This window comes from Hemitrygon akajei, chromosome 27 (assembly GCF_048418815.1).
Source record: "Hemitrygon akajei chromosome 27, sHemAka1.3, whole genome shotgun sequence".
Lineage (NCBI taxonomy): Eukaryota > Metazoa > Chordata > Chondrichthyes > Myliobatiformes > Dasyatidae > Hemitrygon > Hemitrygon akajei.
Genome location: NC_133150.1, coordinates 17,005,764 through 17,149,942, shown reverse-complemented (window position 1 = coordinate 17,149,942; position 144,179 = coordinate 17,005,764).

Genomic DNA, 144,179 nt, shown 5'->3' with positions numbered 1-144,179 from the left:
TCGAACTAACGACCTTCAGATCGCCAGCCCAAAGCCTTAACCACTTGGCCATTGCGCCAACTCTTTGTCAATACTGTTAATGGTACTACCTTCAACCGTATAACCACTCTTAGTGATGGATCTGCCAAAGTGCAGCCGAGATTAAATTCCATCTGCCACTTCTCCACCCATATCTGCAACCAATCAATATCCTGCTGTATCCTTTGAAGACCTTCCATGCAATACCCAGTGCCACCAAATTTGTGCCAATTGCAAACTTACTTACCCACTCTACTACATTTTTATCCTCATCATTTATATCACAAACAACATATGTCCCAGTACAGACCTCTGTGAGATACCTCTCTTCACAGTCCTCCACCCAGAATAGGACAAATATTGCCTACCCTCTCTCTTCCATGGAAAAGACAATCAGCCACATCACTGTGGATCCATCCTCATTTCCTTGTTGAGCATACCATGTGGGACCTTGTCAAACACCTCACTAATATTCATGTATACAACATCTGCATCTCTGCCTTCATCAATCATCTTTATTATCACCTCCAAAAACTCAAGTAGATTAGCCAGACATGACCATGCCACACAAAGCTTTTCCTACTGTGTTAATTGGACCATGCTTCTCCAAATGCTCTCAAAACCATTCCCAGGCAGTCCCCCACAGAAATGAGACTCCTTGGCCTATGGTTTCAGGATTGTCCCTTTTCCCCATTTTAAATAATGAAGCAACATTAATTACTTGTCAGTCCTCAAGCACCACACCTGTGGCTAGTGAAGACACAAAGATCTCAGTCAAAGCCCAAGCAGTCTCATCTCTCAGCTCTCTCAATAACCTAAGATCCCATCTTAAACAACAGAACATCTTCAGATGCTTTACAGGTGAAAATTATGCAATTTTGATAAGGGTAATCTTTATCCAATATCAAAGCCAAAGTGTGGGCATATAATAGAGCAAAAATTTGTGGGAAGTTAAAGGATTTACGGTTTTTTTTTTTAGAACCATAGAAGGCAACTAAAAAAAATCATGAAGAGGGAAAAAATGATGGAATATGAATGTAAACTAGCTAGTAATATTAAATAGAATACCAAAAGTTTCTTCAGATATATAAAAAGTAAAAGATACAAGAGCAGATATTGGTTTACAAGAAGATGATGCTGGAGAGGTAGTAATAGGGTATAGGGAAATGGTAGATGAATTAATTACCGTAGATTCCAGATTTTAAGCCGCTACTTTTTTCCCACATTTTGAACTGCTTTGAACTTTGCGGCCTTTAATACGGAGTGGCTAATACATTTTTTTTTTTCATGCCGCCTCGTAAACATTTTGCCTCGTAACAGTAGACCAATAAAATTGATGAGTAGTTCACAGAGGTCCAATGAAATTGTACGATAAATCAAGCGCACTTTCACAATTAAATTATTGTAAATCAGTCATTTGTACTCACCCTCATCAACATGGAAAACACTCGAAGAAAAGCATTGTGCTGCCTTTATGGCAGTTATTTAGTTTATAATATTTTCGCTTAGTAATTCATTTTCTAGTTAAAGTTAGAAGAGTTTTAACTATATTTGTTTTCTGTACTACATCGCGGGATGCTATGACGTCACACCCGGTTTCGCCGCGTCTTGTGGGATACCAGTTTACGATAAACGGGAAGGAGGGGGTCGAGCGGCGGAGCCAAAACGCTGCTTTTAAGTTAAAGGCGATCAATAACTTTTCCTGGTAGGCTGCAGTATATATATTTTTTACCAGTCGTTAGGAGATATTGGAATGTTGTTCAGTAAAGAAGTATACGCAACGTATATTTAAAAGTAGCCGCGTTACGGGCACGGTTCGAAAAAAAGCATTTGCAATATGTATTTGTTTTTGTTACCATATGGATTTAATTAAAAGTTAAAAAATCCTCACGTGTAATATCTTTCTGTGTAAATATCTCATATTACAACGTGGGACACCTGCGGCCGAAAATCCGGTGCGGCCTTTACAAGTAAAAAATTGATTTTATTTCTAAAATTAGAGCCAGCGGCTTTTAATCAGGTGCGCTCTGTAGTCCAGAATCTACGGTAAGTATTATGCATCAGTCTTCACTTTGGAAGATACTAACAGTATGCTGGAAGTTCAAGAGTCAGGAGGCAAAAGTGAGTGAAGTTGCCAATACTAGAGAGAAGGTGCTTGGGAAACTGAAAGGTCTGAAAGTAGATAGATCACCTGGATCAGATTGTCTACACCAGTGCTATGAAAGTGTTGGCTGAAAAGATTGCTGAGGCATTAGTAATGATCTTTCAAGAATCACTGGACTCTGGCATGGCTCTAGAGGACTGGATAATTGAAAATGCCACTCCACTCTAAAAGAAGGGAGAGGGACAGAAGAAAGGAAATCGTTTGCCAGTTAGTCTGACCTCAGTGTTTAAGAAGATTTTGGAGTTGATTGTTAAGGATGAATTTTTGAAGTTACTTGGAGACATAGGATAAAATAGGCCAATGTCAGCGTGGTTTCCTTAAGGAAAAATCTTGCCTTCAAATTTGTTGAAATTCTTTGAAGAAATAATCAAGATAGATGAAGAGGAATTGATGGATGGGTGGGTGTTTTTTTACTTGGAGTTTCAGAAGGCCTTTGACAAGTAGCCATACATAGGGCTGCTTAAGTTAAGAGCCCATGATACAGGAAGAATACTAGCATGGATAGAGACTTAGCTGATTGGCAGGAGGCAAAGAGTGGAAAAATGGGAGCCTTTTCTGGTGACTGTGGTGACTAGTGGTGCTCTACAAGGGTCTTTTTATGGGACCACTTCTTTTTATGTCACAGTATAAATCAATGATCTGGATGGTGGAATTGATAGTTTTGTGGCCAAGTTTGTGATCAGTATGAAAATAAGTAGAGGGGCAGAAAGGCTACAGAAGGGCTTAGGCAGATTAGAAGAATGGAGAACGAAATGATAGATGGAATAGAGTGTCCGGAAGTGTATGGTCATGCACTTTGGTAGAATAAATAAAAGCATAGACTATTTTCTAAAATGAAAGAAAATTCAAAATCTGAGGTGCAAGGGAACTTTGGAATCCTTCGGCAGAATTCACAAAAGACTCATTTGCATGTAGTGTTATTGGTGAGGAAGGCTAATGCAATGTTAGCATACATTGTGAGGGGACTAGAATATAAAAACCAAGGATGTAATGTTGAGGCTTTATAAGGCACTGGTAAGGCCTCACTTGGAGTATTTTGAGCAATTCTGGGCCCCTTATCTAAGAAAGGATGTGTTAACATTGGAGACGGTTCAGAGGAGGTTCCCGAGAATTACAACTATCTGTAGCCTCTTCTGATCCTGAGCAGTGGCCGCTCCTTGCCCCCACAACACAAGACAGTGATGCAACCTGCGAGAATACTCTCCATGGTATACCTTCGGAATTTTTTGAGTGTTTTAGGTCAGGTAAGGTATGTCACATCTGGAATTATTTCCAGGTAGCAGACGATTTCCTTCCACACCACTCTGATGTATTGGGAAATCGCGTACTAAGCAAGTTACAGCAGTGGTTTGCCATTGCCTTCTGCCAGGTGAGTTATTTTTAAGAGATCACCAGCTCTTAATTGGAGCTGGCTGGATTTGAACTCAGACCTCTTGCCCCGAAGTCCAGCGCTGATGCCACTATGCTGCCAGCCGGCTCGTGTTTTAGGTAACAAACAGAACTAATGAAATATAGCTATCATCTTGCCTTCTTTATAGCTACATCAATATGCAGAGATTAGGTTAGATCGTCAGAGATCTTCCTATGCAGGAACTTGAAATTCCTCACTGGTATTCACTTCTGATCCTTCTATGATGATTGGTCTGTGTTTCCTCGTTTTACCCTTTCTGAAGTCCACAGTCAGCTCTTTTGTCCTATTGACATTGCGCGCAAGGTTGTTGCTGCAACACCACTCAGCTAGCCCGGTATATCTCACTCTTGTACGCCCTCTCATCACTATCTGAGATTCTGCCAACAATGGTTGAATCATCAGCAAATTAAAAGGTGGCACCGATCACATAACTGGAAAAATAGACTGGGTTAAGGTCAGCAAAACTAATCACTGCAACATTGGGCATTAGTGAATTATCAACGGATGCACTTCATTGGACTATACTGAGGGAAAAGCTCATCCCTACAGATCCCTCTAAAGTTTCAATGCACCTCAGCCCTCATAGCACCTTGTGTTCCAAGTTGTTACAATCCTGTTTCCCTCTGGATTGTTACTATAGCTGGTATGAAAGCTTTAAATTGATTTAGTCCTTTCATGTTACTTGAATATATAAGCCAGGGTTTACTTGGAATTTTCAATACAGCAATTAATTCTTATATTTATCTTAAGCTTTTTGCACAATTGGAAATGTGTGTAGATCAATGTCAGCAGAATAAATACAAGTCACTCAAATCTTTTGCAATTAAAACATAACTATTGAATTCTGATTGTGTTTTTGTTACTATTTACTTCAAAAAAGCTAATGCTGACTGTAAAATCGTACTGCAACAACATCACATAGTGACTCCTTCAGCAATCATCTCCATCTGAACTAACTTACCAAAAACCTTCAATAATTAGTCTAAGGAAACTAATGATACAAGTGATGAACATTAATACGTTTTTATAGCTGGCAAGATTTACAAGTGTAATATGTTGGCAAAAGTATCTTCACTGAGGACAGTACAGAGGATGTTTCAGTGATTCAGATTTAGATTCATTTATTCAGATTCATTTACTTATCACATACACACTGAAACAAACAGTGTTCTTTGCACAAAGTGTTGTTTGCATTAACAACCAACACACCGTAAGCATGTGCTGAGGGCAATCTCCAAGAGTCACCGCACATTCTGCCAGCAATATAGCAGGCCCATAATGTTCAGCAAAACAACACAACAGCACAACAACAAATCAAGTCACTTTTCTCTCTCACAGTCAGGTCTCCAATCCAAGATCAGGTTGCCTCTGGCCTCCAACCTATAGTTTCTGACCTGAACTCACAGACTAGCAGACATTGGTCCTCCCCACCAATTCAAGGCCTCAACCATCAGACCTTGATTTTCCGTCTCCAGTATCAACTCCAGGACTCACCGATCCCAGTTTGGCATTGGTTTGGTAATCTTTCCACCTACAAGCTAATAGCATTTAGTGCAGTCACATTTTCAGAAGCTTAGCTACAGTAATCAGAAGATAGCCTGAATGTTGGGTCATTCAGAATGCAACAATGCAACAAAACAGCTGCAACAAATTCAGAATTCAGAATGTAACAAAACAGCTGGTATCTTGTTCATTGTGAAATAACCAGATTATCTACTGAATTTGTATAATCCTTTAAAATATTGATTAGCTTATACTTTAAATTCTTGCGATAAGTCATTTTGCAATCCCATTCTAAATCTGCAATGAATTGATTAAAGCTCTGCAGAATTTGACTGGGTGGCAGTAGAAGAATATCCAATATGCCCACAGCAACATACAGTGCTGCTCTCAAAGTAATGTTCTTCTTGATGATACACACTTGATGGTATTTGACAGGGAGTATTAGCCAAAAGAGCAGAGCAAATGAATATTCTGTGGTGCATTGTATTACAATTTTTCATATGTTGGATTGTTCCATTCAGCCATTGTCCCTGAGGAAATGGCAAGGCATTAAAGTGAATGAAAAGGTATTGAAAGGGGTTCTTGTCCTCATCATGAGGCACCCTTCAGCCCAACAGTGGTGTAGAAGTTAGTTGGATGCTATTATGGCTCAAAGCATCGGAGCTCAAATCCAATGGTTTCTGTAAGAAGTTTACATGCCCTTCCTGTGAGCACATGAATTTCCTCTGGGTGCTCCACTTTCCTCCTACATTTCAAATCCCCAATAGTTAGTAGGTTAAATGGTGATCATAAATTTTCCTGTGATTATCTAGGGTTTAATAGGTGGGTCACTGGGCAGTGTGGCTTGTTGGGCTGGAAGGGGCTGTTCTGCGCTGATTCTCGAAATAAAATAAAATCATTTTATTCAGTTACATAATATTGAAAGGGGTTAACTAATCATCTTAGTGATTAGGTTCATATTATTATTGGAGAGGTTGCAGAATTGGTTATTTGTTTACCACAATGGTTAGAAAAGATGTGACACATAGAAAGACCTAACAAAGAATATGGAAGAGAAAATTAACCACACAACAGATGAAATTAAACAAATTAAGAGTTTAGATAACTCAGAACTAGGAATGGTTTAAGCTGGTAGACGTCATTATCCAAGATGGGATTTCTGATGGCCCTCCGCTAAGCTTATATACATGTGAAAAGATTCCAATATTACTTTATGATATTTTCACCAGCCACTATCAGATATCTTTTCCTTATGTTTTAGTAATGTGTACCTTATTTCACTCTGTAGATTAATTAATTTAGTCACCTATAAATGATCAAATGTCACCTGGAAGTCTGAGCATTTCTAAAACCTATAGAATCAGTAGCTATTGACACTACATGGATTTTCATAAATGTTCTTTTCAAACTTCAAAGTTCAAAAAACATTTATTATCAAAGTCCATATGTACATGTCACCATATACAACTCTGAGATTCATTTTCTTGCTTCAATATCTACTGTTGTGCAGGCCTACAGCCAATTGTAGCAGTGAATAATATTGGATCTACAAAGAAATAAAATATTAATACAAAATAAATGACTTGTTTGAATGAAAGATGCACATCAGTTCTATGGTTGGCTCTCAAATGCACTCTGATTTAGCCCAGAAGACATCCAGTTATCTCATAAAGTCATGATCTGACAATGGTTTTATCACAATTGTCTGTAGCCTCGAACAAGTATGTGTCTCACCACCATTCTCTCAAGGGCAATAAGATTATTAAATACTAACTTGCTTGTGAAAATTAAGCCATTGTTTTATGAAAAATGAGGCATTGGATAGCCTGCACTTGATGGCATGAACATCAATTTCTCCAGCTCCTTGTAATTTCTACCACCTTTTTCTTCTGTCCTTTTCATTGAGATCAGAAGAGTGTGCTCTCTTGACACATCAAGGAGAGGTCTGAGCATGGGCTTGATTTCCTGCAGCACTACCTGGGATGTAATTTTAGTCTGTAAGATGACTAATGACTTCAGTAACATCCAGCCTTTACCCGTCTTTGGTAATCTTCACAGCAAAGGCTCCCTCACCTATATGTCAGTCAAATAAAGCTCAGTGAATTTTGTCATTTCAGTTCAGCAGAGAGACCAAAGACTAAGCTCTAGACTTTCATCAGTTTCCTGACCTTCAGCTAAATGTCAATGTTTCATTTCAGCTTAGTACAAGGCTGACAGGCATTCACTTAGGAATCTTTTTTATTCTGAAAAAGTGTCAGTTAAGCAACTAATTTATGGTGAAGACAGCTCCATCTGCTCTATACAGAAACAATTTAAAATTCTTAATTACATTATCCCTTTATTATTCAATCTTGGATTACAAAGAACCTTAAAACTGGTTCAAAAGTATAATTACTGAATCAGTAACTTTATGACAGTGTTAGGAAAATCAGCAAGCAACAATTGAAGGTGAGTGACAGACTGGAACTGTTAGACACTCTAATCTGCAATCAGGCTCCCATAGTTTGCTTTTCTGTTCTGTCATATTATATTCCAGATGAGTGAAATTAAGGAAAATTCCAAGGCACTTTGTAGATATGTTAAAAACAAGAGAACAACAAGGCAGAAGACTACTAAAGGATGTGGGGGGGGGGGGGGGGAGGTGGGAAGGTATTTTGCTTAAAGCTAGAGTATATAGGCGAAATACTGAAGCAGGTCCTGGAGCAGGGTGTGATCAGGGACAGATGTGCTGATATTCAAGGGCAGATTCAGGAGAAAGAAGGGTTAGGTCTCTTGATTGAGGTCCATTAAGGTAGCTACATCCCCAGAGCCTGATGAGTTACTGAGAGTGGCAAATAGGGAGATTGCTGCAGCTTTGAAAGAAATTTTTGCGTCTTCGTTAGAGCCAGGCAACATCCCAGAGAAAAGGATAATATGCAATATTATATCTTTGTTATTTAGGGACAATAGGGAGATTGCTGGGGCTTTAAAAGAAATCTTTGCATCTTTGTTATGCAACATCCCAGAGAAAAGGAGAATATTATACCTTTGCTATTTAAGGGTACTGGGAAAAACTAGAAAATTATAGGTCTTTGAGTCTTATATCAATGGCAGGCAATATTATTGGAGAAGATTCTTATTGGTAAGATCAACTCATAATGGAAAAACAAAAGCATACATGTATTTGGGTTGGCCAACATGGTTTATGCAAGATCAGTCATGTCTTTATATAGGTTATGAATTTGATAGAGTTTCTTTTTGAGGGAGTGATGATAATGGTCGTTGAAGATAGGATCGTGGATGTTTTACTGTATACATAGAACTTACTAAAGCATTCAGCAAGGTGCCTCATGGTAGGCTGATTTAAAAGATTAAGCCATGTGAAATCCATGGTGAATTGGCATTTGCTGGAGAAGGCAGAAGGTGATGGTGGAAGTCTGACCAGTGGAGATCCAAAAAGATCAGTGCTGGAGTCTATATATAAATGTTTTGGACAGATATATCAGATATTTATAGATATTACAAAAGTTGGCAGAATTGTGGATAGTGAAGAAAATTGTCGAAAGATACATCAGTATATAGTTGGAAATACAGATTGCATACAGTACACAGTGCATACTATGATAATAAATGCACTTTGAAATATAGGTTAAAAAAAGTAGCAGGTGGTATTTAACCTGGGTAATTATGAGGTGTTTCTTCTTCTTCAGACTATTGCCCCTGCTGTGGCAGAGACTGCCAACAGCAGCTCACCAGAATCCTCTGTCCTGGGCCAGTCTTTTCATGTGTGGCCCATCATCATGGTGTTTCCTTCCTCTCCAAGGGGTGAGGTCTTTGGAGCTTCTGGCATTTCTATAGCACTAGATTATTACAAGATGGGGTTGCTAGCCACATGGCAACCTTCCTCGTTTTGGAGCTGGGCTTAGGACTGTCCCTGGAGGAGCTATGAGGTGTTTAGCAGGTCAGATTTAAGAGAGGAGTATGCAGTAGCAGGGCCTCTAGAAGAGTTGATATACAGAGAGATCCTGGGGTATATGAAGACAGCTCCCGAAAAGTGGTTTCATAGTGGAGTAGTGGGTAATGTAATACTACTGCAGATCTGAACATCAGAGTTTGGAGTTCACTTCCAGCGCAGTCTGTAAGAAGTTTGAGACTGCGTAGGTTTCCTCTGGGTGCTCCTGTTTCCTCCCACATTCCAAAGATGTATCGGTTAGCAGGTTAATTGGTCATTGCAACTTGTCGTGATTAGGCTAGGATTAAGTAGGTGATTTTCTAGGTGGTGCAGCACTTTGAGATGGAATGGCCTGTTCCGTAGTATACCTCTAAATAAGTAAGTAAATAAATAATAAATAAACAAATAAAAGAAAGTATATAGCATATTTGATTTTGCTGATTGGGGTGTTAAGTATAAAAGTAAACAAGTCCTGTTGCAGCCATATAAAACTTTGGTTATTCAGAGTATTGTGTCCAGTCCTGCTTATTACTTTACAGCAAGGATGTGGAGGCTTTAGACAGGATGCAGAAATGGTTCACTAAGATGTTAACTTTTTTAGAGAATATTAGCTGAAAGGAAAGTTTGAATAAACTCTCTGAATGCTTTCTCTGGAGTTTCAAGGCAGAAGGACGCTCCAATGGAAGTACATGAAATTTTGAGAAATATACTTGGGATAAATAATGAGAATCATTTGCCCAGACTGGAAAGATCAATACAGTTCTGTTTGTACTTTGTAAAAACAAACTGTGTGGGTAAAAATGCGAGAACTATTTTATTTACAGATTTACAACAACAACTTTTGCTCCAGCCCAAGCATATGTGATGAGGTCACCTGTGTCATTTCCAGTTCCAGGTGATCCACCTGCATTACCCACTGGGAGCTGAAGTTCCTTATTACATTCACACGTAACACATTTTCCCTCTTTAAAGGAATACTTTAATACTTTGTTCCCATAAACTTCCAAGAAACAATAATCCTTAGCAACAAAGATTTTTACATTCTGTAGCCAATCCCCTTTTCACTTTTCAACTTTCAATCAGTCTCTAAGGTGGTTTAATGACCCTCTTTGGTCTGCGATATGTTTCCTCAGGTGTATTGATTGTATCTGGGTGCATTAATGGTTGAGTCTTTCTGAGAATCCTGATCAGCAAGTTTATTCTTTACATCCTCTGACCCCTTTAGTGTACTGACAGGTGATGTGACACAGCTATGTATTGGAGCTTGTGGTTGTAGATCCACATGGTTCTTTGTCAGAGGTGTTCCTTGCTCTGTCTGGATCTAGTAGGAATATGGAGCAACTTCCTCTTGCACATCTCCTTGCATGGACAACGTGCTGTAATTGTGATCTCAGATTCGCACTTGATCTCCAGGCTTCAGGACTGGTAGGCTTTTCGCAGTTTTGGGGCAATACTGTATCCCTGCAGGTGTAAGTGCTACACCTTTCCCTACACCTCATCTCTTACCACCATTCAGGGCCCCAAACAGTCCTTCCAGGTGAGGCAACACTTCACTTGTGACTCTGTTGGGGTAATCTATTGCATCCGGTGCTCCCAGTGTGGCCTCCTCTACATCGGCGAGAGCTGACGCAGATTGGGGGACTGCTTCGTCGAGCACCTACACTCCGTCCACCACAACAGACAGGATCTCCCAGTTGCCACTCACTTCAACTCTCCTTCTCATTCCCATTTGAGTATGTCCATACATGGCCTCCTCTACTGCCATGATGAGGCCAAACTTCGGTTGGAGGAACAACATCTCATATACCGTCTGGGTAGTCTCCAGCCCCTTGGTATGAACATCGAATTCTCCAACTTCCAGTAATTCCCTCCCTCTCCCTTCCCCATCCCGCCTCTACTCTGTCTCCTCTTCTAGCTGCTTATCACCTCTCATGACTCTGCCTTCTTCTACTACCCATAGTGCTTTCCCCTTAGATTCCTTCTTCACCTCTCCTGCCTATCCCCTCCCTGCTTTCCCTCCCCCACCCCTTGATCTTTTCTCTGATTGGCTTTCCACCCTCTCCACACCTTCTTTACAGGGCCCCTGCCCACTCCTTCTTTAGTCCTGGCGAAGAGTTTCGACCCGAAACATTGACTGCTCATTTCAACGGATGCTGCCCAGCCTGCTGAGTTCATCCAGCTTTTTTGTACGTCTTGATTTGACCACAGCTACTGCAGTGTACTTTGTGTTTACTGTTTCTGCTTCTTTATCCCTTTTACTTTAGCCAATTTGACCTTGTGTGTTCCTTTAGGTGTCAACAGGTTTTCATGCTCTGAATGTTAATGTTGACCCTTCTGTAAGTCATCAGACTTTTGTGGAAATCCTTTCATTCTTCTTGTGAATTACGTATTCATGAGACCCTTCACTACCCTAACCAAATTCTCTGCTAGGTCGTTAGATTTTGGGTGATGTGGTCTTGAAACTCCGAATCATTGGCAAAGGGCTCTTATACACAGCTTGAAAATTATGCACCGTTATCTGATATTACCTCTGTCCTGTGGGTATCATGGCTTATCCTGCCTGTCAAAAGTTCCTTCTGTCATGATTGGTTAGTTTAGAAACTGCAGCTGCTTTTCCCATTGGCTAGCTGCCTGATGTCCAGTTTGAAATATCCTGGCTGTTGAGACAGCATGTGTGGGAGGTTCTTTCTCTTCCTTTGTTTAAAGCAAGCAATGCACATCGCCATTGGGAAGGTAAGCTCTTTGCACACTTTTAACTCAATATGTTTGTTGAATGTATACATGTTTGTTCAAATTTTCAGCTTTGTAGTGCCTGCAACATGGGGAACATGAATGTTTTGTTTAATTTTTACTCTTTCCAAATAAATGATTAATATACTTATTCACAATCAGTGTTTTCTGTCTCGCTTGCCGGACCCATGAACCTGATTCAACGTTACAACTTCACATGGAACTCTATGTCTTACAAAAACAGCTTTCAGGAAGGTGATGACCGCTTTGCTGGATGTTTATTACAGTGTTGCAACATCCAGGTAATTGGAAAAGTTGTCTGTAACAACAACGTGACTCTTCCTATTACATTGAAACAAATCCACTCCGGCTTTGAAGTACGGCTTGTCTGGTACAGGATGTGGTGTAACTGGTTCTGCTTGCTGCTTTGGTCTGTAGTTAAGATATATCTCACATGAAGCAATGGTTTGGCTGATGTCTTGGTTCATTCTTGGTCAGTACCTCACTTCACAAGGTAGACATTTATATTTTTCCTCACCAAAATGCTCTTTAGGTATGTTCTGGAGCATTTCCTTGTCTAGCAACAGTAGAATCACAAACCTGTCCCTTTGAAGACTGAATCTTCCACTACTGATATTTCAGCTCTGCATGTGCAATAATCCTGAATACACATTGGACATTTGTTCTCAGTTGCTGGCCATCCTTTCTGTATTGTCTCTGTGAGTACTTTCATTGTTTCATGTGTCCCAGTTACTGTCCTAATCTTCTTTCTTCTATTGGGAGACATTGGAATGGAGGCAACAATCATGTCAACATAAGCCTGTATATCTACATGAATCTCTTCTTCATTCTTGTTGACAGCTTGGGACAGCGCATCAGCAGCAAGCATATATTTTCCTGGTGTGTAGATCATCTTCGTGCCATTTTTCTGCAGCCTTATCAATGTGCTCTGTATCCTCATGGGAAAGTCATTCAGCGGTTTGGACTATTTGAGACCTTTGGTTTATATCTGTCTTCACTTCAAAAGCTTGTTCATAGGTGTACTGATTGAACCTTTCACATGCATATGTGATGGCTAGAAGCTCTTTCTCTATCTGTGCACAGTTGGCTTTCGCACTTGTTAAAGCTATTGATGCGTCAGCCTCAGGTCATCATGCTGTTGCAGTTATACTGCTCCAAGGCCATATCAGGATGAATCAGCCGACATCCTGGTACATAAAACAATAACATGGGCTCTTCAGTTAGGACTCATCTCAGCCTCTGGAAACACTCTTCTTGCTCGTGAGACCAAATCCCCTCCTTTCACTGCTCAAGGAGTGACCCAAGTTGTGCTGACACAGTAGACAGTTGAGTGATAAACTTAGCCAAGTATATCACCATCCCCAAGAAGCGTTTCACCTTTTCCTTGTTTTGGGACCTCTCCATGTTTTCAATGACTGTCATCTTCCTTTGGTCAGGCTTCACTCCCTCTTGCAATATGACCTCTCCTGTGAAAGTCAGTATCTTAACACCAAACTCATATTTCTCTTTATTTTATTTCAAATTGACAGTCTGTGTCATGTCAAACACCTGTCTCAGTAGTGCATCATGTTGAGACATGATCTCCTCACATATTGGCAATTAAAATTCTCTCTCTTGATAACTTTATTGAGATCTCCTGTGTCTACACATATCCACAATGTTCTATTTTCGTCTAAGTAGAAATGAAACTTTCCTGCATGCATGGACAACAGGAGCTACTATCTGATCTACATGGATTTTGTGTACACTAGGTACGCATCTGACACCCTGAAAGATATCTGCGTACTCTTCCCTGAGTGAAGAGTGTCATCTTTGGTCTGTGAAACCATTACAAAATTTCTTCTCAACAGGTTGAGCTTTTCACATGCACTAAAACCTAATACCGGTTGTACTCTCTTTTCTACAACCAGTAGCTGTGACTTCAGGTGCTGTCCGTGGTGCTGGAAGATCACTATACAACTCCTTTTTACTGAAATGTTCTCTCCAGTATAGCCTGTCACTTTTAACTTCACTGGGTAAATCTTACTCTTTACTTCGAAAGTCTTGTAGTCATCCACTGATAACAGATTTACCCGGGCTGTAGTGTATGGCTTGACTGGGATTACTGCCTCATTTACAGTTACTGGAACAATCCATTCTCTTACCAGCACCAGCAGTCTGTAGAGAAGACTTCCTCCATTTCCTCACTCATCTTTCCCTTGGCAGCCCCAGTTTTGTGGTATTTGCAAAATTATTTTTCTTCCCACAATTACTGTCTAAGTTTCCATAAGCAGGATATGTCTTTTCGATGTTTCGACCACCACATTTCCTGCATTTGCTTTTTAAGCCCTCCTCTTTGCTTTGCTGTTGCCTTAGGAAATGCCTTGTGCTCTGCTCCTCTGTTTTCACAGCATACACTGTTTTTTCTGCTCTGTGCAGCTCCTTAGTTTGTGCTTGTGTGGTCTCCACTGCCCTACACATATTCAACGCCTTTGCTGCTAGTGCCAATTTTTTTTCTTGGAGCAAGCTTCCTCTGAGCCCTTTATCTGGGATTCCACAAATTATTTTGTCACTGATGAGTGAGTCTCTCAAATCTCCAAACTCACAGAATGTACTCAGTGTAAGAACCTCAGCTAAGTATTGATCAAAGCTAACACATTCTTCCTGGTCACAGAAAAAAAATAACTTGTATCTTACAAACATGATGTTTTTACTTGGAACAAAATAAATTGGGTCAAATGGAAAGGCTGTCTCATTAATTTGAAAGCTGTTGTAGGTACCCAAAGCACCTTCACCAATTACATGCAGAAAGATAGGCTCTTTCAACTTTTTTCCCTACCCCTCCAGTTCTGGTCACCGCTAAATACAGGTATACAATGAATCGCTGTTTGAAGCATTTCTAGTCATCAGATAAATTCCTGGTAAACTGCAATGGAGTGGGGTAACATAGCTTATCCATTGAGGGGATTTTTAGGCTCTCACCTCAATTTCTTGGTGAACTTCGAGACAATGTGATCTCTTGCCAGCAGTTTCTCTCTATCAAAACCTAGTGACTTTTTTTTAGTTGCTCGTGGTATTCAGTTACACTTTGTATTTAGACTTTACACTGACTTCTGACATCATGTTATGTTTGTTCTTTGTAAATACAAACAGTTTGGTTAAAAACACCAGAAATATTCTGTATACAGATTTATAGGAATGGATTGTGCTCCAGCCCAAGCATGTGCGACAAGCTCACCCGTGCTATTTCCAGTTCTGGGTGAACCACCCACATTGCCCACTGCGAACTGAACTTCTTTATTCTGTACACACATACTAACCAAAATTATACCAGAGGGCATAATTTTAATGTGACAAGGAGAAAGTTTAAATGAGTTCTATGAGGCAATAATTTTTTAAAGATTGCACACAGAAACACACACATGCACACACAAAGACTGGTAGACACCAGGAATATGCTGACAGGGAAGCTGGTAGAAACCAATGTAATAACAACATTTAAGAAACATTTAGACTGGAATGGAGAGATATAGACCATGTACAGGTAGATGTGCATTCGGGTTAGGGTACATTGGGGAATCACACAAGAGGACGTGATGCCAGCTTATTTCTCACAGTTGAACTGTCTATTGGAGGTGACGGCAAAAGAAAACTTTCTGGGAATTTGAAACAAAAGGTAAAGAGTACAAGAAACATTCAGCAGGTCTGGCAATGTCTATGCAAAAAGAAATAGAATTCAAGTTTTAGATTCGAGTACTTGACCTAATGCTTAAAAAATGAGAAAGCAAATTAATTTTATGCTGCAAATATATTTTGGAGAGGGATGGACATAAGAAAGGGATTATGATGAAGGGATGGTCCATGTTGAAGGACAATACACTGTTTACAAAGCCTTCAGATGAATAACATCAGTTTCCTGATGTGATGAAAATTATTTGATTAGTCAAGAAATGACTTCCTTGCTATAGATGTTTAATCCATGTTCTGTTCTTGTAGTCATTTTTATTTAGCTGATCAACTTATGTTTTTGGTCAATAATGATTAATGCCTCCACTGACCATTGTCCGCAACCCACAACTGAATGTCAATAGCAGGTCTCCAGATGTTATTCTAATATAATTGGTATTCATGTGGTGCAAATATCACTTGCTGTTTAAACAAAATCCTGAATAATATCCAGGTCTAGTTGCATGCAGGCCTTGTTATCGGCATTGGTTTCAGAAGAGTTGCAAAGAAAACTGAATACTGTGCAATCAATAGTAGACAAATGTAGTGGACAATTGAAATAACTGAACATGATTAAGTCTGCAACATTATCCTGAAAAATTCTTGTAATTATTTCCTGGAACTAAAAATATTATCCTTTAATAGCTGGATTATACTTAATTACAGTAGGCATAATTCAGAATTTGGACAGCACTCCCCTTAATTCTCATTAATTTCAACTTCCCTTGAGATTTTTGATGTCCACATTTTGATAAAGTTCTGGATATTGTGCTCAGAATTGAAACTCTGGAGCTTATGTTTTTTGTCCATGTTAGGGTCAAGATTGTGTTGAAACCTAGGGCTAAGCAAATAATCCAGACTGAGGTTAGACTATTTAGACAACAGCATGATGATGAGCTGGCAGTTAAGCCTTTCAATGACATTTCCCATCACTTTGCCCTTGAACCGGAGTGTAATGATTAGATGGCAATCGGCCAGACTGGATTTCCCTTCACTTTTAGTGCACTGGGCAGGTTTGAGTAATTTCTAATGTTTATCTCAGCATTATGTTTATAACAAAACTTGGCTAGATACATTATTAATCATTGAACATAAATAATCAGTGTTACAACTAAAATACATCAAAGCCTAGAGTAGTTGCTATATCTAGTTTGCTCAGCCATCTTCTGACACCAAGTAAAATGAAGCAAATTGACAGAAGACTGATGAATTGGATCTTAGGAAGAGGCCGAGGTAATCTACTCGGCACTTTTGTGTGAAGATGATTGCAAATGTTTCAGACTTGGTTTTTTTCCTCTGCATTCACATGTTGAATGCTGCCGTTAGTGAGACTGGAAACGTTCACTGAACCTTCTCCTCTGATTAGCTGTTAATTGTTCACCAGCATGGATAAGTGAAGGTGGCAGCATTTGAAAGCTTTTTTTTCCCACTTCACTTATTATAGGATTGTTTAATTTCATCTATCACAGGCTATTTTGGCTGCCAGCAGTCTTGTACTCTAGTTTTGCCAAGGTGGAATCACATCCACAAGGAAACGTTGTATTCCACTACCACATTCTTCAAAATCTAGTCTGCTGGATTAATGGTTAATAGTAACTTGAATAATTATTAAATCTATAGGTTACAGATTGATGTGGGATACAGCTCTGCTGCTTCTAAAATTGTGAGTGGTCAGTTTTGACTACCAGATATGTTTTGACTCCATTCCATTCATATTACCAAATTTCTTGGTGTTCACCTGGTGGAGAATCTCACCTGGTCCCTCAACACCAGCTCCATAGCAAAGAAAGCCCAGCAGCGTCTCTACTTTCTCCGAAGGCTGAAGGAAGTCCATCTCCCACCCTCCATCCTTCATCACATTCTACAAGGGTTGTATTGAGAGTATCCTGAGCAGCTGCATCACTGCCTGGTTCGGAAATTGCACCATCTCGGATCACAAGACCCTGCAGTGGATAGTGAGGTCAGCTGAGAAGATCATTGGGGTTTCTCTTCCCGCCATTACGGACATTTACACTACACTCTGCATCCGCAATGCAAGCATCATTATGAAGGACCCCACACACCCCTCATACAAACTCTTCTCCCTCCTGCTGTTCGGGCTCTCACAACCAGACTCTGTAACGGTTTCTTCCCCCAAGCTATCAGACTCCTCAATACCCAGAGCCTGGACTGACATCTTACACCCTATTGTCTTGTTTATTATTTATTGTAATGCCTGCACTGTTTTGTGCACTTTATGCAGTCATGGGTAGGTCTGTAGTCTAGTGTAGTTTTTTTTTTCTGTGTTGCTTTTTACGTAGTTCAGTCTAGTTTTTGTACTGTGTCATGTACATGTAAAATGGATGGAGGGTCACAGCGCGGGATAGTGGGATGAGGGGGTCACAGCGTGGGATAGTGGGATGAGGGGGTCACAGCGCGGGATAGTGGGTTGAGGGGGTCCTGAAAAAACGTTGTCTCATTTTTACTATGTACTGTACCAGCACTTATGGTCAAAATGACAATGAAAGTGACTTGACTTGACTTGATATACTAGACATGTTCTAAAACACAATGGAGGGAGATGTGAAGTAGTGGAAATGCTATGCATGAGGACAGTTAAGCTGTCTCACATCAAACAGCAATTAATAATCAAGGTGATCTGATAGACAGATTTCACATTTGCATGTGAGCGACAAATAATAATTAAAAATGAAAATAAAGATTCAAAAGCAATGATGATACATCACACTTGGCATTCAGGATCAGGTGGTAAATTGTACTTGGCATTGGCTTCATAATAGTGGGTGATTGCCTCTCTGTCTCGACGCCTGTGACTAATTGGTGTGTCGCAGGGATTACTGCTGGGTCTGTTGTTGTTTATCATTTTTATCAACTATCTGGATGATAATGTGGTAAACTGGATCATCCAATTTGCAAATAATTCCAAGATTGGAGGCATAGTGGGCAGCAAGGAAGGGTATCAAAATCTGCAGGGGGATTGGAAAAATGAGATGATAAATGGCAGATGCAATTTAATATGGCAAAAAATATGAGGTTTTGTAATCTGGGAGGACAAACCAGGGTAGGATTTACACAGTGAACAATGAAGAGTGAGGTAGAACAGGAAAAAAGATCTATAATTACTTGAAAGTCAGAGGTAGAGAGGGCTGTAAAGAAAGCTTTTGACACATTGGCCTTCACAAATCAAAGTACTGAGTACAGGAGTTGGAAGTTTACGTTGAAGTTGTATAAGATGTTGGTGAGACAAAATTTGGCATATTCAATACAGTGCTGATCACCAACCCACAGGTAAGATATCAGTAAGTTTGAGAGAGTACAGGGGAAATGTACAAGGATGGTTCAAGGATCCTTGCTGTACAGATCTAATGATGCCATGACAAGTAATGGTAAACAAAATGCAGATGCTGTAATCTGAAACAAAACAAAACTTCTGGCAGAACTGAGGAAAGAGAAGCTGAGAACAATCTGAGGGAGAGACTCTCTTCCAAAACATCATCTGGCATCTCTTTCCACAGATGCTGCTTGGCTAGCTGAGTTCTTCCAGGATATCTGTTTTAGCTACACCAGATTATGTTGTTTTTATTCATTAGTTATTGCCAAATTGGCTGATAACATTTCATAATATACAAGGTCCAATTATGATTACCAGAAAAATACTTAAAATTGGCCGAAGTCATTCTCTTGAATAGCAAAAGCAGAATGACCAGATATTATACAAACACATGCACCAACCATTCTGTCTACTTACAGACAGGCAGGAAGAAAGCAGAAGCCACTTGGAATAATTAATGAAAATGCTTTCAATAGGTAACTCCCCATCTTCAACTATTTTAGAAATGGTACTTGAAGGTATTTTATTCTCATAATTTTTTTTTCAGAGGTAATAATAAAACTTTCAATTATTTACATATCCTGAATGAATTTAAATGCTACTTCTACTTATTTTTAATTCATATGGAATTTGGAACTGCTTGTATCTGAATTAAGTAAATTTCCTATATCACAATAAGGTGTCTGAGTCACCATTTGATTTGTTAACACATCAATTCTACAGCTACAAACATTTACTTATTGTTTGCTGAATTTACTGTATAAGGCAAATAAACATCCTTTATGCCGCTCTGTGATGGAATGCGAATTAAGTTTCCCAGGACTGGTAAGTCCAGCACAGGGGAACTGAACAGTGGACACATGTAACTCTAGGTGGCCAATCCATTTGTGTTTAGGCAATAGTGAGGGGCTCACCAGACTTAATGCTAAGGCCTACAGTTTGTAAAACAATTATAGAACAATCACCCCAGCTACATCCAACCCCTTATCTGGATCCACTTGTGCACAGCATCAAATCCTAAAATGTTAGAATTCTAAACATTTATTTGTGCAATTACTGTATATCATTAGAAAAACACCAGTCTAGCAATTGAATTGCAATTCAACAGTAACCTAAAGACAGCTGGGATGTACCTATCAAACATCATTAAGGTAAAAATTAATCTTGGCTAGCAATATAATTTGACATCAACAATCCTGCACCTAGTACTTGGTTTCACGGATGTTGTATGAGCTATGAGTCAATGTCATACATTTACTTTTATCCTCTCACACCCTGACAAATCTCACATTCCAAACAGTTGGCGAGAGGGTTTTACTCAAGTGCTTTTATTTTTATTTTTACTCTTTGTTGAGTCTTGATTTTTTTTTTCCAGTAACTTTTCAAGGTAATGAGTTTTCATTGGAGGTAACTCCAATTATACAAAAATTGTGTTCTTTAAAAAAATTCTCCTAGTGCTCTCTGAACATGGCACATACATTCTGAGGCCAGCTTATTAGGTATATCTCTACACATGCTCATTAATATAAGTAAATAATCAGCCAATCATGTGGTAGCAATTCAATATGTAAAAACATGTACAATTGGATCAGGAGGTTCATTTGGTGTTGAAAGCAAACATCAGAATGGGGAAGAAATATGATCTAAGTGACTGACTGGAGTGATTGTTGGTTCCATATGGGGTGGATTGAGTATCTCAGAAACTGCTGATATCATTGGATTCTCACACTCAACGATCTCCAGAGTTTGCAAAGAATGGTGTGAAAAACAAAAATAATTCAAGTGAGCAGCAGCTCTGTGAGCAAAAATGTCCTGTTAATGAAAGAGTTCAAGTTGACAGGAAGGAGACAATAACTCAAATAATCACACATTGCAACAGTGGTGTCCAGGAGAGCATCTCTAAATGCACAACATGTCAAGCCTTGAAGAGGATGGGCTACATTGGGAGAAGGCCTTGGAAGTACACATGTGGTGGCCACTTTACTAGGTACAGGAGGTACTTTATTAAAGTGGCCACTGAGCAAATGTCAACTTGATCCGATATGTAATTTAATTAGAAATATTTCATACAACTATTTAAGGAGGGAGTACTGAAATAATATTAGTTCATCACCATAAGTTTTTAACCACATCCTTTTTGTAAATAACTTGGGCTCCCAACTCCAATCTAGATCAAAAGCCATATTTGGGAGAAATTTGGAATGGACAGAGTTTGAGGGGAATTCTACACAGTTTTTTTTTACAGTGGCTTGGTCTCTCATCTATGCAGCTCACTGGGCTTTTAGAGTAATAGTCTTCCATTACTTGTTAATAAGAAATACAGTGCCTATAAAAAGTATTTATCCTCCTTGGAACTTTCCTTGTTTTATTGTTTTACACATTGAATCAAAGTGGATTTTATTTGGCTTTTTTGGCACTGATCAACAGAAAAAGTCTCTTTCATGTCAAAGTGATCTAATTAGTTACAAATATAAAACAGGAAATAATTGATTGCATAAGAATTCATCCCATTCAAGTCAGTATTTAGTAGATGCACCTTTAGCAGCAATTAGAGCTTTGAGTCTGTGTGGATAGGTCTCTATCAGTTTTGCACATCAGGACAATGCAATTTTTCCCCATTCTTCTTTGCAAAACTGCTCAAGCTCTGTCAGATTGCAAGGGGATCGTGAGTGAACAGCCCTCGTCAAGCCCAGCCATAAATTCTCAATTGGATTGAGGTCTGGACTTTGACATGAGCACTCTAGGACATTAACTTTGCTGTTTTTAAGCCATTCCTGTGTAGCTTTGGCTGTATGCTTGCGGTCTTTGTCTTGCTAGAAAACAAACTTCCTTCCAAGTCGTAGTTCTCTTGCAGACTGTATCAGGTTTTCCTCCAGGATTTCCCTGTATCTTGCTGCATTCATTTTGCCCTCTACCGTCACAAGCCTTCCATTGCCTGCTGCTGTGAAGCATCTCCACAGCATGATGCAGCCACCATCATGCTTCATGGTAGGGATGATGTATTTTTGATGATGTGTGGTGTTTGACTTATGCTAAACATAGCATTTAATCTGACGGCCTATAAACTCAATTTTTGTTTCATCAGATCATAGAACTTTCTTCCAGTTGTCTTCTGAGTCTCTCACTTGCCTTCTTGCAAAATCTAGCCATGAATTTTTGTGAGATTTTTCAACAGTGGCTTTCTCTTTGCCACTCTCCCATAAAGCTATAACTGGTGAAGCACTTGGGCAACTGTTGTATTCACAGCCACTGAAGCTTGTGACTCCTCCACAGTTGTCATACGTCTCTTGGTGGCCACCGTCACAAGTCCCCTTCTTGCACAGTCACTCAGTTTTTCAGGATGGCCTGCTCTAGGCAGATTTACAGCTGTGCCATATTCTTTCCATTTCCTGATGATTAACTTAACTGCACTCTAAGGGATATCCAGTGACTTGGAAATGTTCTTATATCCATCTCCTGACTTGTGCTTTTCAACAACTTTTTTGTGGAGTTGCTTGGAACGTTCTTCTTGACTTCATGGTGTAGTTTTTGCCAGGATACTGACTCACCAGCAGTTGGACCTTCCAGACACAGACTACAGTCAATTAAAACACCTTGACTGTACACAGGTCTCCAAAAACTAATATCCATTTAACTAATTATGTGACTTCTAAAAACTATTTCCAGCACCAGTGATGATTTGTTGTGTACTATTAAAGGTGGGTGAATACTTATGCAATCAATTAGTTTGTGTTTTGTATTTGCAACTAATTTATATCACTTTGTAGAGATCTGATTTCACTTTGAGATGAAGGAGTCTTTTTCTGATGATTAGTGTCAAAATAACCCAAATTAAATCTTTTGTGATTCAATGTTGTAAAACAATAAAACATGAAAACTTCCAAGGGGGCTGAATACTTTTTTTTTTATAGGCACTGTAGCTTTGTGTGCTGTTTAATTTATTATTATAGTACATTTGTCATGGAAGTTCCATGTTATTACAAGTGCAGTTTTAAAATAATTAAGATTTTTATAAGCAAGTTCAGAATTAAACTTGAATATAACAAACAATTTTCAGGAATAATGTATATTGCAGAAAGAAAAACACATCAACAAAACTAAAGTTTCATCCACTTCCATCAATAGGTTTATAGACAATAGATTGAGAATGCACACATAGATATCACACTGTAATTTAATCTATTTATCCCATTAGTGCTGAAAATACTATCCTGAAGAAGAGTTATTAAATGTTATTGATGTATAAACAATGGCAGGAAATCCATACAGACACAAAGTAGTTATAAGACTCACTGCCTTAGAATAGCGATGGCTCAAGATTCTCCGAGAGGCTTATTTACTTTGTTCTATATTTTAGCTTCATCATCCATCACACATGTTGTCAATAATTGAGTAGTGGATTTATGAGATAATATATTACTTTTAAAGGATCATTTTGTTTTATTGTTATTTCACATTCAGTAATCCAAAACAATTTATTAACAGCTTATCGGAATGAAACAATCAACCTAGCAGGATTAAAGGAAAAAAGTGAAAATGCAATACGATCAACAAGAAGAATAACTTTTAAAGAACGAATTGATGATATTGGCAATTACAACAAAAACTCTACCCAAAATGAGTCTGAATAATATCTTTCTTCCCTTAATTTCTGCTCAAATTCATTTGGACTTTAGTAAATTCCAAAATCTGCATAGACCAATGTGTTACAGAATTTTTTAAATCATATATTTAAGTGATAACTTGATGAAATTTGATTTAATGAGTCTTAATAGCATAAGCTAACAAGTAATTTAAATTATGGGATTTCTCTATTTTAAAATACATTAGGTGTCATGTTATATTGCTAGTAACTTATAACATATTTAAATCTCTTGCGACCTATTCAAAAGGAGAAGAAAAATGCTGGAAAAGCTCAAGTCAGGCAGCATTTGTGAAAAGAGACACAGACAACTCTCTGAGTTTGTGACTTTATTCAAAGCTGGGAAAGATAATCAAGTTATTTTACAGTAGGAATGAAGGTGGTGAGAGATATATAGAATTAAGAAAATGTCTGTGATAAATGAAACAGAATAGTTTAATAGTGGCAGTTATCAACACATTAAACTTGTAGGCCTATGTAATGACCTGTCAGTGGGATTTGCCTGGCAGATTAGACTCATGCCTGTAGGATTAAAAACAGTTAAGCAGAAAATGTAAAACACTGGGAAAATCTAAACATATCAGGCAGGATATGTGGAAAGATAAACAGTTAAGTTTCAGATTAGAGACCTCTTGGTAGCATTGAAAGTTGGTTGAAATAAAGAGAATTTCGCAGACCGAGTAAGCACATCTGGCAGATGGGATAAAATGTTATGGTTGTGTAAATTTGTTGTTGATGTGGTTCTGGGGGATGTTTCAAACTATTCAGCGGGTCAGACTATAAGTGGAGAGGAAAAGGGAAATAGGTTGGCAGATGGAAATGATTTCGATGTAGACAAGAGCAATTTCTAAATTCTGCAGGTTTTCTTTTTCATTTTTATTTATTTTGAAACATACTGTTTTGTGCTTTTACTTACAAAGATCTTACTTTACTCTGGAAGCTTGCTTGAAAATTTATTCACAGGAACTCAGTGAATAATTCACTTGAGATGTGGGCTTGTCTGCTTTAAGCACAATGCTCTTAAAATGGGTGTCACAGATGACAAAAGATGTAGGGGTTGGGGGGGGGAACAGGAAGGAATTTAAATTATATTAAAAGCTGCATACTTTTTAATGGGCAAATGAAAATTTTTTTTGATAAATTATATTGAGACCAGCATAAAATGGAGACACCAAGCTTCCATTTTAACAATTTTTTTTATGATATTATTGAAGATATGCTGATGCCTGGAGACTGGAGGTTAGAGGCCTGTTCTGGAGTTGGAGGCTCTGTGTATGTGGGTGGGTAGGAAGGAGAGTAGGAGATAGGCTTGTTTTGCTGCTGATGTTTTGTTGCTTGCTAAGTTCTGCCAACATAGTGGGCATGCTATGTTGGTGCTGGAATGTGGGGCGACACTTGCCGGCTGCCCCCAGCACATCCTCAGGTTGTGCTGGCTGTTGAAACAAATGACACATTTCACTGTTTGCTTCAATGTACATGTGATAAGTATATCTGAATCTGAATGTAAAATACTGCACACTGGTGCATTAAAATGATGTGTGCTTTCTGAATCTTACCATGCTTAAACCCTTAACTCCAAGTCTCATCTGCACTCATGACTACTTCTCTCAATGCAGATTATTCCTACAGCTACATATGTATAGAACTTTCGTTCTAAGTCGTTAGCTTTAAACATTATTTATTTAAATTTTAGATGATTTTGAACACCTCTCTCAGGTAATTATTTGGAATATGACCATTTCTGGCCACAGCTTTCTGGAAGTTGCTCAGGTTTGTCCTGAACCCTTTAGATTTCACATTAATGAAAACAATCCAACAATATCTTGATTGACACGCTCTCCATTTTGATTGCTTCTCTCTCCTGTTAGCTTCCTACAAGACCATGAACGGTTTGATGATTGACCACAAGCAAAAGAAAAATGATTTGGTCAGGAAAGTATTCATGCACATTCTGGAAAGTTGATATGGGCTTAAAGCAAGTGATGGATTTGATGTTTACCAATTCCATAGGCTGCTTGAGAAAGGGACCAAACATACCAGCACCATCTTCTCTACCTTTATGTTGGCCTTTAAATCTTTAGAGTCACAGATAAAGAACAATACAGCACCAAACTGGTCCTTCGGCCCTAATGGTCCATACTGTTCACAACACACTCCCTGCTAGTCCAAAGTGCCTGCGTTTGGCCCATCTTTCCGATAACAAGATGACCAAATATACAGTGTATACAATAGTCCAGGTGTAGACTCACCACTGACTTATGTAATAGCATCATGATATCCCTACTCCTGTGCTTGATGTCCTGAATGATGAAGGCCAACATGCTAGACACCTTCTTCACAGCCCTATCTTCTGCTTTCAGCGAAAATGTGCGCTGGTACTCCCAAGTCCTTCTGTTCCACAAGGCTCGTCAGTGTACTCTGCTTTTCGGTCCCAAATGGATCACCTCACACTTACCCAAGTTCAAACACATTTCCCATTCCTCAGCCCCCATCTCACTCTCTCTCTCTCCGTCTTGTTTTACGGCGGTTGGCACCCAGCTTAATGGTGCATTACCACCACCTTCTGCTCCGGAGTATGCGATGGACTCACATTCTAAATCCCTTCACCCAATCACACACATACACATACCCTAACCTACACTTTATCCTCCCCATCCTAGTACCCTATTTCTGTTTATCCATCGTATCCTATTAAAAACCCCTGTACCCCTTAAGAAAGCTAAAAATACCCTGACCTGTGTTCTCTCACCCATGCCCAGCAACCCTTTTAATGTGAATTCCTGCACCCCAATTCCCTTAGATTAATTCTCATCATCTCTCTCTGTATCCCATACTTCCTGCAACTCAGAACTACATGCTCTACTGACTCCTCTTCCTGACATTCCTCACACAATCCTGTCTGGTGTTTCCTTATCAATTTCAATGTTTGGTTTAGTGCACAGTGCCCCAGCCTTAACCTAGTCCACACAATTTCCTCTCTTCTGTATCTACTTCCTACCCTAGTACCTGCAACACTTTTTTGTATTTGATATAAATGCCTCCCTTTCCCCTCCCTGTCCTATCTTTCTTGCCACATTTGGTTAATTTTTTCCCAGATTACACACTTAACCTCTGCTTTACTAATACTAATGTGCATTTCTATATTTTCTTTCTTTATTGCCCTCTTTGCAAACTCATCCACCCTTTCATTGCCTTTCACCCCTACATGAGCTGGAACCCATAGAAATTTAACCAGACCTCCCTGATTTGCAACTCTTGTGACTGACTGAAGGACTTCATGAAGTACATCTTGCCGGCTGTTTGAGTGAGAAGACCTTAAACTTGCTAGTACTGAAGATGAATCTGAGCATATCAACGCTTTGACTAGTTTAGTTTTCTCCACCCAACGCAATGAACGCTGCCATCATCTCCACTGTATACACCGCTAACTTATCAGATGTTCTTCTGCTGATTGTAATTGCTTTTGCTGATATAGCCACGCCAAACCCTGTCACTCCTGTTTCAGGTTCCTTAGCACCATCTGTATAGACCTGCGTATAATCACAATACTTTTCCATCACATAACAGTTAAATGCACTCACCAAATCAGTTTTATACTTTCCTTTCCTTTTTACCTCTAACAAATGCCAGTCTACATCAGGCCATACCAGCTTCCATGGAGCTACAACCAGATAAACTACTGAAGGACTTATCCTTAGATCAAACACTCCACATGATCTAGCAATATCATTCCCTACCCGACTAAAGTTTTTCCTCTGAAACCTCCCATTTTCCCAGGACTCCTGCAACACTCCTTTAGCAGGGTGAGAATCATTGTGTCCCTGCAAATTAACCCAGTAGTTGGCCATCAATTGCTTCCTTCTTAATTCCAAAGGCATTGTTCCCATTTCTAACTGCAGGGCTGATAGTGGTGATGTTTTAAAAGCCCCACTGCACACTCTCAAAACCTGAGCCTGAATCACATCCAGTTTCCTTATAAGAGACCTAGCTGCTGATCCATATGCTGCACTTCCATTATCCAACACAGATCTTACTAAAGCCACATACATTCTCTTTAATGCTGAACAACTTGCTCCCCATTCCCTACCAGTCAAACATCTCATCACGTTTATTACTTTTTTACATTTCTCCTCAACTTTCCTGATATGGTCTGCCATGTTAATCATGAATCAAGTATAACTCCCAGAAATGTAAATGATCCAACCCTTTCTAATTCAATCCCATACATCCTTAACTTCTTCCCTATTTCAATTCTTTTCCTTTTGAAAAATACAGTTTGAGTTTTTTTCCACTGAAAATCTACATCCCCAATCATAACCCCACTCTACCACTTCATCAATTGCTCTGTGTTTCTGCCTCTTTTCCACAAGGCCCCATCATCCACAAACAGTGACCTACCTATATCCACTGGTACCTTTGTGAAGACCCCCATCTCACTAATAGATCATGATCTCTTTGTAATTTATAGCACCTGCTTCATGATCAACAAGACCCCCTAATTTAGTACCATCAGTAAATTGGCTAATTTAATTATTTATTGAGATTCAACACAGAATAGGTCCTTCCATCCCTTCAAGCTGTGCTGGCCAGCAATCCAATTTAATCCTAGCCTATTCACAAAATGATTTAGAAGGGCCACTTAACCTCCCAACTGGTACATACTTTGTACTACGGGAAGAAACCTGAGCACCCGGAGGAAACTCGTGTTGCCTTGGGGGGGCGGCCAACTTGGTTGCTAAGAGTAGGTCCAGTATTGCTCCTTCCCGAATAGATTCCCCAATTATTGTGTGAAGAATCTGTCTTGGGGACGCTATACAGATTCTCCCCATTCAGGCCCTTTACACTCTGGGTGTTACCAAGTTTGGATATAGCCCAAGTGCGGAGTGAGAGACACTGAAGCAGGTCAATAGTTCACAGACTTTAATACGAACAGTGTTAAAGGGAAAACAAAACAATGAACGTTAGGCCAAACAGGGCCGTTAACTAAAACTCTTAAAAGAAAAATGAAGCCTACACTGCAGCTGAAAAGGATATCTAAACATTAAACGAATACCACTGGTCTTCTGAGTAAGTTGGCTTGGAAGTCCAATATCTCAGGGAAGGCCGAATGCAAAACAGCAGCGAAGTGTTGCTGTGCTCTGTCCAAGTCTCGACAAGTACTACAACGACAAGTATGGAGCTCACTACTATCAAGATTAAATAATAATTAGCTGACATGTGCAAATTCACAAGCACCATTGCCGTATCTACTGTGCTGCCGCATCCGTGGTTGTGACAGGATCCCCTCTCTAGGCGCAGCCCCTGAGGCGCCACAGTCCTGTGTCCGCTGGAAGTCCCAGAGCAGCAACTTGTCCAAGATGTCCTTTGCCGGGATCCAAGTACTTCTGGACCATACCCTTCCCTCTCCACAAGGTACTGGACTTTATCATGTACCCGGTGAGATGCCGAGAGGTGCCACACAGTATAGACAAGGGAACCACTTACCAGGTGGGGAGGAGGGGGAGGTGAGATGACTGGGGCCAGGAGAGAGGTAGTAACTGGAAACATGAGGGAAACGTGGAATACTGGGTGGATCTTCAGTGATGCTGGTAGGCGCAATCTATAGGACACCTTGTTGACAGCCTTTTCCACTACAAACTGTTCCACGTAGCACGGTGTCAATTTCTGGTTCTCGACTTTCAGGGGAAGATCCCTGATGCCAACCAGACTTCCCCTGGCTTGAATGGCCTTACCTGTGGACGAAGCCGATCAGCCTGCCGGGAACGCTGTTTCTGGGCGCACAGCAGAGAAGCCCTGGCTCGTCTCTAGGTGCGCTTGTAGCGCTGGATCAGCTGTTCAGCAGCAGGAACTCCTATGTCGATCTCCTGATGAGGGAAGAGCAGTGGCTGGAATCCCTTCTGGCATTCAAAGGGAGGCATACTGGTGGAGGATGACTGGAGGTTATTGTGGGTGATCTCTGCCCAAACCAACTGGGAGCACCAGGCCGTGGGGTCAGCGCAAGGTTGTCTCCAACTCCTGGTTCACTCTCTCATTCTGGCCATTGGATTGGGGGTGGAAGCCAGCCGAGATGGCCGTGGCTCCTACAATAGATCAGAGAGCCTTCCAAAAGTGGGAAGTGAACTGTGGTCCACGATCAGACACTATGTCTCGAGGAAAGCCACGGAGACAGGACACATGTTGAACCATGGGTGTGGCAGTCTCACAAGCCGATGGGAGCTTGGGGAGGGCAACGAAGTGGGCAGCCCTGGAAAATCAATCCACAAAGGCTAAAGTGGTGGTGTTTCCATTAGACGGGGGCAGATCAGTGATGAAATGTACTGAGAGGTGGGACCAGGGGAGGTGAGGCACAAGCAGTGGACATAACAGACCCACAGTATGCTGGCGTGATGACTTGTTCCCAGCGTAGGTGGGACAGGCAGATAGAAAGTCATGGCCATCCTGGGACATAGATGGCCACCAAAATCATCTCTTTATAAACTCCTGAGTCTGTCGAATTCCCGGATGTCCAGCCAGACGGGAGGAGTGACCCCATTCCAATATCTTGGAATGCACCGCAGCAGGGACAAACAGCCAGTTGGGAGGAACCCTATCCAGGCCTGGGTCTGATTGTTGGGCGGCCCTCACCTCTGCCTCTATTCCCCAGAACACCAGAGCAGCGAATCACGAGTGAGGAAGAATGGGCTCTGGATTGGCATCGTCCTCAAATCCATTGAACTGCTGGGAGAAAGTGTCAGCTTTTGTATTCTTGCTGCTGGGATGATAAGTGAGGATAAAATTGAACCGTGTGAAGAAGAGAGCACACCGGGCTTGATGAGAGTTGATTCTCTTAGCATCCTGAATATAGGAGAGTTTTTTGAGGTCTGTTCAGACCAATAATGGACGCTCTGCCCGTTCCAGACAATGTCGTCATTCCTCCAGGGCCTTTTTGAAAGCCAGAAGCTCCCGGTTCCCAACGTTGTAATTCCTCTCGTCCTGAGTCAAGCAACGGGAAAGAAAGACACAAGGATGCAGACAGCTATCCACAGATGAGTGCTGAGAGAGGACAGTTCCAATGCCTACGTCGGATGCATCCACCTCGACAGTTAATGGCTGAGATGGGTCTGGGTGTTGTAGCAGCGGGGCAGGGGTGAAACGCCGCTTTAGCTTGGAAGATGCCTGGTCGGCATTGCCCGTCCAATGGAATCCTGCCGAGGTCTTCTTGCTGAGTGCATTAACTGGAGCCACGATGGAGCCGAAATTCCGGATGAAGCAGCGATAAAAGTTCACAAACCCCATGAAGCGCCGTGCCTGTTTGACTGTAGATAGTTTGGGCTACTCTGCAACTGCCTGAACTTCATTAGGGTCCATGGGAAGGCTGGATGGGGTAAGGATGTAGCCCAAAAATGACACCCGGTCCTAATGGAAATCACATTTCTCTGGCTTGGCATACAGGTTACTTTCAAGAAGGCATCTGAGTACTCTCCGGACATGCTGGATATGCTCCTGATGAGAGCAGGAATAGATAAGGATGTCATCTAAATGCACAAACACAAACTGGTTCAGCATTAACCATGGCCTGGAATACAGCCAGACCACAAGGCTTCACCAGATATTCATAGTGGCCATTAGAGGTGCTGAATGCCATTTTCCACTCAACCCCTTCTCTTATGCAAGTCAGATTGCAAGCATTGCGCAGATCAACTTTGGAAAATATTGTTGTTCCCTGGAGATGTTCAAATGCAGACGCCAGCAAGGGAAGAGGGTAGCAGTTCTTCACAGTGATGTTGCTCAAGGGTCGATAACCGATGCAGGGTTGGAGCTTGCCATCTTTCTTGCTCACAAAAAAGAAGCCCGCTCCTGCCGGACAGGTAAGACGGACAGGTAAACCCCATGCTCAATTCCTTCTTCATATATTCCTCCACAGCCATCATATCAGGACAAGAGAGGGAAAAGAGATGGCCCTGGGGAGGAGTAGTATCAGGTAGGACATCTACGGCACAGTTGTATGGCCGGTGAGGGGGCAGAGTGGTGGCCTTTCTTTTACTGAACGCTTGGAATATGCAGCCCGGAAGTGCCCTGGATCACCACATTAGAGGCAGGAACCTGTCCTCCGGCACAACTCTTGTTCCTCCTGAGACAGGCACATGCACCTCACTTGCATAGGCCGCTCCGTGGGCTGGGTCCTGGGTGGTGAGGGAGGGAGAGAGGATGCGGAAAGATCGTGATCAGATGAGTGTGGGGGACAGGGCAAGGAAAGATGGTAATCTGGTGGCACCTTATAAGCTTGAAACATTCTTTCCCTGCGCCATTCAGTTATTCGGTCGTCAACTTGAATAGCCAGATTAATCAGGTCATCCAGACTATCCTGCTGATCCCGGACAGTGATTTCATACCAGATCCCTGCATTCAGTCCATGCTGGAAGGCAGTGATAAAGGATCTCTCATTCCATCCCGTCTCTACTGCAGGGGTATGGAATTTCACTGCACAGGCTCTCACCGTTCCTCTGCCTTGACACAGGTCCTAGAATCAGTGGGCAGCCTCCTGACCCCATGCTGGAGGATCAAGAACCTTCTTTAACTCCACCATGAAATGTCAGAATGACTGGGCTGCGAGGTATCCTTACTCTCGTAAAGCGTTGAACGGGCTGAGTGGAGGTCCGTCAGGAAGATTGACATTTTTACGCCAACTTTTGCGCATCATCACCAAAACGACCAGGTTGAGCTTGAAATGTCAGCTCGCATCGGGTAATAAAATTCCTACAGCCATTGGGATCACCAGAATATCTATCTGGTGGTGGAATACTCATTTCCTGAACGGTCGTGAGAGTCCGATCTGGTCCGGGCATGGGAGTGGGAGCAGTAGTAGCAGAGATTGTTGGGGCAGCAGAAAATGAGATGCTGGCAGTGGGACTGAGGCAGCTTGAAGCTGCTGAATTGAGCTGGCAAGAATGGCATGCTGATGCTGGCTGTTCACAGTAAGTTCGTGGACGGCAGCTGTGAGTGCGGAAATCGCAGACACCTGAGTCCAATTGTCTGTGGTGAGCTGTTGAACAGATGCTGCTAGGGACGATACCTGTTCCTCCAAGTGAGACAGGGTTGGTTAGCACAAGGTTAATCTGCCTCATTGCCTGCGTAACTTCACTGAGAACAGATTCCATTGCCTGTAGCTTGTCTCCTACCTGATCAATGAACATCTAAACATTAAACGAATATCACTAATCTTCAAAGTCAGTTGACTTGAAAGTCCAATATCTCAGGGAAGGGCAAATGCAAACCAGCAGCGAAGTGTTGCTATGCTCTGTCCACGTCTCAGCAAGCACTACGATGACAAGTATGGAGTTAACTACTACCGTGATTAAATAATAATTAGCTGCACGTGTAACCTCACAAGCACAATGACCGTATCTACTGCGCTGCCAAATCCGTGGTTGTGACATTGGGTGGCAAGGTCGATACCGGGATAATTGAAATCTCCCACTAGCACAACCCCACTATTATTACAAATGTGTGCAATTTCTTGAAACATCTGCTTCTCAAGTTCCCACTGATTATTATGGGGGTCTATAATATAGATCCCCTTATAAAGGTGGTGACCATATCCTTCGTATTTCAAAGTTCTAACCAAATGGAATTGTTCAATGATCCCTCAAGAATATCCTCCCTAAGCTCTCCTGTAATGCTCTCCCTTATCAAAAAGGCAACACTCTGTCCATTCTTACCAGTTCTGTCACTCCTGGAGCATCAGTATCTCAAAACATGCACCTGCTAGTTCTGCCCTTCTGCGAGCAATGTTTCTGTCATGGGCACAATATCCCAGTCCATAGAGACAAACCACACCCTCAGTTCATTGTTTGTTGACAGCCACATCATCAGAGTTTAGAGAAGCTTGTTTCTGTTAACATAAACAAGTTCTTTGGGAGTTCCTCCCAGTTCTCAGCTCATAACCTTTCCATGTAACCTGTTGCTATAGAATGTTTGGTCATTTTTTGATCAGTGTTGGTTTACTGCATCTTAACTGCTTCCTTTCTGAAGGCTGTTCAGCAAAATTCAATTCTTCATGCAGAATCATGAAATTAGCTGAACAACATAGTGTGAGGGATTTGAATGAATGGCTCCAAAAATAGTCCATAGATGTGATGTAGAATAAAGAGGCACAGACCCTTCCACCCATAATATGTGTTCTGACAATAACACAAATAGTTCACATTTCCATCCAAGGAATAAGACTCTGACTATCTGCCCAATCTACACGTCTCATAATTTTATATGATTCTATCAGTTCTCCTGTCAACCTCCGATGCACCAGCTAAAACATTCCAAGTTCTTCCCTCCCCTCTTTACAGCAGATACTCTCTAATCCAGGCAATACCATGGTCAACCTCTTCTGCACCCTTTCCACGTCCTTCCTGTAATGAAATGACCAGAAATGCACAAAAAAATCCAAATATGGCCTAACCAGAATTTTATAGACATATGACTTCTAAACCCCAGCTGATGAAAGCAAGTATATCATATGCCTACTTTTTACCACTCTATCCACTTGTACTGCTACTTTCAGGAAGATGTGGACTTGAACTCCAAGATGCTTATGTATATTAATTTCTCTATGGGTCTTGCATTTATTGTATTCTTTCCTCTTGCATTTGACCTTGCAAACTGCAAGACCCCTGTCTGGCCACATTTCCAACAGTTCTGTATCCTATTGAATGCTTTGACAATATTTCTCAATATCCACAACTTGGCCAGATTTTGCGTCATTTGCAAACTTACAGATCAGACCAACATTTTTGTGCAATATCTCACAGGGATATTGTCCCTGATCTAATCCTTGCGTAAAGTCACTGGTTATAGACCTTCAGTCATAATAACATTCAAACAATGAACACACAAATTTCACTGAACTGTTAGCAATTGAATCAGGCTTTCAGTCACTGTGGCTAGGTATGGAGGGTTTCTTACTGACCATGCACACCCTGGAATCCAGTTATGTGACCTGGATGGGTTCATGTCTCAAGCTGAGCAGAGGCCCCAGCCTTAACAGCCTTAAAAGGCCTATGTAGTAACTAACCAGTAAATCTAAATCTACAGGAATGAAGCATTTTTCTGTAAAACAAGTTCAACAAAAGACCAGGATATTCAGAAGGAAATATGTAAAGAAAGAGTAGAATAGTAAAAAACAAAAACAGATTACCAGATCTCTCAACCAATCAAGCTGGTTGGAACAATAAAAAATTGCTGGAATCTTTTGAAGATGGGAAATGGATTAATGGGAAAATAACAATAAAATTGAGAACAGTGAACTTGGAATTATGCAAGGAAAATCATATTTGACAAATCTTCCTCTATTTCCTCCTTGATCAGATGTTTTCTCTTAAACAGAATAGAAAAAGGCAAAGCATTTGATGCAGAATATTTGGACTTTCAAAAAGTTGTTGATAAAGTAAAACACAAGAGACAGCTAAAGAAAATTTCACTAAGACATTTGATAAGGTTCCCCATGCCAGGCTAATTCAGAAAGTAATGAGTCATGGGATCAAAGGAGATCTTGCTTCGTGGATTCAAAATTTGCCTGCCAGCTGAAGGCAAAGGGTGGTTGTCAATGGTTCATATTCTGCTTGGAGGTCAGTGGCCAGTGGTGTTCTGCAGGGGTCTGTTCTGGGACCCCTCCTCTTTGTAATTTTTATAAATGACCTGGATGAAGAAGTGAAGGATGGGTTATTAAGTTTGCTGATGACACAAAAGTTGGGGGTGTTGTAGATAGTGTGGAGGATTTTCAAAGTTTACAGTGTGACATCGATAGGGTGCAGAACTGGGCTGAGAAGTGGTAGATAGAGTAAGTATGAAATGGTTCATTTCGGTAGGTCAGGTTTGAAGATAGAATATAATATTAATGGTAAGACTTTTGGCAGTGTGGATGATCAGCAAGATTTTGGGGTCCATGTCCGTAGGATACTCAAAGATGCTGCGCAGGTTGACGGTGTTGTTAAGAAGGCATATGGTGTGTTGGCCTTCATCAACCGTGGGATTGAGTTCAAGAGCCATAAGGTAATGTTACAGCTTAGTTAGACCTTAGTTAGACCCCATTTGGAGTACTGTGTTCAGTCTAGTCACCTCACTACAGGAAGGATGTAGAAACCCTAGAGAGAGTGCAGAGGAGATTTACAAGGACATTGCTTGAATTGGGGAGCATGCCTTATGAGAATAGGTTGAGTGTACTTGACCTTTTCTCCTTGAAGCAACGGACGGTGAGAGGTGACCTGATAGGGATGTATACGATGATGAGCGGCATTAATTGTGTGGATAGCCAGAGGACTTTTTCCCAGGACTGAAATGGCTAACACAAGGGGACATAGTTTTAAGTTGCATGGAAGTAGATGCAAGGGGTAATTCAGAGGTAAGTTTTGCACACAGACAGTGCTGGGTGCGTAGAATGTACTGCCAGCAAAGGTGGCAGAGGTGGATACATTAGGGTCTTTTAAGGGACTCTTAGATAGGTACACGGAGCTAGGAAAATAGAGGACTATGTGGAAGGGAAATTCTAGGCAGTTTCTAAAGCAGGTTACATGGTGGACACAACTTTGTAGGCCGAAGGGCCTGTGATGTGCTGTAGAATTCTATGTTTCTATGTTTCTAAAATTAAAACACACAATATCAATATTAATATAGCAGAGCGGACTGAGAATTAAATAGTGAACAAAAAAACAATATGAGAAAAGAGAATCGTTCAGAAGTTGGAGGCTGTGACCATTTGAAGTGTCACAGGGAACACTGAAAGGGCCTCGACTGTTCATAGCCTATAATCGGTGATTTGATTGAGAAGTTCGATATATCCATTTTCCCTAATGATACAAAATTAGGTGCTTGTTGTGAGCCCTGCAAAACATATAGGGAAGGTTCAGAGGGATAGGAACAAAAGTGGTCATGTAGACAAAAGTAACATTCTAGATTAAATATAATGTGAAGAGGTAAGGGATTCTACATTTTAGCAGAAAAAAAGCCAACATTGTTCAAATCATGGAAGATTACAGGATATTGGTATTCAGTGGGACCCAAGTATCCTCGTACAAATTTACTTGTCTAGTGATTTGCAAGATTAGCAGCAATGAAGACAAACAGCATATTGTTCTTTATTGCAAGAGGATCAAGTACAAGAATAGCGATACCTTGCTTCAGTAACGTGGGCCCCAGTTAGACCATATCTGAACTATTGAGTCAAGGCCTGGTGTCTCAACCCAAAGGGAATTCCTTTTTTATTTATTTATTAAATTTTTAAGAGAATTACATAAAATGAATAGAATATTAGAATAGTGAAAAATTAATATTGGCCCTCCCCCCTCCCCTTAACCCTCCCCCCCTTAGATCCCTATCTGAAAAACAGAAGATAGAAAGATTGCCTGGATATCGGAGGATCCCCACATGCTCCATGGAGTTCAAAATAACTTTAGTTTTTATTTTCCCCAAATAACTTATAATTTTATCTTCAAAGGACCTATATATTTAATCCTATCTTTTGTAGATAGGGGTGCCAAATTTTCAAAAATATATTATATTCATTTCTTAAATTATAAGTAATTTTTTCAAGTGGAATGCAGCTATATATTTCATTATTCCAACGATCCATAGTTAAATATGAATCTGATTTCCAAGTAACTGCAATAGCTTTTTTGGCTACTGCCAATGCAATTTTTATAATTTTTTTCTGATATTTATTCAATTTAGTTTTCGGTATTATCCCTTCAATATCACCTAATAAAAATAATATTGGACTATGTGGGAGTTGTATTCCAATAATTTGTTCCAGTAAAAGTCTTAAATTTATCCAAAAAGGTTGAATTTTAGAACAAGACCAGGTAGAATGTAAAAAGGTACCAATTTCTTGATTACATCGAAAACATTGGTCAGATAAATTTGAATTTAATCTATTTATTTTCTGTGGTGTTATATATAATTGATGTAAAAAATTATATTGTACTAATCTAAGTCGGACATTTATTGTATTTATCATACTATCAAGACATAGTCTTGACCAATTTTTCTCATCAATTTTAATATTCAAATCAGTTTCCCATTTTTGTCTTGATTTATGAATTCCTGGTTTAATTGTCTGTTTTTGAATCAAATTATACATACAGGATGTAATTTTTTTAATTTTTCCTTTTTGAATTAAGATTTCTATTTTTTTAGGTTTTGGCATTAACATTGTTTGATCCAGTTTATCTCGTAAATAGGCCTTTAATTGAAAGTAACAGAAAAGAGTGTTATTTGATATTTTATATTTATTTTTTAATTGATCAAATGACATCAATATACCTCCTTCAAAACAGTCACCTATATATCTGATCCCTTTTTGAAACCAGTTATGTAAAAGTTGATTATCCATTGTGAAAGGAATAAGCCTATTTTGAATTAAGGTTCTTTTTGCTAATAAGGATTTCTTTATTTCATCATCCATATTTACCTTATTCCATAAATCAATCAAATGTCTTAATATAAGAGATTCTTTCTTTTCCCGAATCCATTTGGATTCCCATTTATATATAAAATCTTCTGGTATATTTTCTCCTATCTTACCTAGTTCTATTCTAACCCATGCTGGTTTTTCTTCATCAAAAAAAGATGCAATAAATCTAAGTTGATTTGCTTTGTAATAATTCTTAAAATTTGGAAGTTGTAACCCTTCTAAATCAAATTTACATGTCAATTTTTCCAATGATATTCTTGACATCTTTCCTTTCCAAAGAAACTTCCTCACACATTTATTCAATTCTGGAAAAAACTTCTGAGGCAGTTGCATTGGTAATGTTTGGAATAAATATTGTAATCCAGGAAATATATTCATTTTTACAGCATTAACTCTACCTATTAATGTTATTGGTAACATCATCCATTTATCAAGATCTTCTTTTATTTTTTTCAATAATGGCAAATAATTTAGTTTATATAAATTCCCAAAGGGAATTCTTATGATAGATTTATCCCCAAGATGTGGGATTGTTGTATTTAATGCTTGTACTCCAGAGTTTAGAAGAAAGAGAAGCAGAGCTATCAAGCAAAAATGTTTGATTGTTAAAGTTGATGAGGAAACTAGAACCAGGATGTTAGGAAGGTCCCAGGAGCAATTCTTTTTCAAAAAAGTGTGTTTGATGAGGTTGGGAAGAAGAGTCTCACAACCATAAGGCAAAAAGAAAAAAGTAATGAAAAAAAGCCACAGCAACAAGCTTGACTGCAGCATTTGGCTCTCAAATGAGACATGAGGAAAGTTACATAGTGATTTTGCAATCTGTGCTGCAAATGAAATTGATGAAGAAAATAAACAGAAGTCTATCTTAATCGCCATCATAAGAACTTCGGAGTATAATTTAATGAGAAACCTGGTTCTACAACGTTGCAGGAATTAGAGAATTCATTGTGGATTCACTTTAAATTGAAACTCAGAGAAATCATGAAAAGATTTAAGTTTCATTCACAGATAAACAAAAAGAAACTGGCTAAATATGTAGCCATGTAGGGGAGTTTATCTAAACATGTAATTATGGCAACAGATTCTCTCCGGTGCTTGGGGATAGGTTATAATAGAAGCAGTCCAATAATCTGGCTCCTTGGTGTTATCCAATTAATAACTTCTCAAGTCTATTGGCTAATATCCTTATTAATGACCTAACAAAACTTTAATTCACTTATAAAATGGTGCACAGTGAAATAATATTTTCTTTCTACTATATATTCAAGGGGGAATCGGTAAATATAGCTCAATTGCGATTAAATAGAATGTAAAAATAAGGCTCCAGTGAGACAGATGCAAAATCATTGGAATTTCTGAATAATTGGATACCAAATTATTTGAACTCTGTGTAAGCAGAATCAGATGACCAGGCTTAGAGGTACACCTGAAATTTGAAAATACACTGAAAATTGTCTAAGCACAGAAATCAGCAAGAAAAAACCTTTAACTTTAGCAAGCAAGGTGGAAGGCATGTGTGGGAGTATGTGCACTAGGTACTGCCTGAATGTTGCTTCAAGCTACAACAAATGACAAATCTGCAGTTTAGAAGACCACACAGCTGAACATTAGGGGAATAAATATGAAATATGAACAAACAAAATGAAAATCAGAAAACAAAAGAAGGCATTCTCAGTTTCTGAACTTCCATCTTAAGTGAGGACTGTAATACAGAGGAAGTGTGCACAGTGATCAATGTAAGGGTCTCAATAACTGTAAAGCTATTGATTGTTGTGATTAAGAGAAATGGCAGAGATTTGACTCAATACTGGGTGCAGCATTACAGGACTAATCGTGCAGTAGCAGTGAAGCAAGCTGAGGAAGGAACTCAGTGAGCAGGCAGCATCTGCAGAGGGAAATAGAGAATCAACATTTTGAGTCAAGAACATTCATTTGCACTTTTCAGTCCAGCTGAAAGGTCTCAATTCAAAATATCAACAACAGTGCATTCAACACAACTGAACTTCTGAAAAGTGCTAGAAACTTTGAAAAGCTGCCTGTGAAAACTTTTTCAGATTGAAGCACTGAAGTAATCAGAATTGCTGAAATGAAAGCAAAATATCAAAGGCTCACTAAAACCAGAAACTTGTGGGCTCTAGACCAAACAAATTGGGAAGATGATGGGTGAATGAAATCCCTTTCGATTGGTGAAACATTCACTACATTAAAATGTATGAAGTTGGAGTATTACAGGAAGAGCTGGGAAATCATGGAGGTTTTATAAATGAACTGAGCATCCAAGCCAAAATTCATACTGATATCAACTCCCCAATGCAGGTTTTCAAGCCAGACTCAGTGCTTTAGAAAATGATACAAAAATTAGAGGCAAAAGTTGTCAGAAAGAAAGTAATTCAACCTGTTCAATACTCTGAATTGGTTATGGAGTCCAAGCCAATATTTTTAATATATTTGAATTAATAAGCTCATGAGTATTTCTTTGTGATTTAGTTTGTAAAATGATTTCTAAATGGAAAACTTTTTTTAAAATCATCTTGAAAGAGAAAGGTGTAAAATTTCCTTTTTAAATAATACATTATATGTAATCAATGAACCCACATGTATAACAGACTTAAATTGTTTATAGTTGAATGCAAATGATGTTTTTTTCATTTCCATTTCCATTGTCACTCATGTTAATATGATATGTGCTCAGCATGGCTGAACTTAATAGCTGAACTCTTTGGAAGAATACTGGCACTCTCATTTCTGTGATTTGGCCATATGGTTGCAAAATGTTGTAATATTGATGATAAAATTTATATCTTTCTTGTCATTTATGAAATGATTGAACCAAGAAATGCAGAAAGGATCCCTGCAGAGCTCCATAATTGCTATTTCTCTTAGACAGAGCCTTCTCAATTTATCATCGCCCACTGCTTTCTCTTGCTGAGCCAATTTTTAATCGAGCCAGGTAATTTATCACTAATAAAATCAGTTTCAAAATCCTTCAAGAACTTCAGAGCTCTTTATCTATTTCATGCATAACCAAATAAAAGACACTTGGCTCATTAATTTTCTCTAGAATTCAATCCATTTTTGTGTGCATTTAAACACATGCAAAGTGATGTGAGTTTTCTTCACTTATTATTGTCTGGACTTTGTCCATAATTTTAGGATGTGCTGTATTACATCATTGTCCATTGGAATTGGCCTTCTTTCTGTGATTTTTTTTTAATATATAGAATTTTGAAAAATGGAAACCTGGATTTTCTTATCAGTCTAGGCTACCGACTGGATTGGTAAAAATTAGGATCAGTCAATGAAAAACATAAACTTCAGAGAAATTCACACTTCTATTTGTGCATTATATTTTTATAGTATTGAGGATCTATCTATTAGCATTTCAAGACTACTAGTTTCTTTTTGCAAAATAACTGGAGAACCTAATAACTGTTCTAGACTTGCCAGGAAAATATGGTTCATAATGCAGTATGTCCATTTTTCCTCCCAAGTATTTCAGATGAGTGTTACTCTCTGTGTCTATAGTACATAAAATAGTCATTCCATCTTCAGAGAGGCTGGCTTGCAGGTAAATTCCAGTTCTTTCCAGATTTGTGAACTGAATTTTGGACCAGTGAATAGCAAATGACTCTTAGTATTACATACGTCAAATCACTATAGTCATGAGAGGTTATAGAGAATAGAGGTTATAGCCCAGTCCATCACGAACACTGCCCTTCTCACCTTTGATGGAATCTACAGTGGATACCAGCTCAAGGTGGTGACATCAATCATCAGATATCTCAAATCATTTAGGTCATGCCCTCGTCTCGCTGCTACCACCAGGCAAGGGGTACAGACCTACACCACCACATTGAGGAAATTACTTTCCTACAACCATCATGTTCTTAAACCTACCTGTACAATCCCAACCCTACCTACAGAGCACCTCCTTCACTGCCGCAGACTTTTCTTTGACTGTGTCTGTGTTTTTTCTTTGCATAATTTATGAATAATTGAGATTATGTGTGTTATCTGCACCTATATGCCTGTGATGCTGCTGCATGCAATTTTTTTTCATTAGTCCATACCTTACTTATACACATGGCCATGAACTTGACTTGATCTCTTTTCAGTAATAACCTGCAGTGGCCACCCAGATTTCACTGTGTGATCTTCTAAAGGAAAATCTAAATAGGAAAAAAAGCTAAACAGATAACCAGCAAGGATGTAATTCTGAGGCTTTATAAGCTATTTCACACAGAGTATTGTGAGCAGTTTGGGATTCTTTATCTTAAAAAAAAGATTTTCTGGCATTGCACATGGTCCAGAGGAGGTTCACGAGAATCGTTCTGAGAATGAAAGGGTTAACATAAGAGGAGCACTTGATGGCTCTGGGCCTGTACTCATTGGAGCTTAGAAGATTCATTGAAACCTATCGAATTTTGAAAGGCCTAGATAAAGTTGATGTGGAGAAGATGTTTTCTGTAGTGGGGGAGTCAGGGACCAGATGGCACAGCCTCAGAAGAGATGGACAACCATTTAGAATAAAGATGAGGATGAAGTTCCTTATCCAGAGGGCAGTGAATCTGTGGAATTCCTTACCACAGATGGCTCCAGAGGCCAAATCATTGGGTATATTTAAAGTGGAGTTTGATAGGTTCTTGATTAAGCAGGGGGTCAAATTTAAGGGGAGAAAGCAGGAGCATGGGTTTGAGAAGGAGAAAAAATCAACCATGATGGAATAATGGAGAAGACTCAATGGGCTGAATGGCTTAATTCTGTTCCTATGTCTTATGAGGCAACTAGATCGGGGAGTAAAATGGGGAGACCCAGAGTTACTTAAAAGGTACAAGTCTGGCTACAGCCAACAAGTAGGAATGATTTCCAAACATCCTGTAATGGAGTCACATACGGTTGCTGCTTTGGAATACCATTAATTATTGAGCAGCAATAAAGCAAAGTAATGCACTGTGCTCTCAGTGCTTACCTAAAGAAATGACTAGTTTTCCTCTCTATTAATTTGTAAATGACATTTCCCTGCTCCTAACTTGGCAAAGACTGCCTATTAAATGAACCGAGATTCTTAGTATTTTGCAATACCTCTGAATAGTATCAGTATTCTAAGCTCACTTTTACTCATCTTTTCTTTAAGTTTCACCTCCTGGGCTCAAAAGCCATTGTTTAAATTATGCAATTATCTTACCTTGAAAATCTGGTTTAATTGGAATTCTATCCAAAACCTGTTGGCTGGGCTTTTGGATCGAGGTTGTACAAATACTGAGAAAAAACTGTATTTGTATCTGTTATTTCAACTCGAGATCAAAAAAGGGAAGGGAGATGTCAGAAATGGGTTACGTCTAAACGGTTACATTTCTGTGATTCCCGTTTGGTCTAGAATTGCCACTTCACATTTGAGATGGCCTTCCGGATGTTGTACCTGGAATCTTGAATTTTACTTGGTCACCAGACCTCAATGCCGCTGATCTGACTTTCAGCAGATTGTGGATCTCCTAGTTCATCTAGGGTTTCTGGTTGTGTAAGTGTGGTGAACTACATATACCTGTCTGGACACGCCCCTCGCCCCCCCCCCCCCCGCTGACTGCTCCTGTGGCTCCTCCCACAGACCCCTGCTGACTGCTCCTGTGGCTCCTCCCACAGACCCCTGTATAAAGGCGATTGGAGGCACTGCTCCTCCCTCAGTCTCCAGGATGTTGTGTGGTGGTCGCTTGCTGCTGACAGTGCTTTCTTCCAGCCAGTAAAAGCCTACCTTAACTCACGTCTCCGAGAGTTATTGATGGTGCATCAATTTTATTGATATTAATGTTATTGATGTGCAACTGTTTATGTTACTTGTAAGTCATCTACCCAGAATGCCCTCTCACGCTTTGCCCTGTATCTAACTCATGGGGAAGCTCAACAGCAATCCACAAAGGTCAAAATATACATAATATATTCCTTTTCCTTTATTTTAAAGGTTTCTTCCCCTTCCCACACACAGTCCAGTGACAGAACTGTTAACATTCAGTGGAGTAACCATCAAATTCAACCAATGACAAAAAACTTTTTTTTTCTAAACTAGAGAAAGAGGGTAGACTGCCTGTACTCCCAGGTATATGCCTGGGGATCATTCTGCCCCATGTGCTGAGGGTTAGTCACTAAACTGGAGATTAATTCTGCCTGGAGGCCCTCTGTTCCTTTCAGGGTCCCAATGATCATATGTCTAAGTCATTTTATCTTTTGGAGGTCTAGGTATAGATCTTGTCTTGGGTACTACATTGTCAGTAGGCGGCATCTCAGAAAGCACAGGTGATGAGGACACGCTGGCTGTCTCATTCGATCTTAATGGAGGTTCTACATTGTTTCAGAATCCTGTCCCATTTCTGGATTGGTCAGGTTGTGGGGTTTTCAGTAGCATCAGAAATGGACAACAGCTGATAAACATGCCTTCTCCAGATGTTGGGGCTACTCAGATCTGCAGCTGGATCTTCAACTTCCTCACAGACAGGACCCAGGCTGTAAAACTAGGGTACAAGCTCTCCACTACAATCACTCTGAGCACCAGTGCCCCACAAGGCTGTGTACTCAGCCCCCTGCTGTACTCACTGTACACCCATGATTGTGTAGCCAAGTTTCCATCAAACTCAATATATAAGTTTGCTGATGACACCACAATTGTAGGCCGTATCTCAGGTAATGATAAGTTTAAGTACAGAGAGGAAATTAAGAACCTGGTGGCACGGTGCGGAGACAATAACCTACCCCTCAAAATCAGCAAGACGAAGGAATTGGTTGTTGACTTCAGAAGGAGTAGCGGACCGCACGGCCCCATCTACATCGGTGGTGCGCAGGTGGAACAGGTCAAAAGCTTTAAGTTCCTCGAGGTCAATATCACAAATGACCTGATTTGGTCTAACCAAGCAGAGTCCATTGCCAAGAAGGCCCACCAGCACCTTTACTTCCTGAGAAAGCTGAATACATTTGGCTTGTCCCCTAAAACCCTCACTAATTTGTATAGATGCACCGTAGAAAGTATTCTTCTAGGGTGCATCACAACCTGGTATGGAAATTGTCCTGTCCAAGACCAGAAGAAGCTGCAGAAGATCATGAACATAGCCCAGCACATCACACAAACCAATCTCCCGTCCTTGGACTCACTTTACACTGCACGCTGTCGGAGCAGTGCTGCCAGGATAATCAAGGGCACGGCCCACCCAGTCAACACACTTTTTATCCCTCTTCCCTCCGGGAGAAGGTTCAGGAGCCTGAAGACTCGTATGGCCAGATTTGGGAACAGCTTCTTTCCAACTGTGATAAGGCTGCTGAACGGATCCTGACCCGGATCTGGGCCGTACCTTCCAAATAGCTGGACCTGTCTTTCAGTTTTTTTGCACTACCTTACTTTCCCTTTTCTATTTTCTATTTATGATTTATAATTTAAATTTTTATTATTTTACCATCGATTTGTACCCCAGGGAGTGCAAAGCACAGAATCAAATATCACTGTGACGATTGTACGCTCTAGTATCAATTGTTTGGCGACAATAAAGCAATAAAGCATACTAGTTTCCACTGTATACAAAGCAAGACCAGTTTGTGCTATCGCCGTTGAAGATACCCACTTTGCTCAAGAAACATAATTCTGGGCAATAACTTCCTCTCCTATTGTGAAATTTTTGTACTTGGCTTTGGCACATTTCTCTGATGAGTTTTCTGTTCATTTAGCACAATCTATTTTGTAGTGTGGGGGCTGTCTAAGCAGGTCAAGAGCTTTTCATCAGTGCAGTGGCTGGAGCCATTTTGGAGGAGGTGGTGTGACGTGTGTTGCCGTATGTCAGCAAGAAAGTGCTAAGATGCTGGTTGAGGGATCCATTTCCCACTGAAGTCTGAAGGGCTTGTTTCATTGTTTGTACAAATCATTCAGCAAGGCCATTGGTGGCTGGATGATACGGTGCTGACTTAATGTACTGAATACTCTTTGCTTCCATAAATGCCTTGAACTCTTTCGACAGGAGTTATGGGCCATTATCATGTACGTGCTGGTGAGGAAGCCCAAAAAGGCTAAAGATGGAACACAGCTCCTCAATGTATTTTTCATGATGGCAACCTTAGGCCATTTTCTGTGTACATCCACAACGGCCAAAAACCTAGTTAATGAGAGAAGTGAGAGGAGAATGGTCAGACTGTTTCAAGCTGACAGGAAGGTGTCAGTAACTCAAGTGACAACAGTGGTGTGCTACAGAGTATCTCTGAACGCACATATATTGAAAATTAAAGTGGGTAGCAGAAGACCGCAAACATACAATAGGTACAGGAGGCACAAAATAATGCAGCCTCTGAGTGAATCTTAAACTGGAAGGCTGAAGACATGCAATGTTTGACCAAATGGGTAAAAAGTATTCCTTTTTAGTGGAAGACATTCACAAACTGACTGGGCCTGGTCGGGGTTGCACTTCTATTTAATCTGTATTGTTTCCAGTAAAAATTCCCCAAGGATTAGTTAGATGTTGGCTGTACTATGAATATAGAAGAGTACAGCACAGTAACAGGCCCTTTGGTCCATGATGCTTCTCTGAACTTATCAGTTATGAGTACATATATCCTCTGTACTATGTACATTCATATGCCTATCTAAGATCCTCTAAAATGTCTCCGTCATATTTGCCCCCACTACAATCCCTGGCAGCACATCCCAGGCATTCCACGCTCGGCGTAAAAAACATTGTCCCTCACATCTCCTTTGAACTTCCTCCATCTGACTTCAAATGCATGCCCTCTAGTATTAAGCGTTTGACCCTAGGAAAAAGGTAATAGCTGTTTACCTATGTTTCTTATAATCTTACAAGCCTCTATCAGGTCTCATCTGAGTCTCCACTATTCCAGAGAAAACAACTCCAGTTTGACCAACCTCTCCTGATAGGATATGCTTTCTATTCCAAGCAGCATCCTGGCAAACTTCTTCTGCATCATTTCCAAAACCTCCACATCATTCCTATAATGGGGTGACCAAAATTGAATTAACATTCCAGATCTGGCTCAACTAGATTTTTTATTAATCTACAACATAACTCCCCAACCCTTGAAATTAGTACCTCAGCTAATAAATTCCATATGCCTTCTTTACTACCCGATTAACCTGTGTAGTCAATCTGTTAAGCACCTTGGCATTAACAAGGTTTTTGCATTTGTTCTGTCAAAGACCAACCTCTCATATTTGGCCAGACTAAGCTCTATCTGCTATTTCTGCACCCATATCTGCAACTGATCTCCACTCAGTGGGCGCTTTATTAGGAACACCTGCTCGTTAATACAAATATCTCATCAGCCAATCATGACCGCAACTTAATGTGTAAAAGCATGTGTCCATGGTCAAGAGGTTCCATTGTCACTCGAACCAAATATTAGAATGTGGGAATAAAAAGTGATCTAAATAACCTTGACCATGGAGTGATTGTTTGCAGCAGACGGGGTGGTTTGGTTATCTCAGAAACTGCTGATCTCCTGGGATCTTCATGCACAACAGTCTCCAGAGTTCACAAAGAATGGTACGAAATCAAACATCTCGTAAGTATCAGTTCGGTTAGTGAATACACCTTGTTAATGAGAGAGGTTAGAGGACAATTTCCAAATTGGTTCAGGGAAGGCAACAGTAACTCCAAATAACTACACATTACAACAGTAGTGTGCAGAAGATCATCTCTGATTGCACAATACATCGAATCCTGAAGTGGATTGGCTATAGCAGCAGAAGACCATGAACAAATTAAGTAAAGGAGGTAAATAATAAAGTGGCCATGAGTGTTAATCCCACTTCATTATTTGCCAGTCTTCTACACTGTCCACAACCTACATGATAAATGGAAGAGGACCCAGTATGGATACCTGTAGAGCATCACTAGTCACAGACCTCCAGCAAGAATAAGCCCCATCAAACACTATCCTTGGTCTTCAAGCTAATTATGAATTCAAATGTACATGTTACTTTATACACAATTGTTTTGTTCAAAAGCTGGATTCAGATCACCTTAGAATCATACAGCACAGAAATAAGTCCTGCCCTCCACCATGTCCATACCAGATGACTCCCCATCCTATTCTCACTTCTCAGTACTTGATCCATAACCTTTTAGCCATAGCAGTTCACGAGCTGTCAATAGTTCCAACAGTGGATATAGACCATCCACTTAGCAAATCAGAAGCTGAGGGGTTGGTGGGGCTAAGAATTAGGGCATTATGGCAAGACTTGTGGGATAATGGACATAAGGGGAAACACCTTTACAAAATACATAAAACTTTTGGATTGATGGAAGGAAAGGGTAAAACAAGAAGGGAAGGAGTTATACTGACTCAACTTAGAACTATGCTTAATTATTCCTTATAGCTTGTTGGAAAACATCACTCTGGGGTGTGTAGGTTTTGTCATTAAGAAACAGTTGAACATATTCTTTTAAGGTTGAAAGAAAGAAAATGCAGGCTGCACTACGAGCTTTGGGATTTGATAGTTTTCATTTTAAAACTTTAAGTTATGGAAGTGACTTTAATTCATAATATTGTCTTTCTTTATTTACAATCTATGAGCTTTTGGGATCATTTTGTTTTCATTTGATAAAGAACTAGTATGAGTTTTATTTCCCAACCAAACTCCAGTCCAGTTGGTGGCGGTAATGCACCTTTAAATTGGACTGCCAACTGCCATTAAAAGTCAGAAGAAGAAGAAGGAATTCATATGCTTTTTAAACATGAAATTGCCTGCTTTCACTGCTACGTCAGTGTGTTACAAATTTCATCCACTCGCTATATGATAAAATTCCTGTTCAAATCCCTCCAAATCTCCTGCACCACTAAGCCACATGGATGCTAATCTTCCCTGGATTTGTCAGGGCATGGTCTGGTTAAAGCATCAAAATCAAAGCGCATGGCTTAACTTGTAACATATGTCAGTTTCCTTTATAGTGATGCTCTTAATGCCACCCAGATATGTTGCTAAGGGACACTTTATTAACATTTATGTCAAGCTGGTAAAGCCCAGCTGTGGTAGCTAGATTTATATTTTACCGTCTCAGTGCAGGTTGCTTCAATACAGAAAACCAGAAAATGAAGGGGAACTAGAAACTGCTAATACCACAGGGAAAGTATATTCTTCTACAGAAACAGAAGCAGCACCAGCATTCTTATCCCTACCAATCACAGCCTCTCATTGTCCATTTTGATCATATCTTCATCCATCCCAGCCTGGATGCCTCTTCTCTTCCTTCACCATAATGACTCCCTTTTAAACACTGCATCTCCTTCCCCTGCCTTCACTGCCAGTACTCCCTTCCCTAAACTGAAGAGACCACCACCAAGCATTCCCTGCTGGTTTTGTTTCCCATTCCCATGCAGCCAGCTGCTGGGTAGGAAATGGATTTTAAATATACAGTGAGGGCCTGGTATTGTTAGTCTTAGATACAGGGATAAGCTGAGGCTATCTTTTAAGTTCATCCCTATCAAAGATACTGACCTGTTTTTCACACTCCCTGCAGTTTATTTTATCCCCATCCCGATTCTGTCTTCAACCTGCTTTTTTTAACTGTTTCTCTTCCCACGAGTGCAGCCTGAGTTGCAATGTTCCAGCATTATCTGTTGTTATAATAAATTAGCTACTGCTAGAACAAAACTTAGTATTAAAATTAAAAACCTCTTCTGGAGGTTGAGTCTCACGCTCTTCACAGGTTTTATGAAATTATTGATTGCAAGTTATACATCAGCTGATGTCACTACACATTTCCAATGATCTTCCTACTGGTTTTGCACAGTAAAATGCTTGCAGAAGTGGCGAACTTACCCTGTGCTACTGTAGCTTGTAAGCAAACCGCAGTATGTTTCTACAAAATGTAATGTCTTAGCTTCTTTCATGGCTGGGCAATATGCTACACTACATGCATCATGGTTTTAAATACAAATTTAAATGTGATTTGAGGGTGGTACTTGTGTAACCTGCTTTCAAGCATTGTTGAAGTGCCATCCACAAGAAGAGTTCATTGTTTGTGGAGAACAAATCTGCCATTGCCTTTTCGGATCCCAACATCAGTGATTTCACCACTGGCACTTGAACAATGCTCTTGCCACTTCCCTTGGTGAGGAAGGACAGTCAAGATACTGTCTTCCAAAACCACTTGTAACCCCATCCACTGCTGTATTGTAGTTACTCAAATGGCATTTTTTAGAAACAACAATTCAGGCAAAGGCAAGTGGAAACCAAGCATTGAGAATGCGTACAGAAGTGATAATGTGACATAATGGCAACTAACAGAGTTTGATGCATAAATGTTATTCCTCACTTTGTTTTGCTGTTTCTGTTCCACTTTACCATGTGAGTTCCATTTAAAAAACTGTAAAAGAGGAGAGCTGGGATGGCAGTACTAGTAGAATAGGAACTTTATTTATTTTTATTGACAGCAGGTGTCTTACCACTACGCAGCAAACTCCTCTTATGGTTGCGTCCCACTTATTCATCTTTTGCCCTGCTAGAGAACATTTTGAAAGCTACTTTTAAATTGATGTAATTCCTGGATCTGCTGCATCAGTGACAATTTGATAAGAAATCAAATGTTATTTGATATATTTTCCCAGTGAAATTGAAGTGCAAAATTAGCAACTTGCCAAGCGCACACGAGTAAAGGCCCAATTGTATTCACTGCTTCTCAAGTAATGTACAATACAGTACTGAAGTCTCAGTCACCATAATTTTGAATATGGTTTCAGATGGTATGGCCTCTATACAGAGCCCTGATCTCAACATCATCGAGGTTGTCTGACAGACAGTCGAAGTCTGCAGAAGATCTGTGGCAATTTCATCAAGATGCTTCGAATAGCCTACCAGACGATTTTCTTATAAAACTGCACGCCACAGTACCTAAGAGAATTGAGGCAGTTTTAATGGGAAAGAGTCGTCACACTAAATATTGATTTGTTTTGTAACTATGTACTGTTGTCTACAGTAATCTACTAGATATATAGAGACTTTTCATTTCATTATTTTTGAAAGCATCTTTGCTTTACAGATTTTTTACACGTGTACAGACTTTTGCACAGCACTGTATGTTTTCAGTTTTGATGATAGTGTCAATGTAATCTCTTGAAAATGTTATCATCATACCTTGATGCATGACTTTTCATGTTCATGAGTACACATTAATTTCTGGAAAAAAACACCCATGCAGTTTTTTAAAGGTATGAAATAATAATCTTTAAATATTCTGATAAGTGGACAATGTTAAGAGTTAAATGGTTTTGCAGGGAAATGGATTCAAAAGCAAAAGAAAGAGCAGAATGCCATTAATTAGTCAATAACTTAGAAAAACTGACAATCAAATGTAAGAAAATTGAGTTTGGCGTGTGGTACTAAATTTGGCTGCAGCAAGCTACTTCACTGTCTGTCGAATGTTGATTTTCCAATGTGATTCAGCAACATCCTAAATTAGTGCAAGGATTAGCTTACTATATCTGCCCAATTCAATTAATGGCACTAATTATATGGGACTCAGTTCTAAAACCTAATCACCAAAACAACAGTAAAAATACCAGAATCTTAATCAGTACCTCAGGTCAGATCAAATTCATTCAGATTTGTTTATCTCCTGTACATCGAAACATACAGTGAAACCAACCAATTTGGAGTTCTCTTCTGGTCAGGATGGCGATAGTGAATGATAATTCCTCTGGCGATATATTCCAGATGGTCAATCATTTCAGCTTTTCTACGTCTCCTACTTACATTAATTTTGTTTTTGAAACTTTGGGAGACTGTGATTTACAGTCTGCATTTCGATTGAATGAGCTAGCACTGTGCTGACCCTGAGAAAACTCCAGGAGAGAAGTGGAGCACAAGCTGCCATGAGGAGAAGCTCAGAGATGAGACAAGTGGCCATAATCATCTGCATTTCTCATCGATTGAAGTATCAAGAAAGACATTAACATTGAGGCAAGTGTGGAGAAGAGGCCGCTGATTCGAGTCGTTGCCGTTGGACAGGCCACTGGTTTGAACCGTTCCTGTCGGTGTGGCCGTTGGTTTGAGTCGCTGCCATCAGCTGGGACGCTGGTTCGAGTTACTGCCGTTGGATGGCCGCTGGTTCAAGAGGCTGCTGGTTCGAGTTGCTGCCGTTGGACGGCAGCTGGTTCATGAGGCTGCTGGTTCAAGAGGCTGCTGGTTCCAGTTGCTGCCGTTGGACGGCCGCTGGTTCAAGAGGCTGCTGGTTCCAGTTGCTGCCGTTGGACAGCCGCTGGTTCAAGAGGCTGCTGGTTTGAGTTGCTGCTCTCGGAGGAGCCACTGCATCCTGATGCACTCAGAGATGTTATCAATATTCTGAGATTTAAGAAGTTCAAATTAACTGTAGTTCATACAGTGGTGTATCTAAGGTATGGCAGGTGCCCTGGGCGCCACTTGAAGGGCGCCCCTGAGCAGTTTCTATTAAAGCCAGACAAGCCATCCTCGGATAGTGGAAAAATAATTTTCTTCAGATGTATGATCTGTCTTTGATTATCATGGGTGAGAACCACTGGGATGGCCTTATTTCAGAGCATTGTGTAAGAAGATCATGAAACATTTCTTCACGAAGAAGGAAAGTGGAGCTGAAGGACGGAAGAGACGAAAGTTGGAGGCGGAGGAAGCCAAGAAGTTGAGGAAGTTCTTCATGCCCTTCTTTGAAAAGCCTGGAACAAGTAGATCGACACACTCCATGGAGTCGCTTGCACCTGCTACCAGTTTGTTAGAATCCAAAGGTAGATCAAGTACAAATGGGTCACAAGCCAAGGAGGAAGTCAAGTCAGATAAATCTGAGTATGACGGGATTAAGAGTGAGGCTGCCACAGAGAATGTAGACATGACAGGAGGGAAGACTCAATGAACAAAACTTGGTTCAAGAGGAAATTGGGAAATGGTTGTGGTGAGGAAGTGACTCACTCATGGCTGGTCTATTCCCTTTCTAAAAAGTCTGCATTTTGTATCTGTTGTCTTCTCTATTCCTAGACAGACCATCAATCCTCATTGGAGCAAGAAAGTGGATTCAACCAGTGGAAAGCACCTGAAAGGATTAGTGTTTGTGAAAATGCCAAAAATCATTAGGAATGCTTCACACAGTGGAAAGAAATGGAAAGAAATTTAGCTGGAACAGAAGAGTTAATGATGTGGTATTTCTGTCACAGATTGAGAAGGAAAAGCAGAAGTGGCGTGATATTTTGACAAGAATCCTTCACTGCATAAAATTCCTTGTGACTCAGAACCAGGCTTTGCGAGGACACAGGGAGTCACTTCAGCTAGACAATGACTCCAATGTGGGAAATTTCCTTGGCTTACTGAAACTACTGGCCATCGTTGACCCTGTCATAAAAGAACACCTCACTCATTTGGAAATTCATCCTGGATCCACGTCTTATCTTTCACCGAGTATCCAGAACAAATTCATCCACATGATGGCATCCACTGCTTGCCAGAGTTTACCGAGAAACATTTGTAAAGCCAAGTACTATGGTCTCATGTTCGAATCGACTCCTGATCAGGCACACTGTGAGCGGATGTCAGAAGCAGTGAGGTACGTGGAAGTTGATTTTGAGAGGAAAACAGTCCGTGTTAGAGAGTCCTTCCTTGATTTTATCCAGATAAGCCAGAAGGATGCTGAGAGCTTGTTTGAAGACATCTTGAAACAACTAGAGAAGGACCAAATGGAGCTACAAGATTGTCGGTCACAGTGCTATGACAACGCTGTTGTGATGGCTGGACACAGAAGTGGTGTTCATCAAAGAATAAGTGAGAAAAACAACCTGGCAGTGTTTGAGAGTTGCGACAATCACTCACTCAACTTTGTGGGTGTACATGCAGCCAAGCAGGATACAATGATGGTCAGGTTTTTTGGAACCATCAAAGCTCTCTACGTGTTTTTCTCTCATTCAACACAGCGCTGGGAAAAACTCAAAAACGCCATGCCTGTGGTTGTTAAGTCGGAGTCTGAAACCAGGTGGAGTGCAAGTACAGATGCAGTGAAGCCCGTCAACAAGTACCTTGAGGAGATACTTCAAGTTCTCCAGGATATGATAGACAATGAAAACAAGAGCAGTGAAACAAGAAGTGCTGCAAGCCAGCTGTACAACCACAAGTTGAGTTACGATTTTCTGATTTTGCTATTATTCGCATTGACTGTATTCAAAACAGGCTGCAGGATCTTAGCATGAACTTCCATGATGCTGCCTTGGATTTGAAAGTCCTCCAAGATAATTTTTATGATGAAAGAGAAGTGTTGGTCAGTGAGACTCTTGAAGAAGGAGTCGGTTTCTGTCAAGAATGGAATTTTGAAGTTGAAAGACGTCAGAGATGAAAGAAACGAATGGCTGATGAGAACTTGAGGGATGCTGGGTTAATAGCTAAGGAGGAAATGGAAAGAGTCATGAAGGGAACACTCAACCATCTTCACAGAGAAATGGGTGAAAGGTTCACTCATTTACCTGACACTGACATCAAGTTTAAGTTCCTTCACGATGTCGAGGGACCGTGTTATGGCCCTGACAGTAACGACCTAAAGAAGAAGTGCAAAAATTTGGGCAAATTGTACAGCTCTGATGTTGATGGACAGCAGCTATATGAAGAAATTTTGGATTGCAGAATGTTGCTATCAAGGCGGGTCAACATGAAAGTATCAAGACCTGAAAAACTTCTTGAATTTATTGTTCAGTATGGAGATGAGAGCACCTTTTCCAATCTTCGCATTGCTATTCAGATAATGCTAACCATCGCAGTTTCCATCGCCAGCTGTGAGAGATCATTCAGCAAGTTAAAACTAATACTTTCATATTTGAGAGCCTCCATAGGTCAAGGCAGACTCTGTGATCTTGCTCTGTTGAGTGTAGAAAGAGAAGAAACTGAAAAAACTGACTTTGATCACATCATAGACCAATTTGCATCAGTGAAAGCAAGGAAGGTGCAGTTATAAATTTCATGTAGTGCCATAATTTGTCAATTAAAAGATTAATGAGCTTGATTTGTATTTTTGAGCTGATATTATGGTAAAGTTATATAACAGATGGGTGTCAGATATTTGGACAGGGGTGCAATTTCAGTGCTTGCCATAGGTGCTATTTTCCGTAGATACACCCCTGAGTTCATATTGTACTCTTTGAATTCTATGCTTTTTTTCATGTTCTCACCCATTCTTTCTTGTAGCAGATTGGCGTGCCAAGGGTTCGATTAATCTGTTAGTTTTTTGCGAGGGAGTGTTTGGGAGTGTTTCAGGTTTGCAAGTTATTTTTTCTTTTTCTTTTTGTGCGGGGAATATTAATGTCTTTCTTTCAACTACTTATATAGTTTTCTGTATTATGTGGCTATCTGGAGAAGACAAATTCAGAACTGTGTTCTGCATACATACTGTATTTTGATAATAAAATGAACCTTTGAACCAACACAACCTAAGGTCATGTTGGGGCCAGCCTGCAAGAGTAGCCACATATTCCTGCGCCTACACAGTATTACCATAATGCTTGGCATTGTGACAACACAGAACACAAGAAAACCAAAAAAAAAGCAAGTAACAAAACAGGAATAGCAAAACAACCCCCTTGCCTTGCTCCCACCCACCCACACACAGACAGTCTTCTAATCCCAGGACAGGCCTCAGGGCCTTCAGACTCCAGTCTCCAGGCTTTGACTTCCAGTCTTCCAATTGACCTTCAGGCTTCGATCTTCAGTATCAATCCCCAGACTAGACGTTGATACATGCCGAACTCCAGACCTTGTACTTGCTGCTCGCATGGGCATCTGATCCCTTGACCCATCAACTGGGACAAGCCATAGATGTCCTTCATCACCTGTCCACATCATTGGCCTTTGAATGCAGAGTATGGAGTGCTCTGATTCCAGCCTGAGTTCTAACTCCTTTACATCTCTACCTCTAAATCCTAATCTCACCTCTAACACCTTCATATTCCCATCCCTAGACCCTCAACCTGACCTCTAACTTTCCTCTCTGCCCCAAAACATTTCCTAAGAACTTAAAAAAAATAAGTCTGAGCCACGGTCTTGATAGAGACAACAGCTTGCTCCGACTTGGCTATGTTAGCTCAGTGCCTTGTTAAACAATGTCAGTTTCAAGGGAAACAGCAAATATCAGTTGCTTATGCCTTTATGTGTAGGTGTGCAATGAAAGGCAGAAGACCAAGACAAGCAAGATGTAGAATGCCATCTCTGTGCATGGATTCATCATTTAAGCCAAAATTGGAACAAGGACTCACTCATAAGGTACATCACTCACAACACCATCCACCACATTAAGCATCAAAATTGTAATGTACTTGCAGTGTATACCATCTTTAAAATGCAATGCAGTTACTCATGCTAGGTAATGCAATAGGACCTCTGAGACCCACAATTTCTATCTCACAGAAGGATGAGGGCAGTATATATTTGGAACCATCAACACCTATAAATTCCACTCCAAGTCACACACAATACTGCCTTAAAAGAGGGATCACTATTCCAACATCATCATGACTCAGTCTAAATTCTGGAACTTCTCTAACAACATTGTAGAAAAACCTTCATCAGAAGGACTGTGATGGCTGAAGGAGCCTATGCAACTCAATGATAGTTAGCAATGGGCAGTCACTCTTTACCAGGAAGTTATTGAAAAACTTATGTTCTTAAGGGTTAGAAACAAGAAATAGATGACAGTCATTCAGCCTTCTCATGTCTTCCATTCCATAAGATCACAAGTCACCTTTTACTTTAGTGTTTCTTTGTTGTACCAAATCTATATTCTTTGATTTATATCATAGCAAGGAGTTTTCTGCTTCAGTTGATACATTCAATTTTAACATGCTGAATCATTTCAAGACCTCGCAATATGTCCAATATTAAGAATTTTATGTTCACATGTATAAATGAACAATTGATTCTTTGAGAGGTTGATCTAAAAAAAACAGAATCAGGACAATGTATTTTAAAATTATTTTATGGATATACTATAATATACACACAGATTTAAATACCTTTTCAAATTAGTTTATTGGATTACTTAAATCTAACTTTTAAGACAATAAAAAAATAGAAAGAAGAACAAGCCCTTTGTGCCTACACTGACATTTAATGAGATTATTGCTGATTTTTTAAGTGTCATTTTCCTACACTGAGACAATATCCCTCTGTTGTATCAAAATGTCTTGTCTCTGTTTTGAATACATTCTATATCCAAAAGTATTCAGTCCTTTTGGATACAGAATTCCAACGGTTCCCCTGTTCGTGGGTGAAGAAATTTCATCGCCAATCAATCATGAATTCCAGCTCCTATTTTGAGACTATGACCCCTACTTCTGGATGTCCTGGTCACTGATATCACCCTTCAATCCCTGTAAAAATGGTATATACTTTAATAAGGTCTTCGCAAGGAACTTTGGCATTCTTTATATATTCTCTCTTGATCATGCAAATATCCCAGTTTTGGAATCAACCGGGTAAATATTGGTTGAACTCATTCCGTTATCAATACATTTTTCCTTATGTAAGAAGACTAGATCAAAATGTTGAATTTCATGTTTCTTTTGTTAAATGCCACATTTTGTCAAATTTTGAGTTAATATCATGTCCATTCATTTCCACCTAACACCTTAGATTGGTCTTTTTTCTAACCAAGAGGCCAATATTTCATCGAATTCAGGCTTGAAAGTAGCTATCCATTGCTGGCTCCCTTACTTTATGGATAATTGAGTAACCTCCTAGGACATTCAGTGACCTTTTGGATTATGCTATGTACTTTAGGCAGGCAGAATATAATTTGGCAATTTCTCCACCTTTCCAAATGAATGCCAGCACTGTAGATATATAGAAACAACATCATTAGAGACACAGCTGGTTCTGGAGTACAAACCTTCAGCAATAAACAAGACTGTTGTCAGGGCTCATAACCATTGACTTATCCAGGGTGCTCAGCTGTTCCTTTAACCCATTTTGAGTGAATTGAATTGGGTGAAAACTAACATTTATTGTTGTGGTAAATTCGGACAGAAGCTGAAATGGACCATTAACTTCAGACTTCTCGCTGAAGATAATAAATTTTTCAGTTTTGTCTTCTGTCCCAATGCCCTGGACTCTGCTGGCAGCTAGCATAGAGATGTTCCTGGAGCCACATTTCCCCTATGTTGTTTAATTATTTACATGTAGCCTTAGACCGTAAGACAGAGGAGCAGAATTAGGCCAATTCAGCCCGTCGAGCCTGCTCCGCCATTGCATCATGGCTGATCCCAGATCCCACTCAACCACATACGCTTGCTTTCTTCACTGGTTGTGTAAGAATTATAGGGCTTTCAGCTGAATCCATGTGATATGAAATCACCCAGTTCCCAGTGTGTAGAAGTCCTTTGCTGTAGCTTCACCAGATTGCTATCCTAAATCTTAGGCATGTCCAGTGCTTCCCCTGGCAGTGCATTTGATAATTCTCCTGAAATAGGTTTCATCTAATTAAAAATAAAAGTAGAATGAGGAACATGTTGGGTCATGTGGTTATAGGAGGCACTGGAACAATTCTGTTCTACTGCTGCCTCATAGCACTTCATGTATGCTTAGTTTGTGGCTGATTGATCGAATCCAGAGCTATCCCATTCAATATAGTTAATGTGAAAAGACAGGTATTTGTGTCCTCAAAGATTTTGTTGTAGGCACTTCAAATATCATTGAAATGGATAAATAGTTCTGAAGGCAGATTGAATTGAACAATGTTCAAATGGACTTGGTTATCTCCCAGCTCAATCAGGCCCAGTTGTTGAGTGATTGACTTGGCCATCTCTGGCAATGGTGGTTCTGCCAATGCAGTCTGGGTGAAGAACAATGAGCATTGGAACCTCTCCCTTGTATCGTTCAGTATTCCGTCCAGGAGATGTTGAACGTGGAAGACAAAAAACAGCTAAACAAGGGGGTCTTTTATTGCTGTGTTTGGTCCAAGTCTTGACAAGTACCATGATGAAGTTAATGGAGTTAAATACTATCGCAATGAAATAATAACTAGCTGACACCTGCTCATTCACGAGCACAATTGCCGCATCTGATGCGCTGTCGAATCCGTGGTTGCGACATAAATACACCCAATAACTTTTCCTCCACAGCTGCTCGTGGTAATAAATTCCACAGGTTTACCACCCTCTGATTAAAGTAATTTCTCCACATCTCTGTTCTAAATGGATGTCCTTCAATCCTGAAGTCATGTTCTCTTGTCCTGCATTCCCCTACCATGGGAAATAACTTTGCCATATCTAATCTGTTCAATCCTTTTAACATTCAGAATGTTTCTATGAGATAAACCTTCATTCTCCTGAACTCCAGGGAATACAGCCCAAGAGCTGCCAGACGTTCCTCATTTGGTAACTCTTTCACTCCTGGAATTATTCTCGTGAATCTTCTCTGAACCCTCTCCAATGTCAATATATTCTTTCTAAAATAAGGAGCCGAAAACTGCACAGAATACTGCAAGTGTGATCTCATGAGTGCCTTATAGAACTTCAGCATCACATCCCTGCTCTTATATTCTATACCTCGAGAAATGAATGCCAATATTGTAATTGCCTTCTTCATCACCTACTCAAACTAGAGGTTAACCTTTTGGGTATTGTGCACAAGGACTTCCAAATCACTTTGCATCTCTGCATTTTGAATTCTGTCCCCATCTAAATAGTAGTTTGCCTGTTTATTTTTTTCCACCAAAGTGCAGGACTATACGCTTTACAACGTTGTATTTAATTTGCCACTTCTTTGCCCATTCCCCTAAATTATCCAAGTCTCTCTGCAGGTTCTCTGTTTCCTCAACACTACCCGCTCCTCCACCTATCTTTGTATCATCGGCAAACTTAGCCACAAATCCATTAATCCCATAGTCCAAATCATTGACATACATCGTGAAAAGCAGCGGTCACACACCAACCCCCGTGAAACTCCACTGGTAACCGGCAGTCAGCCAGAATAGGATCCTTTTATTCCCACACTCTGTTTTCTGCCAATCAGCCAATGCTCCACCCATGTCAGTAACTTCCCTGTAATTCCATGGGCTCTTATCTTGCTAAGCAGCCTCATGTGCAGCACCTTGTCAAAGGTCTTCTGAAAATCCAAATACACCACATTCACTGCATCTCCTTTGATACCCTCCTAGTAATTTCCTCTCCAGCTACTTCCTTCTGAACCTGAGGGTGCATTCCATCAGGTCCTGAAGATTTATTCACCCTCAGTCTATTAAGCTTCCTGAGTACCTTTTCAGTCGTAATTTTCACTGCACATTCTTCACTTCCCTGATACTCTTGAATGCCCAGTATGTTGCCAATTCCTTCCACTGTGAAGACTGATGCAAAATACGCATTCAGTTCCTCTGCCATCTGTGCGTCTCTCATTACACTATCTCCAGCATCATCTGCTATTGGTCCTCATCTCTCTTTTACCCTTTATATACTTAAAAAAGCTTTTAGTATCTTCTTTGATATTCTTTCATAATTCATTTTTTCCCTTCTTAATGACCTTCTTAGTTTCCTTCTGCAAGTTTTTAAAAGCTTCCCAATCCTCTATCTCCCCACTGGCTTTGGCTTCCTTGTATGTGATCTTTTTTGCTTTTACTTTGGCTCTGACTTCAATTGTCAGCCACGATAGTGTCCTTCTTCCATTCAAAAACTTCTTCTTATTTGGAATATATCTCTTTTGCACCCCCTTCATTTTTCACAGAATCTCCAGCCATCGCTGCTCTGCTGTCCTTCCTGCTAGTGTCCCTTTCCGGTGAACTTTGGCCAGTTCCCCTCTCATGCCATTGTAATTTTCTTCATTCCATTGAAATAGTGACACATTGGAATTTATGTTTTCATTCTCAAATTTCAAAGTGAACTTGATCATATTATGATCAGTGTTTGCCTAAGGGTTCCTTAAACTTTAGCTCTCTTAGCACCTCCAGATCATTGCACAACACCCAATCCAGCACAACCGATCTTCTAGCCAGCTTATTGAGATACAGTACAAAACAGGTTCTTCTGGCTCTTTGAACCGTGCCGTCCAGCAACCCACAGATTTAACCATAGTCTAATCACAGGAAAATTTGCAATGACCAATTATCCTACTAGCGGGTACATCTTTGAACTGTGGGAGGAAAACAGAGCACCCTGAGGAAACCCTTGTACACACAGAAAGGAACATATAAACTTGCCTAAAGAGGACACCAGCATTGTATTCCAAACTCCAATGCCCCAAGTGGTAATAGCAACACACTAACCACTATGCTACTGTGGCACCTCATTTTGGCAATAGCAAGTTTCGTCTCTCCTTACTGGGAGAATAACATTCTTAACTCACAGGATTACTTCAAGGATATCATGGAATCAACATGTAGTCGTACCTTAGTTTCCTTTTCCTTCTAACTCCATAATTCATCAAGTCTCCTACATGGTTTGATACTTTAAGAAAATCAGTTGATGTTGATACCATAAGTGAAATTGAAGCCACATTCAAAAATAATGTCTGTACCTGTCTTCAATAAATAGTTCATGCTAATTTATGTGTATCCCTTATGTTAACAGATTCCTTCCATTCCCAATGCAACTTTAAGGTTTAAAAAAAATTACAATTAAGTAACATCTCCAAACATTGCACTGTTTAGTGTTAATCTAGGTAGATTAATCATTACCAAATGTTCCTGGAAATTTCCACTTCAAAATAGTTGGATTCGATTCTATGATTGAACTTGGCAGGTAAATTGTTTTAATATTTAAATACATCATACTTAGAGCGTTGATTGAATTGTTTAATTGTGTTTAATATATCTGAATAATTGAATTAAGGCAAATTTCTTAATGAAAAACAAAACCCTTGTTTTAGCAAGGAATCTGGCTGAATTCCATTTATTTTATAATGCATACAAGTAGTTCAATAAGTAATTTATGAGATGACAGAGTTTAAAATAGAGAAGAACAATTGTGTTAGAAAATACAACTTTTAACAAACAATGCTGGATTGATCTCTTCAAAATGTTATGTTGTACACATGGTACTCAACCTGGCATTTAACATTAGTAAGACAAAGAGCTGATTGTGGACTTCAGGAAGAGTTAGACGAAGGAACGCATATCAGTCCTCATAGAGGGATCAGAAGTGAAAAGAGTGAGCAGTTTCAAGTTTCTGTTGCCAAGATCTCTGAGGATCTAACCTGATCCCAACATATCGATGTAGTTATAACGAAGGGAAGACAGCAGCTATACTTCATTAGGAGTTTAAAGAGATTTGGCACGTCAACAAATACACTCAAAAACTTCTATAGATGTACAGTGGAGAGCATTCTGACAGGCTGCATCACTGTCTGGTACGGAGGGGCTCCTGTACAGGACCGAAAGAAGCTGCAGAGGGTTGTAAATCTAGTCAGCTCCATCTTGGATACAAAGTACCCAGGACATCTTCAGGGAGCAGTGTCTCAGAAAGGCAGTGTCCATTATTAAGGACCTCCAGCACCCAGGGCACGCCCTTTTCTCATTGATACCATCAGATATCTTTTACAGAGTCGCAGAGTTGTAGAGTAGGGGAGAAGCTCTTTGTCCTAACGGTCCATGCTAACCTAGCTGTCTATGCGAGCTAGTCCCATTTGCCCCATCTCTCTTTGAACTTTCCTAACCATGTAGCTGTCCAACTGTCTTAATAGGATGGCTGACCAATTGAAATCTAGTGAATATGAAATGCCGAATAATGGAATGGATGGCATTGTAACCAAATATGTGGATGATACAAAGATAAATGGAGAGGCAGGTACCATTGAGTAAGCAGAATCTGCAGAAGGACTTGGAAAGATTGAGAATGGTCAAAGAAATAATGAATGGAATTGTATGGCCATGCACTTTGGTAGAAGGTTTAAAGGTGTATATTATTTTCTAAACAGGGAACTAATCCAGAAGTCAAAGTTGCAAGGGAATCAGGAGTCCTAGTGCAGGATTCCTAAAGTTTAACTTGTAGTTTGAATCAGTAGTAGGGAAGGCAAATGCAATGTTAGCATTCATTAGGATGTGATGCTGAGCCTTTATAGAGTATTGGCCAGACCACATTTGGAGTATGGTGAGTATATTTGAGCACAGTATCAAAGAAAGAATCTTCTGGCATTGCAGAGAATCCAAAGGAGATTTACGAGAAAGATCTCAGGAATGAAAGTGTTAGCACATGAGAAGCATTTGATGGCTCTGGGATTGTACTCACTGGAGTTTAGAAGAATGGGAGGGGAATATCATTAAAACCTATAGAATATTGAAAGGCCATGGACATATTGAAAGATAGATTGGGGATGGAGATGATATTTCCTATAATGGATATGACTACAAGTACTTCCCTTTAGAACAGAGAGTGGTGAATCTCTGGAATTCATTGCCACAGATGGCTGTGGAAACATAGAAACATAGAAAACCTACAGCACAATACAGGCCCTTCAGCCCACAAAGCTGTGCCGAACATGTCCTTACCTTAGAACTACCTAGGCTTACCCATAGCCCTCTATTTTTCTAAGCTCCATGTATCCATCCAGGAGTCTCTTAAAAGACCCTATCATTTCTGCCTCCACCAGCACCACCAGCAGCCCATTCCACACATTCACCACTCTCTGCATTAAAAATTTACCCGTGACATTTCCTCTGTACCTACTTTCAAGCACCTTAAAACAATGCCCTCTCGTGTTGGTCATTTCAGCCTTGGGAAAAAGCCTGACTATCCACATGATCAATACCCCTCATCATCTTATACACCTCTATCAGGTCACCTCTCATCCTCCGTCACTCCAAGGAGAAACGGCCAAGTTCACCCAAGTCATTGGGTGAGCTAATAGATTCTTAATCAGTAAGGGTCTCCAAGATTACAGAGAGAAGGCAGGAGAATGGAATTGAGAGAGATATTAAATGTGCCATGTTGAAATAGTGTTGGAGATTCAATGGGCTGAGTGGCCTAATTCTTCTCCTGTCTTATAGGCTTGTGGATGACATCTTCTGTAATTACTTGTACAATTGAAATTCATAGTTTGTATGAAGGAAGCCTTTCACAAGGCAGTCTATGCATTGGCAGTTCATATCACTACCCGTTTTGAATACAATCTAACTGAACTGTAACTAATTCTCATTCCACATACTTTGAATTTATTGAAGAATGAAATATAAGCTAATCTCTTTTGAATATATAGTTACATTTCCAGAGGGTAACTGTGGGTTACATTGTTAATTTTCTGGTGTGAACTCTATCAGGTGTAAATAATGTGGAGCTGACTGATATTCAAGTTACATTTAAGTATTCCCCACACTGCCACATATCATCTTGAAATGGTGTGGGTTGTAAATACCAGAATTGTACTTAATGACCAAAATCACGTTGACTGATAGCTGGCAACTCCAAAGGGAACCTATGGAGAAATTGTCACTTTAATTAGATGGAAATGGTGTGAATACAATGAGTGTGGTGGCCTTATTATCTGCATGGTTATATAAAAAAATCAGTATGTCAACCTGAGAATGAAAGAAATCTCAAATTCATCTGCAGGCTCACTAGAAAGGTCACTGTATTAATTAGTGATCATCTAGGGGGGAGAAGTGAGTATAATCAGAAACAAAATTAAAAGAATTCCCACATAAATCTCACTATTAAATATGGCTTCAATACATTTTAACTGTAAAATAGGAACAAAGAACAAGATCTCTTGAAATAACTGAATTAACTGAGTTTGTAGCTTAATGTTACATGAATTCACATAATTTGCAGTTGTTGACTTTTTCCTCACTTGGCAGATTAATATGCTGATTCTCCACCATCCACCCCAATGTTCAAAATGTCAAGGAGCTGCTAAAAATCACAATATCGCACAAAGACTCTGCAGTCAGAGAGGAAGGTCAAATCTGCCCTTCTGTTAAGCAACCATGTAGGTTTTAACTTCATACCCTTTGATTTTAAAATTTGCTCTAAAAATAAATGAGAATTGACAGTTTGAGACTGTTGCCAGTCAAATTTAAAGAAAATCCAGCTGGACATGACACTGTACGTTGAGCTTTCATAGTTCCAGAACAAACAGACTCATGCAAACCAGAACAATTCTCATAATTTGAGAAGCATTTCAATCCTGCAGTTCATATTTGAGCAGTGGTACACCTTACACCATACATTTTCCTTGGCATTGAAGCAATTCAGTACAATAGGCTTGATGACATTGGGAAAATAAAGTTTATTGTGGTGAAATTCATAGAATAAGTTCAATTAAATAATAAATATTGTGTAACTGTCACTCATGTACTCACTTAGACTGAGAGCTTTATCAGAATTAGATGGGTAAGCATGGTATAACAAGTTAGAGCCATGTGACACAGATTCTTAAGGTGACATTGAGTCCAAGAAACACATATATATATATATATATCACACTAATTCCTCTTAAATAAATGACTATTATACACAGGCAACATTTAAATTAATAAATTTACTATTACCATCAGTATATTCAATTCTATACTTAAGATTTGTAAAAAAAAACTATTAAACATCAACATACTTCCAAGTATGATCTGTAAAGAGTTTATATGTAATTATCAATCACAACACAGTTCCAAGGTCAATAAGATTCAATGGTTCATAAGAACAATTGTATCATCTTTTGAAGAAGTAAGCAAGCATTCTCATCTTCCAGAGTTAAACACTAAATCTTTCCTCAACATTCCAGAATTTCTGCCCGATTCACTGTTTCCCCCTCATTTATTCAAATGTTGTACCTGCCTTTCGTGGGCTCTTGCTATACACTCATCATCCTTTATTTTTTTTCTACTGCTTTCTCTTATTGGATTGTGCTATGCTTTTCACTAAGGAAGGGCATTCTATAGATCACCTCTAGATACACTGTAGTAGCAAATAATGATACATCCGTTTCATTCTAGTCACTAGACATGAGAATACTACAGCACAGTACAGGCCCTTCAGCCCTCAATGCTGTGCTGACCCATATATTCCTTAAAAAATGTACTAAACCCACATTCCTTCAAAACGGAAATTGATTCTAACTTGTAGCTTCATTGTTGTTTACTTAACATTATAGATTCTCTCTGAAACTTATCCATCTCTACAGTACTTAATCAATTCCACAATTATCTTCCTTCAGAATGTATGTAGGCCATAAGCTGTTTCATATTTTAATGCAATTATAAGCTTTCAACATTTTCTTATCACTGTATTTGTTGGGACTTATGGTTTTATAAAACTGCTGGGTTCCTGTTGTATTGCTACAAGTGTGTCACAGATCCCTTGAGAAACAGCCTTTTGTTAACATTGGCAAATGATTCTAATTCTTGGATTTTGTCATATTACCATTAAACCCTTTTGTACAGGATGGATTTTTAATCATGATTTCCCTTTCTTTCCCTATGTTACTATATTTTTTTCCCAGAAGTGGGTTGCCATTAGTTGGGTTATTTATATACATTTCAGTCCCAGTCTTCAGGCTTCTACCTTTTTGGTCCTTTTAACACTTGTGTCTATATTCTCGATTTTCACACCATTTGATTCCTCAATTATTGTGGTCATACATGTTCATATTTTTCTGCCACAATACTGTATTACTTTATTCTTTTTTTTATTGCTTTTTGCTCTTTATGGTACTTTTTTGACACTTAGAAACTTTAAATTTCATTATTTTTGAAAGCATCTTCTCTTTACAGAATTGTTTTACGTGTGCCTAAGACTTTTTGCACAGCAGTGTGTTACACATATAGTATCTCTCATGGTGAGGTCTTGGACCAAGCTGGACCTTGGTAGCTCTAATGCATGACATTAGTCATCAGCAAAAGTGATAATGTTCAATTACTTTGTGCTCACTGTAATTATTACTTCACTAAATTCCACCAGCTGACATATTTGGACTTTGTCTTATATCCTCCTGTTCTCAATACTCAAATCCTCTGATTTTTCAGAAACATAGAAAACCTACAGCACAATACCGGCCCTTTGGCCCACATGCTGTGCCGAACATGTACTTACTTTAGAAATTACCTAGGGTTACCCATAGCCCTCTATTTTTATAAGCTCCATGTGCTTATTCAGGATTCTCTTAAAGGACCCGATTGTATCCGCCTCCACCACAGTCACCAGCAGCCCATTCCACACACTCACCATTCTCTGCATAAAAAACTTACCCCTGACATCCCCTCTGTACCTACTTCCAAGCACCTTAAAACTGTGCCCTCTCGTGTTAGCCATTACAGTCCTGGGTAAAAGCCTTTGACTATCCATATAGATGAAAGTTGAGCAATGCCTCGGCACACAGTCATGGGTTTAGAGATAGTAGAGCAGTGGGCTAAGCACACACCCCTGCGGTGCACCAGTGTTGATAATCAGCAAGGAGGAGATATTATCATCAATCCACACAGATTGTGGTCTTCCAGTTAAGAATTTGAGGATCCATTTACAGAGGGAGGTACGGAGGCCCAGGTTCTGTAACTGCTCAATCAGGATTGTGGGAATGATGGTGTTAAGTGCTGAGCTATAATCGATAAACTGCATCTTGACTTAAGTGTTTGTATTGTCCAGGTGGTCTAAGGCTGTGTGAAGAGCCATTGAAATTGCATCTGCCATTGACCTATTGTGGTGATGAGCAAATTGCCGTGGGTCCAGGTCGTTACTGAGGCAGGAATTCAGTCTAGTCATGACCAACCTCTCAAAGAATTTCATCACTGTAGATGTGAGTGCTATGGGTGACAGTCATTAAGACAGCTCACATTATTCTTCTTAGGTACTGTTATAAAATTAGTTTTTTTGAAGCTAGAAGGAACTTCCACCCTTAGCAGTGAGAGGTTGAAAATGTCCTTGCATACGCCCACCAGTTGGTTGGCACAAGTTTTCAGAAGCTTACCAGGTACTCCATCAGGAACCTTCTGCCTTGTGAGGGTTCACCCTCCTTAAAGACAGCCCATCATTGGCCTTCGAGACAGAGATCACATGGTCACCAGGTGCAGCTGGGATCTTCACAGCTGTAGTTATATTGTTCCTTTCAAAGCCGGCATAAAAGGCATTGAGTTCATCTGGTATTGAAGCATAGCTGCTATTTGTGCTGTTGGGCTTTGCTTTGTAGAAAGTAATGTTTTGCAAACCCTGCCAGAGTTGTCGTACATCCAGTGTTACCTATAACCTCATTTGAAGTTGTCTCTTCGCCCTTGAAATATCCCTCTGCAAGTCATAGCTGGTTTTCTGGTACAGAACTGGGTTGCCAGCCTTGAATGCCACAGATCTAGCCTTCAGCAGACAACATACCTCCTGGTTCATTCACGGCTTTTGGTTTGGGAATATACAGCATGTCTTTGCACACACATATCCACACAGGTTTTAATGAAGTCATAATAACAACTGCAGCATACTCATCCATATTCAAAGATGAATCCATGAATGCAGTCCAGTCTATCAGTTCAAAGCAGTCCTTTAAGTGCTCCTGTGGTTCCCTCGTCGATACCTTCTTGGCTCTCACGATTGGTGCTGCAGTCTTCAGTCTCTACCCATACTCAAGGAGTAGAAGTACAGCCAGGTGATCAGACTTATGTTCTTTCTTGAATCTCTTTGGTCAAAATGAAAATCTGTTGATCCCAATGTTCAATTATATTATTGATTTGCTATTGCGCTTGTTACATTGTTATCTGCTTGAACTTATAGCACTTACAGCAAGTTATACTGTACCACGAAAAATATATCAAACTCTAATGTAACTATCTGAGTTCTCAGGAGATGTTGTAATAAGCATACAAGCACAACAAAGTAACTAAGTCTAATTTATTGTGACAAAAGAGAAACCACAAATAAACCACACAAAGTACTACATAATAAGTCACAAAGATTTCAGGGCTCATGATTGTTAGTCACCACTGATTGTCACTGTTGTCGGGAAAACTACCCTGGGTCATAGGCACTGATCGGGATTTCTTGTCCTCGGTTGAAATCCAACATACCCTCAGGAAGTATATCCCAATTAATGTGAGTTCCACAAGTGTAGCTAGTCACACAGAGACAAGCTTTTTGATCTTTTGTTCTCACGCCATTAACTGAACCTGATTTCTTTCATCCAAGGAAGACACGTCAGAATCAGAATTGGAATCTGTTTTAATATCACTGGCATATGTCAGGGAACTTGTTAACTTTACAGCAACATTACAATGAAATACATGATAAATAAGTATTTTGTATGTATTTTTTTGTGTGCCATACTCTGCCAGAGCCTTGGTAACCACTTATTTTTTCAAGTGGTTGACTTGGAGGAAAGATTCTGTGAGTGGTCCCCCATGTGCTTCTCACAGTGCAGTGTTTTTTATATATGAGGCCGAGTTGTGAGCTCGACACTCAACCCAACATGGATGGAAAGTGTGCCCGGGAGCGGTCCGACTGGGTTCGAACTCAGGAACCTTTGCTCCCGTGGGTTTCTTTTAATGTATATGTGTACTTTTTTGTATGTATATGTCTATTAAATAGTTAAGTTAAATAAGTAGTGCAAAATAACAGAAATTTAAAAAAAGTAGTGAGGTAGTGTTCATGGGTTCAATGTCCATTTTGTAATCAGATGGCAGAGGGGAAGAAGCTGTTCCTGAATCACTGAGTGAGTGCATTCAGGCTTCTGTACCTTCTTCTCAGTGGTAACTGTGCGTAGAGGGCATATCCTGGGTGATGGGGATGCTGCCTTCCTAAGGCACTGCTCCTCAAGGATGTTTTGGATACTATGGAGGCTGGTACCCATGATAGAGATTATTAACTTTACAAGTTTCTGCCATGTATTTCAGTCTTGTGCAGTAGCCCTTCCCCCATAACAGACAGTGAGGCAGCCTGTTAGAAAGCCCTTCGTGGTACATCTGAGTGTTTTAGTTGACAAACCAAATCTCCTCAAACTCCTAATGAACTATAGCTGCTGTCTTGACTTCTTTACAGCTGCATCAATATGTTGCATCCAGGTTAGGTCCTCAGATATTTACAGGAACTTGAAAGTGCTCATTCTTTCCACTTTTGATCCCTCCATGAGGATTGGTTTGTGTTCCTTCATTTTACCCTTCCTGAAGTCCACAATCAGCTCTTTGGTCTTGCTGATGTTGAGTGCAAGGTTGCTGCTGCGACAACACTCAATTTGCTGGTACATCTCATCCTGTGCGCTCTTTCATCACCATCTGAAATTCGGTCAATAATGGTTGTACCATCAGCAAGTTTATAGATGCTGTTTGAGCTATGTCTAACTGCACAGTCATGGGTATAGAGAGAGTAGAGCAGTGGGCTAAGCACACATTCCTGTGGAGCGTGTGTTAATTGTCAGGGAAGTGGAGATGTTATTTCCAGTCATCACAGTTTGTGGTCTTCCGGTTATGAAGTTGAGGATCCAGTTGCAGAGGGAGGTGCAGAGGCCTAGGATCTATAGCAGCTTTTTGTTCAGGATAGTAGGAATATTATTGTTAAATGCTGAATTATAGACAATAAACAGTAACCCACACAAAATGCTGGAGGAACTCAGCAGGCCAGGCAGCATCTGTGGAAAAATGTACAGTCAGCATTTCGGACAGACTTTTTTCCACAGATGCTGTCTGGCCCACTGAGTTCCTCCAGCATTTTGTGTGTGTTGCTCAGATTTTCAGCATCCTCTGATTTTCTCTTGTTTGTGATATTTGCATTGTCCGGGTGATTCAAGGCTGTGTGGAGAGCCATTGAGATCGCATCTGCTGTAGACCTGTTGTGGCAATAGGCAAATTGCAGTGAGTCCAGGTCCTTCCTGAGACAGGAGTTGATTCTAGCCATGACCAGCCTTTCAAAGCATTTCTTCACTGTAGATGCGAAAGCTACTAGACGGTGGACATTTCACGCTGCTCTTCTTCAGCACTAGTATAATTGTTCATTAGCACAGTATTCAGCATACCCTTTTAAATCAATCAGACAGTTTTATGGTTATTCCATATCCATTGGTCCACCAATGTTTGGGACACAACATTCCTTGGATTTACAAAGAACATTAATATTACATACAAGTGATAGTACCAAATCCAAATAAGAAGCCATCAATCCAATTTGACTAATACTAAGAAAGAATCCATCACCTTAGCAGTCAAGGTCACCAACAGACGTTTAGTCATTAGGAGACATCCTCATGTTAATGGTGCTGAGACTAAGCGAATCCAGCTGCAGACATTTACAGACCTAAGCTATTTACCTTGTACAGATAAATGCTGCGTGCTGATAAAGAATTAAATTGTCATTTTGAACTGTTGAGACATTTATTGAATGTTTTGCAAAATTTAGTAAAACACGCATGCTGAAAAAAGTGTTAGCTTGCAAGAAAGCTGTGAAAAAGCAAACCACACTATCTTCCTGTAACTAGTGTGAACATTACATTTCCTCCTTCTCACTCCATTTTCTTGACTCCACTAAAACAGCATAAAATATTGCATTTTAAGAAATATTATAACAGAATAGTATCATGATTTATTGTTTTTGTTGAACTACAGATGATAAATGTTCTATAGGTATACCTTGGAGAACATTTTAATAGGTTGCATTGTTGTCTGGTACGGAGGGGCCACTGTAGAAGATCAGAAAAGGCTGCAGAGGATTGCAAACCCATGTTCCATTATGGGCACTAGCCTCCCCAGCATCCAGAACATCTTCAAAAGGCAGTTCCTCAAAAGGGCAGCATCCACCATTAAAGATAGGAACTTGAAGACGCCCACTCAACTTTTTTGAAACAGCTTCTTCCCCTCCCCATCAGATTACTGACCAGGCAACGAGCCAATCTGTAAACACTTGTTAAATTTATACTACTGTAATTTATAGTATTTTTATATGTTACACTGTACTGCTGCCACAGAACAACAAATTTCATGATATATGTTAGTGATATTAAACCTGATTCTAATTCTGAACTATCTCCTGTTGCTTCATATATTTCATTTACTTTGGTTAGTGCTTTTGTTCATTGAAAAGAAGTGTAATAGGTACTAAGGTAAAATAAAAAGAACTAGAAAATAAAATACATGATTTTTATGCAGTGTCAGGACTGTAATTCTATTGTAACCTGTGACTGTTGACTTCTATCGGAGCTTAGTTGATTAATTTCATATTACATATTATCTGTTGATATTTCTTGATATTTACTATCTTATTCCCCTATGTGATCTGAAGGAAAGCTAAACAATATATGTTCAGTGGCCACTTTATTAGATATACATATACACCTGCTTGCTAATGCAAATATCTGTTTAGCTGACAATATGGCAGTGGTTCAATATATAAATGTACTGCAGACATGGTCAAGGGGTTCATTTTTTGTTCAAACCAGCCATCAGAATGGTGAAGAAATGTGACCTCGGTGACCTTGACCACAGCACAATTATTGGTGACAGATGCGGTGGATTGAGTATTTCAGAAACTGCTGATCACCTGGGTTTTCACACACAATGGTCTCTGGGGTTCTTCGAATGATGCAAAAAGCAAAGCAAAAAAACATCCAGTATGCGGCAGTTCTGTGGGCAAAAATGCCTTGTTAATGAGAGAGATCAAAGGAGTATGGCCAGATTAGTTCAAGCTGTCAATAAGACAATAGTTACAACAGTGTTGTGCATGAGAGCACCTCTGAAAGCACAATACATTGAACCTTGAAGAGTATGGGCTACAGCAGCAGAAGACCATGAACGTACTCAGTGACCACAAAGTGCATGTCCTCCCAATAAGCCAGTCTACTGACTTCTATACTATAAATATTTTTCAATTTGAATGATGACAATGTGCAACACAGCCCTGCAGCAGTGACCTAGAGTTTGATGGATGAAGCCACCTGACTTAATAGTGTTGGTGAAATGAATGTATTGACTTTTTCAAGTGTGCACATTACCTTGGCAGAGCTTGTCATATAATTCTAATTCAACAAAAACTTATCTTTTGAAAGGAGAGTACAATGCTAATTATGTCTTTTCTTGCAGAAGTAAGAATTAATTCATTTTTATTAACTCACACTTGTCAAGCAATTGGGCTTGCATCGATATTCCTGTCACATTCTGTCCCAATGAATGTTTCTGAATGACAATCGGACAGATTCACAATTGAAATGGGAGTGTATTCAAAATGCAAATGAAAAGTTAATTAAAAATAACATTTATTATTACTGAAGCTGATGAATTGTTCAAATGAAGCTAGAAGGAAGCAATGAATGAGGAGGTAATTTCCATCACGAAGCAGATTTTTTTGCATAGCCTAGACTATGTATTTCAAGCATGTTACTATCTCCAAGAAAGCAAAACAAAGACTAACCAGGTCCATTCCATTGTGATATGTTCCCCTTGGAAAAATATAGTAGAACTTATCTTTACGGAGTTTAACCTGCGCATTGGGCAAGATTTGCATTGTCTCAAATCAAGCTTCTTGTAGGCAGTGTTACATACCCGTGGGTATCTTGTGACTGTCACAAGACCATGATGTAATTGAGTCTCTGCTGGGCATGATGTAATGGTCTTGTGATGGTGGAATGATGTAATTTTCCCACCAGTGAGGGGTCATGTGATGGCCTGTTTCAACAGGTATAAAAGGGGAACTCCCTGTGGTGATGTAGGTCAGTTCGTGGCTTAATTCATCAGTGACTCCGTTATGCTGCGTGTTCGTCTCATGACGCAGTTTTGTTTTAAAGTGGAGTTTTACTTTCTGTCTTAAGTTTCAAAGGTTATTGCTGGCGGTCACACACGATGCTGCCAGTTTAGTCCAGTGGGAGAGTGAAGATTTATGGAAGTACAGAGCCCCGAAGGATTGAGTAAAGTCGGTGTCGTCATCGGTAATACAGGATCGACCTTATTGAATCTTCGTTCAAAGAGATGGTAACCTGCATCCGAGATAGTCCCTGCTAAAAGAGCAGAAAGGGCTGGATGCCGTTTTATTTCCTTCGTCGTAAGTCCTGCGGGCAAGGCATATTTTGCTTGGGATCAGCAATAATGTCACGTTGTCGAGAAATTTGTTCCTTCAGGAAAGTCTTTCCTAATTGACTATGTGAATCATTTGGACTTCTGCATTTACTACTTTTAAGAACTGTGTTCGCATTTATCGCTTTAAGAACTGTTTGAGTTGCCGTATAGCAGTTAACTTCCGGTTAAGTTAGTCGGTTGTTTACTTTTTTTATTGAGCAGTGTTTAATATATGTTTTATTTGTTTATAAACAAAAACCTGTCTCAATTCTATATTCATTGTTGCTGTACCATTACAGCAATCATGCACATTTAGAATTTTGAGCTTCTCTAGCCAATTCATTTGAGCAATACCTACAAAAATCTGAGTTCCTTGAATGATAGAACAATAGTGGCAGATAATTTGGGAACTGCTAGTTCAATTTCTGAGTAAAAGATAACTAGATTTAGCCAAAGAAGAATTCCTGATCTAAAGGCCCAGCAATGGAAAACTGCACACTAATATCCTTAGTAAAATTTCAAAGTTCCAAATGGATTTGGTTGCAGGACTGATGCAAGTTAATCCATTGAATTTTGCTTGTAGTAAAAATGTAACAAGATGCACCTAACTATGGCAGTTTCCAAGGTTTAAATGATTCTCAACATCGAGTTCTCAAACTTCCAGTAGTACCTCTCCCCCTTCACTATTTCCCATCCCCTTTTCCCTCTCTCATGTTATCTCCTTGCCCGCCTATGGCCTCCCTCTGATGTTCCGCCCTCCTGCTTTTTCTTTCTTCCATGGCCTTCTGTCACTTTCACCAATCAACTTCCTAGCTCTTTGCTTCATCCCTCCCCCTACAAGTTTCACCTATCACCTGTTGTTTCCCTCTCCCCTCCCTTCACCTTTCAAATCTACTCCCCGGCTTTTTTTCTCCAGTCCTGCCAAAGGGTTTCGGTCTGAAACGTTGACTGTGCTATTTTCCATAGATGCTGTCTGACCTGCTGAGTTCATCCAGCATTTTGTCTGTGTTGCTCAGATTTCCAGCATCTGCAGATTTTCCCTTGTCTGTGGTCCAGTGATTCCTGGGGTTTGCAAACTTTCACCGTAAGTTCATCAGGAACTTCAGCTCAATGGCATCTCTGCTGATGGCGCCAACTAAGAAATCCATGGGTGCTTTTGTTTGGACTACTGAAGCAGAGGCCGTTCTTGCAGGGCTTAAAAAGCGGTTCACATCAGCTCCATTTTGTTCTCCCCTAACTCGGACCTTCCCTTCATTGTGGAGGTGGACAGCTCAGACATTGGTGTGGATGCAGTGTTGTGTCAACGTTCACCTTCAGATGGTAAACTGTACATGCATTCATCTCCAGACAGTTATCTTCAGCAGGCAGAAGCTATGACATCGGGAAGAGGGAGCTTCTTGTGGTTAAATTAGCTTTGGAGGAATGCCGTCACTGGCTAGAGGGGGCCAAGGAGCCTTTTATCGTTGAGATGGATCACAAAAACCTGGCTTATGTTCAGGAGGCCAAGAGACTGAATTCCAGAGAGGCCAGGTGATTTTTATTCTTAAACCACTTTTCATCCTGACCTATAGACTGGGATTTAAAAAAAACAAAACCAGATGCCTTGTCCCATTAATTTGATTAACTCCAATAGGAGAAGTGGCCTACCATCATTTTGTTCCAAGGCAGGGTGGCAGGGTGGTAGTGCCAATTTGTTGGGAAATCGACACTCTTGTTCACACTCTTGTTCACAAGGCCCAAGCCAAGGGGAGATTCCTAAGAATGGCCCTCTGGATAGGCTGCTTGTCCAAGTTCCACTTGATTGTGGGTACTCCAAATGTTATTGGTGTCCTGGAATGACGAAAGAGGTTTGGCTGTATGGACAGGCTTGTGAGGTGTGTGCTGGCAACAAGGAGCCCCATACCCAACCTCAAATGCTCCTCCATCCTTTACCTGTTCTGGAAAGTCCATGGCAGCATGTCTCCATGGACTTTGTCACGGGTTTTCTACCATCCAAGGGGAAGATGATCATCATGGTAATTGTCAATCGGTTTTCAAAAGCCTGCAAGCTCATTGCCTTGGGTAAGCTACCATCTGTGGCAGAGACAGCCAAAATTCTCCTGGACCAGGTCTTCAGGATCCATCAATTCTAGGTGGACTTTGTCTTGGATCATGGTCCACCATTCGCATCACATTTCTGGAGGGTGTTCTGTAAACTGATTGGGGCAAAAGAAAGTCTTTCCTCTTGTTTCACCTGCAGTCCAACAGCCAGATGGAGAAGACCAACTGACAAAAACTAAGATGACGGGCTTCAGAAAGACCTGAGGAGTGGTGTGACCATTTGATCTGTGCCGACTTCACCCACAACTCTTTACAACATTCAGCACACAGGATGTCACTGATCCAGCCTGAGTTTGGTTATCCTCTGCCATGCCACTCTTTCCAGAACAGGAGGCCAAAGATCTCATCAAATACAGCAAGCAGAAATGGATAGGGCAAGAGAGATTTTCCTGGCCTCAATCTGGAAGGTTGAGACCAAGGCGAACCAAAGGAGAAGATAGGTACCCACTTTGCAGCCTGGGCAACAGGTCTGGCTGTCCATTCATGATTTGCCTCTCTGGGTGGAGTCTAGAAAGTTGGCACCCAAGTTCATTGGACTCTTCAAAGTCCTGAGGGAAATAAACCTGACGGCTTACACCTTGCAGCTCCCTGGGATCCTAATGGTCAATCCCACCTTCCACATTTCTAAACTAAAACCTGTCAGCACCATCCCCATTAGACTGAAAGAGACATCTTGGATCCAGTTCTCACCCACGACTAACATCATCATCTCTCCGAGCAGCCAGGGCCATCAGAAGTCAACAGTAAGGGAGGTGGTCCTATTATGAGATGCATCCAACCACGCCAGCTCCCAGGATCTAACTCTCCAGAGTATGGATAGTTGGATTAGCCCCTTTAAGGGTTTGGCACTGTCCCAGTAATTGCCAATCTTGTTTTCGCCACTAAGAATTTAGTATTTAAAGAGCACCTAAACAGAGCCTCAGTGTTCAGTCATAACCCCAACCAGAGATACTGTCTAATGGTTTGTTTTATGTTCAGCTCTCAAACCAGTTTTATTCCATGTCTAGATCCAAGACTTGGATGCTCCAAACCATCCTCATCAAGGACTCTCATCACAAAAGAAGTGTAGTGTCCGGAGCACATAATTATTTTATAAAATCCATTGTGTACCACCAGTAGGAATATCTGCAGAATCACTTTTGCATACTAACCTTGCATTGAATTTAAGGCTGGAACATTATTTCAATTAAATCTCAGCTCAATCACCCATTGTTAACCTTAGAATCTATTGTAAATAAAGAAGATGCATCATGAAGATAGTAACGTAATTTATCGTCATGAATTTTGAACAGCTGAAAATCTCATCCACCAGCAAAGATGTTGTCACAGTCACTGGATTTCATTTACATCCAGCCATGAATTGTCTGTTTCTATCATGTGGGAAGGTACGGTAGGTGAATGTGCAGATGAAAGGAAAGAAGAGGAGGCTTGCAAAACAGGGAGTGGCTGAGAGAAATGTGTAATATTTTCGAAAGGCTTGTAAAAACTCTTGCTCCTTCTGACCCCACACAAAAAAAACCTTCTGCTATAATCTTCCTTGGCTAGACCACTCAGCTGATAATCAGTGAAAATGACAGCATTCATAATGTCCACTGTTCACCTCAGTTGTTTTGTTATTTTGGCTTTCTTCCCCTTCTTTGCCTTAACCTTCCTCTCATAGCATTTCAAAGTCATTTTTGTTGGCTTCAGTACCATCACCCTCAATACAGGCATGAAGCAATGTGTTTGTAAATGTAGGAGTACAAACAGAGCTTAGTAAATGAGGTAAAATTGCAAACATTGATAGCCAGTGAATGCAGGCAGTGAACTCCAAATGTAACAGCCATTTTTCTGAATTGCTAAATACAGCCCTCAAGGTCCAATTGCCCATTTCAGGAGATCGCTGTTCAAAAACTGAGGAGCTTTAAATTTCTAATAACCTTTTTCTTCTCGCCTTAATTATACTTAATCTCAAATCTCAACAGTATTGCAAACTACAGTCCTGCGTTAGGTCTAATGACAAAGGTTAGCTTCATCACAATGTTGCTGGCAACTAATTCAGTCCATTAAAAAAGTTGAACAATTGCATTTGAAGTTTTGAGAATAAAGCCCAATTTAAATGTTTATGAAACAGTGTAAATGAAAATGCCTACTAATGTGTTCCCAGAACTCTGGGCAGGGTCTGTCATATTGCATGATTATGCCAAGAAAATTTAATATGGATTTATTCTAACAAAATAGCAAGAATTTTTGGGGTATTCAGATTTGTATGAGGCTAAAGGAAGGAATATGCTTTTCAGCAACACTATGCTGCCAATATAAAGATCCAATGTTGACAGCACTGATCATTCAGTTCTCCTACCTAATTTATTACTTCCACTTCCATTCGAAATGGTCAAAAACTCCTCTTGGTTGTAAGGCAGATCACTAAAACACATATAATAGCCAAATCTTAAAATAAATGCTTATAATGTAGCTTTGGAATGATAGAGATAAAGAGAGGTAAACATTTAAATATTTCTGCCACAGGAAGATTCTTTGAAGACACTTAATAAGTTTTCAGGGTGGCATGGTGGTGTCAAGATTAGCAGAATGCTCTACAGTACCAGCGACCTGGTTTCAATTCTCATTGCTGTTTGTAAGGAGTTTTTACGTTTGCCCCATAACTATATGGGCTTCCTTCAGTTCTCTGGTTTCCTCACACAGTCCAAAGACATACTGGTTAGTAGGTTAATTGGTCATTGTAAATTGTCCTGTGATTAGGCTAGGGTTAAATAGATGGGTTGCTGGGCAGTGTCTCGAGGTTTCAGAAGGGCCTGCTCCACTCTGTATCTCAATAAACAAATAAGTTTGATTCTATATTTTATATGAAGTAATTAAACATAATATAACATTAATAATGTTAATTATTACAGGGACAGGTAAGAGAAATTTCTACTCTAGTAGAAATGCTCAAAATTGCTCAAAAACAAAATAAAGTGAAATTTATGTTGGTATTTGAATATTTATTAGAGAGCACCACTCATTTTATGGACCAAATTGAACTATAACTGAAGAGGCAAAATACATAGAAAGTGAAAATACCCAATATTAATCGATCAACTCATGAAGTATTGGATTTGATGAACTCTCAAAATATAAAATCCAAAAAGAAATGTAACAAAATTACCTACAAAATCCTGTCTATTTCACATCATTTCCCAGTGTAAATCCAAATCTCCTGGAAACATGTTAACCACATGTTCCATTTCCCCAGGTGCCTTGGGTATTAGACAGCCTATAAATATAAACTGTCTATTGAATAAACTCTTCTCAGTCTTCCAATTGAGAAGCCCGAGAAGAGTTTATTTGTCATATATATTGGGAAAGCACTAGAACATTCTTCATATCCTTTTTCATTATGGTTCTAACTCCATAATCAAGTTTGGAGACGACACCATGGTGGTTGGCCTGATCAGAGGGGATGATGAGATGGCCTACAGGGACGAGGACCAGCACCTGGCCACGTGGTGTGCTGACAACAATCTGGCCCTTAACACCCAGAAGACCAAGGAGATCATTGTGGACTTCAGGCATGCTAGGAGCCACACTCACTTCCCCATCTACATCAATGGAGCTGTAATGGAGCATGTATCAAGCTTCAAATTCCTTGGTGACCACATTTCCGAGGATCTCATCTGGTACCTGAACTCCTCCATCCTGATCAAAAAGGCACAACAGCGCCTTTATTTCCTGCGGAGCATCAAGAAAACTAATTTGTCCCAGGATACTGGCGAACTTTTACCACTGTACTGTTGAGAGCACACTCACCAACTGCATCTCAGTGTGGTATGGCAATTGTCCTGTATCAGACTGCAAAGCACTCCAGCGTGTGGTGAAAACCTCCCAGTGGATTATCAGCACTCAGTTACCCACCATTGATAAACGCTGCCTGGACAGGATGAAAAGCATTATCAAGGATGCATCTCACCCTAACCATGGACTTTTTACTCTCCTCCCATCCGGTAGGCACTACAGGAGCCTCTGCTCCTGCACCAGCAGGCACAGGAAGAGCTTCTTCCCTGAGGCTGTGACCCTACTGAACCTCACATCACAGCGCTAAGCAGTATTGCACCCATATTGTACTGTCTCGGTACTTTTATGTTTGTGTGCTGTAGCACTTACTTTTTATTCGCAGTTATTTTGTAATTAACACAATTCTTTGTATTTCTGGTTAGATGCCAACTGCATTTCAATTGGCTTTGTATCTATACTCGGCACAATGACAATAAAGTTGAATCTAATCTAATCTAATATACTGTGTGACCTAAACTTGGTTATGTGTAAGTTAAATTATAACTTTGGGAAGAGTGGCAAATGTTATATATAATCGAAAAAGCATTAATCTGTGAGTTAGCCTAATTTTTAAAGTCAGGTATGCCATGTATTGATTATAATAAAGAATGTATTAGTTCATAGATCCGGATCATCTGTAGGTATGAAAACTGACCATAAACACTTGACCAAAGAGATTGGTAAAACTGCTGAGTCTGATAAAAATTAGAAAATTAATATTATTTGTAGTGATTGGAGAAGATAAGTGAAAAGAATATATTTTTTCTTCATTGTGTTATTCTTTTCAGCATTGTTATGATTTAATTCTGAGCTGGTGGTGTAAAACTTTCTTCTGATTATTGATGTGATGCATTGTTCCCTGCAGAAAATTGTGTTGTACAGATTTTGTCACAGCAGCATTGATATAATCACTCAGGCTGTTCCACAGTGAAGTAAGTATTCTATTGTGCTCATACAATGTATAGCATGATTTATTGAGGAAAACCCACAGGTCGCATGATGCATCATCTTCCCAGCAGGACATGTTGGAAAGACATTTTATTCCCATTTTAGAACAACTTTATAATCATACAGACTATACAGTTAAATGATGATGGATGCTCTGGCTAGATTTTTCTCCCTAACTCTTCACACAAAAGCAGTCTCTCGTGGCAGTTTATGCATGCTGTCTGAATCAACAATAGGATATTTTACACATCTGAAATATTTATCTGTTTTCTGTTCACACTATAGGTAAGGGATGTCAATGCTAATGAATGAAAGAATTTTCCATTCAATGCCAACATCAGATTCTCCTGAAGCTTATTCTCTGCCGATCAGCTAAGAATCTGATGTGGATTTCTAATTTATGAAGCAAGCTCTGAGAAATCTTGATGATAAGGAGCTGGACTGGATTTGCGTACCTAGGCATTTTTTCCCTTTTTTGGGGGGTGGATACCATATTATAAATAATTGCATGTTTTAGAGCAACTTGACTAATAGGATTGCTAATTCAGGAGCTCAGCTCTTCACAACCAGGGTTGTAATCTGGTCACATAATCTTTTCTGTGTCTAATGCTCAGTCATTTCTTGATGTCACATGAGGTAAAGTGTTTTTGGCTGAATACTGGCTTCTGTGACTGCAAAGCTATCAGGAAAAAGCCAGGATGCATGTTCCTCCAGGTATTCCAAATAAGTGTGGTCAGTTTTGCCTGAAACACTTATATACTCTGTGTTTATTGCTTAATTCTCAATCAAAGAAATGAAAATGTAAGAAATATTTTATTAGTAAACATTAAAACAATTTTAAAAGACAAATAACAGACTAAAACTGTTGTTAATATCATATATTGGTCAAACAGCAACTGTGGGAAGAGAAGGAAAGTTAATATCTCAAATTGATAGCCTTTCATCAAAACTAGGAAAAAGTAAAAATAAAAGTTTTAATTGGTAAGGCAAACAATTGGGATAGATATATATGTGTCTGATCTGATAAGTGAGTGGTGCAGTTGATTTTATTTGAGGTTGATATGTGAGATATAGTTCATCACATCTGAGCACTTACTTACCTATTGTTGAAGCCACTCCTCTCCACAGCCCCTCATGCTACTTTTTTATTATTATTAATAATAATATGTACTTTATTGATCCCAAATGGGAAATGATTCTGTTAAAGCAGCAACATTTAAAAACACACTTAGCAATGTGCAGACTTAACTAATAATAGAGTACTGAATAATAATTTACAAATGTGCAATAATGATGTACAAAATAATAAAACAGAGACTATTGTATTATGTTGTGTGTTCTCCTGTCACACAGAGATGAACTGTTTTATACAGTATACTTACTGCATTTGGTAGGAAAGATCTTCTGTAATGATCCTTGAATGAGCCTGTTTGAAAGGGTGTTCTGCTGCTCATTCAGTAGGCCATGTGCCAGATAGTACATAATGGATGACAATTTGCTTAGTGACCTCCTCTCCACCACTAACTCAAAAGAGTCTGGGTTGTAGCCAAGGATGGATGTAGCCTTTCTGATGAGTATACTTATTGTTTTTGCATCACCAGCGCCAACACCTACACTCCACACCTCATGGTTAGACAGACACAGTCACTGTCCTACTGTGCTTCATAAGCCCTGCTGCTGCCTAGAAGAGTTCTTCTTACCAAGAATCACTTTGTCATTTTACTTCAATTCTTATCACCAGCTGTAAGGAGTTTGTACATTCTCCCCATGACCATGTGGGTTTCCTCCAGGAGCTCCGGTTTCCTTCCACAGCCCAAAAAAGACATATCAGTTGGTAGGGTAACTGGGCATTGTAAATTGTCCTGTGATTAGTTAAAAATTATTATCAAAGTACATCTATGTCACCATATACAACCATGAAATTCACTTTCTCGTTGGAATTCACAGTAAATACAAAGAAACACAATAAAATGATTGAAAGACAATGCAAACTATGCAGATACAAAAAAAAAATCCCAACAATAATTATCAAGAACAGGAGAAGAAGACAATGTGTCCATAGGTTGTGGAAACAGTTCAGTGTTGAGGTGAGTGAAATTGAATGACATTAACCCATCTGGTTCAAGAGCCTGATGGTTGAATATTAGTAACTGTTCCTGCACCTGGTGTTGGAGTTCTGAGGCTCTTGTATCTCCTTCCTGATGGCAGCAGTGAGAAGAAACCATGACCTGGATGGTGGGGGTTCTTGATGATGGATGCTGATTTCCTGTGACAGGGCACCATGTAGAAATCTCAATGGTGGAGAAGGCTTTACTCTGTAGTGGATATACTGAATCAAATCCACTACTTTTTGATAGGCTTTCCTTTTCAGAGGCACTGGTATTTCCATTCCATCAGTTGTCATACAATCAGTGTGCGTACAGGAGTTATGAGTGTAGAATGAGTACCACAGTGAGGTAGGCACTCAACTTTGAGTTGCTCCTGTATTAATTGTCAGCATGGAGAAGTTATTTCCAATTCGCACTGATTGTGGTCTCCTGATGAATATCTCATGGATCCATTTGCAGAGGGAGGTATGAAGGCCCAGGTTTTGAATCTTATTGATTAGTACTGGGGAGATGATGGTGATGAATGCTGACTTTAATCAATAAACAGCAGCCTAACATAGGTTATGCTGTGGTCCACATCACATAAAGCTGAGTAGAGAACTAGTGAGCCTGTGTTGGCTGTACACCTGTTGTCATGTTAGGCAAATTGCTGCAGGTCTGCTAGGTCGATACTCAGGCAGAAGTTAATTCTAGCCATGACTAGCCTCTCAAATCAGTTCATCATTGTAGACGTCACCTAATGATAACATCTCAAATAAACAAGAGGCAGATTAAAATCAATCAGAAATATATCAGACAATCAAGATTTTGGTGAAAATAAAAATGCAATCTAAGTTTTGATCATGGCAAAACACAATTGTGATATTATCATTTGTTATATTTGAACTAAGGAAAAATAATTATCACGTTTTTCTGTTCGAGTGGCTGAGAGCATTCCTATTCAGACATAGAACATTGTTACAAGCTTGTCATACTTCAGAGGTTTGATAGGCATGAATATTTAGAATTTGTGGTAGTATCAAGCTCGTTTTATATTTCCTCTATGAAAATCAATGGATTGCAGTTCATGTAAAGTCAAAGTTGCAAGTTTTGAAAACTGGAACTGATTTACAAATGAAATATTCCCTTTCAGGTCCATTGATAACTTGTCTTAGGTTTTTTTTGGCACACTGTTCAACATTGACAGCTCGTGCTATTGATAAAACTGGAAGATGAAAGTTCATCGATCTGAAGGTTTGATTCTGCATCTCTCTCAGCAAATGCTGCCTTATCTGCCAACTATTTCAAGCCCTTTTTGTTTTATTTCAATTTCCTGTATTTGCATATTTTGTTTCTTGGGTGTTTAGATTTGTGCATGTAACTAATTGAAGCTAACTGCAATTCCTGAAGAATCAAGGTCATGAATCAGTTATTCAAAGGTTCATTTAATGTCAGAGAAATATATACAATATACATCCTGAAATGCTTTTTCTTCACAACCATCTATGAAAACAGAGGAGGGCCCCAAAGAATGAACGGCAGTTAAATGTTAGAAGCCCAAAGTGCTCCCCAGCTCCCCTCCGTCCTTCCCACGCATAAGCGGCGGTGAGCAACAATTCCCCTCCCCCCACCAGCAAAAATAAAGCGCACCCGCTGCCAGTACTCAAGCATAAGCAAAGCAATAGCAAAAACACAGGCTTTCAGTTACCCCAAAAACTACACTGTTCACCCAATAATTGGACATGCTGCAGGCTCTCTCCCTCCTAATAAGGGAGAAAGAGGTGACTCCATTTTCCAATGAGCGGTAACAGCTCACTGGTTTATGATGTTAAAAGTCTGTTACGTCGCTTTTCTTGAGCTCTCTGTCTGGAGATCGCAAGGATCCCAGGTCCTTAGGCACACAGCAGATGTTCCAACTCCTCCAACGACATACGGGTCTCCTGTGGCGACACCGAACCTTGATTCACCCGTCTCCATTTACTTGAGATCCTAGGCTTCTGAAACCGTGCCAAAATCTTAGGCCGAGACTTTGGCATGCCGAATAGCGGCCGATTGTGTAACCCTGAGAATGGGTCCCACAACGAACCATAGTCAGTGTGTAACTCCAGGTCAGGGTCTTCGAAAGAACCCTGAAAGGGAAGAATAGAGATATTAAAGATGGAAATAGGACTATTTTTGAAGATGCAAGCAAAGGAGTCAACTTTGGGCGCCATAACTACTTAACTCCGCCTCTCTGTTTGTGGAAGGATTACCTTTATTTTATAGTTGTCTGAGGAAACCACTGGGGCCATTGCTCCTAAACTTACATAAAATGTTCGACCAACAAGCACCAAATGCGAGAGGAGTATATCATATGTATGGGAAATTTGGCAATAGACAATCACTCCCAAACCTTGCAGTACTGCCACAGCAGACTAATGATGAAACTCCATAATAATGGGACAACAGGTTCCATTTTGGGTTCTAGCATAAATTTGGCAGTCTTCAGATGCACACCTGAAGCACAGTGTTGGCAAATATGAATTGGGAAGTATGATTTGCTGAGTGCTATCAGGAAAATTTTGAAGGCTGTCATTTATGTCTCATGGTAATTTACGAAGAAAGGCAGTTACTAAGTCAGAACAACAGACTTAAAATGCTGGTGGAACGCAGCAGGCCAGGCAGCATCAATAGAGAGAAACACTGTTGATGTTTCGGGCCAAGACCCTTCATCAGGACTAAGTCAGAAGCTCTTCTTTTATTGATACTCTGTTCATTTTTATTTTTGGAAGGTGAGGTTGGAGTTAGCATCTTGGTTAACACTGTTCCATCAAGCTCATTTCTCCCAGCACCGACTGACATTTTGTGATATATCTTTCAGCAGGATGACTGGACTCTATATAACAGTGTAACCACCAGGAGCTTTTTTATGAATACTTGTAGCCAGACGCTAGGCTAAGGTAACAGCTTCAGAGAAGAAAGATGTCTTATTTCTTTCATACACTGTAATAGCAGATAGTTGTTTCAAATTATTTAAGAATTGAACAACATGTTCACCCTTTTACATAATCAGGAATATATTTGTTCAAGTCCTTTGTCTCTTCATATATCTCTGGCTTTTCACTATACAGAAGATTCAGTCCCTACTGTGAGATCCATGTTAAATTCAAATAACTGAGGCATTTCAAAGTTCTTTTGGTAATGTAATTTCTAAGAAAAAGCTGGTTCTGAAGCATACAGCATCTCAAATGTAACATCCAGACTTGTCTCATTAACAAGTATCTATTTCAACTACTAAGTTTATCAGGCTATCAAAAACACAACTGCTTTTATATCACAATGATGCCAAAATTAAAATTAGCTTATTTGCCAGAGAAATCAAGAAGTTTTTTTTCAATGAAGTAAACAGGACTCAGATCTTCTCCAAAAGCAGTTGGATGATCATATAACTAGAGCTTTCAAAGATTTATAAGATTTCAAACACATCTTAAACCTCTATTGAAATTCATGTTCTATAGCAGGCCCAGGAGATCTCGTATACTTTCCAAGTATAGTGCACTCATTGCCAGACTCTGCTTGCACTCCCTGCCTGTTATCTTGAAGATCTGTAGTCAAAGGTAAGTTAAATAACAGGTGCAATGCCTTTGTTTCATTACACATGCTGTTCTGTTCCTCAGTATCTTATAAGTGGTTAAGATCTGCCAAGGTAGCAAAGTAAACTAGAAAAAATATTCTAGAGAAGCAAATTTGGTTGTGATTTACTTCAGATACATATAAATGTTTAGATAGATAGATAGATAGATACTTTATTCATCCCCAGGGGAAATTCAACTTTTTTCCTATGTCCCATACACTTGTTGTAGCAAAACTAATTACATACAATACTTAACTCAATAAAAAAATATGATATGCATCTAAATCACTATCTCAAAAAGCATTAATAATAGCTTTTAAAAAGTTCTTAAGTCCTGGCGGTAGAATTGTAAAGCCTAATGGCATTGGGGAGTATTGACCTCTTCATCCTGTCTGAGGAGCATTTCATCGATAGTAACCTGTCACTGAAACTGCTTCTCTGTCTCTGGATGGTGCTATGTAGAGGATGTTCAGAGTTATCCATAATTGACCGTAGCCTACTCAGCGCCCTTCGCTCAGCTACCGATGTTAAACTCTCCAGTACTTTGCCCACGACAGTTTTTAGATAAAAAACTTTAGTTCATTTATATAGTCCATGTAGCGAAGTTCATATTCATTTAAAATTACATTTTCCTAGAACACTGCAATGTTCTTCAAGAAGGCTGATGTTGTGGTTCAGAAACCATTTAGACTCAGAGCCCTTATGAGTGAGGTATTTGCACAGAGGACATCAGGCAGAAGAACTTCCTCAAAACCTAAATATACAGAGTTTTACATTTTCTATATACAATGATTATAAATGGCAATTGATTATAAATGCAACCATAACTAGTTTTGCTGAGTCTTACAAGGAAGCTATTTGGATCCCATAGTTAAGTTTGAGAGTAAGGGCATTTATTTAAGTGGTGTCAAATACCTTAACTGTAAAGTAACTAGTGGTTTTAATGCTTGGCTCATCAATGGTCCCACTATCATTGGCTGTTCTCAGCCATCAGATACATTCCCACCCCCCTTTATTAAACATCAATCTCACTTATACCAATCCTGTAAGTGATTCATGACATAGACTTCAAATGCTCAAAGGGCCATTTGGCATCTAATAACATAGATTCTTGTTTTGAGGCCTCATGGTGACCCATTCTATGGCTATATCACACTTTCTCCATCCCAATATTGTATCAGTGTATTTATATACAGGTATATTTTGTGGAATTTTTCATTGCCTTATATGAAATGATCAGTTTTCAAATCACCTATGCCAAGTGACTGCCCATTTTATGAGGTATTGTGGCCTCTGTTTTTGTAGAGAGCAATTCTTGAATATATTATATGATTTTCTTATGGATAAATTAGATGAACAATTTTCGATGAATTTCTTTATAACTGTGCTGAAAAAAGCTGAACTTGTTACTGCACGGAATAGCTGTGTCAATGGCACGTGCATTTAAAGTGAATCTGAATAAACACCAGTGGGGGTAAAAAAAAGAGATCGTTAGATATATTGAGAAAGAAAGAAGATAATTGAAGAGATAAGGCGCCCATCAGGATAATGAATATAGACATCTGGAGACATAATAAACTGTAAATGCTAAAATTTGGTAGAAGAATAACAAGTTGCTAGAGGAACTCAGCAGAACAGACAGCATCTATGGAGATTGAGTTAGTCTACATTTTGGGTTGTGGTCCTACATTAGTTCTCCCAGAAACATATTTTTTGATCCAAATACTGACATACCTTGTTTGGACTGGATTGCCTGTTTATGTTCATTAAATTAATGTCATCCAATGCAATATCGGAAGAAGCTTATATCCACAATGATCTATGTGAGGTGGTTCCACTAGCATCATATCATTAAGAGAAAAGGGAAACTACTAATGGTATTGAGAAGTAAAAGATGATTTTCTCACTAAGTATTTTAGACATACGGGAGTATATGAAGATGTACTCTGTCAGTTGGATAATGATAATATTAATCATGATAAATATTTTATATTAACCATTGTTATCCTGTCTAATGTCTCTACTCTAACTTTTTTCTAGCATCTTCAATTAGAAGCTGCTGTGTAATGTTAATTATAGTTTGATGGTATTGGGTTTGTTGACCACAAAATTCTAAATTCGGATGAAGACCTTAAGCCCTGTCAGATATAAATAAGCATGAGTGCCCTCACTACAGGGAGATGAGACTGTAACTAACCAATCTTCGAAGACTAGTTCACTTCCCTGTTTATTTTCCCTGGCAGACATAAGGGCTACCAATACTCTCTAGGTGAATGGTCAGTCCTCTCTCCCTACCAAGGAAAAGATATTTTCAACTAACAAAGTAGTTTAAAACACAGTTTTTTGAAAAGTGATACATGATTAAATCCAAATATCACTCTTACAACACATAAAAAATCACAGAGGATTTCTATCTTAATTATTTCAATATTACAAATCATTTCTAAAACATAAAGCATTTGGTAAACAAAAGAAATTTTAAACATAATGGATTTAATGGTCTTATGTTCTTATTTTCAAAACACAGGCAGAATTTCTATAAACTGAAAATGCAAACAATGGCAAAGACAAGCAAGTTGTCTGTCACAGAAACCGAAGTTAGAGAAATGGATTCTAATTCACATCATCTTTCTTCCAGGTTTCCCGATGTTCTTTACTCCATTCCTAATAAGCCTGAACTGTTCTCTACATTTACCCCATTTTTCTCCTACTTGGGTGACTTTGCATGCATGTATTTTCTCAGACACCCTTTTAACACAAATAGTATGAAAACATCTTAGAGAGATAGTTCCATAATTAATGCTGTAAAGCTAAGTTATTTGAGTATATAAAGCTTCCAACTATAAACACATCAGTTATTGATAGGCTAAATTATCCATCTGTTCTGCAAGCTTCCTTGAACTAAGCAACAAGAATCAGCTCCTCTGTTTGAAACAACCTAAAATAAACAACCCATTGTCTTTACTCTTAAGAATTAAGACAAGATGCTATGAGCTAGCATTTACTTATCACAGAGTGTCTGTACTATAAACAGAGCTTGTTTGCATTTATGTTTTAAGAACTGAAGACTTCCGTCCTTTTACAATCAGAAGCTAAACAAACTACTTGTTAGAAGTTTACTTACATCTGTTTTCAATCTTCCAAGTGGCAGATGCGGTGTATAAAAGGCCAAGATTAGCAAACAACCAAGGGGTATGTTATTGCTTTTTCTTTATAAAGCCGAACTTGAAGTGAGTTTAATGTTAGAACATTTTTATTCACAGAATGGCTTCAGCTCAACACTGAGCAAATGGGGCCAGGGTACCATTGAAGCTTCCAGTTCTGGTGTTAAACACTCAGAACTGAAGATCTTTACTATGTACACCCATAATAACACATCATCCTCTTTTAAAGCAATACAAACATTACAATATGTCCTCACAAAGCTGCAAGGAATAATAATCCTTTCCAACAAATACATGTACATTAATTTCAATTGTAATGTGCAATTGCAGACTTGTATTCATTCAACAACTTTCAATCAGTCTCTGAGGTGGTTTGATGATACTTCCTGCCATGCCATTTGTCTCCACAGATGTATTGCTTTGATTTGTTGTGATAATATTAGTGTCTTTCTGAGAGTTCTGATCAACATGTTCATTTCTTTCACATCCTTCCGCCAAAATCCTAAATGTTTGGCTCTATTCTTGTTCTTGCTCTGTGATCATAATTTGCTGCACTTGGTCCATAATGGAGCCCTGGACTGCATACATGTGATCAGTGAGTCTTTGCACAAGTTCCAACTGATTCTGTCTCAATCCACAGAGCTCCTTCTGTTGACTGCATATCATAGATAGCAACTCCTCCTGTTGATCTGTGTTGAACTGTTGCTGTTGTTCTGACCTTGAGGATTATGCGGTCCCCTCATCTTTCTGTTTATCTTTCCTCTTCAACTTTGGAGAGGATCGTGGAGATAATTTTTTATTTGCAGTCTTCAACTGGACGTCCATGAGAGACACATTTCAAACCAAAGTTGGGTAATGGCGAAGCAAGACTGGTGACTTATTCATCATGATCGCTCTGTTCAGCTCTGTCATCCTGACTGTCATGCTGTTGTAGCTGGTATGGTGTTCTTGTGCTTCTCTTGCATAAACTCACTAGAGCTCACATGGATACTGTCATGAGTTTCTCAAGTTACATCAGGTAAGCATCCAGGCCCCTCAAAGACATCTGCATGCTCTACCATGAGAGTTGTGTGGTCATCCGTGGTCTGTGAAGCCAATACGAAAACTCTATTCACAAAGTTGAGCTTTTCACATGCACGCAGCCCTAATGCTGGCTGTACTCTCTTTTCCCCAACCAGTAGCTGTGTCTTTAGGTGCCATCCCTTGTGCTTGAAGGTCACTTTACAGCCTCCTTTTACTGAAACATTCTGTCCAGTATAGCCCATTATGTTTAGATTCTCTGGGGAAATCTTGCTCTTTACTTTGAGAGTCACCTGGGCTCCGGTGTCCAGCTTGAGTGGAATTCACAGTCACCGGAGCAATCCATTCTGTCTTTCCAGATTCAGCAGTCTGTAGAGAATCCACAACAACTTCCTCCATTTCCTCAGCAACCATATGCACTTTTCTCTAGGTGGGCCCCAGCTTTGCAGCACTTTGCAAAATGATTCTTCTTCTCACAATTATTATAGGACTTGCTCTCAGCTGGAGGTGTTTTTGGGATGCACCTAAGTGCATATTTGCTACATTTGCTCTTAGGGCCTACCTCTTTGCTTTGCTCTTGCTTTTGGGGAACACCTTGTGCTCTGCCCCTCTGTTTTCACAGCATGCACTGTTGTGTCCGCCTTGTGCAGAGCCTTAAATGGTGTTCCTGCAGGCTCTGCTGTCCTGCACATATCCACAGCCTTTTCCAGCATGAAATCTTCTTCACAGAGAAATATTACTTTGAGCCCGTTATCTGGGATTTTCCCAAACAATTTTGTTTCTAGTGAATCTCCCAAATCTCCAAATTCACAGGACTTACTCAGTGTGTGAAGCTCAGCTAAGAATTGGTCAAAGAATTGTTTTTGGTCACAGAAAAAGAACATATCCCTCAAATATGTTGTTTTTACTTGGGTAAAGATACTCCTTAAATTTTGTTATCAAAGTGGGTTTAATGCTAGAACATTTTTATTTACAGAATGGCTTCAGCTCCACACTGAGCGCACCAGGTCACCATCAAAGCTTCCAGCTCCACGGTGAACCACCCGCCTTGCCCACTGAAAACTGGAGTTATTTAGTATGTACAAACATAATAACACTGGGCTCACTGGTCAAGGAGAGAATATTCATCACAATAGTAATTTTAAGTTCAAAGTGGGCCAGTTTCAATTATAACTCATTGTCAGTAAAGTTTCCTCTAATAGTTTCAGTCTGAAGGATATACAAGTTATGAGGAATACAGAAGGGATATCCCTGTCAACCTATTGTGATAAAAATTAATACTCATGTAGGATAAGGACCAATTAACAAAGGTATGACAAGCAAAAAACAATAGCATTCCTTCAAAGATATTTCAGCGAGTTTTCCTATTTTCTGCTTTCTCTTAATAAAAATGTGGCATTAATTATTGTTATTGCATTCTGAGAAAAGACTGCTCAGCAAAATAAATCAATCAGTTATTGAAAGATGATCCTTTAAAAATCTAATATTGTTGGGGTTTACAACTCTGGGCATATTGTAAGAATATATCAATCCTGACAAATGTTAAATTCTTTGAGTTATGGTAGGTGGTAAAATCTAGCTTCTGCTAGAGAGTAATAAAATGCATATTATTGTGACAAATATTGTTTTGTGACTTATAAAATTGTATTGTATTGCATTTGATGTCTCATAAATAATGAAGGATTTCCATATCTATTCCTAAATGAAACACAGCTAATGTTGGACACAAGAGAATCTGCAGATGTATGAAGTCTTGAACAGCATACATAAATTGCAAGGCAGACAGCACCTATGGAGGGGAATAAACAGTCGATGTTTCGTGAGGAGACCCTTCATCAGGACAGGAAAGGAAGGGGGCAGAAGCCAGAATAAGGTGGTGGAAGGAGGGTAAGGCGTATAAACTAGCATTTGATTGCTGAGACTAGGGTGCATGAATAGGGCAGGGAAGTTTGAAATCAGAAGCTGGCAGCCAATAGGTAGAAGAGGCTGAAGAAGGAGGTAATCTGATAGCAAAGGACAGTGAACCATTGGAGAATGCAAAGGAGAAGGACAAACAAAGGGAAGCGATGGGCAGATGAGAAGAGATGTGAGAATAATTAGAACAAGGAATGTAAAAGAAGAGACGGAGGGAGGAGGAGAAATTACTGGTTTGGAGAAAAGATGCTTGAAAATCAGTCCCTCAATCTGTGTCACACTATTGTAGGGGAGACTGTATAGGGAACACTAGATAGAGTGGGTGACTCAGGTTGACTCGCAGGTAATGTGTCAACTCACTTAGAAGGACTGTTTAGATCCCTGAATGGATGTGAGTGAGGAGGTGTAGGGGAAGGTGTAGCAGGGATAAATGCCAGGAAAGAGATCATTTAGGAGAAAGGAGTGAATAGGGGAATCACATAGACAGCAAGCTTTACAGTATGTAGTGGTGGAGGATGGGGGTGAAGGGAAGGGAAAGATGTACTTTGTGGCAGAATCTCATTGGAAATGGAGAAGTTACAGAGAATGATGTGTTAGATATGGAAGCTTTGTGAAGTGATAGCTAACCTAATGTTGGCTATATTTAAAGACTAAACTAACCTTTAATATTTCTGGATAATTTATACACCATGTCTTACTGTTTGCACACAAAATCCTTCATTATATTTCACATGAATATGCAAGTAGGTAAAAAGTTCATATTTTGTAATTCTATATTACTCTCACTACTTAAGCAGAACATGCTGCTCCATTGTGTCTGTTCTAAGGCTGAAGCTTTAGTTGAGGGTACCATGATGTCAAAAATAACCCCTCGGCACATTAAAAACTGGCACTAATTCCCTGATCTAAATCCAGGACTGCTGTTGAGAAAGTATTAGTTCTTTTGGAGGCTCAGTACAATGGTACAGAAAACAAGTTATAGATTAGAAAGAAATAGGTCCCATTAATGCAATTAACAGAAGGTTCATTACTGCCTGTGTGATTTTCAACTCTTCTTTCAAGTTGCACACTTCAGTGAGTCCAGTACCAGAGGGCATGGTTTGAGAATAAGGGGTAGGTCATTTAGGACAGAGTTAAGGAAAAGCTTCTTCTCCCAGAGAGTTGTGGGGGTCTGGAATGCACTGCCTCGGAAGGCAGTGGAGGTCAATTATCTGGATGCTTTCAAGACGGAGCTAGATAGGTATCTTATGGATAGGGGAATCAAGGGATATGGGGACAAGGCAGGAACCGGGTATTGATAGTAGATGATCAGCCATGATCTCAGATTGGCGGTGCAGGCTCGAAGGGCCAAATGGTCTACTTCTGCACCTATTGTCTATTGATAAAACTTCCATTCTTTTAGGCCTCAGCTGTACATTATCTTGCCTTCACTGAACATACATGTTTATAGGTTAAAAAGAGAATGCAATTCCCACTCTGTGCTCAGAGCAACAACCAAATTATTTACCAAATCTCAAAGAAGAACTAAGGAAAACATGTTCGGTTTACTGCTTTTCTTATGCCCCATGACCTCTCAATTTTGCTCTTGAGCTCTTTATATATATATATATATATATATATATATATATATATATATAAAATTTGTATCTTTCTGATTAATTTTCAGTGAATTGAATTTCATGTCCCACTATCACTTAAGAATGCAAGCAAACAAAATGTGAATAAAAATGTATATATATGTTCTGCAGGACAATCCTATTGTAACTTGGAATTAAATCTTTGATATTTGCTGATCTTTTAAATGTGTCCTCACTTTACCATCCTGATATTTCTGAATAATTTGTGACAAGGCACCAATTAACCGAAGATTGTTCGCCCATCCTTCATAGATCCCCTCATCTGAAGGACTGTGTAGCAATTTTCAACCTCCATTTCACATGGATAATATGACACCTGCCTCCAATTTCTGCTCACGAAATCAGAGAGCCAGATACACATGGAGCATAAAGCAAAGAAAAATTGGTTTTGAAGTCTTTATGCTTTGAAACCTGCCAATCACAATGACATTAGAAAACTCCATATAATTTATTTCTCTTTCAGAAACCTGGTAGATGTCCAGATGATATTGGCAAAGCAGTGAAGAGAAATCAGTTTAATAGCAGACAGTCCTAAAGACTTATTCTCTCCAACTCTTAAAAATAATTGAGTGTCTCACATTTAAAGAAAAGTGTTTTTAATATAATTATCAGCAGGTTCCATGGAAATTTTAATAAATGTAAACAATATGAATGCCTTGAAGCATATTTTGATCAATTATTAATAATTATATTAATTAACAAACATACTTCCTGCCAAGTGCTGGTAAAGAATATTTATAACTGTTGAGGTGCAGGACATTCTGTGACCTTTTCTATTATTTATTATTTTGAGTTCTACATACAGCACAGAAACAGAAACTTTATCCCAACTGTTCCATGCTAATCAATATTTCTATCTAAGCTAATCAACACCCGACTTATGTCAAGGATCTGTTTAATATTGTGCAGATCTACTTTCTATGCTCTAACGTTCACTGGTCACCTTGCCGAAAGCTGCCTGAGCAATGATCTAGGCTTGCTCCTACTCTACCTACAAGTATGCAGATGATACTACTGCAGTGAGCCATGTCTCAATTGAGTCAGAGTACAGGAAAGAGGTAGAGAACTTAGCAGCATGGAACCATGATAATAATCTTTCCCTCAATGTCAGCAAAAAGTATTGGTCATTGACTTCAGAAAGGGGAGTAGTGCACATGCTCCTGTCTACATCAACAGTGTTGAGGTTCAGAGAGTTTAAAGCTTCAAGTTCATAGGAGTGAACATCCTGTCCTGGTTTAAACCATGGCAAAGAAAGCTCACCAACGCCCCTACTCCTCAGGGGGATAAAGAAATTTGGTATCTCCCTGTCAACTCTTACCAATTTTTATCAATAAACATTAGAAAGATTCCTAACAGGATGCACCATAGCTTGCTATGGCAACTGTTCTGCACAAGACCACATGAAACCGCAGAGAGTTGCAGGCATAGCTCTACATATCAAGGAAATCAGCCTCCCTTCTATTAACTGTCTAAAGTTCTCACTGACTCAGTAAAGCAGCAAGCCTAATAAAACACTCATCCACCCCAGACATTCTTTCTTCTCCCTTCTCTCAACGGGCAGCAGATACAAAAGCCTGAAAGCACATACCACCGGGATTAAGGGCAGCTTCTACCTCACTGTTATAAGACTGCTAAATGGTTCTGTAGTTCTGAAGATGTTCTATAGGTCAGTTGTGGAGAGCGCCCTCTTCTTTGTGGTGGCGTGTTGGGGAGGAAGCATTAAGAAGAGGGACGCCTCATGTCTTAATAAGCTGGTAAGGAAGGCGGGCTCTGTCGTGGGCAAAGTACTGGAGAGTTTAACATCGGTAGCTGAGCGAAGGGCGCTGAGTAGGCTACGGTCAATTATGGAAAACTCTGAACATCCTCTACATAGCACCATCCAGAGACAGAGAAGCAGTTTCAGCGACAGGTTACTATCGATGCAATGCTCCTCAGACAGGATGAAGAGGTCAATACTCCCCAATGCCATTAGGCTTTACAATTCAACCGCCAGGACTTAAGAACTTTTTAAAAGCTATTATTAATGCTTTTTGAGATAGTGATTTAGATGCATATCATATTTTTTTACTGAGTTAAGTATTGTATGTTATTAGTTTTGCTACAACAAGTGTATGGGACATTGGAAAAAAGTTGAATTTCCCCATGGGGATGAATAAAGTATCTATCTATCTATCTATCTATCTATCTATCTATCTATCTATCTATCTATCTATCTATCTATCTATCTATCTATCTATCTATCTATAAGATGGGCTCTTGATCTCAGAAACCCTTTTGTTTTGAGCTTGCTCCTTACTGGTTACCTGAGCTGCACTTTCTGTGCGGCTGCTACATTTTATTCTATATCGCTATTGTTTTACCTTGCTCTACCTCAACGCACTCTGTAATGATCTCATCTTTATGAACAGCGTGCAAGTCAAACTCTTCGCTGTATCTCATTACATCTGACAGTAATAAACAAATTCCAATTCCAATTTGAACCAGAAATACATTCATTTGTCTGATTGGCCCAGTGTGGCTGGACCTGTGAGCAAAGGAGGAAACAAGTCTCTTCAACTAATCAGCTGGAAGAATCCACGTACTGAACGACACTAAGTCTAAATCAGAAAGCATAAATTATGACACGTAAATTGGGTTCAAACTATACATAGAAATTGAAATGAAAAATTTGAGGGATGCTAATTAAAGTCTGAAGAAATGTGAATCTGTAAAATAGAATCCTTTAGACCAGAGAGTTAATTTAATGTTAATTATTAATTTTCAAGTTGTAATTTACTCCTAAATGCATAATCCTTTAGCTTTATCTTTAATGAGGAACCAGTGGGGATGTACAGCTTGTTCGCTTTATTGCAAAATTTTAAGTGTCAGATTCTGTTCATAACCCCAGATTAATATAATTCAGTTGGTATGATGAAGGACACTGCTGGGCTGGAACAGAATGCATGATCAACAAAATGGGGTATCGGCGGTTTATGCCAATATAGTGTATCAGTTTGAGAGCCCTACTTATTGTGGCACATACTGATAAAAAATACAAATTAACAATTCCAAACCTTGCATATGTATTAGGATAAGATGCTTGGCCATGTTTCCACAACCTCCACTATTGTACAGTATAAGGGGAATGCTAGATTAGAGACTGTGATGGGGGGGGGGGGGGTCTGTGGGAAATTATATATAGGTGGAAAAAAACCCTAGGGCGATGATTGAAGAGGAGATATTTGGGAACATGTGAAGATGATCAGGAGGGAACATTGTGAGGATGGGATGTAGATCAGATAGGGGGTGGGAAGAGAGCATGAGGTTGTAGAGAAGATCAGAATGGCCAGGAGAAGGCTTGGGTTGGAGTTAGTGGTTGGAGGTGCAGAATTTAGTGGAAATATGATCAATGTAGGCTCTGGAAAGAAGGGACTGGAAAGCAAGGAGGCAACTAAGTAACAGTGAAAGAAGTTTAGGATCAGGTTTTTAGAAGGAAGTAAGGAGTGCAGTGAGGAGATTGTGGGAGATGCTTAATAAAATGGATTCAAGAAGGAAATTGATAGAGGAACAGAGGAAGACTCAATGGCACAAGGACACCGTGATGGGAAAAGGATCTTCATCAGGGGTAGTGTGGAGACGATCACTGAGGATAGTAACTCAATGACTCAATAACTCAGGAACATACTCAATGATGAATGGTCTTCATTGCACAACCCCAAGTTAATCCCAGTTTACACTCTGATTTCACAGTAGAAGATCATGTAGTGTAGACTAACCAATGTCTCTGCACAGACAGTGGACGCAATTTGCTCGGGTGTCATATGAACAAAATTTGAATTACAATTTATAGCATCATGTTAAATGTGCCCATGTTACCTTTTTAGATAAAGTTTCATCATATGACATATAATATGTAACTGTCCCATGTGACATATACTCCCATCTGATTTATTTTATCTTCATTTATTAATTTCATTTAAAAGTCTAGGCTTCAGCCTATATCTAACTATGGTGAGCAGAATCTATTTTAGCATGTCCAAATAGTTCAACCTTCCAAATTTTTTTCCAGGTTTTTAATCATATTGTCCTCTCTGTGAAATTCCTCTTTCTTCCAAGCCTCCCAGACAAATCTCCTTACCTTGATATTTCCCTCACCCTTTTTAATCTATGTTTGAATTCCTTATTATGGCAATAAATTTCTTGAAAATTTCCATCATTTGCAGGTGCACTTCTCTCCTAAGTGATGCTGATAGAAATGTTTCAAATTTAAGGAATTAAGTTTAATATAATGGATTTTTCAGTTATGCTTCCAACTGTGTTTTCATTAGCAAGAAATAAAATCTGTAAATATTCACAAAAAGACATAAGAATAGGTTATAATTATGCATATCTGTTATACTTTCATTACCTTTATATTAAATTAATAAGCTTATGAATTTGTGAATATATTTAAATGCAATCCAGCCAGAGTTAGATTTTAATTATTCTGATTATTTTATAACTTCATTTTATTAAACCAAAGGCTTTAACAAGCAAATGTTAACCTATTGAAACTTAATTGTTTATGCCACCTTTCCATGATCAATAATGCCAAATTGAGATAACCTTATTGGTAGCAAAGGGAGTCCTTATTTCTTGAAATCTTTTATTTTATTTTGGAAGTAAAACAATGAGAATAAAGGGCTAGTAAAAAGTAACCATGATCAGAATGTCTCCTTGTACACCAGAGTTTCTGTTAATACTTGTGCTCCTTAATTAACACAATTAATTTCCTTGGATCTCCTTAAATCCTTGGGACAGAACATGAAGGATATATTATGTACCTGAGATAATCATCAGTGACCATCACTAACAATTGGAAATAACTTTACTCACTGCCCTGATTAATGAACTAATTTCATTTACTCGGATTTGCTATATTTCTTCCTAAAGCAGCTTTCTGGGCCAGTCTGTGGTGTACTGGTATGAGCACTGGACTTTGAGGTTATATGGTCCTGAGTTCGAATCCAGCTGGGTCCCAACCTGAGCAGCATCAGTCTCTGTGTAGAAGAAAGGCCTGGCAATCTACTTCAGTATCTTGCCACAAAAGCACTATGGACAACTACACTATCCCTCGGGTCGCCATGAGTTTACAACAACTCAACAACACTCAAAAACAACAATGCAGCTCAATCTTTTTGCAAAAGCATTCCTGGAAAACACTTAAAAGAAAGTGAGAACAGCATACATCATTTTAATTCTGTAAAGAATTAAACTGATCTGCTCATCTGCACTACCAGGTATTCTCCTTTGCTGCTAATGTTACATCCTTCCATTCACTATAAGGAGTCAAGACATCCTAAAGTATTGTTGCTAAGCATGGAATAAATGCAGGTCCTGTATGTTATGCTGTGGCCCCACAGTTTCAATACTGAGAAGGGGAAAAATGAATAAAGATTGGGGCTTCCAAGAGATTAAGTCTTAGTAAGAAGAACGACTTGTAGTAATACAATAACCTTCAGATTGACGCAAGTTGCAATGTAGTTAGCAAAGGATTTTTGAAGGGTAGTCTCTGCTCCACTATAGATTAAAACAAACTATTATGTTACATGAGCAGCAATGATATAAAGACCATATATTTTATTGTAATGATATGTATTGGTGAGGATGAAGGGAAAACTCCCTACTCTTCTTTGACATGCTTGTTTGTGATCTTTTCATCCAATTAAACCTACAATTCTTCGATCTAGAAGCAAGAATTCCAATGCAGCAGCTCTGGTAGGTTGCAGAGAAAAATAGTGACTCCATTCTTCTAGATATTTTATTAGATCTATTTTATTAGATCAGTTTTTGCTGCCAACCAAATTTGAATTTAAATTTAAAATTGTTATAATTTTTTTATTTTGTGTTTCACAGCAGAATGGGAATGCATTGTTCTTCACATTGTTACTTGGAGTAATTATGGCTTCCGGCAACAGTACAGAATGAATAACATTTGCTGGACCATCTGCAGAGCATCTCCTTAAATTTCCCAATAATCAGTGGAAAAGAATTGGTGTTGATGCTCAATTGAACTAATACAGTGCTTATTATAAAATCATCTAGTCAAAATTACCTCAATATTGTAATGCACCTTTGTATGCAGAGATGATTCATTGCCAAATCATCATACAGTTGAAATTTGTCAAATATTCAAATGTTCATGAAGTTGTATTTATTTGATTACTTACATTCACAAAAGATAAACAGGTTCAATGCAGATACATGCAGCAGATATATGCGTTTTGAAGAACAACTGAACAGCCTAAATTCCTCTTTTCTTGCAACATAGATTTTGCATAAAGGGCCCAGAATTAAGCACATTGGTGAGGAAATGAAGTCACAATCAGACCAGAGGAGATGAACACCCCCACTGAGCCTTCACAAAATTCTGTAAGAATATTGTCCACCTTTATTGATACTGGGTTCAATGTACAGATTAAGAAAAAAATGAATCCATCTTTTTTCCACCAGTAATTAACACAGGCCTAAAAAATAGCTTTAGAACAAAATGGTCACAATTCCATAGCTATTTGCTTAACAAATACCAGAGTTAGCTTCAGCTGATTGATTCCTACAGACTGCTGCACCTAATTTATAAAACTCTGGTTCTTGACTACAGTGTGCAAAGATATCATATTGCCATCAAGAAAATGTTGCATTGATTCCAGTTTGCAACACTTAGTTGGATGTAATTCTAATACACCACTAATATTGTCATAGTGGACATGCCAATCTACTCTTGAATCTTGAACTGGTTGTCAATTCTTATTTGTCTTTATTCTTATTTGTTTTAGAAACGAGTTTACAAATGATGTAGTTTAGCTTTCAGTTGTAATCGCGCTATTTAAAATGCATTGTTTTGAGATATTTCTTTCTAAAGTTGCTTCAGAATGTATTCTTTTTAAGAGTCAGATGCCCCCTCTGGTCTTGTCTTCTCAGGCCTAGGCAGATTGGACATGGACAGGATGTTTCATATGTTGGGGGAGTCTAGGACCAGGGGTACAGCATCAGAATAGATGGATGTTTCTTTAGAACAGAGATAAGAAGGAATTTCTTTAGCCTAAGAGTGGTGAATCTGTGGAATTCATTGCCACAGATGGCTCTGGGGGCCAAATTACTGGGTATACTTAAACTGTAAATTGATAGGTTCTTGATTGGTAAGGGTGTCAAAGGTTATGGAGAGAAGGCAGGAAAATGGAGTTGAGAGGGATAATAAATCAGTCATGATGGAATGGCAGAGTGGATTTGGCTTAATTCTGCTCCATTTCTTATAGTCTTTTAAACTAACTTCAACCCACTCCTGGTTGGTCTTATTCATTCTACTCTCTGAAATTGGTTGCTTAATACTCTGCTGACTATATCTTCACTTGACTGTGTTCCATCTCCCTCTGTTTGCCAATTTACACCCAATCCCATTCTGATTCTTGCTTCAAAATTTGTTCTGGATCTTACTGCATCCTGATAATCTTCAAAGTTATCACTATTCTTCTAACTTATCACCATTTCTCTAGCTCTGGTGCATTGAATATCATTGAGTGTAATTACAAAAGATGTGAAATTGATAGCGAAGAACATCAGCACGACAAGCCTAAGTGAAAACATACAACGGAGCACAAAAATCATGAGAAATTTCTGGGTCTAATTGATTCAGATTGTAGCTTCTTATATTCATTTTGCTGTTGTGACTAACAGATTTGCATGTCTCACCTTTTCCTTTTTTTTCCTCATCCCATACTGAGCTACATTTATCATCCAGTCATTAATTCCAATCTAACATTAAAAAACTCCTTTAACTCTTTCCTCCTCTACTTCTTCTTATTTGCCCCATTTTACTCATTTCATATGCAAAGAGTCAGTTCCAGAATTAATGACAAATGCTCAAAAACTGTGGTAGGGCTTGAATACCACATCAACTCTTGCAACACAAAACTAAGCACGATATCTGACAACAAGGTTTCCCTCCCAGATGAGCTCAATGCCTTTTATGTTCACTTTGACTGACAGAATATAAAGGCACCTTCATAAATCCCCACAGTCCCTAACGACCCTGTGATCTCAAACTCTAAGCGCAATATGAGAGCACCCTTTAGGAAAGGAAATCCACAGAAAGCATCTGGCTGAGAGAGTTTTCCTGTCCAAGTACTGAAGGCTTGTGATAATTAACTGGCTAGTGTGTTTCTAGACATCTTCAAACTCTTGCTTCAGCAGCCTGAGGCACCTATCTATCTCAAGTAGGCTTCAATCATACCAGTGCCTAAGAAGAACATGACTATCATCCAGTAGCACTTGCATCCACTGTGATGAAGTGCTTTGAGTGGTTGGTCATGAAGCGTACCAACCGCTGAGGAGAGAAATGGGTCCACTCCAATTTACAGTCACAACAGGTCAACAGTAGCCCTGTAACACCTGAACATTGAAGATGCATACTTCATTTACGACAGCTCAGCAATTAATACTATCATTTCCTTCAAAACATTACTACGCTCCAAAATCTCAGCCTCAAATACCTTCTTGTGCATCTGGGTCCTTGATTTCTTCACTTGCAGAGACCAGTTAGCACAGATTGGTAGCAATACATCTTCCACACTCACCATCAGCACAGGCACACACAAGCTCCACCCACTTAATTCCTATGATTGTGTGGCCAAACTCAGCTCCATTGACGTATCTAAATTTGATGACGACTCCAATGATGAAAAACTGCTATCAGCTGAATCACGGTGATGACAGATCAGCATATAGGAGAGAGATTGACAGTCTGGTTGAGTGTTGTCACAGATGCAACCTCTCAGTCAATGTCCCCAAAACCAACGTATTGGCTACAGGACGAAGAAAGTGGAGAACTATTAGCCAGTCCTCATGATGGCATCGTAGATGGACAGGGTCAAAAGCTTTAATTCCTTGTCATTAACATATCAGAGGATCTTTCCTGGGACAAACATGTAAATGCCATTACAAAGAAGTCACAAGAGCAGCTTTTTTTTTAGAAGTTAGTATAGATTAGGCACGTCACTAAAAAAACTGGCAAACCTTTGTAGATGTACAATAGAGCGCATCCTAACCAGTTACATCACCACCTGGTTTGGAAATAACCAACGCCCAGGAAAGGAAAAAGCTACAGAAAGTGATGGATACATCCCAGTCCGTCACAGGCAAAGCCCTCCCCACATTTACGTGCAGTGTCACAAGAAAGCCGCATCCATCTTTAAGTAAACCCGCTATCCAGGCTATGCTCTCTTCTCACTACTGCCATCAGGCAGGAGGTACAGAGGCCTAATGTCCCATATCAACAGGATCGGGGATATATATTACCCTAAAACCATCAGGCTCCTGAAACAGTGTTTTTCACTTCAATCACCACTACTTTGAACAGTTCTACAACCTACAGACTCACTTTCAGGGGACTCTTTACAACCCATGCTCTCAGTATTATATTTTATTTTTATTTATTTGATCAGTTTGTCTTCTTTTGTTTGTCAGACTTTGTTTATGTGTTTTTTCTGTTGCACTTCTTTCCTCCAAGAGGACCACAGCTTGCAGTGGTTTGGAGGCCTGAGTGCCCCATTGACAGGGGGAACGCTGTTGGCTGGAGTCAGAGCTTTTCGCTTTGGCTCTTGGAAGGGTCACACATGCTAAATAGGTCCAAGGGTAGAGGCCAGACTAAGAGTCATTCACTGTTCCTCCAGGATCTGGGCTTCAGCTCAGGACTAACAATCCTGACTGGTAGAACAAAACTGTTACAGAAACAGCAATGAAGAATCCTTCTACATCAGAGTGTGGTGGTATTCCGGAGTCTCCACCCAGGACTTGCATGACTAACAGTGGCAAAAACTGACAGGAAGCTACTGGCACGGTGTAGGAAGTCCTGAACATCGTTAGAAAAGGAGGACCTTCATTGCTGTCCTAAACGCCAGTGGTATAATGGGGCAGCTGGTCTAGGATTGTATTTCTTTATTTTTCCTGCAAGAAATTTACTGAAAGACAATGAATCTCAAGTTAGTATCTGGCATCATACAGTATATGTACTTTGATCATAAATTTAAATTGACTCTGACTTTTACTTCTCAACTACCATACACCTGTACTTGCCTCATAGCCGCTGTATCTCTGTTTTTTTCCCATTTCTGGTCAAAGATACTTCCTGCTTTTTTGAGTGCTTCTAACACTTTAAGAAAAAATCTAGTCAATGCTACCTTTCTACCATGGCACCTATCTTAGATATTTATGAACTTCAGGTCACAGCAGAAACTTTCTTAACAAGCTCACCCTCTATGTATAATTAACATCTGTATATAGTCCTGTAAATATTCTGCTTGCAATGTTAAACAAAATTGAATTTTCATACCAAACCATTTGTAACTGCTCTTGTTGTATTATTAGACCCAGACAAAATCATAACTATAAAATTTTGCTCAGAAACTGCAAACGCAGCATAAAGAAATGGAATTCTGCAGCTGTAGTGGAAAGACTGTTGTAAAGTATTGTTGCTAGGTGATGAACATTAAAATTGATTGTGTTAGATCAACTGAGATAGATTTAGAGGCAAATAAACCCAATACCTGAGCAGCCTACAAATATGCTCATGAAGATAAAATAATTTGTAAATCCAAAATGAAGATGAAAAATGTAGAGAGAGTATTACGATGTAATTATTGCTTTGACCAGTGCATGAAATAGTCAAGTAGTCTCCCTCCTCCACAGGGGTAAGTTCCATTAATAACTGGAACATTATTAACTTAAGGTAGGCTTTCATTCACTTTGTGAAAATTTAAATTATTTCCACAATACTTTACTGTGATTGTTCAAAGGAGTTCAAATTTCAAAGCAAATTTATTATCAAAGAACATATATGTCAGCATATACTACCCCAAGATTTATTTTCTTGTAGACATCCACAATAAATACAAAGAAACTCAATTGTGCCAATGAGAAGCCACACACAAAAAAAACAGATATAGCACACGGTCTGTTATACTTCTGCAATTTCCTTGTTCTCCACATAATTCTTTCCATCTCTGTGTAGGAGATGCATGAAGGAATAACAGCTAGGATGAAAGCCCACTCAGTCACCTACAGACAGGGGAGGTGATTATTACACACCAGGTTACAATCAGGGTGACCTACAAGCACACATGTGAATAGCTGCATAACCCAAGTTCAGATGCAACAATAAATGAACTTGAATATCCCACCATAAGCATTTTAAGACAAGGACAATAAATAGGGCTGGCCGCGAGGAATGCTGGGGCAGGCTGTTGACCACACAACCAGACCCCACCATAGGCACTACAATATTTGATCTTACTTCACATAGAGAGGCAGCAAGTCTCCCAGAAATGTGTAGCAGGAATGAGGATCTTAAATAAACTAGCTAGAGTTAAGAGATTATATTTAGTGACATTAAATGGCCAATCCACAGGACTTGATGCCCTATAGCCTGGATTTTGATGTAAGAAATTGGATGCAGGAGTTTCATCTTTCAAAATTCCACAGATTCCAGACAGTTGCCATAGATTGGAAGAAAACAATATAACTCCATTAAAGAATAATCCATTATCCCATTGTTTGAAAATTGCAGTGGGTTGAAATGAGGCTCCCTTTAAACCCACAGGCACCCAATTTCCCATGCTCCTATTTAACTCACTAGATCCCGTTCCCACACTCGTGTTTTAAATTCATTGGGGCACCATGGTATGGACTGATTTTAAGGTCATTGGGACCCTTTTTCCTGCACACCTTTTAAACTTGTCATGGCACCATTCACTGTGCTCTCTTTAACCCCACTGGCACCTCTTTATCCCAGTTCCTCTATCCTCATCAGGGTCCCATTGCACTTGTTCCTCTAGAGTGTCGAGGTTCTCCAAGAATTTTCAAAAAAGAGAAAACCTGCAGATGCTGGAAATCCAGAGCAACACGCCCAAAATGCTGGAGGAACTCAACGGGCCAGGCAGCATCTACGGAAAAAAGTACAGTTGACTTCCTGGGCTGAAACCCTTCGGTAGGACTGGAGATAAAGTGCTGAGGAGTAGATTTGAAAGGTGAGGGAGGGGAGAGAGAAACACCAGGTGATTGGTGAAACTTAGAGAGGGAGGGATGAAGCAAAGAGCTAGGAAGTTGATTGGAGATGATGGGCAGGCAAGGATATGGGAAATGGTGAAGGGGGAGAGGGTTGAGGCATTACTGGAAGTTTGAGAAATTGATGTTTATGCCATCAGGTTGGAAGCTACCCAGACGAAATATAAGGTATTGTTCCTCCTACCTAAGTGTGTCCTTATCCCGACAGTGGGGGAGGCCATGGATAGGAATGTCGGAATGAGAATAGGAAGTGGAATTAAAATGGGTGGCCACTGTGAGGTCCTGCTTGTTCTAGAAACATAGAAAACCTACAACACAATACAGGCCCTTCAGCCCACAAAGCTGTGCCGAACATGTCCTTACCTTAGAAATTGCCTAGGGTTATCCATAGCCCTCCATTTTTCTGAGCTCCATGTACCTGTCCAGGAGTCTCTTAAAAGACCCAATCATATCCGCCTCCCCCACCGTCGCCAGCATCTGATTCCACGCACTCACCACTCTGCATAAAAAACTCACCCCTGACATCTCCTGTGTATCTACTTCCAAGTGCCTTAAATCTGTGCCCTCTCGTGCTAGCCATTTCAGCCCCGGGGAAAAGCCTCTGACTATCCACACGATCAATGCCTCTCATCATCTTATACATCTCTATCAGGTCACCTCTCATCCTCTGTCGCTCCAAGGGAAAAAGACAGACAGAGCATAGATGCTCAGCGAAGCGGTCTCCCAATCTACGTTGGGTTTCGCCGATATACAAGAGACCACACCGGGAGCACCGAACACAGTATATGATCCCAACAGACTCACAGGTGAAGTGTTGCCTCACCTGGAAGGACTGTTTGAGACCTTGGATAGTAGTGATGGAGCAGGTGAAGCACTTTTTCCGCTTGCAACAATAAGTGCCAGGATGGAGATCAGTGAGGAGGGATGAATGGACAAGGGAGTCGCTTAGGGAACTCCAAGAAGTTAATTATATTAATGTGTATTTCTTTTATGAAATAAAAGAAAGTTGTATTAATAGGAATAACGTCCAATAGTCCAGAAATCTGCTGGTCTGCTACCACCCCAAAGCTGAAGGGTTATCAGTTTCCCTATACGTAAGAAATAAAAATAAAGGAAACTGGAAACTACCTAATATTTCATAGGAGAGAAAATACTAAAATCCATAAGATGTGCAGGAAAGCAGTTAAATATGATAATAGGATTAGTCTGTGTCAATATGGATTTAGGGAAGGTAAATCATGTTTGACTAATCTGTTGGAGATGATGATGCAGTGTATTTGGACTTTCAGAACCGAATAATGTCCTGCACAAGGTCATTAAATGGAAGTACAGTATCTGAGGTTGGTGTTAATATGCAGGGGCTCCTTTGACTATACCGCCTGCTATTTCCTTACATTTGCTGGAGAGGCCATGTGAGTCATGTGGAAGATAATATGGAGCATAATAAAGGAGCAAAAAATAGCAGATGGAAAATCGTGGGAAGAAATCTGCCATCCACTTTGGTAGAAAAAAATAAAAAGGTGGAGTCATTTTTTTTAATGGTGAGAGATTCAATGCTATAGATACTTTTAAACAGTAATCCAGCTGATATCGTACAAGAATCAAAGAAAACTAACTTGTACATTCATCAAGTAACTAGGAAGCAATAGTGTGGTATTCTTCATTGCTAGAGTATTTGCACTGAGAGAAAAGAAGATGTCTAATTGAAATTGTATCGAACCCTAGTGAGATGATGCTTGGAGTATTTTGTGTAATTCCGGTCTCCCCATCTAAGGAAAGATAAACCAGCAACGGAGGCAAATCCACAAATATTCATGAGATTAATGGGATGAATGGTTAATTTTGGGAAGAGCTGCAAATGATGTGTGGTTATTATCCTAGGGGAAGAGATCAAGCAGACTTTGCTTACATTCCTTGGAAGAATGAGAGGTGAACTCAACAAAATTTATAAATTCATATAGGGCTTGACAAGGAAGAGGTAGGGATGAATATTCCTCTGGTTGAGTTATCAAGGACACAAAATCATCGATAAGGATTAGTTATTCCAGGCTGAAGTAAAAAGAAGTTTCTTTACTTAATTGGTGGCAGCTTTTCAGGAATTCTCTACTGAAGATAGTTGTGGAGGTTTGGAGTATATTCAAAACAAGGGTTTATAGATTATGAATTTTTAATGATTTGAGGGATATAGGGTCAGTACAAATAGCATCCTTCTGGTAAATATTGGGCATGAACTTATGTGAAAATGGCAGAGGAGGCTTCAAGAATCAATTGATCTATTCCTATTTCTGTTCTCATGATAGGAGATGATCTAAAACATTCTGTGCTTTAGATTTTCACTCAGAATCCAACTTACAATTTTTCCACTTTGTGAGATTTAGTTATTAATTAAAATTTGTAGGGCTAGTTTGATCTCTGTTAGATAATACATTATATCACTATAACATAATGTTAAAGGAACTTAGGAATGTTTTCATACACGCAGGTTTTATAAAATTATCATTATATTGCTATTGTAGTGGTGTGCTACACACTGCGCTGGAATAACGACACGCAGACGGTGGGTTGCAGTTGCGTAAAAGATTTATTCAAACTTTGTGGCCTCGCTTTTAAACCTTCCCGTTTCCGCCCTCCCCAGGCAGGAATGCTGTAGGAGGCGCATATTCACAATCCCTTCACTTGCACGGGCTTTTCCCCTTGCTGGTGAAGAAGGCCTGGCGCCTTTTTTGGGGCCGGCCTCTCTGCCGGCGCACGCCATTTTGTGAGCCGGTTCGAGTGCACTGGAAAGTGGGTCACCACATAACCCCCCCCCCCACCCCCCAGAACCGGCGATACACCCCCCAATGTCCACAGTCTGAGTCGGCCTCTGTTTGGGAGGTCTGTCTCTGCCTGAGCTCCGACCGGCTGCGCCAAGTCCACATGGGCCGGTTTGAGTCGGTCCACTGTGAAATCCTTCTCTTCCCCCCCCCCCAATGTCCAGCACGAACATGGACCCGTTGTCCTGATCACCTCTTAGGGCCTCTGTAGTGGTGCCCGATGTCCGCCCCGCTGTACAAAAACAAACTTACAGTGCTGCAGGTCGTTGGGTACGCAGGTCGGGCTCTGTCCATGCTGTGAAGTGGATATGGGGGCCATGTTACCGAGCCTCTCACGTAGTCTGTCCAGGACTGCCGTGGGTTCTTCCTCTTGCCCCCTTGGGGCTGGTATGAACTCTCTTGGGATGACCAGGGGTGCGCTGTACACCAACTCGGCCGACGAGGTGTGTAGATCCTCTTTGAGCGCCGTGCGGATTCTGAGCAGGACCCAGGGAAGTTCGTCTGCCCAGTTAGGCCCTCTCAGGCGGGCCATGAGAGCCGACTTCAGGTGACGGTGGAAACGCTCCACTAGTCCGTTCGACTGTGGGTGGTAGGCAGTTGTGTGGTGCAGCTGTGTCCCCAAAAGGCTGGCCATAGCTGACCACAGGCTGGAGGTGAACTGGGCACCTCTGTCGGAGGTAATGTGGGCTGGTGAACGCGGTGAAGGGCCTATCTTCTAAGAAGTACCTGAAATGCTGGATTGCCAGGTATAGTGCCAACAGTTCCCGGTCGAAAGCACTGTATTTGAGTTTGGGTGGTCATAGGTATTTGCTGACGAATGCCAAGGGTTGCCAGCGACCCTCGATGAGTTGTTCCAGCACTCCACTGACTGCTGTGTTGGATGCGTCCACTGTGAGGGCGGTAGGGACGTCTGTTCCGGGGTGCACTAGCATTGCGGTATTTGCCAAGGCTTCTTTGGTTTTAACAAAAGTGGCTGCGGTCTCTTCATCCCAGGTAATGTCCTTGCACTTACCTGACATCAGGGTGAACAGGGGAAGAAATGATTCGGGCTACTGAGGGGAGGAAGCGGTGGTAGAAATTCAACATACCCATGAATTCCTGCAGGCCTTTGAGTGTGTTGGGTTGGGGGAAGTGGCGGACCGCGTCTACCTTGGCAGGCAGAGGGGTTGCCCCACCTTTAGTAATCCTGTGGCCCAGGAAGTCGATGGTGTCGAGTCCGAACTGGCATTTGGCCGGGTTGATTGTTAGGCCGTATTCATTCAGTCGGGCGTAGAGTTGACGGAGGTGGGACAGATACTCCTGACGACTACTGCTGGCTATGAGGATGTCAGCCAAATAGAAGAATGCAAAGTCCAGGTCACATCCCACCACGTCCATAAGCCGCTGGAATATCTGTGCGGCATTCTTTAGGCCGAATGACATTCGGAGGAATTCGAAAAGGCCGAACGGAATGATGAGTGCTGTTTTGGGGATGTCATCCAGATGCATCGGGATTTGATGGTACCCCTGGACGAGGTCTACCTTGGAAAAGATCCTTGCACCGTGCAGGTTTGCTGCAAAGTCCTGAATGTGCGGCACAGGGTAGCGGTCCGGTGTTGTAGCCCCGTTCAGTCTGCGGTAGTCACTGCATGGTCTCCAGCCCCCTGTCGCTTTGGGCACCATGTGCAGGGGGGAGGCCCATGGGCTGTCAGACCGCTGTATGATCTCCAATTCCTCCATCCTCTTGAACTCCTCCTTCGCCAGTCGGAGCTTGGCCGGGGGAAGCCTTCGAGCACGGGCGTGGAGGGGTGGTCCCTGGGTCGAGGTGTGGTGCTGTACTCCGTGTCTGGGCATGGCTGCCGTGAACTGCAGTGCCAGAACTGATGGGAAGTCCACCAGGACTCTGGTGAATTCGTTGTCGGACAGCGTGATGAAGTCCAGGTGTGGGGCCGGCAACTGGGCTTCACCCAGGGAGAACATTTGAAAAGTCTTGGCGTGGACTAGTCTCTTCCCTTGCAGATCGACCAGTAGGCTGTGAGCTCGCAAAAAATCCGCCCCCAGGAGTGGTTGGGCTACGGCGGCCAGTGTGAAGTCCCACGTCAACCGGCTGGAGCCGAACTGTAGCCGCACCGTACGGGTGCCATAGGTCCTTATTGTGCTGCCATTTGTGGCCCTCAGGGTGGATCCCAGTTCTCTGTTGCGGGTGTCGTAACTCGTCGGAGGTAAGATGCTGATCTCGGCTCCAGTGTCAACCAAAAAGCGGCGTCCCAACCGCTTGTCCCAGACATACAGGAGGCTATCCCGATGGCCGGCCGCCATAGCCATCAGCGGCGGCTGGCCCTTTGCGTTTCCCGGGAACTTGCAGGGCGGGCTACAGCGGCGGGCTTCTGCGCCCCACTGCTGGTGGTAGAAGCACCATTGTTCGTTGGCCTCCACACTCCTGACTTTGGGGTTAGTGGGCTCTGCTGCCGGGCCTGGTCTGGTCTGTTGTTGGGCGCGTGGCTTGGTGATATGTGCGACGGATGCCCCACTCTCTTTCTTGGCTTTCCACAGCACATCTGCCCAGGCCGCCACCTTCCGGGGGTCGCTGAAATCCGCATCGGACAGCAGCAGGCGTATGTCCTTGGGCAGCTGCTCCAGGAACGCCTGTTCAAACATGAGGCAGGGCTTGTGTCCTTCAGCCAGGGCCAGCATCTCGTTCATTAATGCCGACGGCGGCCTGGCCCTCAAACCATCCAGGTGCAGTAAGTGGGCAGCTCGCTCGCGCCGTGAGAATCCAAAAGTCCTTATGAGCAAGGCTTTGAATTCTGTGTATTTGCTGTCCTCCGGGGGCGACTGTATGAACTCCTCAACCTAAGCAGTTGTCTCCTGGTCAAGGGAGCTCACCACGTAGTAGTAATGTGTGGAATCCGAGCTATCTGCTGAATTTGGAATTGGGCTTCTTCTTGTTAGAACCATAGGTGAGGTCGCAGCATCCAGAAGCTTGGCGGTTTTTAACGAAACTGCATGAACAGATGCGGCGTCGTTCATCTCCGGTCCAAATATCGTTTGGGCCGTCGGGGTCACCAATTGTAGCGGTGTGCTACACACAGCGCTGAAATAACGACACGCAGACAGTGAGTTGCAGTTGCGTAAAAGATTTATTCAAATTTCGCGGCCTCGCTTTTAAGCCTTCCCGTTTCCGCCCTCCCCGGGCGGGAATGCTGAGGGGGCGCATATTCACAGTCCCTTCCCGCGCATGGGTTTTTCCCCTTGCTGGTGAAGAAAGCCTGGTGCCCTTTTTGGGGCCGGCCTCTCTGCTGGCGCACGCCATTTTGTGAGCCGGTTCGAATGCGCTGGAAAGTGGGTCACCACACTATCATATTAATGCAAACAGTGACAAATAGAAAGAAACATACGGGCATCTTCCTTGAAAGAAGACAACATAATATTCTGTTCATTTCTGTTCATTCTGTTCATTAATTAATCCACAATATGTATGTGAAAGATAAGCGTCATTGGTTTACAATAAATTTCAGAATAACCATCTCTAACTCAGTCTGGAGGAGATCCACAGCTGGGCCATTTTTACTTGGCAACCACAATAAAATGTGATGGCTTTAGGACATGGTTGCTTGATGTCAATGTCAATGGAATACTTCAATGCTGAGTGGGCTCCAAAAAAGAGTCCTGTACATAGACTGAAGTGTCCCTGAAACCCTTCATCATTCATGTTGGAGGATAAATTTCAAAAGAGAAAATTGCTCTTTAATGACACACAGTTGGCTCCCTTCATGCTTCTGTGGAAATGTCTGAACAAAATAAATGTGTTTTATCTAATGCATTTGTTTGATGGTGCTAGATCAATAAAGGGAAACCTTTGGCACTGAAGAGTTTTCTCAAGGTCCAGTAGAATTCTATTTACGTAAAAAGAAGCAATTTATCACATCAGTTCTTCAAGTGGAACACAAAACATAACAGTGAAATAAAAATAAGATCTCCGTTGCGTTAACATTCTTAACTAAGTGGGTTTATGCCTATAATTTTCAAACCAGGATTGTCACTTCAATAACTCACCGTTGGATGAAAATTACTGGCTGCCACCATTTAACAAATACAGTTGAAGCCTTTACAAATTTCTTTACAGGGATTAGATAAATTTGACAAATCATAATTAGTTTAAGAATCTGCACGTTCATATACCTTTTCATGGTTTTACTTCGTATTGTTTTCTTTTGTTATACTCATTGTTTCATGTAATGGATCTGTAGGTGATGAATTACCTGGACAATTTTGTGGGTTTTCTCTTCTTTGATGTGATTAAATTGTGATTGTCAAAGTTGCATTGTTAAACTACTTTAAATTCTGAAAGAAAAAAAATGAACACAGAAGTAACTTTAATCACTAATTAGTAAGGAATGCAAAGCTGAAGATGTCAAAATTCATTGACAGCTTGTGCAAAGTTTGCTGGTGAAGAGTTGGAATTCACAGGACTAGGAAAAGAGGGAAAATGCTTGAAAATGTTGTTGTCCAGAAACCTATGTTGTAATGTGTTGGCGCATGGCCAAGTGGTTAAGGCATTGGTCTAGTGATCTGAAGGTCGCTAGTTCGAGCCTCATCAAAGGCAGCGTGTTGCGTGTTGTGTCCTTGAGCAAGGCACTTACCACACAGTGCTCCGCAATGACTCCGGTGCCAAGCTGTATCAGCCCTTGCCCTTCCCTTGGACAACGTCGGTGGCGTGGAGAGGGGAGACTTGAAGCTCCCATACAACCCTGCCCAGGCCTGAGCCCTAGAAACTTTCCAAGGCGCAAATCCATGGTCTCTTGAGACTAACAGATGCCTATAAATATGCACCTATAGACATCTTATGGATAGATCTTAGCTGTGATCCCAGTAATCAGAAATTCATTAAGGATAGCACATTTAGAATCCATGCATATGTAATTTTCTAAAAAGCAACTGGCTCCTTTATATTGTCAAGTGATTTTAGTTGGACTGTAGAAGAAAAAAAGTGTTGAGTGAGGTAGAGAATCACCAGAAATCTTCAAATAACAATTTTTTTTAACTTTTATAGCATTTGTGTATGCTTAATACACTTGACATAAAGACTCTATGTTCCATGTAACACTTGTTCCATTATTAATTGTCAGTTATGTTATAGACATGTGTCTTTAAATAAACATCGGAATGATTCAATCTATCCTTTTAAAAATATCATCAACTACTCATTTTAATATGGTGCTGCTTTTGGTTTTTAACTATCATTGCAACCAGACAATAATTTTCTGCTATTTTGAGTGCAAAGATCATGTTTTCAGTACTTACATATGAATTTCATTTTCTTTCAATTGTGCAATAATAGTGAATAAAGAGAATGGGTCAGGCTTGAGCTCTTGATGCAGCTATTGCTAATATTTCAGACATAGATATAATAATTAATACCAATGGATTACGATCTGTAACAGTAGAAATATCTAACAAGAACTGGCAAAACATTTTAATTCTCAAGACAATTCTTAATTCATTTTGAGGATGATTTCTTCAACTTTTCATCACAGAAATTGATGAACACCAGCTGCTTTTCCTCACAATCAGCCATTAGGTAATAATCAAACTATAACATATAACATCATACTCAGGTCTTATACCAATATTATATTACAGTGAGCTATCCAGCTGACTCTTCATATATACGTCATGAGGCATCGCCTGTCCTCTACCGCAATTTCATATCTTTTTATGTTTTAGTGGCTGATGTAATGATGTCAGATTTGATGCATGATCTTATGAAAATCCAGCATATTATTGTATTAAGCCTAACAAGTTATATTTTACAGTATTTTGAAGTTTCATGCCTTCATATTTATTTGGACTTTATCTTTGACATGTTGCCAATTATTTTTAACTTAAGATATTTCTTTTGTTTCCTGATTTGCAGATTTATATTTTCTTGTTGTACACTTTTAATATTCAAGATGTCCCCTTTTTCTTGTTTTTCTTTTATGGCTAATAGCACATCATTTTGATTAAAGCGAGTTTAGATAACAATTGCACACGATATGGTACATTTTGTATTTGAATAAAGAGCATGATGTTTAATTGGGGTGTATGGGGTAGTACCTCTGACGGGGAACACGTCGTATTCTTCTGAGTAGTTCGTCCGCATTGGTCCTCACCTGACACTCAGCTCTCACCAATGGTTCCTCGTAGCTGTTTGCATGCAACAGCGGCCACACCCCGGGCAACAGCTTCGACTGGCCGGCAAAACCTGGTGAGGGTAGCCGATGGGCCTCAAACCCTCGGTGAGTTAGGGCTTGTCTACCTACGTATGCGAAGACTGAATTCGGCGGACTATGTGGAGGAGACCACTACTTGGCGGTCCAACGAGTAGAAAGGCGGACCCAGCGAAGCGTTGTGGAGCGCAATCAGGGCGCAGTGAGACACGTAGGACACTGCTGGCCATCCACTGCATCCCGACTTATCTCCAGCCGTCACGACTCCATCTTGCAACTGGATACAGATAGGTCGGACCGAGAGAGTGAGGCTGACGATTTGCGCAACTCTCCCTCACTTTAATCCAAGTCAAGCGCAAGTCACGACTCCAAACCCATCCCGCTAAAAAACTTCAAGTCCTGAGGCGATGGGCGAGTGGCGAAGCAGCAGGTGTGGATACACTGGAAGCTGTAGTCACAATCCTGCACACAGGTGGCCCAGGGCATTGGGTCGTTCTCCGCTGGAATGAGGCAGCAGTGGAGTTCGGCAGCCCCCTGGGTGTCTGAGCAGTCCTCTTTAGGAATCGCTCTGCTCACCTCCATGGAGGAAGGAGCTAGAAAAGGTGCCTCAAACATAACCTGCTTCATCTTACCCTGGCCAGCACACCGTGGCTGGCGGGGATCCCACTCAGCGGTCGAACTACAAAGAAGACGAAAGTGAAGGTGCTCAACCTTAGCACGTGGGACATGCGAACTCTGCTTGACATCACCAACGCTGTCAGACCAGAAAGAAGAACAACACTGGTTGCCAAAGAACTAGCCCGCTATAACGTGGACATTGCAGCACTCAGTGCAACACGCCTAGCAGTCAAGGGCCAGCTTACAGAACGTGGTGGTGGGTACACCTTCTTCTGGAGCGGTCGCAGCAGCACTGAACGACCAGAGGCTGGCGTTGGATTTGCCATCCGATTCCACCTCGCTCGTAAAATTGCCAAGCTTCCAGAGGGCATCAACGATCGCCTGATGACGCTTCAGCTCCCACTTGGCAATAAGAGGAGTGCAACGCTGATCAGCGCAGATGCCCCAGCGAAGACCAACCCAGATGACATCAAAGATAAGTTCTATGAAGAACTTGACGCCCTCATAGCAGCAGTCCCACAGTCAGAGCTTATTGTCCTCGGGGACTTTAACGCCAGAGTGGGGACAGATTACCAGACCTGGGAAGGGATTCTTGGAAGATATGGTATTGGCAAGTGTAACAGCAATGGCCTGCTGCTCCTCAAGACATGCGCTACGCATGACCTTGTCATCACCAACACCCTATTCCGCCTCCCTACCCGTAACAAGACATCTTGGATGCATCCACGCTCCAGGCACTGGCATCTGATTGACTATGTCATCACCAGAAAGAGGGACTGGCAAGACGTGAGAGTGACAAAGGCCATGTGTGGTGCTGACTGCTGGACAGATCATCGACTCATAGTGTCCAAGTTTAAACTTCGCATCCTGCCTGTGAGAAGACCCCAAGTTCAGAAGACTGCAAAGAGGCTCAATGTCTCCAAGCTGAAGAGCAGCGTAGTTGCAGAAGAATTTCGTGAAGACCTAGATAGCAGGCTGCTTGACACACCCCAGGATGACCACACCAGCGTTGAAGAGCAGTGGACGGCTTTCAGAGATGCAGTCTACTCTACCACTCTCGAACACCTCAGACCAGCAATCCGTAGACATCAAGACTGCTTCGATGAGAACGACGAGGAGATACAGGCACTGTTGTCAGAGAAACACCAACTGTTCAGAGCGCACCAGAACGATCCCACATCACAAGCAAAGATAGATGCCTTCGCCAGTGCAAGACGGAAAGTGCAGAAGAAACTCCGTGAGATGCAGGATGTCTGGTTCAGCAACAAGGCCGATGAGATCCAGGGCTACACAGACAGTCACGACACCAAGCATTTCTACGACGCTTTGAAGGCTATGTATGGACCTCAGTCCTCTGGCTCCTCTCCCCTCCTCAGTGCAGATGGGACTTGGCTGCTGACAGAGAAAAAGCAGATTTTGGAGAGATGGGCTGAACACTTCAACCAGGTCCTCAACCACCCTGCTGAAATCAATGATGAGGCCATTGCTCGCCCACCTCAGGTGGAGATCAACGTGGACCTTGACAACCTCCCCACAGAAGAAGAAGTCAGAAAAGCCATTTGGCAACTTTCATGTAGTAAAGCACCAGGATCAGATGCAATCCCTGCTGAAGTCTACAAAGCAGGAGGCCCATTCATGATGCAGAAGCTAACTGAGCTCTTCCAGTCTATGTGGAACGAAGGAAAGGTCCTGCAACAGTTGAAAGATGCCAGTATAGTCCACATCTACAAGAGGAAAGGCAACTGCCAGTCTTGTGACAATCACCGAGGCACCTCCCTCCTGTCCATAGCTGGGAAGATCTTGGCTCGCGTCCTGCTTAATCGCCTTCTCCAACACCTTGAGCAAAGTCTCCTCCCAGGATGCCAGTGTGGCTTCCGTGCAGAGCATGGAACTGTCGACATGATATTTACTGCACACCAACTCCATGAAAAATGTCAAGAGCAGCACAATGACCTCTTTATGACCTTCGTTGATCTGACCAAGGCATTTGATACGGTCAGCAGAGATGGCTTATGGAAGGTAATGGAGAAGTTTGGCTGCCCTAGCAGGTTCATCACGATTGTTCGGCAGTTCCATGATGGTGAAAGTTTTGGATGATGGTGGTGAGTCAGAAGCCTTCCCAGTGATGAATGGTGTGAAGCAAGGATGCGTTCTCGCGCCTACACTCTTTAGCATGGTCTTCTCTGCTATGCTGACTGATGCCTTCCGCAATTGTCAGGATGGTATACACATCAGATACAGGACTGGCGGTGGGCTATTCAACCTCTGGCGTCTACAGGCTGTTACAAAGGTAAAGGAGACCATCGTCAGAGACCTCTTATTCGCTGATGATTGCGCCCTCAACACCAGCACAGAGCAGAAGATGCAGCGAGAAATGGACTGCTTCTCACGAGCCTGTGACAACTTTGGACACAACCAGCACCAAAAAGTTATGTACCAGTCCGCACCTGGAAAGCCCTACCAGGAACCACACATCACAGTAAAGGGGCAGAAGTTACTGACAGTCGACAGCTTTACTTACCTGGGCAGTACTCTATCACGAGCAGTGAACATAGATGCAGAGATCAGCAACAGAATTGCCAAAGCCAGTGCCGCCTTTGGGAGACTCCGTGAGAATGTATGGGAGTGGAGAGGACTCAGCCTTACCACCAAGCTGAAGGTCTACCGAGCAGTGGTTCTCACCACCCTCCTCTGTGCCAGCGAGACCTGGACTGTCTACAGCAGACACGCTAAACAGCTCAACCACTTCCATTTGAGCTGCCTCCGCAGACTTCTCCACGTACGATGGCAGGACAAAGTCCCAGACACGGAGGTCCTGGAGCGGGCTGGCACCCACAGCGTCTACACCCTCCTACAGAAAGCCCAAGCCAGATGGGCTGGCCATGTCGTCAGGATGTCTGACAGTCGACTACCAAAACAACTGCTGTATGGAGAGCTGAGCCAGGGCAAGTGCTCAGTTGGAGGGCAGAAGAAACGTTTCAAAGCCTGCCTCAAAGTGTCCCTCAAAGACCTCAACATCAATCCCAGTAGCTGGGAATCGCTTGCTCTGGACCGCCCAACCTGGTGGAGCAGGACCACTAAAGGAGCGTATGCAGCAGAAATCAGATGCACCACAGAGGCTCAGAGGAAACGCGCTGTGCGCAAGGCTCGAGCTACCTCCACTTCCACTGCAGCACCTACCCTCATGCGTCCCACATGTGGGCGAGCTTTCAGGGCCCGGATTGGCCTCACCAGTCACCTCCGGACCCACAGTCACAAACCCTCCACCTGACAGAAGTCGTGGTCGTCTTCGACTCCGAAGGATGAACAACATTATATTTAATTGCAAGTATTGTTCTCCCCTTATCTGCATCCAATGAAGCAAATATATGTGACAAATCTCATTTGGTAAAAACTTTTGTTTCTGCCAACTCTACAGTAAAATCTAGTGAAGTAAGTAATGGGTACTGTTCATTAACTGCATGGTTCATGTCACTTTGTAATCAACACATAATCAAACAGACTTGTTTACTTTAAGCACATCTGTAAATGGTGTTGTGCAAGAACTAGCTCTACTGAAACACTATATATATATAGTGTTTTATATATATATAGGCTTTGCCCCTGCTTTCACATGGATATAAACATTGTAACCTGTGATAGTCTTTGAAGAAATTGTGAACATTTCTGCATACTTTTTACATTTTATGCAGAAATATTTTAAGGTATTGAAGCGTTTCCACTTTCCAAATTATATATCAATGGGTTAATATGATTTTGAAAGATCGCAAGATCTGCTGCAATTTTCTGAGCTAATTTTTGCCTACCAATATCATTGACATGTATAATCAACTGCAATTATCTGTAGCTTAATTTGCTCTCCATTGAGACCCAGTAAATATTTATTTTAACCTGAAGTCTTCAGTACTTTGTTTGAATATGCTTACAAATGCTGTTTGGCTTAACTCACTTAGATAGACATCGATTTCCATAATCAAGCAACCTATTGCTTCAGTGATGCTCCTGCTGATAATCTGCGCATTTAACCAATTTTACTCTCAAAGTCAGTCTGCTTTCTGCTGGTTGGTTCCATAAATATTTAATTTGCCCATCACTTCACTGCTCTCACTGATGTCAATGCAGTGTGGACGTCTGCACTGTCAATGTTTTGCTGTGAAATCATTCTCTCTTGTAAAAAAAATCATGTTACTGAAATTGCTTCAATTTTGGCTTTTGACTTTAATGCTGATCTGTTTATGTGACCTTATATCTCCCAAGTTCACTTTAACAACTATTATATAATTGCAAACTGCAGTCATACTTTTAGCTGGCATTGAACCAAAATCTGTGGCATTCCTCAGTGCCATATCAATAGATCATAATTCTGTATGCAAGATCAAATGTGAGAGATTGTGCATTTAGTAACTGATCGAAATTTTTGATTCTCTCATTGAACACAAACGTATCAGTCCAGAAAAGTGCTAATATTGCACTTCTAGTCCAGTCCTTCCTAACTCCTATTTTCAACTTTATAGTTCTCTGCATTTTCTAATGTTATATGACTAAAATAATCTTGCATTCGGTCTAAAAATATTTCCATAAATGAAGTTAAAATTCAGGCATCAAACAAGAGAAAATCTGCAGAGGCTGGAATTCTGAGCAATAAATCCATGCATCAAATCCATGCACTAAGGCCTTCATTGTAATCAGTATATGTTTGAACAGGCAGCAATCATTCACTCCCTCTCCCTCTCCCTCCCTCCCACTCCCCCACATCCCCTCCTCATCCCTTCTGCCTCTCCCTCTCCCACTCCTCTCTCATACAATCTTCTCTTTTCTGATCAAATATGAAACTATATTTTAAAAGTATTTAAAACTTCCCTGTAAATCTTGGTAACTTATTTATGAAAGAAATGTGCCTGTTGAGTTAATTTTCAAGACCAGAATGCATTGCTATGCTGATGTCACTAAACTAAACTGAAACAAGTATGGAGTAGGACAAGAACTCCCAACTGACATTCAGGGCCAACTCACAGCTGCAAAGTTAAATAGATATTTAAATTTCAAGGCAGTGTTACTGATTACTCAGTGGTTTTAGTGTGAATATTGATCAATCAGTGATACCTGCTTCAACAAAATAACCATTCTACCTTTGTTCGCTGGGTGAGTTAAAAGCAGAAAAGCAAAGTAAAATAAAAAATCATGTTTTTGCTTATGATCCTATATAAAATTATAATTTATTTTGTAGAGCATCACACTGTCAATTTAGTTAATTTAATTAATTAACATACTGTATAATAACCACTGAATGAAGTAGGTCTGAGTTCCACATATGAAAACTGGAATAATTATTTATATGCATCCAAAGTTCAAAGTAAATTTATTATGAAAGTGCATTTACATCACCGCGTACAACTTGAGCTTCATTTTCTAGCTGACAATCACAGTAAATAAAAAAAACAACAGAATTAAGGAAAGAACATATTCAACAGGATGAAAAAAAATGTGCAAAAGACAACAAACTGCAAATATATAAATAAAGAAAAATAAGCGAAAAGCAATAATGATAAGTAGGCAATAAATACCGAGAACATGAGATGAAGAGTCCTTGAAGGTGCGTCTATAGGTTGCAAGAACAGTTTAATGATGAGGCAAGTGCAGTTAAGGGAAGTTATGCCCTCTGATTCAGCAGCCTGATGTCTGAGAGGTAGTTACTGCTTCTGAACCTGGTGGGAATGCCCTGGTGATTATTGAAATGTTCTATCAATTGATCTCCTTCGATCTTCAGTGTTTCCTTTCTTGTTACCGATTGGCAGTGGACGATATGGTACTTTTCATGTGAGAGAGAAGTTGGAGATTCGGGGACTGATGTTGGTATTTGTTGGTGTTATTTTGTGTGGGCAAATCTGTTGGTTTTGTGTGTGAGCGAGGGGTTCGCGGTTTGATGCTACTGTCGCTGTTTTTTTTCTGTGAGGGAGGGGCTGGGGATTTGATGTTATCGCCGCTGGGTTTTTTTCAGTGAGAGAGGTTGGGGGTTTGTGGTTTTTGGGGGTGTGGATAGTCCGTTAGTTTCTTTGTGCAGGGCTCCAGAGGGTTTTGGAGTTTGCGAGTTTTGTTTATTTTGCATGTTGGGGTGGGGAAGTGATGGCCTTTCAACAACTCCCATGGTTTTTCTGCAGCTCATGGTTATCTGGAGAAGATGAATATCAGTTGTGTTGTACGTGCATTCATTGACAACAAAATGAACTATGGCATTGGTGTTTCCATACAAGATCATGATGCAGTCAATATCACAACATATTTTTTGAAGCTTGTCAAAGTATTAGATGACGTGCCAATTCTTTGCAAACTTCTGAGAAAGTAGAGGCACTGCCCTGTGATCTTCATAATGGCACTGATGTGCTGGACCCAAGACAGATCTTCTGAAATGATAACGCCAAGGAAGTTAAAGTGGCTGACTCTCTGCACCTGTAATTCCCTTATGGAGATCTGGCTCATGGACATCACGGTGGAGGAGGGAGCTGTGTGAAAATTAGGGTCAGGGTTATGCTTGGGGTTAAGAGATGGAGGTGAGGGACTGGAGGCTCATAAGTGTAGTAAACATTACTATTTCTGCATTTGATTGCATAGCAATGAAACTTTTCCCTTGATTTGCCAGCAACTAAATTCAGTGATATTCCATCAGCTGAACTTTAGTTCTCCAAATGTTATTTTAGTATTACTGGACTTCATTCTCCCTTGATTGAGGCAGAAACTCTTCTGGGAACAAAAACTCTTGAGGATAATTCTCAACATTTGTCCCTGGCCAAGGATGGGTCATGCACCCATTTACAAATTACTTCAGATGAGTTGAATGACAAACCAGATAATTCTGTGTTTGTCACTTGGGGACAGGAGGCTGGACCCAAGTGCAGGACACGGGCACTGAAGTACTAGGGGCAGGACAGGAATAACTAAAGGATAGAACCAGATGGGGAGACCAGGGCGTGCAAAAGAGACGGAGCGTGCTAGGTGATCCTGGGGTTCAGAGAGAGTCCGTGGCTAGGCTGGGTCCCGGAGTCCGTGGCTAGGCTGGAGAGCTCCCTGGGTGGCCGCATAACTCCTGGGCAGGGCCGCCTTCCAGGCAGGAACACGGAGGCCCGGGCAAGACGCGGAGCACCTGGGCAGGTGTGGGCACAACCCGTAGGGAGCAAGGGGTAGGAAGGAGCAGAGACCTCAGAGTGGGCCGCATATTCCTGGGCAGGGCCGCCTCCCAGGCAGGAACATGGAGGCCCGGGCAAGAAGCAGGACACCTGGGCAGGTAGCAGGCACAACCCATCAGAGGTGAGGGGTAGGAAGGGGACAGAGTCCCCCCGCCGGGCAACAGCAGTCCAGCCTGCTACCCAACGGAGGCAAGGGATCGGAAGAGAACTTGGCCCAGGGTAACTCCAAGGCTGACTCACAGAACTTGAGGATGAAGCCGTGGGCCCTCCAAGCCAGGACAACCGGAACAAACAGAGCCGATTGGACAAAACACCTCGGAACATGACAAACCAGCAAACAGGACAAAACCGGTTCAGAGCACGACAACGACAACCCAGCTCAGTCCCAGAGTCCCTTATATCCACCTGCCAGCTGATAGGCAACAGGTGCACCTTCTTAAGCCAAGATGATCCTATTTGGCTTAAGGGTGACAGGAGGGATGGCTGCAAGACCCAGAGTCCGGAGTCCGCGGACTGGATCAAGACCCGGAATGCGGGCTCCAGACTGGACCATAACAGTATTGGGTTGATAATCCAAACCACCAGTATATCCCATACCAATCAAGTTCAAAATTCAGCTCCGTTTTCCAGCATATAACAAATGCAATGGAAGGACAAGGGCTCTTCATTATATCAGCATGATCTTCAATGGGTGCTGTTGAAATTTTTAGGATTTTTTTTCTCTTTCGATTTCATCTACACATCTTATTGCAATACAGTACTGTGCAGAAGTCTTAAGCACATTTATATAACTAGGTTCTCAAAGACTTCTGCACAGTATTGTACTAATTTTATGCATTGCACTGTAGTGTTACTGCTAATAACAAAAAAAATTATTACTTACGTGAGTGATGATAAACCTGATTCTGATATGGGTCTCTGTTGTGGGCTGAGAGAGGGAAGGGGGCAGGGAGAGGGATGGAGAGGGGAGGGAACGGGAAGCACCAGAGGGACATGCTATAACGATTAATAAACCAATTGTTTAGAATCAAATGACCTTGCCTGGTGACCCAGGGCTGCATGTGTCTGCACCCATGCCAGCCCCCGCCCTGGCACTCCTTCATTGCCATCTGTCCCATACCCCTCCCATGGCCTCCACACTCACCATTCCCAACACCTTTGCTCCCACCAGATTTACAAATTTGCTTACTGCTCCATGTTGACAAATATAATTCTGTGCAAAAGTCTTAGGCATCCTAGCTATATATGTATATGTGCCTAAGACTTTTGTACAGTATTGTATATAGTAATGCATTGCATATATTTCTGCATAGTCTGCAGAATGAACAACAATCAGTCTTGAACTATCAGGTTTTTTTTGCTGGTGATATCATCTTTTTATACCATCTGGATCAGACTTTACTAATTTTCTATATTTTAATTTGCATCCAGCACAAATACTTTCCATCAGTTTAAAAGGTTTTTCAGAGGCTAAAGCTTCTTGTTAAAGCTGGGTTGTTAACAGAAGCCTTTCACATGGACTTTCTCAGTTTCTCATTTGTTTAACCCTCTGCAGCATGAGTGCTTTGCATGTGATGATCTCTTGACTGGCTCCAAAGTTAGAGCATGGACAGTGTACTGAGCAAAGATTCTTCAACTAAATATCAGAAATTATTAAATACTATATCTGCTCTCAAAATACGACAATAAATTTGAAAGGTTCAAAGGCTCATTTTTATTGTCAAAGTATCCATGTAAACACAACTCTAATAGTCATCTTGAATAATCTGACCTTGAACAATTGATTCCATCCCTCACTCTCTGGCAGCCCTCTAAAACTGAAGCAAATTGTTTATATTCTTGGTGTCGTATTTAACCCTGGGACATAGCCACATCTTTTGACTTACTACCTATTTGTATAGGTAGGTGCGAAAGCTACTAAAATCCTTTTCTATGCCTTTTCAGCCTCAGGGCCTGACTAGTTTAATGCATAAGGTGGCCAAAGCTGCATCTTCCACACTTCATGGTGTTTGCTGTGGCATTCTCCCCTCTTAGTCAAAAAGTTACAGATCTACTAGATTTGAGAACAAATCTCAAGGATGGCATGGAAGTGTCCCTTCAGATGAAATACTAAATTGAGGTCCTCTTTTATCCTTTGAGATACTCAAAAGACACAACATTATCTTACAGAACAGATGTGAAGTTGTCTGCATTATCCTTGCAAATATTTATTTCTCCGAAAACGTTGATACCAAATTATCTGATTATTATTGTATTGTGGTTTGTCGGAGATTACAACTATGATTGTCCAAAAATATTAGCTGTCTGTATGACACTGTGGGATGTAATGAGATTGTGAAGGATATTTTATAAATAGAAGTCTTTATTATAACTAAATGAATAGAGTACTTTCCAAACTAACTCATACTAATTCATAGTAAAGTCCATTCACCAATAATGCTTGAATTTCTTGGTGACCCACATTGCTTTCTAATAGAGTTTTGCAAATTTTTCCAAATGTTCAATATTGTTTTCACATTCCTCACTGGGGTTACTGTTTCCTACTGCCCTTCAGAACTGCAGTGCAAGAATGCTACATAATTCCTATTCAATCCTTCTCCATGTCCCTTCTTTTGTGCTTTCTATCATTGGCAACAATGCATTCAGTTCCCAAGCCTTAGGTCTTTGAACTTTCCTCTCTAAACCTTTCAGCCTCTTTATCACCTCATGCAAGACATTTCTACAAATCTCCTTTAATTGAGGTTTTGGACACCTGCTCTGGTGTCACCTTAAATAATTTCAAAGTTCAAAGTAAATTTATTATCAAAGTGCATATCTATCACCATTTACAACCCTGAGATTTATTTTTCTTGTGGGCATACTCAATATGTACAAAACCCATTATGGGGGGAGGTGTTATGCCGTTGGCTCCCTCCTTTGTGAAAATCGCAAGAACCCTAGTTAAGGGGGGTCAACTGACCCAAAAAGAGAGAGAGACCATGTTCTCCCAAGAAGCAGAATGAAGGTGACCTTGACTATTGTCTCATGGAGACCACGTGAAAAGCCCTCGGGCAAAGTGGGCTGGTTGAGAGAGAGATCGCATTACCTGCAACTTGATTGACACCTGCGATCCCGTGAAGAAGTATAAAGGCGGGTCTGAGGGGGGGAAACCCTCAGACGCACCCAGGAGACACCAAGGAAACACGATATCGATTCCCGTGGGAGTGGGACGCCATGTTGAAGGAAGCCACGTGCGTTAGATTCCGAATTTGAATCTGTGGTTAGAACCAACGAAAGACTGCTTTAAAATAACAACGGGGAAGTCTGCTCCCCTGATTCCAAGGATTTGCTCTGCCAAGACGACGGGCAAGTGTTTATCTTTTCTAAATCACCTCTTTCTCTCTACAACGTGAAAACCCCAGCGGTTCCCAAAAAGGAAAAGCCTGCAAACTTCTGAGTAACTCTTTATATTTCCGTTGGACTCAGTATTAACCCCTAGACAACTGTAGAGCTTATTTCTGATTGATTATGGTTACACCGGTGTTTTAGATTGAGTTTTGGCGATGTATATGATCTGAATGTTTTGTATTAACCATACGTGTGCCCTTTTTGAATAAAACGCTTGAAAATAGTAGCATCCGACTCAGCTGATCCATCTATCTTTGCTGGTAAGTTACCTGGTTACGGGGTTTCGTAACAAGAGAGAAGAGAGCATGTTTTGGGTGGTGGAGATCTCTAATGATGGATGCTGCTTTTCTATGACAGTGTTTCATGTAGACGTGCTCAATGGTTGGGAGGTCTGTGAGGTATTGGGCTGAATCCAGTACTTTTTTTAGGATTTTGTGTTCAAAGGCATTGGTTATACAGTACAATATCACACTGTGACGCAGCCAGTCAATACACTCTCCACAACACACATATACCGGTAGAAGTTTGTCAAAGTTGTTGATGACATGCCGAATCTCCACAAACTCCTAAGGAAGTAGAGGAACTCTTAAGGAAGTGGAGGCATTAGTAATGATCTTTCAAGATCATGAGATTCTGGAATGACTCCTGAGGATGGAAAATTGTAAATGTCACTCCACTCTTTAAGAAGGGAGGGAGGTAGAAGAAAGGAAATTATAGTCCAGTTAAACTGATGTCAGTGATTGGAAAGAAGTTGGAGTCAATTTTTAAGGATGAGGATTCACGGTATTTGGAGGCACATACTAAAATAGACCAAAGTTACCATGGTTTTCTAGAGGGGAAATCTTGCCTCATAAATCTGCTGGAATTCTTTGAGGAAATAACAGGCAGGATAGACAAAGGAGAGTCACTGGATGTGGTTAATTTGGATTTTCAGAAGGCCTTTGAGAAAGTGTTGCACATGAGGCTACATAACAAGCTGAGAGCCCATGGTATTATTGGAATGTTGTTAGTATGATTTGAAGATTGACTGACTGACAGGAGGTAAAGAGTGGGAATAAAGGGGGACTTCTTCAGTTAGCTGCCGGTGAGTTGTGCAGTGCCACAGGGATCTGTGTTGGGACTGATTCATTTCATGCTTTGTGGCCAAGTTTGAAGATGTTACAAAGTTAGATGGAGGGGAGGCAGTGCTGAGGAAGCAGGGTGTCTGCAGAAGGTTTTAGACAGATTGGGGAAATGGACAAAGAAGTGGCAGATGCAAGTTAGTGTAAGAAAGTTCTTGTCATGCACTTTGGCAGAAGGAAAAAAGTTGTGGACTATTTCCTGATGGGGAGAAAATTCAAAAATTAGGTGCAAAGGGATATGGGAGTCTTCATTTATGATTCCCTCAAGGTTAACTCACAGGTTGAGTCAGTGGTAAGGAAAGCAAATACAATATTAGCATTCCATTTTGAGAGGAATAGAATGTAAGAACAAGGATGTGATGCTGAGGCTTTATAATGCAATGGTCAGACTGTGCTTGGAGTATTGTGAGCAGTTTTGGGCCCCTTATCTAAGAAAAGATGTGCTGGCATTGGAGAGCTTCCAGAGGAGTTTCGCCAGAAAGATCCCAAGAATGAAAATGTTATCATACTATTTGTGGAGTGCTTAATGGCTCTAAAAACTAGTATTTGCTGGAATTTAGAAGACTGAGGGGAGACCTTGTTGAATCATATTGTGTATTGAAATTCCCAGATAATGGATGTGGAAAAGAGGTTTCCTATAGTAGGGGAGTTGAGGATCAGAGGGCACAGCCTCAGAGCTGATGGACGTCCATTTAGAAAAGAGATAAGGAAAACTTTCTTTAGCCAGAGGATGGTAAATCTCTGAAATTCATTGACACAGACAGCAGCACAGGACAGGTCATTGGGTATATTTAAGGGGGAGATTAATAGGTCCTTGATTAATCAGGGTGTCAAAGGTTATGGAGAGAAGGTAGGAGAATGGAGTTGAGAGGGATAATAAGTCAGCCATGATGGAATGGTGGAAAAGACTTGATGGGCCGAATGGCCTATACCTGTTCCTACATCTTATGATCATATGGTATTATTACTTAAAGCAAACATTCATTCTGATGATGGTGATTGAATGTTATAGGCTGATTGCAGCAAGACAGCCAAAATGATTACTGTCCCCACATGATAGGTGCGCAAGTGAACATTCCCTGGAATCACAAGGAGTAAACCCAGCAAAGGGAAACCTGACTAATTTTCCCTACTTCACCCACGACTATTGGATTCTGCTGTTAAATCTCTAGTGTCCTTGAAGCTGAATTAAGTGCAAATCAAACTTTGATCTTGTGTCATGGTCAATAATCTTCAGATATTACCAGTTCTTAGAAAGTAAGGTAATTTTCCAATTATTAATGAACTCATAACCAGTATCAATTTGTTGCATAAAAGTTCATCCAAAGCCTGAAAATCTGTATGCCCTTAGGAGTAATTTCTTCATAAACTCTTCATATTCACTGCCCTTTCATTTCCTCACGTTGACAAGCTCTGCTCTCTTGCCAGCAATTTAACTTGTGTCTCAGACCACTATTTTAACTAGAAGCCAGCAATCCACAACTAGTTCATTCTACCTGACAGGCTGAGTGTCTGATCCAAAGTGCTTCATGAAAAAGAATGGCTACAACCTCTTTTGTAACATCTGCTAGTGATGAATTCATCTTGCCCTGGTTATTTCCAGAGCCACCTATTACAACCAGGGCTATCACCATCCAGTCAGTCAATTCACAACCATCTCCTGTCATTCAGGAGAAACTTACTCACCAATAAGCTGCCTACTGAAGACTGGAGTGGTTTTGCCAGTAGTGTTCTGCTTCAGACCTCATGCAGTCACAGAATCAAAGAGGTATACAGTACAGAAATGGGCCTTTTGGTTGATCACATTCACATTGGCTATCATATTCACAGCAACTCTGATCCCATTTACCAGGTAACGGAATGGAATTGGTTTATTATTGTCATATGTACCAGGATACATTGAAAAACTTACTGTTCATTCAGATCAAACCAGTTCATTGAGGTAGAAGACAGTAAAACAATGGCAACACCACATAAAGTTCAACAGCTACAGACGGACACACAAAGTACTGGAGGAACTCAGCAGGTCAGGCAGAAACTACGGAGGGAAATAAACAGAAAACTTTTTGGACAAGACCCTATATCAGAGAAAGTACATTGGTCTGTAACCTTGTTTGCCCTGGCATTTCAAGTCTTTGTCTAGATGCTTCTTAAGTATTGTGAGAGTACCAGTCTCCATCATTCAATTGGGTTGTATATTCAAGACTCCCAACTCCCTCCAGATGAAGTATTCTTCTTCAGATCCCAACTACCCTAAAGCCATGACTCTAATTTTTTAACACCTGCCACGGTGTGCTCTTGGATGACATAGTAGGAACCGAGTGTGGGGGAACGGCAAACGGCATAGCGGCAAGTTCCACATTCTACTTACACTGGATAATTTTTTTTTCTAATTTCTCATATTTTTCTGATTGGTTATGTAGAAAATAATTTTTGGTATGATTTTCTACATAACCATTTTATCAGACTTTTACATTTTGTTCTGTAAAATTGTTTACAGAACAACATCCTTTGCATTATTCTTTGTTTATTACTGGCCTTGCATTCTTACATTTAATATATAATTTTTTAGCTCCTACCATTGCCCTACTTTGCAATGAGTAATCCGCATTTGACTTCAGTCTTTGGTAGGCAATGTTGCAGGCTGTAATATTTTATCTCTGTATGTTCAATTTGCCTCATTGTGTATCTCGCAGCTATGTCAGGTAATTTTCAACTACATTATTATAATATTGTGCTTGACCTTCAGTAAATCTTAGCTATCGAACACAGTTCATTATGCATCTGCAGGATTCACATGAGAGTTTTTGGCACGCATTTCCTAAGAACATAAGAACTGGTAATTCTCATCTCTCAAGTGAGTTTCAAGTCCTTGTATGTCAATGTTGCATTCAGGAAAGAGCTTTGTCAAAACAGCACTGTTACAAATCAGACTATACCTTTCTCTTGGGTATCATAGGAAGCATGATTTTCATTTTTCCATTACTTTCATTCTTTCTCCATTTAATTTTTATGCTGTTTGGCATGTTTCAAATAGGCTCCAGGCTCCATCTGTTGCCCTCAGGGGCGCCATTCCCTGCTTGTGGGCTATTGTCAGCTGTAGCGTTTGACAGGTATTCTTGATCGATGGAACTGAAGTTGGAGCCAAGTAAAGTAAGGCAGTTATGATAGAGAGCCAAGTACTGAAAAAGCTATGGACAGGCTCAGCCAGTCAGCAATCACTGGTAATTCTTCTGGTTCTTTCACCTGGGCTACGCATGCCTGGCAGGATCCTTGCCATCACCACCATCCTTACCCTTCTGTTCTAGAGGTTAACTTGTGAATCTTAATCTCAACAGCTGATTAACATGAAAGAGCCCTAAGAGGTTGCAGGCAGAGACGTGGAACTTCGACACCATGCGAACTACCACAACCTACATGTTATTAACCATGATGACCTCAGACTCTTGCCACTTAACTTAAGGCAGGATCTCCAGCAGTTCTTCAGACAAAAGTCTAATTGCAATACGATAGATAGATACTTTATTGATCCCAAAGGAAATAACGGTGTCACAGTAGCACTACAAGTTCACAGATATACAATATTAGAAGAGAAGTAAGAAGAATAAATAAAAGTAAGTCACGTTAAACAGTCTAACAGGAGGGGGTCAAACATTCCCTGGATATAGGTTGACTCATGGCTGAGGGTAAGAATGACCTCATATAGCACTCTTTGGAGCACCACAGTTGTCTTAGTAGACAATCGCTGCCAAGTAGAAATACTTGCTGAGACATATGGATGACACCTTACTGTGCACCGCACTACTGTCACAAAACAAATTCTGGTTACATGTTAATGATAATAAATCTGATTCGTATTCTGATTCTGATCACAGAACCCAGCTAGTAGAACTGCTGCTTCACAAGCTTCATTAGCCCAATGTCATGCACGACTGTGTGAAGTTTGTGTCTTCTCCTGTGACTTCTTGGATTTCCACTGGGTGCTCTGGTTTTGTACAACATCCTAAAGGTGTAGGGGTTGGTGGGTTCATTAGTAAGCTGGTTCTTATGTGTAGCTGACTGGCAAAGTCTGGGTGGGAATGTGAAGAGAATGAACTGGTATTAGTGAGGAATTATAGATGCTTGAGATAGTCTGAGGGCCAATTTCTGTGCTATATGACTCCATGTTTTGGGCCCATTAATTTAGCAGTGAGATTCAGAAATCGTAAATCCATCACACGAGCAAGAAAACAAATTAACTGCACAAAACCACAACTATAATAGAGGGAAGTAAGCTGTCTTAGTTAATATAAGAAAATATGCTTGGTTGACTATTTTAAGCATGGCTTTCCTGGTAGAACAATCCAATGTTTCTCAAATGTTATACTGAGGATAATAATTCAATTTAATTAAATATTGGTAATATTTAAATAATTGGCTAGTTATATTCAAAATAAACCTTGAGCTATTAAAATTATAGAATCAAACAGAAGTAATAAATAATACAACTTAGAAAAAATTCTCTGAAACAAACAGTATTTTACCACTTGTGCAAATACCACTTGTGCTTCTAGGGTTAAATCTGCATAGATGGAAAAGTAAGAAATAATATTAATGTAACTAATATATGTTTCAGGTATTGTGAGAAAAATGACCAAAAGGAATTTAAAACTGTGTAACAAAGTTACTTAAAAAGAAATATTAAATTGATCTTGGATTGAAATAAAAAGCAAGGTGAGAAATAATGAAGCGTCATACCAAATTAATCTCTGTAGTGCATTATAGGCCATAATGGATTTTATTTTAACTCTAAAGAAATATAATTATACTGACTGTCACAGTGAGATGGGCTATATACTGACGAGCATCAAAAGTATTGAATAGGAAATTAATTTTTCAATTTGCATCAATTAGCACAGACACTGATGCCAGGTTGATCAATGACGTTGAGCATCGTTCATCACTGGTGAATGAACACAAATTCTGCGTTTTCTTTCTGTTGTGGTTCTGTGACAGTATGCCTATAATGGAGTATTTGTACTAATGGGAACAATGAAAAGATCTATTCCTTTCTGAACATATGACAACAAAAGCTATATTGAACCACAACCTGCCTGAAAAATTGCAAGAGCATAGTGACAGACCAAATCAAGCTGGTATTTCAAATCAGGCTGGAATTTCTCTTAGCCCTGGATAAAATGGCAGTGGTTCCAGTAACCCGTACTCACAATGCCAGGATGTAAACACACCCAGATGCATTAAGACCATAAGAACATAAGACATAGGAGCAGAATTAGGCCATTCAGCCCAGTGAGCCTGCTCTGCCTTTTCATCATGGCCAATCCTGGATCCCACTCAACCCCATACATCTGCCTTCTTGCCATATCCTTTGATGCCCTGACTAATCAGGAAATGATGAACATGCCCCTTAAATATACCCATGGATTTAAACTCCATCGCAGACTGTGGCAGAGTATTCCACAGATTCACTACTCTGTGGCTAAAAAAACGTTCTCTTTACCTCTTTTCTAAAAGGTTGTCACCCAATATTGAGTCTGTGCCCTCTAGTTCTGGATACCCTACGATAGGAAACATCCTCTCCACACCCACCTTATGTAGACCTTTCAGCATTTGGTCGGTTTCAACGAGATCCCCGTGCTTTCTTCTAAATTCTATAATATCTCCGTGTAGAGTCGCAGTCCCTGGTATAGAAATATCCAAAAAATTTAAAAATCGCTTTGGATAATTAAAATAGCAGAAATATTATTAAATATATATAATTAATTAAAACATAAATAAACATCATAACAATAATGTAAATTACATTAAATAACTGAAATGATCCTAGTTATATTTTCTTATTCAATAATAGGGCCAGAAGTCTTAATTTTTATTTATTTTTACAATTCCAGTGAAGTTTACAAATTTATATTTTTATGAGGCTCATATCTTCAGTCCTGCTCTTTACTGTCGGATAGAAGTACCAGCTAAATTTTGGTCAGATTTAAATATTTATGAATTATAAATTTTGGAAAGTAGCACAAATTCAACTGAATTGATTGATTAAGATTATTCAATATTGGAAGTAGCATTGAACTCGGTTCATACTTCTATGCTGCACATATTATTGACACTCTGATATGTTTGCTTAAAGCAAAACAGACAAAGTTGCAAATGCAAAAAAACAGTAGATACTCTAAGTCTGAAATCAGAAAATGCTCAACAGATTAGCAGGCATACGTGAAAAGAAGAAAAGAGATTGGTGGCTATTTGTCTCAGTTTCATCCTGAAATGTAAGTCTATTACTTTTTCCACAGTTTGAACTAATGTGCTGATCATCTTCAACATTTCTGGTTTTAGTTCAAAGTAAAATATCATTTTCAAGTTCAGGTTCAAGTTCAAGTTTAAATGTCGTTCAACCATACACATATACACAGCTAAACCTCTGGGGTCAAGGTGCAAAATACACAGCATACAACACATATCGTTAGAATAACACAAAAATTTGCAATATTCCCTGAGTAGCTTTGAGATTGATGATGCACAGGATGTTATCCTGCAGCCCTCAGATTGATGATGCATAGAATGTTATCCTGGAGCCAGGTTTCTACTAAAACAAGGGCACAGCAGTTCCTCCCCTTCAAACAAGAGAAAATCTGCAGATGCTGGAAATCCAAGCAACACACACAAAATGCTGGAGGAACTCAGCAGGCCAGTCAGCATCTATGGAAATCAGTACAGTCGATGTTTCGGGCCAAAACCCTTCGACAGGTCTTCACCTTGTACTGTTAGCCTTAGCAAAGACAGCAAACAATGGAGAACAGTACCAACAGAAAAGCCGGCCTGCAGGAGCCAACCCCCCCAGACCAGCACCAATTCCAGCATGCCCACCATTCCTCTGTTGTCTCAAACACCACCTCCAGTGCCTCGTCACTGGGTGCTGTAACAGGCAACAACGTGGCACGAGGGCCTTTTTCCTTCATAATCTGTAGAAAGCATGTTTTACTTGTGGTGATCCTGCAGCATAGCAGGATGGAAAAAAAGGAAAGGCTTGAACTTAAACTGAATTTCTCATGACCTCAAGAGACCCAAAGCTATCTATAAACCATGAAGTACTTTCTTGAATGGAGATACTATTAAATTTATGAACATATCAGCCAATGTGCACCCAACACTTTTTAAACAAACCACAATGTACATATAATATTTAAGAGACATTTGGACAGGGATATGGGCAGGAAAGGTTCAGAGGGACATGGGCCAAACATAGGCAAATGGGACTAGCTTAGATGGTAACCTTGGTGGGTATGGACCAGTTCCGCAGAAGGGTCGATTTCCATGTTCTATGACTGTAACATATAAGTAGATCCCATGTTTTAATTGCGCAGTTTGTGACATAAGTGTTGACCTGACTATCAAAGGTAACTTTCTTTTTTTTCTCTAGATTTTATACAGTTGACACCTCCATTTAATGTCAGGGATTGATCTTGCCTTTAGTTGATGGTTCCACAGTTAGAATCAGCACTGATTGCCTGAGAGCGTTTAGGTGCACACAGCCCATCAGTTTCCTACCAATACTGAACAATGTATGAAGAAGCAACTTCTACATTTCAATTGCTTGCCGACCTTACAAAGAATCAGGATCAGGTTTAATATGCAAATACGAGGAAATCTGCAGATGCTGGAAATTCAAACAACACACACAAAATGCTGGTCGAACACAGCAGGCCAGGCAGCATCTATAAGGAGAAGCACTGTCGACGTTTCGGGCCGAGACCCTTCGTCAGGACTAGTGAAGGGTCTCGGCCTGAAACGTCGACAGTGCTTCTCCCTATAGATGCTGCTTGGCCTGCTGTGTTCCACCAGCATTTTGTGTGTGTTATCAGGTTTAATATCATCGGCATATGTTGTGTAATTTGTTGACTTTGAGGCAGCAGTACAATGCAAAACATAGTAGTAGAGAAAACTTTGTGAATTACAGTAAATATATATATTAAATAGCTAAATTGAAGAAGTAGTGCCAAAATTGAAATAAAATTAGTGAAATAATGTTCATGAGTTCAAAGTACATTCAGACATCAGATAGTAGATGGGAAGAAGCTGTTCCTGAATCATTCAGTGTGTGTCACCGCATTTCTGTACCTCCTTCCTGATGAGTGAGAACAAGACATGACCCGGGTGATGGGATTCCTTAATGATGGTTCACTTATTTCACTTTTTCTTAGTATTTTGATTACTTGCCAGTGTTTCAGACTGATAAGCGATTTTATTTGATTGCAATCTATCACTGCATTGCAATTGCTTAAATCTACTTGAATAGTTTCTAAATGTCTCATTCATAGTGATTTAAAACACTTCCAAAAGTCTTCAAAGCACAAATCACATAGAGTAATCAAGGCATCCCAGATGCATTCTGTGGGGAAGAGGCTCAGATTCCTTGGCTTTACCACACTGTGGAGTCGTGTCCATCTCATAGCATGCTTCTTAGTCCAGAGGGTCTGCTTGACTGCCCCCCTGTATCTGGAGCAGATTAGTGCAGCCGCATAACTGGTGAGAGATGCCAGTGGGAAACATGTAAGACAGAACTGATGTGATACTCCTGTCATTCCACCAAAGGTCAGCATAGATTTTTTTCTTCACAAACGTCTAACACAGATGCAAAAAATTTCTTTTTGATTTGGTAATGTGGGTGGCACATCAATTCACTGCGGACATGGGCAACATTTAATGTCCACCCCTAACTATGTTATTAAATACACTGTAAACTAGCTTCTTAAAGAGCTGCAGTCCTACTGATGGGGTAGGCAGTTTCAAGACGATGAAGATTCAGCAACATGTTTCAAGTAAGTACACTGTGTGGCTTGGAAATAGAATTCCTTTGTCCTAGAAGGCAGCAAAGGAACCAAAACAAGTTACCAAAACATACAGGCATAATGAACCAGCGTACGGTACTGTTTGCAGGAAATTCACAGGAGCCACAGTATCCCAGTCCTGCAGGGAGTGGATCTTGTGAAGTATGCAGGTTGAAGGATTGTGACACCAATTAGCTAATCATTTTGGAGCTCAGTGCTTTAATATCCTCTTTGAAATTTGCATAGCTGAACACTTATTCAGTTGCAGTGACAAGAGAAAATCTGCAGACGCTGGAAATCAAAGTAACACTCACAGAATGCTGGAGAAATTCGCAGGCCAGGCAGCATCTAAGTTTCGGGCCTAGTCCTGATGAAGGGTCTCAGCCTGAAACGTTGACTGTTTACTCTTTTCCCTAGTTCTGCCTGGCCTGCCGAGTTCCTCCAGCATTTTGTGTGTATTACTTCAGTAGCAGGACTTAATTTTAATTTATAAAGTTATTTAAAACTAGAGAGATGTGCCAGATGCTGCAGCTTTTCTAAGAGGACCATCGCTGTGCTGAAAAAAGAAGCACTCATGTTGTTCTATCTATAGGAGCTCTGCTGTATTCAACAAATAATGTGTCATGATTCAAGGCTGTAGGTTGCTGGAAATTCCCAATATCATAGCAAAGCCCTAAGAGAGTATTGGCTGATTAGGTGGAGGATAGACAGGACACGATGAGACCATAAGCATAGAAGCAGAATTAGGCCATTTGGCCTATTCAGTCTGCTCCACCGATCAATCATGACTAATCCTTTCTTCCCCTCCTTTGCCCAACTCCCCGGCCTTCCTCCCATAATCTTTGATGCTGTGGCCAATCAAGAACTGATTAACATCCACCATAAATACACCCAACGACCTGACCTCCGCAGCTGCCTGTAGTAACAAATTCCACAATTCACCACCCACTGGCTAAAGAAATTTCTTTGCATCTCTGTTTTAAAAGGACACCTTTCTATTCTGAGGCTGTGCCCTCTTGTCCTGGACTCCCCCACCATGGGAAATATCCTTTCCACATCTACTCGGTCTAAGCCTTTCAACATTCAAAAGGTTTCAATGAGATCCTCCTTCATCCTTCTAAATTCCAGTGAGTACAGACCCCAGAGCCATCAAACGTTCCTCATCTGATAACCCTATCATTTCTGCAATCTTCTGAACCCCTTCCAATGCCTGCATGTTTTTTCAGATAAGGAGCCCAAAACTGTTCACAATACTCAAGTTGAAGCCTCACCAATGCCTTATAAAGTCTTAGCAGAATATCCCTGCACTTCTATTCTAGACCTCTTAAAATGAACGCCAACATTGCATTTACCTTCCTCAAAACCGACTCAATCTGCACGTTAACCTTTAAGGTGTTCTGCACAAGGACTCCCTAGTCCCTTTGCAGCTCTGATTTTTGGATTTACTCCCCATCTAAAAAAATCACATTTTTCAACAATATTTTATTTGCCACTTTCTTTCCCATTCTCCTAATCTGTCTAAGTCCTTCTGCAGCCTTCTTGTTTCCTCAACACTACCTGTCCCTCCACCAATTTTCATATCATCTGCAAGCTTGGCAACAGAGTCATCTATTCCAACATATAAATTAGTAATATACAAGATAAAAAGAAGTGGTCCCAAAACCAACCCCTGCAGAACACCACTTGTCACTGGCAGCCAACCAGAAAAGGATCCTTTTATTCTCACTCACTGCCTCCTACTAATCAGTCAATGCTCTAACTATGCTAGTAACTTTCCTGTCATACCATGGGTGCTTAACTTGGTAAGCAGCCTCATGTGTGGCACCTTGTCAAAGGCCTTCTGAAAGTTAAAATATACAACCTCCATGAAATCCCCTTTATCTGTCATACTTGTACTCTACTTAAAGAATTACAACAGGTTAGTCAGAGAAGATTTTCCTTTAAGGAAACCATGCTGATTTTGTCCTATCTTGTCCTGTGTCACAATGTACCACACAATCACATCCTTAACAATTGACTCCAATATCTTCACTACCACTGAGGACAGGCTAACTGGTCTATAACTTCCTTTCAGCTCCCTCCCTCCTTTCTTAAAGATTCGAGTGATATTTGCAATTTTCCAGTCCTGAGTCTAATGATGCTTGAAAGATCATTACTAATGCCTCCACAATCTCTACCACTACCTGTTTCTGAACTTTGGGGTGCAGGTCATCTGGTCCAGCTTTTTCAGCACCTTCTCCCTTGTAATAGTAACTGCACTGATTTCCCTTCCCTCACACTCTTCAACAAATGGCACATTGCTAGTGCCTTCCATATTGAAGACTGATGGAAAATATTCTTTTAGTTCATCTGCCACTTCTTTGGCTCTCGTTATTTCTTTCTCTGGCCTCATTTCCTAACAGTCCTATATCCATTCTCATCTCTCTATCATTTTTATATACTTGAGAAAGCTTATTCAATTCTCCTTGATATTGTTTGCTAGCTTGTTTTCATATTTCATATTTTCCCCCCTAATGATTCCTTTAGTTGCTTTCTGTAGGTTTTTAAAAGCTCTCCAATCCTCTACCTTCCCACTAGTTTTTGCCTTGCTGTATGCCCTCTCTTTTGCTTTTACATTAGTTTTGACTTCCCTTGTCAGCCATGGTTGTATTATTTGCCATTTGAGTATTTCCTTGTTTTTGGAATGCATCTCATTCCACTGAGATGCAATACTGAGCATCATAGGAAGTCATTCCTGCCTGTGGCCATCAAACTTGACAACTCCTCCCTCGGAGTGTCAGACACCCTGAGTCAATAGGCTGGTCCTGGACTTATTTCCACTTGGAATAATTTACTTATTATTATTTAATTATTTTTGGCTTTATATTGCTATATTTCTACACTATTCTTGGTTGGTGCGACTGTAACGAAACCCAATTTCCCTCGGGATCAATAAAGTGTCTGTCTGTCTGTCTATCCTACGCCTTCCTTATTTTTTTCCCAGAAACTCAAGCCCTCAAGCCATTGCTGTTCTGCTGTCATCCCTGCCAGCATCTCCTTCCAACTTACTTTGGCCAACTCCTCTCTCATACCAGTGTAATTTCCTTTACTCCACTGAAATACTGCTATGTCAGGCTATACTTTCTCCTTATCAAATTTCAAGTTGAACTCAATCATATTGTGATCACAGTCTTTTCAGGATTCCTTTACCTTAAGCTTCCTAAGCACCTCTAGTTCATTACATAACATCCAATCCAGTACAACTGATCCCGTGTAAGCTCAACTGCAAACTACTCTAAAAAGCCATTTCATAGGTATTCTTTTGAAATCCATTACCAACCCCATTTTCCCAATCGACCAGCATGTTAAAATCTCCCATGACTGTCATAGCCCTTTTGGCATGGCTTTTCTATTTCCCATTGTAGTCTGTAGGCCACATCTCAGCTACTGTTTAAAGGCCTGTATAGAGGCCATCAGGATCATTTTACTCTTGCAATTTCTTAACTCAACCCACAAAGATTCAACATCTTTCTATAGTTGTACCTTGGAGAGCATTCTGACAGGCTGCATCACTGTCTGGTATGGAGGGGCTACTGCACAGGAGTGAAAGAAGCTGCAGAAAGTTGTAAATCTAGTCAGTTTCATCTTGGGTACTAGCCTACAAAGTACCCAGGACATCTTCAGGGAGCAGTGTCTCAGAAAGGCAGCGTCCATTATTAAGGATCTCCAGCACCCAGGGCCTTTTCTCATTGTTACCATCAGGTAGGAGGTACAGAAACTTGAAGGCACACACTCAATGATTCAGAAACAGCTTCTTCCCCTCTGCCATCTGATTCCTAAATGGACATTGAATCTTTGGACACTACCTCACTTCTTTTTTAAAATACAGTGTTTCTGTTTTTGCACGTTCATCCTCCTTATTTTTTCTATTCTGTGCATTGATATATAATGCTTTGAGCACTTTATTTGTTACCCTTTTTGATTCTGCATCCCTAATGTATTGATATTCACCCTGATGGCTGCAATTCTGCCCTTCCTGACAGTCAGACTGCAACCTGTTCCTTTGGTACAGGTCATACCTACACCTGAAGAGATCCCAATGGTCCAAGAACCTGAAGCACTGCTCCCTGCTTCAGGAAGAGGAAGAGAAAGTGATGCAATTTTTCTGGCTGAGTGCTTTGGTGAAGGGTTTTGCAAAAATAATACCATTTACAGTTTGTAAAGGAAAAGGCAAAGTTGGGTGAGGCAAAGTTGGGTGAGAGGAGGATTGAGCTGAAGATGATACTCTATTCCAAATCCTGGCCACAGAGCATGTAAAAGCAGTTCCCATAATGATGCCTACCATGGGGAGATTCAGTTGATCAGGTTGTGTCTGTCACCACCTGTTAGTTGTGTTTAAATGCTGCTTTCTTTTACATAAGAACACAAGAAATAAGAGCAGAAGTAGGCCATCTGGCCTGTGAGTCTGCTCCGCTATTCAATAAGATCAAGGCTGATCTGGCCATGGACTCATCTCCACTTACCTGCCTTATCCCCATAATCCTTAATTCCCCTACTATGCAAGAATCTATCCAATTTTGTCTTAAGTATATTGACTGAGGTATCCCCCATTGCTTCATTGAGCAGATAATTCCACAGATTCACCACTCTCTGGGAAAATCAGTTCCTCCTCATCTGCACCTTAAATCTACTCCCCCAAATCTTGAGGCTATGTCCCTTAGTTCTAGTCTCACCTACCAGTGGAAACAACCTTACTGCCTGTATCTTATCTATCCCTTTGATAATTATCTCTCCTCATAGTCTAACCCTCTCATCTTGAATTAACCAGGTGAACCTCTTTTGCACCGCCACCAAAGCCAGTATATCCATCCTCAAGTAAGAACTGCCCACAGTACACCAGGTGCAGCCACACCAGTACCCTGCACAGTTGTAGCATGACCTCCCTGCTCTTAAATTCAATCCTTCTAGCAATGAAGTCCATTTGCCTTCTTGTTAGCCTGCTGCACCTGCAAACCAACCTTTTCTGATCATGCACAAGCACTCCCAAGTCCTTCTGCACAGCAGCATGCTGCAATTTTTACCATTTAAATAATAATTTGATCTTCCATTTTTCCATAGAACATTACAGCACAGAAACAGGCCTTTTGGCCATTCTTGGCTGTGACAAATCATTTTTTTCTGCCTAGTCCCACTACTGACCGCACCTAGACCATATCCCTCCATACCCCTCTCATCAAAGTACCTCTCCAAGTTTTTCTTAAATGTTAAAAATGTGTCTGCATTCACCACTTTAACTGGCAGCTCATTCCACACTCCCACTACTCTCTGTGTGAAGAAGCTCCCCCTAATGTTCCCTTTAAACTTTTCCGTTTTCACCCTCAACCCAAGTCCTCTGTTTTTACCTCCCCTAGCCTCAGTGGAAAAAGCCTGCTTGTATTCACTCTATCTATACCCATCATAATTTTATACACCTCTATCAAATCACCCCTCATTCTTCTATGCTCCAGGCAATAAAGTCCTAACCGATTCAACCTTTCTCTGTAACTCAGTTTCTCAAGTCCTGGCAACATCCTTGTAAACCTTCTCTGCACTCTTTCAACCTTATTAATATCCTTCCTATAATTAGGTGACCAAAACTGCACACAATACTCCAAACTCAGCCACACCAATGTCTCATAAAACCTCACCATAACATTCCAACTTTTATACTCAATACATCGATTCATAAAGGCCAATGTGCCAAAAGCTCTCTTTATGACCCTATCTACCAGTGACGCCACTTTTAGGAAATTATGTATCTGTATTCCCAGAGCCCTCTGTTCTACTGCACTCCTCAGTGTCCTATCATTTACCTTGTATGTTCTACCTTGGTTTGTCCTTCCAAAGTGCAATATCTCACATTTGTCTGCATTAAACTCCATCTGCCATTTGTCAGCCCATTTTTCCAGCTGGTCCAAATCCCTCTGTAAGCTTTGAAAATTTTCCTCACTATCCACTATACCTCCAATCTTTGTATCATCAGCAAATTTGCTGATCCAATTTACCACATTAACATCCAGATCATTGACATAGATGACAAATAACAATGGATCCAGCACTGATCCCTGTGGCATACCACTAGTCACAGGCCTCCACTCAGAGAAGCAATCCTCCACTACCACTCTCTGACTTCTCCCATTGAGCCAATGTCTAATCTAATTTACTACCTCACCATCTATACCTAGCGACTGAATCTTCCTAACTAACCTCTCATGTGGGACCTTGTCAAAGGCCTTACTGAAGTCCATGTAGACAACATCCACTGCCTTCCCTTCATCCACTTTCCTGGTAACTTCCTCAAAAAACTCTAATAGATTGCTTAAACGTGATCTACCACGTACAAAACCATGTTGACTCTCCCTAATAAGTTCCTGTCTATCCAAATACTTGTAGATCCTATCTCTTATTACTCCTTCCAATAATTTACCTACTACTGACATCAAATTTACCAGACTATAATTTCCAGGATTACATTTAGAGCCTTTTTTAAACAACGGAACAGCATGAGCTATCCTCCAATCCTCCAGCACCTCACCCGTGGATACCGACAGTTTAAATATATCTGCCATGTCCCCTGCAATTTCAACACTAGTCTCCTTCAAGGTCTGAGGGAATACTTTGTCAGGTCCTGGGGATTTATTTACTCTGATTTGCCTCAAGATAGCAAGCACCTCCTCCTCTTTAATCTGTATAGGTTCCATGACCTCACTACTTGTTTGCCTTATTTCCATAGACTCCTTGCCAGTTTCCTTCATTAGTACAGATGCAAAAAAACTCATTTAAGATCTCCCCCATTTATTTTGGTTCCATACATAGCCGACCACTCTGATCTTCAAGAGGACCAATTTTATCCCTTACTATCCTTTTGCTCTTAATATACCTGTAGAAGCTCTTTGGATTATCCTGCTAAAGTGACCTTATGTCTTCTTTTAGCCCTCCTGATTTCTTTCTTAAGTATTTTCTTGCACTTTTTATACACCTCAAGCACTTTATTTGCTCCTTGTTGCTTATACCTGTCAAACAACTCTCTCTGATTGTTGATCTGATTGAAACATATAAGATTATTAAGAGATTGGACACGCTGGAGGCAGGAAGCATGTTCCTGCTGATGAGTCAGTCCAGAACTAGAGGCCACAGTTTAAGAATAAAGGGTAGGCCGTTTAGAACAGAGATGCGGAAAAACTTTTTCACCCAGAGAGTGCTGGATATGTGGAATGCTCTGCCCCAGAAGGCAGTGGAGGCCAAGTCTCTGGATGCTTTCAAGAGAGAGTTAGATAGAGCCCTTATAGACAGCAGGGTCAAGGGATATGGGGAGAGGGCAGGAACGGGGTACTGATTGTCTATGATCAGTCATGATCACATTGAATGGTGGTGCTGGCTTGAAGGGCCGAATGGTCTACTCCTGCACCTACTGTCTATTGTCTATTGTCTTCTTCTTTATCAGATTTCAAATATCTCTTGAAAACCAAGGTTCCTTATTCTTATTCACTTTGCCTTTAATTCTGACAGGAACATACAAACATTGCACTCTCAAAATTTCTCCTTTGAAGCCCTCCCATTTACCAATCACATCCTTGCCAGAGAACAACCTGTCCCAATCCACGCTTTTTAGATCCTTTCTGATTTCTTCAAATTTGGCCTTTTTCCAGTTTAGTACCTCAACCCGAGGACCAGGTTTATCTTTATCCATGACCAAGTTGAAACTAATGGCGTTATGATCACTAAACCCAAAGTGTTCCCCTACACACACCCTCCTGTCACTTGTCCTAACTTGTTTCTTAATAGGAGATCTAATATCGCATCCTCTCTAGCTGATACCTTTATATATTGATTGAGAAAACTTTCCTGA